The 144,179-nt window shown below is 41.4% G+C and overlaps 3 protein-coding genes across 23 annotated transcripts in view; all 3 read left to right on the forward strand.

The window, feature by feature from the left end:
- Positions 1 to 18,861: 18,861 nt before the first annotated feature.
- On the forward strand, positions 18,862 to 35,433 carry c9orf72 (C9orf72-SMCR8 complex subunit). The gene is made up of 11 exons (XM_085767403.1): positions 18,862 to 19,048; positions 20,009 to 20,510; positions 21,298 to 21,393; positions 22,082 to 22,146; positions 23,535 to 23,607; positions 24,448 to 24,564; positions 25,540 to 25,775; positions 25,907 to 25,964; positions 27,583 to 27,692; positions 33,577 to 33,814; positions 34,434 to 35,433. Exons 2-10 carry the CDS (start codon positions 20,064 to 20,066, stop codon positions 33,761 to 33,763), a joined length of 1,389 nt encoding a protein of 462 aa, XP_085623529.1. The 5' UTR covers positions 18,862 to 19,048; positions 20,009 to 20,063; the 3' UTR covers positions 33,764 to 33,814; positions 34,434 to 35,433.
- A 3,473-nt stretch (positions 35,434 to 38,906) lies between these two features.
- bltp1 (bridge-like lipid transfer protein family member 1) lies at positions 38,907 to 113,301 on the forward strand. Of its 21 annotated transcripts, none has more exons than XM_085767274.1 (91): positions 38,907 to 39,055; positions 41,226 to 41,346; positions 42,449 to 42,565; positions 43,869 to 43,947; positions 44,605 to 44,669; positions 45,335 to 45,509; positions 45,654 to 45,735; positions 45,857 to 46,050; positions 47,102 to 47,181; positions 47,368 to 47,518; positions 47,925 to 48,081; positions 48,489 to 48,567; positions 49,413 to 49,504; positions 49,637 to 49,754; positions 49,895 to 50,050; positions 51,563 to 51,660; positions 52,081 to 52,265; positions 53,065 to 53,171; positions 53,339 to 53,568; positions 53,835 to 54,053; positions 54,474 to 54,611; positions 55,275 to 55,451; positions 55,839 to 55,967; positions 56,576 to 56,695; positions 57,106 to 57,437; positions 58,178 to 58,428; positions 58,707 to 58,947; positions 59,778 to 60,269; positions 61,578 to 61,851; positions 62,608 to 62,745; positions 62,898 to 62,968; positions 63,089 to 63,262; positions 63,820 to 63,940; positions 64,077 to 64,226; positions 64,779 to 64,906; positions 65,193 to 65,395; positions 65,629 to 65,829; positions 65,943 to 66,154; positions 66,707 to 66,858; positions 67,414 to 67,564; positions 67,860 to 68,012; positions 68,280 to 68,520; positions 68,760 to 68,908; positions 69,747 to 69,990; positions 70,649 to 70,810; positions 73,394 to 73,578; positions 73,943 to 74,121; positions 74,254 to 74,848; positions 76,404 to 76,602; positions 77,521 to 77,784; positions 78,183 to 78,276; positions 79,451 to 79,501; positions 80,167 to 80,373; positions 82,834 to 83,069; positions 83,290 to 83,534; positions 83,624 to 83,729; positions 84,336 to 84,433; positions 84,639 to 84,827; positions 84,943 to 85,111; positions 86,495 to 86,706; positions 87,621 to 87,704; positions 88,697 to 88,895; positions 89,078 to 89,141; positions 89,310 to 89,532; positions 90,429 to 90,617; positions 91,140 to 91,270; positions 91,594 to 91,717; positions 91,855 to 91,967; positions 92,437 to 92,527; positions 92,926 to 92,985; positions 96,191 to 96,459; positions 96,597 to 96,812; positions 97,126 to 97,306; positions 97,403 to 97,592; positions 97,922 to 98,083; positions 98,206 to 98,345; positions 99,110 to 99,305; positions 99,881 to 100,081; positions 100,338 to 100,514; positions 100,941 to 101,078; positions 101,592 to 101,834; positions 103,119 to 103,272; positions 104,555 to 104,712; positions 105,483 to 105,672; positions 106,185 to 106,402; positions 106,799 to 107,050; positions 107,184 to 107,387; positions 108,292 to 108,486; positions 109,947 to 110,081; positions 110,865 to 111,042; positions 112,337 to 113,301. In XM_085767274.1, the coding sequence occupies exons 2-91, from the start codon at positions 41,250 to 41,252 to the stop codon at positions 112,551 to 112,553; spliced, it is 15,606 nt and encodes a 5,201-aa protein (XP_085623400.1). In that variant the 5' UTR covers positions 38,907 to 39,055; positions 41,226 to 41,249; the 3' UTR covers positions 112,554 to 113,301. The 21 variants fall into 21 exon arrangements, with proteins under 21 accessions (XP_085623400.1, XP_085623407.1, XP_085623410.1 ...); XM_085767281.1 differs by having other exon boundaries at positions 97,403 to 97,499; XM_085767284.1 differs by having other exon boundaries at positions 96,356 to 96,459.
- Positions 113,302 to 128,968: 15,667 nt separating this feature from the next.
- The window catches only part of sntg2 (syntrophin, gamma 2), an 89,610-nt gene continuing 74,399 nt past the window's right edge, over positions 128,969 to 144,179 (forward strand). Inside the window, exon 1 of the mRNA XM_085767335.1 lies at positions 128,969 to 129,392. Coding sequence (XP_085623461.1) covers positions 129,324 to 129,392 — 69 coding nt within the window. The 5' untranslated portion in view covers positions 128,969 to 129,323. The remainder of the gene's footprint in view (positions 129,393 to 144,179) is intronic.

Below are 144,179 nucleotides of genomic sequence, written 5' to 3' on the forward strand. Positions count from 1 at the left end.
TTTCAGTTGTCAAGCCTGAACACTATATTCATTATACAGGTTAAATTTTCATTTTTGTCCAAGTTTTTGTTTTATGATCAAATAAACTAATGGCATTCCTGTCAGCCTCAGCTGTACTTTTTGCTTAGTGCAAATCGCCAAAACCTGCAAAACTAACATCATGAACACGGTAAACATTATTCCTCTGCATCTTAAAAGCCCCAGTATGTAACTTATTTGGCTTTTTATTAGCAAAAATCAAATATTGCTTTCATAAATACGTATTTCACTGAAGTGGAATCACATCCGCATACAAATGAAAGCTTTCTCGTACCTTAGAATGAGTTGTTACAAGTCGTTACAAATACATAAGTGGGGGCTGCCATGTTGCATCGCCATTTTTTACGTTTAGTGGCAGCATGACTGTGATCGATGAGAGAAAGATGGTAAAACTTGGGTCAGGTAAACAACACGACATCACCATGACAACATATTGTCACACCTGTATTGTTTTGCCTCGTGCTGGCGGACCACTTGTTTACATAGACGCTTGTTTATCCTGTTACATGCAGCGTCTGTTGTCTGTCTGATGTCTGCTCGATTTCACGTGAATGCAACATCAAGAATACGTACCCCGCTAGATGGGGTAATTCCTAAATATTATACCTTTAAGCATATCAGCATTGTCATCTAGTGCATTTGGATGCTGACATTACCATTTAGCTCCAAGTACCACTGTCCCTTTGACCGGCAATGACCAAGTTTTCTGTAACACTGCTAGCCTGTCTACTTGAATTGTAATTCTCCATTCCGCAGAGTAAAAAAAAAAATGCATTATTGCATTAACATGCAGTATCGGTCTTTCTTTCATCTGTAGGAATGAATTGAATGTTAAAAAGGAAGTGCTATGAAAAAGATGAAGATTTGCAACAAGCCAGACCACATAGATGTATCACATATGCAGACATTATGAATATTAATGCAAACATGACCTCCATAGTTAATCACATTCAAATAGCATATTCCTTACATGAATTATTAATTGTATCACAGCTGTATTATTACAGGATTCTCCCTCAAATTCTTTCATGTGTGAGTCATCAATCTGATCAATTGGACGGCGTGAGAAATAGCCAACAATAAAGAAAATATAGTGCTCAGTGTCAGTGCAATGTAAAGAGAGAAAGGCCATTTTCTATACCTGAGATTTGTCCTTTAAATAAAAAAAGTTCATGAAACAATAATGTCACACCCACAGCTGGTGTGGTCTAGGTACAGCATCAGACAGCTGAAGATTGTAGTAACACAAGACGTCTTTCCCACACACTGCATGTCTTCTAGTTTGGATTTAATGAGCCATGCACAGATAAACAGACAACAGTGTCAACATTGTTGTGTGGGATCTTGGTATTCGTTCAAGTTTTGCGATTATTATTGTTTGAATGTCAGTGCCACCAACTTGACAAGCTGACTTACTTATACGAGCTAATTCTGAGATTTTTCTTCCAGAGGTTCATTGATGCCCTGTTGCCCTTGTTACCATTGCGCCTTTAGACACTGTTTAGTGTCAACCTAAGTCTTATTTGTGCAGATTTAAATTCCTCTAGACATCCTTCCTATACACTGCCAAGACATTCAGGGAGTCCCAGTTGTTTCCAGCGGTGACAGTCTCTGGAAGCAGACCAAGCAGAGACTGCCATCTGGGTTTCCTGTGCATCTTTAATCCTGGATCAAACAATCACACAAGACAACATGAAACACGCAGCACCGCTACTTCTTCTGCTTATTGCTGCCTTTTTTTGGGTGGGAGAAAGAGCTGAACAGGCTATAATGATTATTCAGGCTGCTTCACTCTCCAGACGCGCGCTTGAAGTGACATTCTGCCGTCTGCAGGCTCAGTCCAACTCATCTCGCAGCACCTGCTGAGACAGGGATGTATATATTTAGGAGCTGGTGATACTTGTTACCCCGGTTCACCGCAGCTTCTTGGCTCATCATTTAATTTGGCAGGCAGGCAATTTTTTTTTTTTTTTTTTTTTTTACACAGTCATTGTGGTTGTCATATTGTCCGTAAATTCGCTGACAGAAGGGAGACAGACTCATCCCTGCGAATATCTCTGATGTCTTAACATTTAGCGCAGTGTGTGCTGTGAGGTAATGAGCCAAAAGCTGTTTGTGTGGAAAGCCTCCTGCTATCTCTAAGCTCTGCCCACGTACAGCAGGGGTGCATACGTTTGGTTCCAACTCCAGGTATTTCCAGGTTTTAAGTGAAAAAAAAAAAAGATTTAAACTTTCATCAGCTGATATCTCATGGGTTTATCTCCCCTACTTATGCCTTTCACACGGTTGGTAATTGCATTTAGCCCCTTAGGTCCCAGTCATTCATTCTGTCTAATTAGCTCTGCTGACCCTCTAAGCATGGCCGTGACCTCTTCATCCGGTAAAGGCGCTGACTTCTGCCTCATCACTTTGACTGCCGGCTGACATGAAACCAGCACTCACCGGAAGACGGATCCATCTTGGGCTAACACATGCAATTAGAGGAAGGCATTTGTTGCACTTTAAAAATGAGAGTTTTAGCCTAATTGTTCTTGTATCCACCTTTTTCCGAACGTCAAAAACGTAGCCTGTTTTGCTGGTTTTGCTCTTCCGGTGGAATTTTATGTTTATGTTTCCAAGGTTTCGGTAGTCGCGGTAAATGCATGGATTTCTTTTTTTTTTTTTTCAATGAAAATCTGTTACTGTATACGCATGGATCATCACACCAGCTTTTAACAGTGGATATCACACAAATTGACATCCGTGTTAAAAGCCAGCGTTAATAGATCCATGCGTTTACCGCAACTATGACAATGACTGAAAACCATGGAAACGTAAACATACAATTCCACCAAACCGCCAAAACCGGCATCCGGTTTTGACCATAGATAACATTCGGAAACTTGTGGATAGGGGAGAAAGGCGATGATAATTCTAGGGGCCCAGCGCCCAGTGGGGCCCACAAAAAACCCCAGTAGTCTAATCTTTCTATGAATAATTTATTCTGCATAAGACCCTGACAAATACTCATAGTAATGCTTCAATAGCATCAAAACAAAGTAGGCTAAATAAAAAAAATGATAATACATACTGTACGTAGTCTAAGAAAAGAAACTGGAAAAGTTAGGGGGTAGGGGCCCAATTTAGTATTCTTTAAGGGGGCCCAGAATTCCTAGCAACGGCCCTGCATGCAAGATCTGAGTTGTTCTGTGTCTCATGTAAAAGTCCACGCAAGGCTGCATGTAGGTAACATCTTCTTGATGTCTGTGACACATGTGATTGGGTGTACAACAAACTGCCACCGGCCGGTCCCCCAGAATGCACCGAATTAATTGGTGACTCACTGACAAGAACGGTGTCATTAAGAGACGACTGCGCCTTGTGAGAGCAAATTTCGGTTGAACAATGGGCCTATTTAAAGCTGACTGGGAGGCTTGTTGTAAGGAGAATTAATGTTTGAATTAATCAGCACCTAGCTTTGCTTTTCCTCCGCTGTGATTTAGTGTCTGCGGGAGGAAACGGGGCAGCGAGTCATAACTCACAAATTAATCATTTATAATCATTGATCTCATTCGCTGGCTAACGTCACTACAAAAGTAAAAAGTGAATTAACATGCACTGATGAGATACGCTGATGTATATAAGACGTGCGCGTTCCCATAGTTTCCCCTGAAGTTATTGCTCTTGGGTTTTCTTCCTTTAAAGCACAATGCTGCAGTGATGCTGAGTGTGCGCGGGCTCTGACGCTTATAGCTGCCTACAGGGCTGGTGTTCACAGAGCGTGCAGCCGAAGCCCAGAGGACATCTCTAATGTGGCTGTAATTCTCCACGGCCTCAGCACAAATCACACTGCATGCCTCCAGGCATCCAGCTGCAATTTTTTTTGTTATAGCTTACACATGTAACGTTCTGGTGTCTCCATAAGCGCCGGCTGTTACGACACAAGAGGGGTTGGGAGAAGTCAGTAAAATGACGTCACAGGGAAGCTTTCTCTACTTCCAGAGCATTAGACGACGTGTCAGTTCAATTGACACCCGGGGGGTTGGTGGTGGTGGTGGTGGTGGTGGGGGGGTTCTAGTGGTGCGATTTGATGCGCTTCTTTCTGTTATTGCTCTCATCTTTCACACTGCACCTCTCGCCGACACTTGCCACAAGCTGTGTTTTAATGGGCCAGTTCCACTGAGATGAGATGAGTGGTGCTCGACTTTGACCAGTGCAGGGTTAAATGGGGGGAGCTGATGGGGGGAGCGGGTCTTCGCCATGGCTGACAGTCAGAATAAAAAACACTGCTCTCCGGTGTGAAATGTAATTACATTTTTTCCACTGTAAAAGAAAATGGCTGCACTAATGTCCCAAAATATGTTTCCATCCACCTGTTTTTTTATGTGCACTTTCAATTTGCACATAAAAAAAAACATAAGTGAAATCGCTGGAAAGGTTTTTATGCATGACCAGTAGGAAAAATTTAACTTCCCATTTGGTCTGAACAAACATTAACACTTACAACCAAGTAAGAGTCAAAAAGTTTTGCCAACTAAGTAATAAACTTAGGCACCATTAGCCACCAAGTTACTGCTCGAAGTAGCTGTAGTAGCAGAATCCCTGACTGCAAGTGTTGTGTTGCTCATAAATGTAACTTTTTCCTGCTTTTTCTTGTGTGAAATGTCACAAAAATGCAAAACATGAATACTTTCATCTTATTCACATCATGATGAGTTCCCTGCTTCCTTCTGATATTGACTGCTGCAGAGATTTATCTGAGGTTTTTCCAGAAACTTTCAACATCATAAAAGACGCCATGAAGCTGCCGCTTTATGAGCTGTAAACACCATTATGAAACCGGAGCTCCATCTGTTTCACTTGTCTACACTTTACACCATTAAGTGGATGATTATTGCTGGTGATAATATGAGGCCTATTTTTGTCAAAATGGCGTTGAAGAAGATTAGTCTAATAAGTGTCAAAATGTATTTTCTTGCTCTATATTTAGTTTGTGAACTGGAGGATATCATTGCAAATCGAATTGTAATTTTTATTCAATAAAATTAAAATGAAACAGTGATTAATATCCAGCTGGCTCTGCAGTAGTTTAATGTAAAGTCAAGGATTCTCCTGAGCATCTGTATGAGGCCATAGAGCAGCAGCCTCTATTACAGCAGCACAGCACCAGCACCATCAAAACCAACAGGCAATAACATTACACTTTCACAGCTCCTCTCTGAAGGCCTTCTGAGGTCCTGCGTGGCATGAACCTGCCACCGCTGCAGGCCAAGCTCGATTAGCGACTGACCTTTCATTATGGTCTGTACATCATCAGCAGGCCCCAGGGCACCGGGAAGAGCCACCGCACCAAACTCCAATATTTTCTATTGATTCAAGTTGCTGTGAGACGCTGTGCATCAAACCAGTACAGACGTCTGAAGGCAGGGGAACATGCTGTCATTCTGACATCCCACCACTCCGACATACTATTCCAACATGCCATCATCCCACCATTCCGACCAGGCTTTCAATATAAGGAAATGTGTGTTACTCAACAGGTGACTCCCTCCTACTTATCTGGACTCTCTACTTCTGGACTCTATCTATCTGGCCTGTCTAGCCTCTACCTGGTATTTTTACTTAACTTAACCAACTCCTTTCATCATTGCCTAAGCCCAACCAGTGCAAAATCTTTTGGGGAAAAAATACGCTATTAAAGAAATTGTCGGAAAGGCAGGATGTTTAAATAAAGAAAAAAATACCGTCCTTCCAACCGTAGGAGGCAAGAATTGTCGGAATGATGGGACGTTTGATAGAAAACTGGAGGCCTATGTCAGACGGTGCAGATCCTGGGGGGGACAGGGGGGACATGTCCCCCCCAAATTTCTGAAAAACATAATTTGTCCCCCTCAATAAAAATACCCTAAATTATTCAAAATTGAACAAATGTATTTTCAGACTTCACATTCTTCACATTTTAGATTCACATCTAAAAAGAAATGATTGAAATGGTGGAACGAATAATGTTTGACAAATATATTTCTGACTCCACATCCCATCTCTGGTCTCCTCCACTACGATGTAAATGAATGGGTAGTTTCTTACACAGACGCTGATGACATCAACAGGCATAAAAAAAAAAACAACCCCCTCAATCTTAGGGCTTCATATTTTGATATTCATCCATATCAATTCATCATGTATAAAGTAGTCCCATACACTGGGAGAAAAGGAAGATGGGGAGAAGAATTAGGAATCGAGGTCGGAGGGAGGTGAAAGATAAGAACGTGAGTAGATATTACATGTCCGAGACCCATAATTTACTAATATAACAGCAGTGATACGTGCTGTTGGCTGTTTAGGACAAACAAAGAAGAAAGGTAAGCACAATAAATGATTCCCTGTGCAGTACTTTTTGAATGATATGGTGAGCCACCAAGTTGTGATTTATGGCGGCATGTTATGAGTTGCATATGGGCAAAAAAAAAAAAATCTCTTTTGTGTCCCCCCCAATCCTGACATCGGATCTGCACCCTGGGATGTCGGAATGGCGGTTGCCCCCCGGGGAAGTTTTGGAAAAAGTCCCAGTGTGCTTGGTTACAAGGATGTAAGTCATGGTTAGGTGGAATCAGGTTGATGGTGCAGGAAGTAAATCTGGAATAAAATATACTGTATACTCCCCACTCAAAAAGTCTGTAAACATTAAGAGAAAGAAATTGTATTTTCACATTGTTTACACTCTTACTATTATATTTTATTTTTCTGTGAATAAGCTTCCTTCATGAAAGTTTAAAATCACTCTCGTATTAGTTTTTGACACTCTCATGCTGTTTTCAATTGCATAATGTAAATTCCTCTCAAGTCTCTAAACCCCACAGAATACAGATACCCCCCTTGTTTATCTGTTAGGAGGGAGCTAAAGGCGGCGGATCATTTATCTCTCAGTCTCTGTATGACTCACAGTTAATACACAGCATAATCAGTCAGTTCCTGTCAGCTCAGGTTTTTGGAGATGGAAAGTAACGAAGTAAAGTTGGCTCGTGGAAGAAAGATGATCTCATAAGACGGGATGATACGGTGGCCCTGAAGTGCAAATAACAACAACAAACAGGGAATCTCAACAGCAGATCGCAAGACACAACGGCAAATAGGAAAACACAACAAGTTCCAAACACTGCAGGGGATCACAACAGGATCCCACAAAACACAAGTCACAAAATACACTGGCAAATGGGGAATCACAACAACTTGAAAACAGAAACCAAATAAAGTAGAAAACACAACATTAACAACTTTGCAGAAAAACGGACTGCAGATGATAATTAGAGTGAAGCTTTACTGTGTTAAAGTATATGTTTGTATAAAAATAATGCAGATATGTGTGTCAATTAATTATTTGCTACCTAACATAGTGTTGTCACTGTTACAGTAACACACAAATGAGCTATCGGGTGTACAGTAGGGCTGGGACGATATGCTTTTCTCCCGATTCGATTCTTCTACGATTTTTTGGATGCCGATTCGATTTAAATTGCGATTCTACGATATTGCCGATTCTCTCGATTTTTAGTCGCATTTTTAACATTTATCTGCACACAAACACTGTAGGAGCCTATAAATTAACATACTCCATTATAAAATGAACTTAAACCCTTTTCAAAGCCTGTACTCTCTGTATGTAAAAGAGGCTAACAAATACACATTGCACAATATTTAAAAAAATTCAAAAAAAAAAATTTCAAAAATTCAAAAAAAAATTTTTTTCAAAAAAAAAAAATCGATTTTTGAAAAAAAAAATCGATTTAAAAATCGTCAAAAAAGATATCGCGATATCTATGTGAATCGATTTTTTCTCCCACCCCTAGTGTACAGTAGCATGGACTATAGATGTAACAATGTTTCCTCAGAGCTACAATTCATTAACCCTGATGGAATAAAAAACAGTATTACAGCTAATAATTGACTTCTGAACCGGCTGTTTGTTCATGGGAAGATCAGCAGATGGTACTGTAATTTTCTTTGAGTTGAATTAATTGAGTTTAAATAACATCACATAACACTGTTATCTTGTAAATGCCCTACAGATAAGCGTTATGTGTACGCTAATATAATATAATATATATTATGTCAACTAAGTATTTAAGTGTATCCTATATTTCTCTTCTGCTTCATTCCATTAGTAAGATGAATGAATGTCTTTCAGCTATTAGCCACCATCAGTGTAGGAAACAGTACATCTACAGGCCACATATTCACCCGTTTAGAATTTTTTTTATTTATTTTTTTTAAATATAGGATGATGGCTTTTAGCTGAATCATGTTTGTTGATTGCCCTAAATTATATATTAAGACCATTTAGCTTCTTTATCTTGTTAAGTCAGCCATGACTGTTCACCTGTTACAGTGCTTAAAATTTGGAGCATGTGCCCGCTCCCACTGTTTTCTTTACCATGTTCATTCCATCGCTGATGACAGGTGCTAAAGCTGGAATTATTTTGTCTCTTTAAGAACAAGCAGCATTACTGAGAGCTGGAAACCATCATGATGTGCACCCACACATGCCACCAAAGTGAGTATTAGTGTCTTTCTATATTTATTAAATGTAAAACAGTACAGCAGACTGTTTTTTTAACAAGCTGAGTGAATAATGTATTTTCAGATTACTGTGTGGAGCCAATGTAAATGAGGGCTGTCTCGTTTTTATTTTTCTTTATATGGCACGATTCAGTTTTTTTTTTTTTTTCCATTCAGCATGGTCTGGGTCACCAACTGGCCAACAGGTCAAAGATCCCATATTGTGATGGCCCAGAAACCTGGATGTGAAACGTGGTGAAGCTTCTCTTTACTGTAAAAGTCAAGCTACACTCAGCACTGATGCCGCTGCCAGGATCCTCCACTCTGATTTACATCGACTGCTGCTCTTTGATGCAGCTGTGAGGTAGTGACAGATTCTTTATGAAGATCCTTTATGATGTGTGAAATGATTAATTTAGGTGTGCATGGCTCTGAGCGTGAGCATGAGCTCAACCAAACACACATTTCAGCATCTAAATTCCCCAGTGCCATATATCTACTGCGTTGTATGGCGGTTCAGCGTTTAATCACAGGTGTACAACAAAGCTGATGGCATGGTGCTGCTTTGCCAGATCACTGAGCAGAGAGCAGAGATAACTGCCTGTATGAGCTCTTGATCATTAAAGAACTGATTCAAAAAATGATCCATCTGTGAGAGGAGAGATGTGAGGAAGCTAGACTGTCATACATTCACTACATTTCCTCTCCATTGTTTACCCGTACCGTGGCGGTAAAAGGGAAACTGCATCGAAAATAATAAAAGCGCACTGGAGGGACTTTGATCTTGTTAAAGGCCATAGCAACAGCCTGAATATTCCCTGTGAGCTCCCACACACAAAACACAGATATTCCTTCCACAATTAGCATGATAGCATCAAGTGCTGCCTGAAAAAGAAGCTTTCAGTTATGAGCAGGATGCCAAATTAGCATTTGCTTTTATCTGATTGTCAGGTGAGGCAGTGAGGAAGGCAGCTGCTCAGCACTGTTTTCATTAAGGCATGTGGCCTGGATGTGGATGTATTGATATGACCTAAGGTAGGTCATGTAGGTTTTCACCTTAACAAGCTGTCAGGTCATGTACTGTGCCATGTTTACTTGCTTACAGGCTATTAAGGCTGCAAACACACTGCAGCTCAAACTGTCCCAATTCTGCTGTTTTTTTTCCCTACACATGTCCTAGTTTTGATGTCTTCTGATCAGTGTGAACAGCAAAAAGCTGCATGAAATCGCAGTTTTTCAATTCCCATCTAGACCACATGGCAGCGCGGTGCACAGTCAGATTTCAGGGTGTGAAACCTCCAGCAGATTGTGCATTGACTCACAAACCAGAAATTAGTCAGCAATGTCATGATTCTGTTGCTGTGGGTGGACGTCTACCAATTAAAGCTATAGGGAAGACAGTGGTTATGGGAAAACAGAGATAAACCAATCAAAACCACACCATGAATGTTTGCATGGGATGTAAATTGTTAAGTGTCAAATCATCCAAGCATGGCCATGTTTTTTAGGACACTTGGCTGATGAAATATGGAATCTACATGTGAAATAGGACAACATAGTGTTGTTGTGTAATCCAACAGAAAGATACCATACTGTATATCAAGAATAGAAAGACACAATAGTAATAGTAAAAAAGTTTTTTTTTTTTTTTTAATGTGCAATGTTCAGAAGTGTGCAGAACATGATGTTACAATGAAGTTAACAGTAACACTTTACAATAAAGGTCCCTTAATTAACATTAGCATTAATTAACTGTTTACTGATATATTAACAATCATTATTATGTATTACTTAGGATTAGGAAACACATTAATTAATGTAGTATTAGTAGGCAGTTAATTCATGTTTACTACTCAAAGTTAGTTAATGAATAATAAAAGTTGAATAATCATTATGTATGCATTACTAATAAATTAATTAACACATTAGTTTATATTAATGCTTAATAATGTACTAACTAACGTACGTTAATTAAGGGACCCTTATTGTAAAGTGTTACCAAGTTAACCATTGACCATTTGGATATGAAACAAAATAATTTTACCATTGTATTCCCAAAGACAGTTGTGTTAAATAGTTTCATCATTAGTCCATGATTTCTTAAGTTATGGTCAAGTACATCTTTGTGAGGTCACAGTGTCTCTGATCTATTAAGTTCATCCTTGACTCCAAGTGAATGTACATGTTCTAGATGTAATAAAAATTCCCTCTGGGTTCTCCTGACATATTAGATTCACAAGAACACGAGGTCACTACGACCTTCGACTACTAAAACATAGTCATTTCATGTTGAAGTCCAAGTGAATGTTTGTGCCAAATCTGACCAAATTTCTTCAAAGCAGTCTTGAGATCACATCGCAGGCCAAAAATGAGTTTTAGGTCAGAGTGATATTGCCCTTTGACGAAAGTAAACATTTTTGCCAAATTGAAAGCAATTACCTTAAAGCAGAAGTAAGTGATATATTTGTGTTAATATAAGTCTTAAATAGTTATATCTTCCGACAGCGATCACTTACATAGAGTGTTTGGACCGAAACACGGGTCTGTCAGTCACTCTGCTCTGCTCTGAGCCGAAGAGAAAACATTTATCGTATCCTACAGTTTTTATCCAATGAGGAGAGAGAACGGCATGCAGGGCTGTGTGTGCAGCCAAGGGACGCTGTGAATGTGGCAACGTAGGGACGAGGACTGTTATGGTGCGTTCAAGGAAACTCGTATTTTTCCGACCTGTGAAGTCGTACCAGGTCGATCTGGTACGAGTTCACCGGTCGGAAGTTACGAGTGGCCGTTATAGTGACTTTCACCGGTAAAACAGGTCGGAAAAACACGAGTGGGTTGCCTGAAACGCTACAAAGTCGTAAGTTGTGACTTGAAGCTGTAATTTACGATTTCAAAAGCCTGCCTGGAACGCAGCATTAGCGAAAACGACCGGACCACTTACTTCTGCTTTAAGATCACAGGATAATTTCACAAGACTAAATATCAAATCACTTCATTTCTGTGTGCCAGTGAACGTTCATGCCAAAATTGGGAGATTCCCTCAAAGCCTTCCGGGAGCGTTCACGGGGGTTGTATGCAGCGTGAAAAGCACCAAATCAAATCAGACAAAGGAGCTCTACAGAACTGTAGTGAATCCCGTGTCTGACTGCACGGGCCTGAGTTGTGAATAAAGCAGCCCCACCGAGTGCCACTGGCACTTATACACAGGGAATTGAAAAACAAGTTCAAAGGGATTGGGGAGGCTTTGGTCTTGACCCAAGAAAACCTGCGAGGGACAAAGAAATACCCCAAGAAAACCGCAGGTTTTAAAGGGCTGATGTATTGAACGGAGGACCTGGCAAGCTGTGTTCAAATGGATTCTCAAGCAGAGATGGGGCACACACGGGGAAAACTTTTAAGAACTTTGTTGTAGAGTTGTGTGTGCTCTGGGAAGGTGCCTCAAACCACACATGAACAGAAGAGGCTTAGTTACTGTACGCTGAGCCACTGCAGCAGCTGTTGCTGCAGGGCTGCAAAGACAGAATATGTCCCATGGAATTTTTTGGTAAAATGTAATTGCATCCTCATTCATTTTTAATGCTGAGTTTGGGATTCACAGCCAGGGATGGCAGCTTTGAAATCATCTAAAGAAAAAAAACAAAAAAAAACATGTGCATGTTCTTTTTCATCATGCATCATCACGCTCAGTCAAACGTTAGCTGTGTAGCCAACCAACTTAGCATACAAATGCATATTTGCGCAGGAGGCTGAGAGCAGCAAAGACCAGTCAACAAATCAACAAATGATATAATCACTGCAAAACGGTACAACAAAGTCAGGTGTTTAAAGGACTCACGGCTCACGACACGACAAATAAAGCATGATGAGCGCAAGCGAGGCATGAAATCCCTACACAAACACAGCCGACGTGGCTGGACCGGTCAGTAGCTGGTGCCCGTGAGCCAGAAATGATCAGTTCATTAAAGCTGCAACAAATGCTCATATAAAAAAAGACACAACAGCAACCAGACACACAAACACACACAGATACGCCTATGAAATCCCCTTCTGTCATAAGTATGTACATTACGTCAGTGTGCATTTGAGGTGTGAACTGATCAAACCTGAAGTGATGCATTAAAAATCAAAGAGGGTCCAACCTACACTGTCGTCATAGCTCTTCACCCTGATGAAACCTTGTTCAAGGTGAAATGTGTCACTAAGTTTTAATTATTCAGATTGTCAGTGGAGAAGAAAGGCTTTAAAATTTTGCTGTCTAACCCTCCCTGTGATGATCTTGGGCCAGCAGCTATTGATCCCAAAATCCCAGATACTTTCTATCGATGACACCAAATAGCTGAAAAGACGTCAAGGTTGTAATGTTCACTGGATGTATAAATTAATAGTCAGATATTATTGGAGGCGTATTATATCTGACAGTAACATCTAACAGTCTGGTTCTGGGATTTACACAAGTTCCCAACACTGTGCGCTGTACACCAGTTCTCATTTTGTATTACACTCTGTGGATCAATATGCACCTATTGAAAGTTACTTCTATTGCTGCCCAGAAAGCACACGGACGATTAAAGCTCTTCTCATTGATCATCATAACATCTCATGATGAGTCTTTGAAAGGCCATTTGAGATATCCTGTGCAGTAGCTTACAGTGTAAGTCTGTTTAGCTGTCTATTCCAAAGTACTTTTTTTTAAAATCTCATTATAATGATTGGCCTGTGGCAGCGAGCCACAGTGCAGCTGGGCAAGAGAAAATGAGGTTCTTTGAAGTTCCCCCTTTTGAATGGCAACACAGATCGTTGTTGTTGTGCCTCGTTTCAAACCTGGAGAACGCTTTGAAACCACACAATTGGACCGGGCTTATTATGGCCCAATAGCCTGCCCATTCTTTGCTTGCTTTTTAAAAATTGAGGAGCTATTGGAATTGGCAGGATCAACCTTTTGCTGCGCACAATCATGAGCGTGACACGCTTTGGATCTTGGTATACCATACATCTATGATTCATCTGGATCGTTCCTGGTCTACCTCCCACTCTATTTGCCAGGTGTATTCATGTCTGTGCTTTATGTTGTCTAATCTTATATGTCATCCCAGCACAGCCTGTATTCAGTATGCAGAGCTTTACGCCGATGTGTGATATTTTCAGATGTAACCAAAGAAAACAGGGGGTTATTTCACCAAAAGATTGGAGTTGTGTGTGCATGGCAGAATGAGGGGAGCGAGGATTCATGGAGACCCTGGAGGCTGCTCTGAGGGCAGCTTTACCCCATTTCTCATGGCCATGTAGGTTAGTGGGGAATGGACTGATGTTAAACCGATCCTAATGGATGTTGGCGGTGGGCATCAGGCTGCCGGCCGGCCTGGGCCGGAAACAGAAGCCCGTCTGCCTGTCTACTGTCAGATGAAAAGAGATGCTGTGCTGTCACTACTCTCAATTACGTCTCCCCAAGCAAAAACAGTGACGCTAATGAAGTGAACCACAGATATACAGACACAGTCACAGACTCCATAACCTCAGAGCTTTTCGCACAGATCGCTGCTCAGTCATCCAATTTAGCTCTTTGTACTTAAAATCCCCAATTAATTGTATTAGCAATTCATAAGGTATTTACTGTGCCAAACACATTACAGATTCATTTGAAATGACTTACAGAGATGCTATTAAGTGACTAGACTATCATCAAGGCTAGAAAATTAACATTCTTACCTTAAAACTCGGTCAACAGTAAGGTAATTCATTTAAATTTAAAGTGATTCATGGAAATAAACCTGAAATGCCCTTGAGTGTTTCTACAAGGGTTTTTGCATCTTAGTCAAAAGCAAAAAGCAGACTGCCAGTTTAAAGGAATGTCACTTGTGCCTTTTTCCTTTTTGTTTCATAAATTTCAGTTTTGTTTCAACAGTTTAAGAAGTCTTAAAGGGGGACTATGCAAGTCAGTTGCTTTTTCAGTTTTAGGGTGGAGCCCCTCCTCCCCTCCCCCCTGGCCATGTGCTTTTGTTTTCACCAAAGCCAGCTAGAAGGCAATCCATTCAGCCAACGAGGTGGGTAATGTTAACAAGAGATTATGGATTACCGGGCGTGTTTGTGTCGTAGTGCCGTAAAGCAGTCCATGTTTCTTGCGAGACGAGATCTGGGACACTGATTGAAGGCGTTGGTTTTCGGCCAAGAGACCCTATAGGTGGACGGCAGAGCGCCTCCATTCTCCCCGTAGCAAGTAATTTAACCATCATAATTACTCCAAAGCTGTTCAATTAAGGTGCCAATCGTGCATAGTTCCTCTTTGAATTTGACAGCCATGCTAACAGCCCTGTGATGCAGTTTGAGCCTGTTCTAAAATCATAACATGTCTGATACAACAATAATGGGCTCAACAGAAGCATTGTATTGTATTAAAAAGCATAGTTCCTGCCAATCCATCAACTGTCATCTGTCTGACATTTGTTGAGACATGTGAGTCAAAACCAAACATGGAAACTTGATGGTGGGGCTATAGGGAAGGTCAGGGAATCACCAAGGCCATAACTTCTTCCTCTGGGGAACATGAAGGTCAGCACAAAAAAAAGCTTGTGGTTGAGATATTTCAGTATAGACTCACAAACCAACCAATATTGCAACTCAGTAGAGCAATGCTGATAGTGGAGCAATCAGCTAAATAGCCATTTGCAATATAATGAGTGAGGCTATAGTTTGTTCTTCACATATAAATTGATCACCCACACACTTTTCCCTAAATTACAGTACTCCATCAATTTCAAGAGTATATAGTCAGTGCTGGATCAAATGCATTGCAAACTTTGTACAGTCATTAGCATGCAGGTCAGCACATTAATAATGTGTAAAGCTGTGAAGTAGAAGGTTCCATGTAGCGAGTCATTATCATGACAAAAAAGTGGTATAATGTGGGGCTGGAGCTACTGAAGGTGAGCTAAATGACCAGTAATTTTTCACATTCATCAAAGTGGGCCGTGAATGGCAAAAAGGCATGACAGACACCACTTCCCACTCATTACAGCGCATGTGGATGAAATTACAACTGAGATAGAGCAGATTTGTGCTCTCAAGTATAAAGAGCACAAAGAGCAGAATCTATTCACAAAGGCACATGTCTAACAAAACAGGGAGGCTGAAAAGTTTACAATGGTGGTAGTATAATAAGGGGATGAATAAATGCGGAGGTTGGATGTGGGAGGGTGCTGGAAGTACATGGAGATGTTAACGACACTGTAGCTGTAGCTGTAGAAACAGGTTTGAAAGCTGATTAAGAAAGGGAACAACTTGACATTTCAGGAAACACACACTGCTGTTTTCCTGCTGAGAGGTAGACTAGAACCTCTCACATATGGCCATTTCATAATCTGTTCAAGAAATGTGTAAAAATGACATGCTGTGGTTTCACAGGGTTTGTGTGAGGTCTAACTATTCCTCTAAATCCTAAGGTTTCGCTTTTAGAGAAACGACAAAATAACAAATGTCCTATGCAGTATTTTATAGTTAGAGAGTTATTGGTTTTTGTCTATTCAACATAATAACAAGAATCCAAAATTTGTGCCTTTAATACTGCAATTAGTACCTATTCGCGGCACTGAGAAGTAACAGACCTCTAAGAAAAGTTGTACTTACAAACATAAAGATATTGTGGATGACATACATGATTGTAAGCCTCAGCCCTGGTACAAAGAAATCCCTCTGCAAGAAACAATGTAATACCATTACACTGTGCTAACACTGCCCGTAAATGGGTTATTGGTTGAGCCTGGCGCAACTGTGGGTAGTTAGAGGGTCTGATTGCATCTTTGTGGTGGTTTCAAGCCGCAAAGTGCCTGAAAAGGCAAATCTAATCCATGTAATGTATTTTTGCCTCCCTATCATCATGTTACCAACATACAGTGGATGGCTGGCAAGTACCAATATGAGAGCATTAACCTGAAATAAACTGAAAAAATAGAATTTAATTCTAATCTTGTTCTTGACCCAAATAATGGAGGTAATTGTTCTCCAAATGATCTAGGAACATTAAGGTGATTTTAAAGATGAAAAGAATTATAACAGGAAGGGAAAAAATCTTCAGGCACTTTTACGAAAAGGAAGGTGATGAGGTACATTAAAATCCTTTTAATCTGGCATGATTATGGTTGAATATGAAGACCACTTGCTACTTCACAGGATCTTTATCAGAGCTCAGATAATAAGAGACATATTAATAAACCCTGGCAAGTCACCAAGAATAAGTTATAAATAAGAAAAACACTAACATGTCACATTAAAATCACTCTACAAACACGCCATTGGTAATTGTTTGTCCCTTAGATGATGAGAAATTTGACTGAAATCGGCCTCTCACCTCTGCAGCAGAAGCGAGGTCCAGTGCTGTTCTCACATCAGTGGGCTGGCCAGGAGCTACACAATTTGGAGCGGCTGACAGACAGTTAGTGACCTTGAAAACTTCAGACGGAGCCAACTTTTTTTTTCTGCAGACTAGCTGGCTGACCGTCCACACACTGTCTGTGTTTGCTGTTGCTGTGCTCTTAAGAAAAAACTAAAGGACTCTCGGTGGCTCGTGTTCATGTGGCTCATGGACACTCATCTAATCAATGAGAGAGGGGCTGGCAATGGAGACAGAGCACTGACAGGACGTAGAGAAGGTTAGGTAAAGAATAAGCAACTGGAAAAATGTGGAAGGAAAGATGTGATTGAAACAATAGGATTATGGTGAAGAATATTCATATAGCCGAGGCTAATTCTGATAATGTTTCATTAAAGCATGTAAAAAATAGATACATGGTATTTCTGACTATCTATCACTCATTTACCTGGTGAAATTTAAAGACATTGAATATAAGGATCTAGCCTTGGTGAATATAGGTTTATAACCAATGAACCCATCGCTGTTTTGCCAAAACCATTAACGTCAGTGTAGGAAAGCCTGAGGTTGCAGCCAACAGGTGTCTGTTGGTTTGAAATACCATAATGCTAACATTATGTTGCATTTCTGACAGCAATGTGTTCATGAGCTTTATTTGAGCAGCGAGTAGCTAACATTACCTTAAACAGGATAGGATGGGAGTTACTCAACCTCACATCAGTTTAGGTTAACCTGTAAACAAACCCAGCCTAGTGAACAAACTAATGCTTAGTGTAACTTACCAGTATATTGTTAACATCTCACTGAATATTACTGGAGTGGACAATGGTCACACCAGTGAGCAGAGTGCACTGAGGTTTACTGCCCCATGCTCAAACTGAAGAGTATACAGCCATGCACATGTGACTTCCTGCGTTTACAAACCATGCAGCAAAGGTCTTCAGTCTTATAAATTAATTTGATCTTTGTTATGACAAGACAAAATAAATGAATGCGATCATGAGAAAATGAACCTTGTTATATTGAGATAACAAAATAGTATGTAGCCTACCGTAGTTATTACGAGAAAACCATTAAATAAAAGAAAGAAAGAAAACATGGCCATTCTCCGCTCCTGTATTTTTCAGCCACAGAGGTTGCTGCTGTACAACAGGTCCCAAGAGGCCTCAGAAGAAAGTGCGGCCAGACTGGGGAGAATGGACACCAGCTGTGGGCTAAAATGTAAAAACTATTCAGGGGGGACAGGACACCATGGTGGGCACAGCTGAGTGTACCATTTTCACCAGCAAGGTGTAATTCTCTTTGCATAATTAAGGCTGACTATTTGCAGGAGCAGTTCGGTGTTTGAATAGCTGATGAGCCATTAAAGCCAACAGTGGCAGCCTTCTCATTAGCGCCTTGCTGAGACCACTTGGTATACTATTGTGAATTAGGTATAAATCAAGTGTGTAGCTATGAAGTGTGTAGATAAATAGCCTATCTAGCGCTACAAAGGGAAGGGAGGCTCCTGGATAGTTGGATAACTGTCAGAAAATCCGACAATGTCAGATATATCTGCAAGGAAATAACCCAATCACATGAAGAACCTGTCTTGAGGTTCCCCTGTGTCAGATGCTCCTGGGAGATGTCTTGGATTGCTTGATAGAAAGAGAGAGAGGAACAGTATTAGGTCTCCAGATTTGCAGTGGGGTGCCATTAATTAGGTCTAACAGTAACCTACCCTGCAACTATGAAATTAAAAGGCCAACACCAAGTTTTTGCCTTAAGATACAACCAATTGGGTGGGCAGGCTCCATCTACATGAATTTAAATAACTCATTTTCTGCAGGTGGCCGCCCGGAATAAAAATGACATCATTGCCTCACTGCCCATTTCCGGTTCTCGTTCGCTAGAGGGCGCTGCGCTGTGCAGACCTCGTCATCTGCTGACGTAGCAGTGACGTTGTAGGAAGTGACTGCAAGACAACAAAAAAACTACAGCTGGCTAATGGCTAACCACCGTTAGGTGTTATACCGGTAACAGACGGAGCGTAATAATGTCAACACAACAGCGTTTGAAAGTCTTCCTCTAGACAAACTGCAGTGGCGATTTGGCACCAAAAAGACCGAACACGTGAGTCATGACGATGTAATTTATTTGCCTCCTGTCGCTGCTGGGTTAGCTCACCCTGGTTAGCGAGCTTCCCTGCTTCAAAACAATGATTTAGCGATACTATCAAACATGTGACTGTAGCTCCTGCTCCTCACCGGTACAGACGTGAAGCTGTAGCCAAGTTTCAATCAGTGTTTTACTCTCCAATGCACGACACTGTGGTGCGTTTACGTGCTGTCATATGTGTGAGAATATGCAATTCCATATGGACGATCTGTCGAAATAAAGCCTCATTTGCTCGCTGCTGATACATTTTGCTGTCTGGTTACAAAACAACCATAAAACCCAAATCACTGAGGGTTTCTGGGAAATTCGGCGTAAATCAAACACCTGTATTTATCGTCGTATAAATGTGTGTGTCAGAGTTGTTCTCTCAAGCCTTCAGGTATCATGCCTAATAATGTTATCCAGGGAACGGCTAGGGAAGTGAAATACAAAGCGATGTCTCACGATAATAAAATTTCTAATATATTAGTTATAAAAGTAAGTCAGTAGTTTACAGTTGATCCCACAGGCTGTTGATTAAGAATCTAACAGAATATTTTGCAGCAAGTGAATAACATTAAATCCCCACACTTTTGAACAGAGTTTGCTCAAACTTTTTAGAGAATTTACATTTGTTCATTATAAAAGTTTCACATTTGTCAAACTGCACATTGATTGCTTTACTGTAAAAAGGAGAAGTTGTTTTTGGGTGAGTCTTGGGAAGCATCAGCTGACTCAAATTACAAAACAAATCAGTTTCATTTCCACAGAGAAGTATTACATTTCATTGTTTGCTTCACTTTAGTTGAAAAAAGGTGAAGATGAGAGACTTACAAAAGTTGTAGCAAAACTTAGCTGTTAACTGTTATCTACACTTGAACAATCACTAATATCATAACATAATCTTTTTTTTTTTTTTTTTTGGATATACAGTAGGTTGAACATCACTCAGCCTTACAAAGGACAGCAGCCACATTTCCAAACCACTCCGATGTCTTCTGGCTGTCCACCCCAGTCACCCGCTGTGGCGAAGTCTGAAGTAGCACTAGAGGGAGAATGTCCGCTGCTCGCCGCCACCTTCGCCTACTGGGACAACATCCTGGGCCCACGGGTGCGCCACATCTGGTCCCCGAAGGGCGACCAGTCCATGTTCCTCAGCGATGGAGAGGTCACCTTTTTGGCCAATCACACCCTCAATGGGGAGATTCTGCGCAGCGCAGAGTGCGGCGCAGTGGATGTGAAGTTCTTTGTCCTGGCTGAAAAGGGCGTCATCATCGTGTCTCTCATCTTTGACGGCGAGCTGAAGGGAGACAAGAACACGTGTGCCTTGTCCATCATCCTACCTCAGACAGAGCTGGCCTTCTACCTGCCTCTGCACACCATCTGTGTGGAGAGGCTCAAACACGTCATCCGCAAGGGCCGCATTTGGATGCAGAAGGTACCTGCTGATGTGATCTTAGTGTTCACACATGAATAAACACTTTATTACCCTTTAGGCTCATAAACTGTTCTTTAAAACCTTATCGGGGCCCAAAGTCTTGATTTCAAAGGGGTAATGAGTAATCCGTCACCTCTGTTTTGTCCATTTGGGATTGCAGCAACGCCGGCAGAATAATAAAGTTGCCATCTCCCAACACAGAGGAGTAAGTTGTCTAATTATGTCTGAGAGCTCCAGCAGAGAAAGCCAGTGAGCTGGACACACAACACATTGAGGACATTGCTGTAGAGGCCTATTTATGTTCCGCATATGTTTATCACATCCAAGGCATTAGTTCTATTGTGCTCATCTTGTCAGACTGACATACTCTGACATAAATATTTGAGTAGGTCTTTGTTTTGCCTGATACACCTGCTGCTCTGCCTCTTTCCCTCTGCTGCTCTGTTAGCTGCATTGCTTTGAAAAATTACATAGGCTACATCATGGTCCTCTGTGCCACATAGCTGACAAATACTGCTTCCTGGGTTGGGCATCCATCCACTGTGTGATTCTGGCACAGACCAAATGTCAAATCTTGTGCTGCTCCTTGTGTATTATTTGAGAAACTGGATTTTATTTGTTAGAGAATCAACAGAACAGAAAACAACACGTTAGTATTTATAATCTAAGCGTTCTGCCACATTCGTATCATCAAATGTTGCGCTGAAACTACTAGATTACATCCACTGATAGTACGGATCATCTTCACCTGTCTTGTTTCAGTGTGTTTTCTATTCTTTATCTTCAGGGCTACAACATCATCTCAGTGTTGAGCTTGGAGATCGTCCCCATCATGGAGCTGTTGGCCTCTATGAAGTCACACAGTGTGCCAGAAGATATAAATGTGAGCAGCACACACACACACACACACACACACACACACACACACACACACACACACACACACACACACACACACACACACATATATTCTCACATATTGTATTAATTTAAGCTACTTAATGCTTGTTTAATGCAGTCAGTAATGTTTTTAGTGAATGCAGACAGAGGAACAATGAAGAAAAATTTGTAGTTAATTTTCAAGGAAAAAAAGAAGGTGGCCAGTACTGTTAAAATATATCTTGTCACCTATTTTTTTTTTTTTTGTTAAAGCAAAGGGGGAGTAAACAACATATTATGTAAACATCATGGTGCTGGGAACATGAAAGGAGCGGGGTTGCGTCTCGAGGCACACGTAATATTAAGAACAAAACCTTTTCTTTCTAACTTTGGTAAATTCCTTTTCGTTTTATTCTTTCACTCTCTATTTCCAAGAGGTTTGATATATCCAGGTTCTCTGCCTGGATTACCACCCAGTGTGATTCAACAGATTTGTTCCCCTCTGATATGCAAATGTGGCAAAAAATAGTAGCACAAAGAAGCTCCCCAGAACGATTCTTGTTGTTTCACACACAACGGTGTTTCTGCATCTTATTTTCATGGGACACGTCTGCGAACGTGCCCATCAGCACTTGTGTTTTCGTTGAGACCAATGGTAAAAATGACTAATTTGTTTCGGTCCTGCTGAGCAGATAAAAGACACCGTGCTAAATGATGATGACATCGGGGACAGCTGCCACGAGGACTTCCTCCACAAGTAAGCACTCCTGTACAGGCAAATGGAGACGGATGATGAACAATGCTCATTTAACACCCATCAACCTTCCGATGATGAGTAATGGCTCTTCACTTAGCTGCAGTTTCCTCCAGAGAAAGGATGAAAGCTAAATTGCTGTTTAGTGTTTAGAGTCCGGAAAGTCCATTTCTGCTACGAAGCCCCCAATTGCTCGAGTCGAACGGGATCATTTCAGCATCCTGTGTCTGGAACTTATTTACTTGAATCTCAGGCACATTTACAGCTGATATGTGAAGATTTCTCAGAGGTCCAAGGTGACAGCCAATCTTGTGGTCATTAGAGGTCATTAAAGTTATCAGTGGTTGTTTATTTCCATATGTCAGCTCTCTGATAGACTTTCAAACTGTCCAAAATGTCCCTCACCTTCACCCAGTGTCTGAGCGGGGATTGGGATTGGCTCCACCCCCCAACCCCAAGCCACCCCAAAAGGGATAAGCAGTATAGCTAATGAATTATTAGGCTAATGTAACTTGCCCAGAGCGAGTTGACTTTATTCCTCCTTCAGACTCTTAAATGGCAACTTCAGTTTTTATCAACCTGGGCCCTGTTTTCATATGTTTTTCTGTATATGTGAGTGATGGATAATACTTTTATTGAGGTCGCTGCAGTATTAAGCAGGGCAGGCAGCCTGCAGCCCAGCTAACACTCTTCCACGGGGCAAGTGGCTCCCGTCAAAGTTCGCCCTATAAACGGGCATTTTTTTCACACTGACAGGCTCAGATAGTTACGATGAGTGTCCGACAACATACTAACAGCTAACTGTTAGCCATAACTTGTGAAAGCTCTCTGAAAGCTGCGCGAAGAGCAGCCGAACATTTTGTTGTTACAATTTGTAAATTCTCCGGTCATCTCTCTTCACCTCAGTCAATTCCCCCCCGTGTTTTGCTGCGAGTTATCGTGAGATTTCAGAACGAGATTTGGACACAGATCACAGCAAACAGTGACCTCCAGCCAAAGGTAGAGACATACGTTCATTTCTCCTTTCTAGTATGTTGTCGGACACTCATTGTAACTATCTGAGCCTGTCAGTTTGAAAAAAATGCCCGTTTATAGGGCGAACTTTGACGGGAGCCACTTGCCCCGTGGTAGAGCGTTAGCTGGGCTGCAGGCTGCCTGCCCTGCTCAATACTGCAGCGACCTCAATAAAAGTATTATCCATCACTCACATATACAGAAAAACATATGAAAACAGGGCCCAGGTTGAAAAAAAACGAAGTTGCCCTTTAAATGTCTCCCGACCTAGTTCCATTGCCTCAATCATTATTCCTAAAATCTGTCAATAATAATAAGAGTAATGAATAGTGAAGCTAATTGGCTCTATTTTGCATGTCTTTGTCTGTTTGGTTCAGGGCCATCAGCTCCCATCTGCAGACTTGTGGCTGCTCAATCGTTGTCGGAAGCAACGCAGAGAAAGTCAATAAGGTAAATTTGCCACATTATCAGCCACACATATGCAAAATATGTATCATCTACATAGTGTCAGACTAGTGAGGACTAGTCAGGCCGATTGATGGATAAGAGGCAAAACGTCTTCCTGGAGTCCAATTGCCTTCGATTCAATTTGTTGCTCAGGGATCATCTACATAGAAATAAAATGTTTTGACAAGTGCTGCTGCTCTACGGTTAATGAGACCCTCTTGCACTTTTCAGTCTAAAACTGCCTTTGTCAGAGGTTTTGTCACTTCGGGCTTAGCGGCGGTTACTGTCGCAGCAGTGTCAGTGAAGAAGCAGTTATACTGTATGTAAAGTCATGTAAGCTGCTTAAAAAGGAGCACATCTCTGAATTAAAAGAAGACACGGTAAACAAGAAAGAAAACTGATATTGCACCTCACATGCTGTTTACAGCCGCCTACAGTTGAAGGTAACTGTAAACAGTTTGCCCAGTGAATATCAAAAGATTTTAATTTGTATTTTTATTGGCTTGAGGCCTGAATTTAGTACCAATTAAATCAACACTTTTATCTGTATCTAACATCTAGCCTCAAACCTGATGTTAGATTAAGGTTTAAAACGAAAATCTAGCTTCATTTGCAAACCACTTTTTTCTAGAAAATCATAACAACCAGCACAAAAATAAATAGATTTTCTGCCCACGTTTTTGAAATAGAAACCTGATAACTGTATTAGGTATCCCCTTATCGAGATCATGAAATTATTTCCAAAACAGTTTCTTTTGCCTGAAATCTATCAGTCTGTGTTATCCGTGTAATGTCAGTGATTGAAACTGTCACTGTTTGTTTGACAAGTCTGTCTTCTTGCAGATTGTTCGGACTCTCTGCCTCTTCCTCACGCCGGCCGAGAGGAAGTGCTCTCGCCTCTGCAAGAGCGACTCTTCCTTCAAATATGATACCGGCCTGTTTGTTCAGGGTCTTCTCAAGGTAGCCGCCAGTTCCTTCTCTCTGTATACAGCACTGTGTTATTAATGTGATTTCAATAAGAACCCTTATTGGTCTTTGTTTGATCTTTGCCAGTCTCTTGTTCTGACCTAATTTCATTTTTTAGACCTGAAAAATGTTGCAGCGGGATCTTTTTGCACTGCAGATGTTTCAGGTCTATCTTAATACATGGAGCTTTTTAATTGTTTTTTTATTGTTTTTTTTAATAAGGCAGTTGCAGCTTGTAAACGGATTTAGTTTTGTTGCTCTTCTGTGTTTAGCTGCAAAGTTTTCCACTATTACTTCAGGTCGAGTGCAGAACAGAGAATTGACTGTCTAGCATAGTTTCAGCTTTAAGAGAATTTGTCACAGTATTTACAGTGGAGGTTCCCTCAGGCAGCGCAGGTACGACTCTACATAAGCCACAAATCAACATGAGCAGAATGAGAACGACAAAAGATTGGTTTGGTTTGGGGGAGCCTGTTAGTTCATTCAGAGTTAGTGTTGTGCACACTGGATGTGTTGCTGAGCTCCTGCAGGATCTTATTTTAGACTTCTCTGTAAAAGGCTGTTACAGCTGGTCCAGGTAGAAACAACCAAAAAAAGGATATTGGAAGCTCCATGTTTGCAAAATGTGAAATGATTTATTAAAGCTTCTTTGCACGCATAAGACGTGGATTTACGATGTTTCTGCGAAGCTACTTTGATGTCTTTTGTTTATCGTATTTCCATATGCAGCTGCTTGCTTTTTGCTTTTCTTCTGTTTCTTCTATTGTTGTTTCTTCATGTTTAAACATAGTCTCTGCTGTACTTGTCTGCTCTCGGGACATGACATGAATAATATGAACATGCATTCACACATCACATAAAAAAATCATCATACCAGGTGGTAAGATTAGCCTGGAGTTGGCATGTTGTCAGTATGGGCTTCCACTCACCCCCCCCCCCTCATGTTTTCTTTCTTTCTTTTATTCCCAGGACTCCACAGGTAGCTTCGTGCTGCCTTTCCGCCAGGTGCTCTACTCGGCGTACCCCACGACTCACATCGACGTCGACATCAACACGGTGAAGCAGATGCCGCCGTGCCACGAGCACACGTACAACCAGCGGCGCTACATGCGGTCGGAGCTAAGCACGCTCTGGAAGACAGACAGCGAGGAAGACATACCCCCAGACACAGTCATCCACACTGATGAAACCTTCACACCTGACCTGTAAGCCGCGCACTCATCCATCTACTGTGTTTGTGTGACATGAGAGCCCCATGTCTGCTTCTTCTTTCTGGATACACTACTGCTTTCCTCTTACATTAAATATGACAACCACTGTGGCTTTTCTTTCACAGGAATATATTTCAGGACGTCATGCATAGAGACACGTTGGTGAAGTCATTTATAGATGAGGTAAGAATACAGCAACACTTCCTCTATATATTATTCTTTATTGTTCCTGTAAAAAAATTTTAAAAACTCACCCCTGAACATCAAATAAAGACACACATTTACAGTCAGGAACAAAACTATATATCAACTTAACAACAAAAGAAAAATAATGAATAAAATAAAACTTAAAAGCCCTTCTACATCAAAAATCTTCCTATGCTACAGTTTTACCTTAATTAAACAGCTTCCCAGTAATTGTGATGATTTAATAAATTACATGTAACTTGTTACAAAGGAGAATGGAGGCTAAAACCAACCTTGCAAAATCAGCACCGCCGCCCCGGTGTCCCAGCTCTCGTCTTGGCAGCATTGCAACACAAACACGCCCCATAACCTGTAATCTCTTGTTTTTGACAGATATAATATACACGTTGTAACACGTATATGATATATAACATTACGTACTCTCTCTTTATTGATTTCTCACCGACTTTGTTGAAAACAAACGCACATGGTCAGGAGGAAGGTTAGCAAAACAGCAGAAAAGTGACCGGACTAGTTCCCCTTTAAATAGTGTAGATGTGTCGTCATAGAAATGTTGTTCATCAGCAAGCTGAGGTAAATTAGTTGTAACAAATGTTCAATATTTTCTCAATATTATTTGAACCATTCAACAATCACTTCCTCTGTGTACAATTATAGATTTTCAATTTTGTGCGCAATCACTTTTGATTACAGTCATGAATCTGGTATCTTGTGTTCTTAGTGAAGTCATAAGGATCGGAGGAACTAGAATTTATATTACATCCAAACTACTATTTTTTCAGCCTGCACACACTTATTCTGGTTACCAATAAGTATTCAAATCAAATTAATCTTTATTTCTAAAGCAATTTCCATACATAGAGTGCAGAACAAAGTGCTTTAAATGGTTAAAAAGCAAAAATCTATGGGTTGTGCTACTGTGTGTATTCAAATTCAACAAGTGCTGGTCAGTACGTGTGGTTGTTTGACATTACAATTCTTTGTTGTATGGGCAACAGTCACTGCAGTGATACTGAACCAATACCAAGAAAAACATGGTATTTTGTAGCTGCACTGATTTATATGCATTTCTATTACAAACTGTCGTCAGAGTGATTTAAAATTTTTAAACCATTTCCTCATTGAGTCGCGAGCGATTAAATGATGTGCGGTTTGTCAACTCTACAGCGAAGATTAAACCAGCTGCTGCTTTTAAATGTAATAGAAGTGCATGTGGAGGGGTTTTATTATGTGACATTTCACAGCAGGGTGACATTGTGAAGTTGAAAGCGGTAGATCCACCGTCATATTTCGATCGATGTCTCAAACAGACAGCGAATCGTGTCACATACAGGAAATATGTGTTTCCACTGTAGTTATCTCTAGAGCCCACGGATACAAGACATTCGGATTTATTCTCAAGGGTCACAACCCGTCATCTGTGCTGCTGAAAGTGCTCCCAGAGTTGAATTCACAAGTTTTTTTTTTCATGACAACAGCAATATGCTTCTCTCTCAAGGTTAACAGTAAAGAGAAGGGGGCGGGTGTATTATTCCAAGTATTTCCAGTGGAGTTGTAGCCCGGACTACTAATTGACATCCTGTGTCGTACCCAGGTGTTCATGCTGAAGCCGGGTCTGTCCCTGCGGAGCACCTACCTGGCCCAGTTCCTGCTGCTGCTCCACAGGAAGGCCCTCACACTGCTCAAGTACATCGAGGACGAAACGTAAGAGCTGTCACTAATAAGACTTTAATCCAAACAACAAAAGGGATTAACATGTGGCAATAAACCATCACACACACACACACACACACACGCATTGCAGCTACTGCACCACAGGAAGAAACAAAACATGACTTTGTTAAATGCGTCTAGCTTGAGTGCATCTGGTCAGTGTGTGAAATAAAGCACACATTTAAAAACTGTCAGCACCAATGTAAAAAAAACAAAAACAGATGTCATTGGGTTAACTTTGCATTCTGTCTACTGTCAGCTGGTTTCAGCTCTTCACCTGTTTGCCCCACTTCTACTCTCTCTGCTCATGTGTGCAGTAGGGGTGGGCGATATGGCGATATTAGATCGTGAAGGATTAGAGCGTGTAGACGATCTGCCAAAGTGCAGAGATCGTAGGATCGTCTGGGGCTCATTCTATAAACTGCAGTTCTATGCTGCAAAGCGCAAACAAAGGACATTTGCAAAGTTTGCTAAAAGAGATAACAACAGTTACTTTAGTTTGTATCTTTATTTGGCCCTTTTCAACTTAAAATCCTTTTAAAATGACTGTGTTGAATAAAACAAACAGTAATGTCTTCATTGATATTTTACTTTCATGTTTATTGAAAGCTCCCTTTTATGTTGCAAGAGTCCACTTTATCAGAGTGTTGTTGTTTGCACATGTTGGCAAAACTGCAACTATTTAGATTAAAATCTGTTCAGAAAGGTTCTTTGGCCTAAATTGTCTATTTTTCCTTTTTTCGATTTAAGATCGTGATGAAATCGAAATCGTGACTTCATTTTAAAAAAAAATCGTGATATGATATTTTTGCCATATCGCCCACCCCTAGTGTGCAGTATTTCAATAGAGCCGAATTTCCAACCAAGCTGTTCTCATTTTTCTGTTTCTGTTGAGTGACAACGGAACAAGGTTAAAATTGTGACTGAATACAGCCTGTTACGACTACACGTTGGCCTCAAAAACATTTGCAAGCTGCTTCTCTGCTGCTGCTATAACCTGATTTTATAACCACAGTGTCATCTGACAAAATAAGCAAAGACATAGAGAACTAGAGATTTATCACTAATCATCACCTAGAAAGAAAGCCACAAGTGTCAGAATATCTTTCTTTTTTGGCTCTAACACAGAGTGATCCTTCCGTCTGCGATCCGCGACAATTTTATATTTCCACCTCAACAAGTAATTTAGCTCGATTGTGGAAGGTCACAGGTCTTTATTAGCGGTTGGTCTTTATCTCAGTTTTCACCGTTTGACATGTATAATTTATCATAAAGGTATATCAATATAAAACCTTTGCTTTCAGGAGTTCCTGTGAACGTTGCTTCATTATTTTAAATAGCATTTTAATAAGAATTTAGTGTAATATTTAAAATTTGATTAATAGCCCTGTAGTAGTTCACACACGCTCTTGTTTCTGAACAGCCAGTTCATTGTTCTGCTGCAAGAACTGCATTGTCTTGTCTCCAGTTGGTTGCGTTTCTCTTGTTTGCATGCTAGTCAAATCTGCTGGTTTCATTATCTTAGGACATAGCAATGGCTTCTCTAACTCCCTATCTCTCTCTCCTGATGTCTTCTCCTTTAGTGATATTGATATATGCGATGAACATAGATCATTTGCCATGTTGGAGGCAAGGCTCAGTGTATTGGAAGCACTCCTCTGCTTCCCTGTAAACCAGAGTGACTCAGGATAGTGCTAAGCCCACAGTGGGCACCTATACATGATCCAGTCATGCACCAGTGTTGGAAAAGAACTCTCTTTAAATCTACAAAAAAATAGGAAACACCACCAAAAATAATATAGTTTTGCCCTGATTTACCACACTTTGTAAAATTTTATATTTTCTGCCTCTGGTCCCCAGGGTTTTGCCGTTTTGGCGTGTGGTTCTGGCGATCCCTGAGGGACAAAATACTCAACACAGAATGATATGGAACCAAAAATATTAACTGAAGTTTTTGGAAGGATCTATTCTCAGTGGGTTAGAGAGCACACTCAGAGCTGCAGCACATCCTTTAGCATAGACTTGTGTGGGAATATGGGAAAGTTCAGCTCAGATTCACTTGACTGGAGGTGCACAGCAGACACCATGTGAACAGATGAAGATGAAGAGCAGTTTGTCAAACAGAGACAAAATGAAGCGTACGGTCAGGACACTATTCGCAAGAGAAGCAGTGCAAAGAATTCAGGCGTCCCTCTGCTCACTCTGTTCTTCATGTATAGCCTCGATGCGTTGCACGAGAAATCTACAGGAGAGAAATCTTGTTGTCTCTGTGTATTCCACCAAATGTATACACAGGGACGCAGAGTTCTAGTTGTAGCTCCCAGCTGACTTGCTTGTCTGGCATGTCCTCACTTGAAAATCATTGAGACATGCTTTGTCAGGAAATAACTAACATCACACACACTCAAAGGGCAAGTTTCCTGTCTCATAAAAGAAACACGGGCAAAGATGGCCCCAAGTTCCAAATCTGTCCTTCAAAGGACTGACCTCATACTGTATGTGTATGTGGTGAAGAACACAAAAACAAACTGTCCTTGAGTTTAGCAGCAGGACATTGGACTCACAATTTGAGAATAATACAGAAAAAAGAAACATTTATGTATGAGGAGCATCGCAGACCTCTAGCATAGCAGGGCTTAGTGCATACAAAACAAATAAATGAGTACACTACAAATGATAGATTCAGGGGTGAAGGACTGTAGAAGTGCGGCACCCTTGGTACTGCTGGAAATAAGAGTAGTAAGGCTTTGCAAAACACCACAACAAGACAGGAAGGTGCTAGGTCCAAAGAGTTATATGAAAAAGACTGACAGATGGAAGAAGATAATTGGGTGGTTGTTGTTTTTGTTTTATTTTCGAAACCACTGAAGATTTGCAGAGTGATATTAGACTTGTAGAATGAGACGCTTCATTATTTTTCAATCTTGGCAATCGATCAGTCATTAAAGTAAGTTGTCAAGCAAAAATGTTGAACACTTTGCATTTAAAATCTGACGATGTGCAGCTCTTGTCAGCTTGTGGTCCGGTTATATATCATCAGATTTGCAACTGGACAAAACAAGCAGAAGCTTCACCTTGGGCTGTGGGTAACCTATGACAACAGACCAGGAGATTTTTGTTTTTCCCCTGTAGTTTTACAGAACAAACAGTTGATTCCAATATTTCCAGACTCATAAACAAGAGTAATTATTACAGCATTAGTTGGGGAAAATGATGAAAATGAATATTAGGTTGATGATGATTCATGTTGGGAAGACGTGGCTGTTGCTCCGGCGACACAGGATGATGAATCCTCAGCATCACGCGGAGTGGCTGGCAGCTCCCCTGCTGACATAGCATGAATGAAGTGAATGATGTGTCGAGTAAGAAAATGATGTGAAGCGCTCTGGAGTGGGGCCAACAGTGGCACTTCCCCCATCATCATCATCATCATCATCATTATCAGAACTCTAAATTATGTTTTTATGATTGCCATTTGATCACTGACAGAGAAATTCTCATTTCTCTGCCCCCCTCCCCCCACTCAAGCACAGAAATGAGACTGTATGCCAGGCTGCAAGGTGACCTAGTGGCTTTTCATGGCCCGACACAGCATTATGATTTCGCATTAAAGGGATAGTTCACCCAAAATTCAAATTTCACTCATTATCTACTCACTCTCATGTCGACTAAGAACTGTGAGAATTTTCAGAGTCCTCCGTTCCTTCTCTGAGTTACGGGGGGGGGGGTCCGCGCAGCAGTATTTGTCCATATAATGGTTGTCAATGGATACCAACTTTCTTCGTCCAAAAAGACACACCAAAAAACATCCAAATACCTCCATACTGCTCGTCTGTAATGTCCCTCTTGTACTGAAGCCCCGACATGAGAAATTGTTCCGAAAAAAATTAAATAAGTCTATATTTTAAGCTTGTTTGTAGCGGAAGCTCCCAGTGTCTCAGTTCACTGCTCTTCCTGTGTCAGTGTAAATCTCGCGTGATTTGCACTGACCGGCAGAACAATTTCTCATGTCGGGGCTTCAATACCAGAGGGACATTACAGACGAGCAGTATGGAGGTATTTGCATGTTTTTTGGTGTGTCTTTTTGGACGAAGAAAGTTGGTATCCATTGACAACCATTATATGGACAAATACTGCTGCACGGACCCAGAGAAGGCACGGAGGACTCTGAAAATTCTCGCAGCTCTTAGTCGACATGAGGGTGAGTAGATAATGAGTGAAATTTGAATTTTGGGTGAACTATCCCTTTAATACACCTTTTATTAATGTAGCCAGTAACCAGAACAGTCACTCAACAATAAAACAAGTTAAAAGCCACAGCACTGTAACTTTACACTCTAATACACCCATAGAATTCCCTCCTCTGTTAGGATTGGGAGAGCTTGGAATAATTGTGTGTCCAGTCACGCTCTGGTCCCATCAGGATTACAGAAACCACCTTCTGGCTCAGCTCCAGAAGCACCCCCCTTAAGCCCCCGACAATTCATCAGAGACTCGGCAGTCTACCATGTCTTTAGCTTCCCTCCCAAATTTTTTTTTTTCACACCGCCCTCCCTGTGGTGACCTGGTCATTGCTCCATCTGCGCCTGACTCATCGCCTTCCATCCTCCCTGTCAGCACACTGACCTTCCCGCGTGTTTCAGGACAGAAGCCACTCCATTTAATCTTCTGCCTCTACACAGTCTTGTTTTATTCTCGTTGCCAGAAGATATCAGCAAGTGCTTCTTTATTGAGCGTATAAATATTTAAACACTAACCCCTGACCTAGGCTTAATTGAATAACTTATGATTAATGTAATGCATGCAATTCAATCCAAGAAATGTTATTTGTCCCCTGGGGGCATTTCAAAGGGCAAACAGAGTAAAAATTGAAACCCACAAAATACACAACCAGCACAAGACAAAAAAAACAACCTAAAAACAAAAATGATGACAATGACATGAAAAAAACGTTTAACCCTAAAACTACTGACAGTCATGTGTTTGCATGTAAAACCCGTGTCTAAACTCAGATCTCACGGGTGTCTGTAGTTCTCTCAAATCACTTTTTTCCATCTGATCTCTGCACATGTATTCCCACAGATTCATAAAACCCCGGGGCACATGTGAAAACCTCATGCACAAGTTTGAACATTTTCACTATGCGCAGCCCCGGGCGAAAGCGTCACACCTAATTGAGTGTTCCCGTTGCATGTGATGTGCTGCAACTTCAAAACTTTGCTGTTACATTCAAAAGCTTGAAATTTTCCAGGAACTGTGGTCGTTAAAAAAAAAAAAAATAATGGCGGTTGGTCCTCGGGGTGTTAAATTCACAAAACAGAGTGTTACTCTAAAGCTGAAATTCAGGAGGAACTAGAGAATCAGTACAATGTTGATGGTTTTACTTTTCTTTTTTAGTGTAGTTTAATTTATTCATCAAGCTTTCCATTATTTTTCTGACCATAAAACCTTTTTTTATATTTTTCTTTCCTTCTGTCTAAACTGCTTCAAATGTTCCCAGCAGAGATGTTTTGAGCGTAATTCTTTTCTCACTAGTAAAACCTTGAACATATCTTACACTGGAGACAGCCTTTAACTACCCGAGCGATACCATTGCTTTGCGTGTTGGTATGAAGTCACAAGAGCACTCTTGTTTACGGTATTACGAACAGCCTGAGGTCTTAAGGTCGTGTTATTTTACAGGTGCCTTGACAAGATTGTTTATGCTCAGTTGCCATCCTGTAGCAGCATACATAATTCATCATGGCATGGCGTTCCTGTGCACACCTGCAACCCAACGAGATGCTAATGCAAATCCTCTGACCCAGAGAGTATTGTCGGTTGTTAACAGTTTATGCACTACAGTTACAATGTCCTCCCCGCCTCCCCCTCACAGGCAGAAAGGGCAGAAGCCGTTTCGATCCCTGCGTAATTTAAAGACGGACCTGGACCTGGCGGTGGAGGGAGACCTGAACATCGTCATGGCCTTTGCCGAGAAGCTGAGGGCGGGACTCCACTCCTTTGTGTTCGGGAAGCCGTTCTACACCAGCATGCAGGAGCGGGACGTCCTCATGAGCTTTTGACTCTTATTTCCTCACCTGCACTTTACATAATATGAGACGGTTAAAGGGATAGTTCACCCAAAATTCAAATTTCACTCATTATCTACTCACCCTCATGTCAACTAAGAGCTGTGAGAATTTTCAGAGTCCTCCGTGCCTTCTCTGAGTTACGGGGGGGGGGGGTCCGCGCAGGAGTATTTGTCTATATAATGGTTGTCAATGGATACCAACTCTCTTCGTCCAAAAAGACACACCAAAAACATCCAAATACCTCCACACTGCTCGTCTGTAATGTCCCTCTTGTATTGAAGCCCCGACATGAGAAATTGTTCCGAAAAAAATTAAATAAGTCTATATTTTAAGCTTGTTTGTAGCGGAAGCTCCCAGTGTCTCGGTTCACTGCTCTTCCTGACCAGCGGAACAATTTCTCATGTCAGGGCTTCAATACAAGAGGGACATTACAGACGAGCAGTATGGAGGTATTTGGATGTTTTTTGGTGTGTCTTTTTGGATGAAGAAAGTTGGTATCCATTGACAACCATTATATGGACAAAACTGCTGCGCGGACCCCCCTGTAACTCAGAGAAGGAACGTAGGACTCTGAAAATTCTCACAGCTCTTAGTCGACATGAGGGTGAGTAGATAATGAGTGAAATTTGAATTTTGGGTGAACTATCCCTTTAATGGAAAGAGAAGGTTTTGTTGTGTGGTCAATGATTTGTTTTTATTGTTACATGGAAGCATGCGATTGTGTATTCACAAGACAATTAACCTGAATATGTGTTTGTGCTTTGCTGAAATGAGACAGAACATTTCGTGTCTTGACCTGTACAAGACAGGCTTTTAAAGACTGATCGTTACTGCTGTTATGAGCCATTAGAGTTAAGGTTTTGATATATTGCTTGGACAAACTGTAAGCATAATGTGAGTTTAATGTTTTTAGAGGGCTTAAATTATTCTCTGCAGGATGAATTATTCATGTTTTCCATGCCTTCTGTTAGTAGAGGGTCTGTATTAATTTATGGTGTGAGAATTGGTGCCCACCACCAGGACATTTGCAATTTAATTTTAATTATATTTATGAAAACATGCGTTATTAGTGTCTTCACTGCCTGTGTTATACATCAGCCTCGGTTGGCCTTTCAACCTTCAGAACTCAAGGGTTCCCTTTTTAAAAAAAATTCAATTAATACCTGCTTTTGTGAATGTGAATAGTGCAGATGGGGTGACGGTACTGAAAGGTTGAGTAATCAAAAAGCAGAGGGACTTTATTAGAGAGAATACAAAAGCAGTATAAATGAAAATGATCATAACAATCCCTTTAAACCGCAGGCTGTGAGTGTTAATATTATATACCTTTACCTTGTCAGGCTTTAAATGGATTTGCACTGATTTTTTTTCTTCTCTCTCTTTCCCCTTCTTCCTACAGCCATAAAGCTGCTGTTTGCTGTTAGGATTAGTAGGAAATTTGCATCTTATAGGCAATCAACTTTGTTTCTTTGCTTAGAGCATTGCTTCCAAAAATGCAAATCATGTTGACATTGTAATGTGTTGAACTGATAATGGAGTGCCATACTTTTTTTTTTTTTTTTTTACTACATTTTACAAACAGTTTTGTTGTTTTATTGACTGATTTTCTTTGTGAAATTGTTCAGACAGAGCAATGACTAATAAACACTGCAGTAACAAACTGAACAGCCTTTACACTGGTTTGAATTCCTTTAGAATCAGAGACTGGCACAACTGGATCCGTATACCTGAAAGAATGAAGAATGTGATTTTAAAAAGATATAAACAGTTTGATTTTCCAGCTTGACCTTTTCAAACAGCAGCTTTAAAAGGTTGTTGCGACTCTTATAACAAAGATCCAGTCACTTTCAGATATTGTGCTAATGTGTGACTCACATGAAATCAAGAGCTCTGAGAAGTTTCCAGGAAACGACAAGATAGGGCTTCTTCATGCACTCTAGTATTAAGAGTTTTAGTGAGTGTTATTCTAGGCAGACAGATGAGATGTGGAGTGAAAAAGCAATGGGATACATACAAACAAAATCTAAACATAAAATCTCGTCAGAACCCAGGTCATTATTATGAAATGTTATTCATCCATGCTTCTTTTCTCAAGGGTTTATATTGCAGGTTATTTTCTATCTAATTCCACAACAGTATTTTCCCCGTATTAAATTGTCTGCTCACTCAGATTGAAGATGCAGCCAATCCCAAACACACTCTGCTCTATTAGGTCTTGATAACTGGCATTTTGATCAACAAAACAAAACAAATTCGAGACATTTCTGTTGTCAAAATCTGCTTTTCACAGCTGCTAATACGTCTGTACTACAGTACATACCCTTGTTCTGTTGTATTTTACCTTTAGGGTCAAGAAGAACATAGCTGGGCCCCTCTAACTGGAACTTACGCCCATCCTCTCCACCTGGATACCACGGACACTAACTTTTATAGCAATAAAGATGATCATGTAAATCTTGCTCAGACATCATTCCCTGATTACTGGAACGTCCTTCAAAACAGGGCAGCAGTTTCTCTGAAATGTCTCTATGAGGAAACTGTTCTGTCTAAACCACTGCATGAAAAAAGGCAGTTTAAAGATTGTAGTCTGCTTATAATTGCCTCAGGCAATAAAATTATAATTACGTGTCCTCTGGAGGGCCTTGAACTGCTGCATATTTAAAACAAAGGGGGGAATGAACCAAAAGTGAAGGAGGTGTTAATTACTAATAGAATATCTGTAGCAACTGTATTGAGGACCTCCTTCAGGAATTTAGTTGCAATAACATTAAGAAGACAGGAAAGAGAATTTATGTGAGAGGCGGCTTCTAATACGGCCTCAACCAAAATAGGTTGGTCTTGAGGGGAATTGTTGATTGGCAAGGAAAAGCTCTCATCCTGATGTTTGGCTCCTTTTCAGTAAAACGACTCCTGCATGTTCTTGTGGGAGGCTTTGTTGTGACTGCAGTATGGGATGACAACAACTTCTTACAGTGCCCTGGAGTTTGTTTCATTTCCTAGACACAACAGAGTCTTAATGTTTTACTCAACTGTTTCTGGTGCTGAGATGTTAGATTGTCTTTGAGCGTGACAGAAGTGATCCCTTGTGTCCTGCTTAAAGTTTTCAGCTTTTTAAGATTAAAAAACACATTATCATCTCATTTGTGTTGAAGAGTTGACCCTTTTAGGAGTACTACCAAAGAAAGCTGCTGAGAATTCACAGGAGCGTAATAGCAAGAATCAAGTTGTTGGTCAAAATGGCTCAAATGGATAAATGGAGGAAGATGACTCCCATGTTGGCATCTCGTGATACAGCTGCTTTGCTGTGGACTGAAACATCACAACAACAATTTGGTGCCATGACATTTTCCACGGTCATTGTGCCCAGAGGAGCAATTTCCTCTAGTGTTGCCACAAGACTGGCATTCTTAGTTTCTGATTAGGCCTGCTGGTGCAGAGAGGATGAATCCTAATAAACCTACAACTTTTCCCCTCATGTTTGAGAACATGACATTGGCACAAAATTTATGACACTATATGTTTCCCAGAGGATGAATCCTAAGTGCTAATTAGTCAAATTTAATATGCTAATACAATAATTTAAGAGTGTGAACATGAACCATTATACCGACTTAACATCAGCATGTTGGGACTGTCATCTCAGTTATTCTTAAATGAGTTGGGAAACTGACTGCAAAAGGCCAACTATATATATATTTTTTTACAATGCTTTATTAACAATGCTTTGTTAACGAAGCATTTTAATGCTTCGTTAATCATTTAGTTCATGAGTTGCTCAGAAGGTTCTTGGCCCCTGTGTGAAATCCTGAAATGTAAGCCCACATGCAAATGTAATATATTGAACGTTAAAATAAACGCACACATGTAAAAGAAAAACATATATTGAACTGTATATTGAACTGTACATGTAAAATAAATGCACACATGTAAAAAATTAAACATAGGACCAGAAATCAGAAATGAACAATTCCACATAATGTACATGTAGCCTACATGTCCAGCCCATGCAAATATGTAGGCCTATGTTTATGAAGGCATATGTTGCTGTTAATGTCCACATGTTATGTTGCAAAAAAAAAAAGATCAAAAAGCCATAAACTATTGTATGGGTTACACAGTTGAGACCAGTCTCCCAGAGTCAAAATTCATGTGGAAATGTGGAGTGTATAAGCAGTATTTTTTTTTTGTTAGCTGTTTAATAAACCAGCAAATATAATTTAAATATATTTATTTTAATACATTGTTATTACAATTGCTGTTATAAAGCACATATGATTACATAATATAGGCTACATCTTACATGAAAAAAGATGTTTTTTTTTTGTATATAATCCAGATGTATGACAAGAATGTAAGTGACATTGGGTATATGGCAACATTCTTCATAAATTTACATCTCTGCATTCGAACAGACCTTGTGCCTGTCCTTGTTAGCATTGGCATTCAAGCTCAAAGCACAATAGGCCTACAGTCTTGTTTTAACAGGCTGTACACATTACATTTGATTTAAAATATCCTAAATTAATGTATGAGCTAGGTAGCAAACTGAATGTATACTTTTTTGCATGCATATGACTAACACTGTGTGGAGTAATATTGGTCTAACAGCACTATTGTTCAAAACCGATAGGCTATTATTTTTCAGGGACATTATGTAAATTAAACAATAACAGTACAACGTGGGATAGTCTGAATATTGTTGTTTGTGTATGCATGTCTGCAGTCTTTATTTATCATCAGCCTTCTGGTCAGAGGCTGTGTTTTACTTAGACTGAGATGGGACTCTGCAACAACTCTTCTGCACTGTATCCACAGAAAAGGGGAAGTATTTCAGCATGTTACATCATCCTGGAGAAAGTATGGTCCAAATTTAAAAATGAATTCCCGGTTGGTTTGTGCAGAGAATAACTCGCCATCAATCTTGCACGGGAGGTAATGTCCTGTTCCTCTCTCTGCTTTATGGCAGGCAGCACCAAATCAGACAGCACCCCACTACTATGAAAACATTCACGTTGATAGGCAGTTAAAACTGTCTGTCAACCGTGTGCGTGGCGTCGCTGACGCTCTCCTCTGATTGGTCAGCGTTTCACTCTCCATTTTTCCTATTGGTCGATTTTATGACTTGCTCCGCGACAGAGCAGGAAGAGATGTTAACTGGCCGTCTGCCAGGTAAATATTCAACAGAGGATGCTAGCTATGCCCATGTCTGACACGACAAAGGGACAGCAACTCCTGAATAACCGGAGTAAAGATGAAACCACCCACTTTATCGAGGACATTAAGGTATTTAACCGTCATTAAGAGACTTGTTATCACTGTTTGCATTTTGGGAAGTTACAGGGTGCGGCCTGCTGTCATTAGCTTGCTGGCTAACACAGTGCTAACGTTGTGATATTTAGCGGCTAGCTCAGTTTCTGCACTTACCACCAGCTAAAAACGTCGTTAACCAAGAAGCTGTCTGGTTGTACTGGACGGGTCAACAGCCTCGTTGTGTCGACACTAAGACGCATGGAATGAAAACACTTTTGGCAACAGTTCGTCGTTGTTACCTTTGTTGAGGTTAATGCCCAGGGAATAACTCAGGACCTAGGATTAGCTAGGTGTGTTGTTGGTAGTTTCAGGTGTAGCCCTGGACTCCAGATCTTATCTGAAGTCAAGTGAATTATTAATTTACTAATCTATATGAGTAGTCATGTTGAACTTAACGTATAGGCTCATCTCAAGGTGCCGTGTCGATGGTAGCTTTATTAGCCCAACATGTAAACAAAGCCAGAGAGAGTCAAGTAGCCACGGTCATTACTGCTCCCTGGCTTGTCATCCTTGTCGTTTTGTTTAACGTCAAGTCACACATACAGTACAGTATCACCCAAACGGCACAGAAAGCTGAGAGTTATGTGTATGACATGATGTTCATACTGGTGCTCCGTGAATCACCTCTGTAACTAACTAGTATCCATCTCCAGCAAGCGATTGAGAAATGGTCTGAGAGCTCAGTTTGAGGAAGTGTTTTCATTTGGCTGATTAGGTCAGAATCCTCCGGTTTTGTAATCCGTGCCCACAGATCTGTACACGGTTTCTAAAACCACTGAGCAGGGGCAGGTACCAATAAACCGGGCAGATGTGGGCTATGTGCTACAGAGAACCATTGATCAGCCCAACAACAATACAGCCACACAAACCGTCTTTGTGATCATATGCTTGTGCAGTGTGTTTGCCAGACTCTAAGAAAAACGGATCATGTTCATAGTGTTAAGTCTAAAGTAAGTGGGCGTGTTGTGTTTATGATATGTTTGTGACTACCTGTTGTCTCTGTAACTATAATAACATAGGTTACTCAGGAGTGATGTCAACAGAATCTGTTTGGATGCTCACACAAAACAGTTTGGGTCCAGCTGTGGTTGCTAACTATGGATAGGTTAAATATGTAAACCAAAAGTGAAAATTCTTTGGTAATTGTTATGCGTCACTGACAGCAGAAACCTTCCTAACATGGCAGCATAATCTGCCTCATAGGAATATCACTGACTGGATCACAGTTTGGTGATGTGTAAACAGAATTGGGTTAATATCTGGCCGGTAGCTGGTGTGGTGTTAAATCCCCTGTGAGATGCGGATCTTCTCTCAAATGACTGAATGCAAACAGGTCCAGTGTAAAATAAAGTGCCTTTCACACAGAGAAACTTGGAGACTATGTTTTCCGTAACTGGGTTTGGTTATATCCCAGTGGTTTTACTGGTGACGTCATTTAAGGTGGATTAGATGAGGATTTATGTGTTGTGTGTGTTTTAATTCAAGCTCTTGACTCCTAAGCATGGGCTTCATGCACGGCATACACTTGTAGCCACAAACACACACACGTGTGCAGCACTTTTCTACTAACCCCCTGTCACACACAAACAGGATGAAATAATCCATCCTGCAGAAGCAAAGTTCACGCCACTGAATGCTGCCAGTGTCCTCATGACAAGCAAAGCAGGTCCACATATTGCTAATAATGATGATCATGTGTTATGCATAGCAAACACTGTTGTATAAGTTCTCAGCTATCATGAAGGATGGACAATACAGGAACCAAACAGAGCAATTTAGTTGTTTTAAATCTTATTCGTTCTTTCATTGATATCTTCCAAACTCTGGACAGCAAAATGGATATTAACTGGTATTATGTGATCTTAAAAAGTTCTATTTGATCTTTACTTTTCAGAACTCACCAGATACCCATGATTTTCTATGTCTTGCAATTCCACCTGCCACCATTTTCATTTAGGACTTAAATTGTGTTATCTGCTTCTACCTGGAGATCCATTGCAGAGGTTCATTAAAATTTCAAGTACAGCGACTTGTAAAGCTTTTCCTCTTTGTCTTTCTTTGCTGTGCTCCACTTGTTCGTGTTTTTCTCGCCTTACTTTTGTTCCTGTGCCAGAGCAGCGTTCTGACATCTGTCTGCTTTTAGTTTTAGACGTCAGACTAAATAGCCATGGATAGCAGGAACAATGATAGCACCTTCCCCAGCTTTGTGGATCTGGATGACTTTCTCACCAAGCACAACTCCAACTTCATCTGGCTCCTTGTTGGTAAGTGTTCTCTGCATCCTCACTGTGAGGAAATTGTAATTGTAGGAAACTGGCACATTCAAAGTGCAAACCTGTCACTGCTGATAGAAGATATGCCAGTGCATCTTTTGGTCGAAACTCATACGGACAGTTTACTGCTCTTTATTGATACCTCATTTATTAAACAGAGGATTGAAACGTATTACATACAAATGACTGTTTGGAAGCATAAGAATAACACAAGAGATTATTCCACTACTATTTATAATAAGTTATTTTGAAAATACATATTTGAAAATAAGTGACTTTATGTTAAAATGAAGTGTTTATTGCATTTAGCTGTATCGACAAAACTGCAATACTCCCACATGTGCTTAAGATCTCATCTCATGAAAGATTTAAATTTAATCTTGTTGTCACACTGGCAGCGGCTGCATCTTCTCTTCATTGTGATTTAATTCACTTTAAGTATGACAAAAGATAGTTTCCAGTTACCACTCAGTTCAGGTGCAGCTCTCAGTAGGCCAATGATATTACATGGTGCACAGATGCTGTTTTCTTTGTAGCACTGCAGCATCTTAACCCAGGAAAAAAAAACTCTTTCAGGGAAAAGGAACAAATATATCAAACATAACCTCAAGTGAGCCAGTCAAACCCAGCTGTCTGCACAAGCAGTTTCTGGATTAATTCCACCTGGATGGCTATATTGCTTAAACAACAATATTTTTAGATATATTTTTTTCTGTATGAATAGGTTCTGTCATATCAGAAAAAAACAAGCATCTGGCACAATGTATTAAAGGACCAATCACAATGACAGACAGTCTTTTGACCTAAATACATGATATTGTCATTCACATATATGATTAAAGAGTTTGAGGCAAAATCACTGTCGGAGAAGTTTCGGCCTGTTGTACTGTTCTACACACAAACATTACTAATGTAAACAAGCATTTCCAAGCATATTCTGCTGTACTACCGGTATTTATCATATTAACAAACCCACAGGATCAATCTGAAAGTGATATCATGATTTCTATATAAAGCTGAGCTTTAAATCTCTATCTGTTACTGACTGAGACCGTTTTGTGTTTCTTTTTTTTCCCTCTCCCCTCCCTGTCAGCCACCATTCTGTCCTGTGGATGGATCATCTATTTAACTTATTACAACTCCCGCAACATCGGCCTCATCCTCACCCTCATCATCAACAGACTCTACAAGGATGGCTACATTCACATCGGTGCGTTCCGTCATGAGCTGTGATGAATAGGCAGGAGGAACGCTGCCAAAGCTTTCAGTTCAAGGCGTTAACTCGGGCTGCTGAATATTTCATGATGAGCCAGGTTCTCTCTGTGATTATCTCCACAGAGCATGAACTACAGACTGCTACCAACACCAGACTGAATTTCTCTAGAAAAAATGGCACAGGAATTAATTTTTAAATTCAGTGTAACTTAAGACTTAAGTTATTTGTTAGAAAATGATGCTGTTTCCCCCTAAAACACCAGCCTCTTCACTGAAGAGTAGATGGTGTCAGTTGCATCTGAAATACACCCTTAATTACAGCTCTGTAATTAATCAAAGAGGAAGCCAGAGCATGTCTTAGTCATGCCTAATGAATTGGCAAATTCTTATATTTACTTAGCATCACAACAGTGTGTGTGGATATGATATTGCAGCCCGCCGACTGTGAGTAAATAGGAAGTGCAAGAATGATTACCAAGGCAGCATTAACATTTTATGAGGAGTGCATGGCTTAGTTAATACCTCTGTTTGCATTGTAATGGCGCCAGTGTCTGGAAGTAAACAAACCTACATAACGAGCAGAACGTCACATACAACTCGTTCCTGCTCAGCAGGTTTAAACATGCTCTAAGGTGTGTCTTCTCTTGTCCAGGCCAGGACAAAAATTGCTGCCTAGGAATAGTACGTATGTAGGAAACAAGCTTCCTGATGATACGGTGCATATCCTGTCTTCTGTCAGATGGCAGAAAAGTCAAATATTCCACAACAACAGGAGGAAGTATCAGCTGGGTTTTAGCTGTTTTTAGTCCAATGCACTAAGGTGCTGACATTTCTTTGGCGTGAAATGATTAAAACAGACAGAGACGTTAGGAGCCAAAGAGGATTAATGATAAAAAAAAATGATGATGATCAGTTTTCAGCTCATCTTTCTTGCTTGTCTGTGACCTACTTGTACAATTAGATGCTAATTGAGATTTTTTTTCTTCTCAACAATAAGAGAGAGACACGGTGATTAAAGATCTCAGTAACACAGAGACTTTATTTTTTTATCAGGGCTTACACAACCATCTAATTAGCTCCTTTGTTTAACATTTTAATTAGCTCCTTTATTAACTTGAATTCAAACCTTTGTGATCAAACAGGTTTAGATTTACTTTTGGAAACTGTGATTGTGTTATAATTATGTTAAATTATGTTAAATTCTTCCAGTCAGTATGATGACTAATATCATAACTAATATAAATGTTAGAGAAAATATTATCCTGATTCTGTGTGTGTGTGTGACCCGTCCTCCACAGGCTCCTTCTCCTTCTCTGTGCTGTCGGGGAAAGTCATGTTCAGAGACGTCTATTACATCAACCAGGACATGTCCATCAGGTGACCTCTCCTCTGTTCCTCTAGCTTTAGGCCCTAACCAGCCGCCGCTGAACGATCCGTATCAAAAGAGCCGCCCTAATGATTTTCTATGTACGACACCCACACTGGCAGCGGCTGTGTGTGCCAGTGCGTATTGACGTGCTGCCCTGCGACACACTCAATGCCACTGTTACAGTTCCAGCCCTGGTATAAAACAAAAACATTGTTTTCCAGAGAAAAAGGCTGTCTTATGTTTCCTGGCTGCCATAGCACTTCGTCTTCTCTCTCCTCACCTCTATTATTGTCTCTTGTGTATTTATAATGGATGAGGGGAGAACACTTGAAGAGATAGAGAAATATAATGAGCTATTTGACTTATAATCATAGGGTTAGACAATTGCAAAAAAAAAAAAAAAAAATATATATATATATATATATATATATGTATATATATGTGTTGCTTGGCAAGCCACAGGCGTGGAGAATGATTCTCATGCTTAGAAAGCAAAGTTAATTAAACGCATGGTTTTAAATGAATGCATACATCCTGCTTTGTGTGTGGTTCTCATCTTGGCAGCAGCACTTTACGTGTAGCTGCTGTAGCTGTGGCTGTGTTTGCAGCTTGGCAACCTTATAGCCTGCAGCCTACTGATTTACGATTTCTTTTTGCTCTAACAGGATACAGGATGGCTTTCTCATATTTCGCTGGTGGAAAATGTATAACCCAAAACAGAAACAACACGGTGAGTCGACGGTGACTGTCCTCGGGACAACAACATAAAGAAAATCTAAAGAAAGCTTGTTTTTTAGAGTCAATGTAGTTAATTGTGCAGTTGTTCACCGCTCAACTCCACTGTGGAGTTCATGCGGTATAAACTTTAATTATCTGTGGATCAATCAGCAGATTATTCCACAGGTTCCTGCAGAAAATAGTGTCAATTAGAGCTCTAGCAATTTAGATAATTAGTGGTTTTGGGCATTTTTCCAGACACACAACTCAAACTGCTTTTCTCACATGGCTGAGATACTAACAGGAATTACGGAGTTTTATTGTTCAGCTCAGGCAAAATAATAATAATAATAATAATAATAATAATGGATTACATTTATGTAGCGCTTTTTTTTCTAGTTACCCGATACCCAAAATAAGAACATGACAATGTGGGTTTTTGAGATACTGATGCATTTCTCACGACAAACGGATCAATTAGTTAATGAGACAGTTTAGTAGAGAACGTAACTGTCATATTCTGACATTAATTCTTAGTCATGGCCTCAGTGTTAATAGATAGATAGATTTTATTATGTTCTGTTCAGTTTTCTAGATAAATGGATTTTAAAACAAAAGAATACAGACGGATGAAAGATTTGTGACCTTTGAGATGTCTGTCTTGTCCTCTGTCATCAGACCCCAAGGCAGAGACCAGGCTTTACGTGACAGTTAACGGCTTCGAGTTTCACGTCTACAACCGAACCGACCTCTACGCCCGCCTGCAGGAGACCTTCGGACTGGAACCCACGCTCTTGACACCCAAAAAAGACGAGGAACGTGGGCGAGAGGACAGAAACAAGACCCTGGACAGGTACGATCGAGGCGTCGGCGAGCAGATTTTCACATCATGTACTTGTAGACCTGCTCCAAGCCTTGACTTTGGCTTTGATTTGATGCTGGAAATGTCGCACTGCTAAACTGCTGTGAGGCTGACCGTCTGCTCCTCCTTGTGTAGTGTGAATATCAAAGCAGAGAGTCCAGACCCTGCATCATCCTGGCGCTCCCTCATCCCTGTCATTAAAGTTAACATCAGCACTGTGAGTACCACAACTTCACAGGATCTGGCTGTAGAAATCATGTTCAGAAAAAGAAGTGATGATGAATCACAAAAACCTCGAGGCTTTGTTCTTTAACCGCCTGTGTGTTTACTCTCTGTAGGGTCGCTTGGCGTTTGGGAACCACTACCTCCCACAAACTCTGTGTGTGAACTTCGAGGACGCCTTCCTGACTTACGCCACCAAGCCTCCATCCAGCCACCTGGACCAGTACATGCACATCGTCAAAGGGTCACTGGAAAACGTGCGAGTCATGCTGGTTCCCAGTCCTCGCTACTTGGGCATGCAGAACGATGAGTAAGTCCAAATAACCTACTTTTTGATTTATTGGAGACACTTTATAAAAATCACCTGTTGTCAAGGACTTGTAGTTGAAGAGGTTTTGCTCTTAAATTTCAAACGTGAAATCCATACAAAAGGAGTGAAAGAGAAAATTGAGTATTTATTTATTCAAAGCAACATCCAACCATCATCATTTTTCTACTTGTCGTTCCTAAAGCCATTTTCTCCAAAGCGTTTTTTTGAGATAAAGTTCTTGCCTGAAGAATATTAACTTGAAACTATCCTCTGCCTGTGGTTTTTTTAAGCATGCCATAATAACGGTAGAAGCAAAGATCATTATACAGTTTCAAATGGATAGTTCTGTGCACTCATCTCGTTACAAAATGTAATGTATGGTATGAATCTTAAACACAGCCAGGAGTGTGGCGAGAGCCACACTATAAAAACAGAAAATACACTTTTTGTCGCTCATTATTTACGAATTAATTCTAAATAAATCGTGTAAATCTTTTTCGCTTTTTTGCCTTGAGTACTTTTTACAGCATTTAATGTACAACTGCTTTTACTTTCCTGAGTGCAGGAGCTGCAGCAGATCTTAAAGATTAAAGCTGCTGGAAATAGAAGAAAGATTTGGATGTACTCGCTTGAATCTCTCTTGTATACCAGAAATGTTGGCTGAATGTTTCACCTGGCAGCTTTAACAGAGCTGTGTAATAAGCTTAAATGCCATACACCATTATCTCCACTTAAACTGAATGAGACCACTTTGAAAGTAAAATTGCATCAAAGTTAAAGAGTCACTCAAAAAAAAAAAACTTGGCATAGAAGAACCTTCTGCAGGACTTGATGCTTTATTGCAATGACAGCGAGATGGAGCAAAAATATGTAAGACAAAAGCCAGTGCTTTAATGAAAGTCAAATTAATTGTCCTCGTGCCAGAATAAAGCTTTAGGATGGACTGAATATATAATTGTGTAAAGCTTTGGGACCTCTGATGTATCTGCTGAGCTGCTGTGTGTGACCATTGATTTTCTTTGAACACGGACTCTGTGGACTTGTTTTCCAGACCTCCAAGGCTGATGGGCGAAGGTTTCGTGGTAATGCAGTCCAATGATGTTGACATCTACTACTACCAAGATGAACCAGGTATTTACAAACACACAGTTTAAAATGTGAACCAGGAAAAGCACCAAAAAAAAAAAAAGAAATGTCTTCTCTTTAAAGTAATTCTTACAGTTATTTCAGATTTGGACATACTGTGTGTTTTTTATTTATTTTTAACTGTGCTTCATTACTAGCAGAAAAAACACAAGTGTGTGTGTGTGTTTGCAGGTCTGGTCCCTGTGGAACAGGAGGCTGGGGAGGAAGCAGAGACGTGCAGTGAGGGTGATAAGCTCCAGGATTTGCCTCCATGTTGGGGACTGGATATTGTCTGTGGCAAGGGAACTGACTTTAACTATGGGCCTTGGGCAGATCGGCAGAGGTGTGTAACACACACACACACACACACACACACACACACACACACACACACACACACACACACACACACACAAACACACAACACTGATACATTTTTTTGGCATTCTCAGCTTTATAAAAAGTATTCTCTGACATTAAAGCATGTGTGTAAATTTGACTAAGCTGAGCCGATTCTCTGAGCTGTTGAAGGACTAATCTTTGCCATGACACCGGCCAATTTAGCCGCAAGGATAAAATGACAGAAATCTGTATTTTAGCAACATATGCAGATAGGGTTTAAATACACGAGATGAGCGAGGTTTAAGATTCTGTGGTTAAAAATGTATGGCTTAAACTTTTAAAGCCTTTGATGTGGGATTTACAAACATGGTTTTGCTTCGACATGAACACACTGTAAATGTTCTCAGGGACTGTCTATGGAAGTTCTTCATCCCGGCTGACTACCAGGCCATGAAAGTCACAGAGGTCGCTCAGCCTGGAAAACCCAGACAGATCCAGGCCTTCGAGCTCCGCATGAACATCATCGCTGACGCAACCATCGATTTGCTTTTCACCAAAAACAGGGTGACTCTTACTTTTGAGCTCACGCTTTCTTCTCTCCCCTGCCACCCCCTTTGATCTTCTATCCTCTCTCTGCTGCTCCTCTTGTCCTTGTCTCTATGCGTCACCATGTTTAAGATATTGATATTGGTTCATGTTTTATACTTTTCAAATTTCCATCCTGCAGCAGTGCAGGGATTTCCACAGAGCTAAGTATGTGGAGCGAATACTAAATAATGACGTGCATGTTGAATATAAACATAAAACGACTCGAATCGGGGAAGACTGTCATTTTATCACCTCGTTTGAACCTATTTTTGTTCAGATTAGATGCCTTCCTTTGATTCGTGAGGCAGTAAGGCTCCCTCTCTAATCATCTGACAGCATGTATGACCCACACCTCCCTGCTCCGTCTTCATCTCTGTTACTAGGAAACCAATGCCATCCATGTGAATGTAGGTGCAGGCTCTTACTTGGAAGTCAACATCCCCATGACTGTCGGAGAGAACGGTGAGTGTGTGTGTGTTTCTGAGAGCAAGAGACCATCTGACTGAAATGTCAGTTCTCAGATCAGTTTGCCACAGCAGATGACCCACAGCCTGAAGGACACATTTTATTCATAAAGAAGCAGCACACATCAGCTTCCTCAGTCTATAATAAATACAACACTTGTATACTGATAAATGTCTAGATGTTGTCTCAAAACTTGGTAGGCTGTCCAAAAAGTGGGGCACAATGAGAATTTAAGATTTTTCCAGACTAATGGGGATCTAATTTTTTTCTTTTCTTTTAACATTCAAGTGAATAGAACTGTGGTCTCAGACTTTAGGAAGCCCCTGTATTTACTGAAATGTCTTGAAATGTAACATCATTTTCTTTACATAAACTATTTTTTGATAAAAGAAAGTTAGTCAAATTTTGCCGTTTCTTGTTTCTCACGCTATAAATCAAAAATTTCATATTGTTCAGGCTTGTGTCCATGATTACTTGAGACCACACTTGTCTTTGCACTTTCATTATATTTGTGGGGTTATGTGAGTTTAAATTCAATAGACAACTTTCCTCCACAATATCCCACCAAAGATCAAGTAAAACCATCAATAACCATCATTCATTTTAAAACTCAAGGATAACACCCACAGTCAGACCACTGTGACATTATGTGTTATAATTTATCAGACTTGAGCAGATCATATTCTGTCAGTCATCAGTCAGTGCTGTCCTCTGTCCTCAGAAATGTGGTTAACTTAACTAGCTTTTGAAATGTTGCTGGTAAATGACATTATTTGCAGGAACTTAGCCGTATCTCTGGGTTTTGAGAATTGATGGCCCGTTCTTCTGTCTGCTGCCCTCAGGCTACTCTCCCACCATTAAAGGTCAGCTGCTTCACGTGGACACCACCAGCAGCATGCAGTACAGGACGCTTCTGGAGGCTGAGATGTTAGCTGTAAGTGGCAGGCAATTAACCACACGGTCGCTGCCTTATAATGCAAGGGACAATTTAGTAAATGCCATGTTCTGTGCAAAGCAGTCGCTCTGCTAGCAGTGAAACCGTGTCCTGCCTCTGCTTTTATTTCAGTTCCACGTGATAGCCAGTTACCCACGGGTGTGGAACATGCCTCAGTCGTGGCAGTGTGAGATTGAGGTGTACAAGGCCACCTACCACTTCATCTACGCCCAGAAAAACTTCTTCACCGGTGAGTCCTCCAGCAAACACAAGTTACAGTACTGTACATCATCTGTGCAATGATCCAAACATTATGAGCAATTTAATAGTTAAATGTGTAAAACTGATTTTCTTCTCATTTCATCATCACTGGTCTTTCTCTGGCTCCAGATTTGATCCAGGACTGGGCGAGTGACAGCGCCCCAGACATCTACTCCTTTGTGCCCTATTCCTGGAAATTCAAGGTCCTCTTTCACCAGTTTGAGATGATCTGGGCGGCAAATCAGCACAACTGGATCGACTGTTCCACCAAGCAGCAGGAGAATGGTGAGAGAGATGAACGTCTTAACTGTTCACTTGAAAGAAAAAAAAACTTTCTTTATAGGACAATTCTGGGCAAAATCAACCTGTGGCTGTAGTTCACAACTTTCATGAGATTTTGTATTATAGCTCCGTTTTGTGGGATGTAAACAGCCTATACAGTGTAAGATCAGTCTGCTCCCATTATACGCTGCTGTGGCGATGCAGGGACAGACGGAACTACTGCAGAACAGGAAGAATCTTCAGATTCATTCTTTTAGACCTAAAATATTAGGAAACTATAGTCCCCGGTTGAATTTGCCCGGAATTGTCCTTTAACAAAAGAAGAGAAGTCGGATGCTTAAGTCCTAAAAACCACAAATCCGCAGCTCTTATAACTTAAATGCTGTATGAGTAACACTTTATAATAACACTATTAAGCATTAGTTTAGCATTAATAAATACTGAATTATTCATTTATAATGCATGAATACTCATTAGTATGTAGTTTATAAATACTAAGTTAGTGCTCATCAATGATGAGTAAAACATTTTTAACTGTTTATAAACTACATACTAATGAGTATTCATGTGTTATAAATGATGAATTCAGTATTTAATGCTTAATAATGTGTACTTATTATAAAGTGTTATTGCTGAATGTTAAAATATTTCTGTGATGATGAAGAATTGATGATGAAAAAAGAAAAAACCTTTAGTCTTTATTTCCTCAACAAGAAAATGCCACAGAATCCTACGTGTCTCACTCTCAACTAAGGATTCTGTCACTTGGACATTTTTTAAATACCTCATCTGAAGTAGAGGACACAGTTGTTTAGCTAAAATATATTTGGTGAAGGTCAAGTTTCATTTAAGATGTCAGCTTCACTTTGCTAGTATGAAAAACGTTTACAGCTTTGCGGTGCAGCATGGATGTGGTTAGAGTTAGCATTTAGTTACGCATTATCACTTTTAAAGGGACAACGAGGAGTTTTGGAAAAGCGAAGCATTTTCACACTACATTTATGAGCCTCTGCGCGCACCGTAAAATTCTTTGACCGGCGCAAGACAGACTCATGTTTTCATTCATCAATAATTAAAGTCAGAGGTTCAAAGAGGTTCACATTCCGTCATAGTTCCGACCATAAACGGCGATTCAGCTGCGTTATTCTCATGACTCGCCACGAAGGAAACGCTGGTCGGCTCGACCAGCATTTCCGCCACCACTAATAATAACAAAATAACGATAGAGACAGAACGATATATTTATCGAAAATGGGCCCATTAACAAGTGTGGGTAGCGTAGATTCATCCACATTAACGTGAGACTTTTTTATAACCGAATAGAAACTCCTCGTTGTCCCTTTAAGAAAAAAATCTAAATCCAGCCATGAAGGGAAACATAATGCCTTTTTAACCCTGGAAGCTCAGGCTCATGACAGGACACTGACTTATCTGCCTTGATATATAGTACAGTGGATACTCCACTTAAGCCCAGGGCAGTGCAGACTAATCAGTTGCCTTATTGATCTTTTATAGTGTACCTGGCAGCGTGCGGAGAGACGCTCAATATAGACTTCACTTTGCCTTTCAATGAGTTTGTTCCAACCACCTGCCATACCCGCTTCAGCTTGAAGGTGAGTCATACCCTCAGTGACCATGATTTATACCAAAACTAAACATCCATATTTTACTTTAAAGGGGAACTATGCAAGGTGTTTACCTTATTAAACAACTTTAAAGTCATTTTGACGGTTAAATAACTTGTTATGGGGAGAATGGAGGCTCTCTGTGCTGTGAGTTTTTAAGACAGTGAAAATATGCACTCCTGCTCCTGGACTTGCACAGTTCCCTTAGGTAAGTTTAGTTTAATTTGCACTGTTTTTCCTGTTTCCTAGAAAATATATCTACAGACGCCTGCGCCTACTCTATATTTTCTTATGGGTTAGGAGCTGTCTTTTTAAAGCCTGTGTGCCCTGCAGGTGTGAACAAACTTTGACACTGACTGTGAATATCTGTGGGTGCAATAATAAGCGTATGTGCTCTGTCCCCCTCAGGCGGAGGACACAGACATGCGACTGTCCCTGCCAGAGTGCCACCCGAGCCGCTATCCACTCCTCACGCTGGCCAAAGACTACCAGAACGTCAAGCTGCCCCCAGACATGTTCATGCCAGGGGAGAGTCAAAGCGCTCCCCCTCCCAAACCCAGCAAATCTTGCTGGAGGAACATCACCCACGCAGAGTGAGTTAAATCCTTTTGCAGATTATTTTTTTTCTTCTAGCTGTGGGCAAAAAAAAAAGCGAACATGTTAGCAAAAGAGCAGGGTGACTCACCGTTGTAACGCCGACTCGCCTCGCTGCTCAGGTAGAAGGGAGAGGTTGCCAAGGTGGTAGCGAGTAATTTCAAGTAAGTGCTTCGGCTGGTTCAGTGGTTGCTGACTGCTGATTTTAAGTGAAAGGTAAGAGCAGGTTTAATAGGTCTGCTTGGACAGTTTTCAATGTAGTTTGCTCAATTATGTATGTATGTATTATGTAATAATTCCTCAGACGAGAGGTATAAAGTCACATCAGTAACAAATAACTCCTGTTCCATTTAGTCCCTCAATTATATATAAAACCATCTTAGTCTGCATCCCTGATTGGAGAATCCATATTAAAACACTGTAAGCGCCTCCATGAAAAGGTCAGTGTAAGTTCAAAGAGATGCTGATGGAGCAGGCATTGTGCGCTCTGAACATGATAACGCAACACTGCGATCATTTATTATGTATAGCCCATAGCCAGACTATACTGATGTAACCCTGCAAGAGACTCCCACTCACCCCCCTCCCCACCCCCCCGGGAGGTTACGATCAAATTCTGTCTGGATGGGTGCCCTCTGTGGCGCAGAGATATCGAGCACAGCACATTTACTGCGTCTTGCCCGTACTGTATGTCCTCGAGCTGAACGCTTCATAAAGCGAACGATGAACTGGAAAATCCGCTCGAAACGACGATAGATTTGGCATCACCACTGTATATTTCTCTTCCTTTTATATCAGGGCCGGCTGGGTGGATTGCTGGAGTGTACCCAACTTCTTGCTCATCATTGACTACACCTGGCATCCCATCTATCCCCAGAAGGCTGATGAGCAACTCAAACAGTCACGTAAGCTCGCTGATTTAGGATCAGTTATTTGCTGCTCTATTTATTAACTATAAGACCACCGTCTGTGGGAAAAAAAAAAAAAAAGAAGAATCTCTCTAAAATCTCCCCTCAGCCACTTTATCAATGTCGCACATGATCTAATCCAACGTGTTTGCTTTACTGCCTAGTGTCTGAGATGGAGGAATCCATGCTGTCAGCTCTGCGGCCCCCAGAACACACGTCCGTTCCCCACAATGCCCCGCCACGCTACGCCACATCTTCCTCAACCGCTCACAACAGGGTGCCCGCGGACCCCTCTGAGCTGCCCCCTGACAGACTTCACGTGGAGATGGAAATGTCTCCAAATTCTCAAATCATCCTCTACGGGCCTTTGCTCCGAGCGCTCATTTCCATCAAGGTGAATCCTCCATCTATTCTTGAATTATTTACGGTAGCAACAATCTTGTAACCTTAATTCATTTTTAACTTCTCTGATAAGTTGTCATTTCTCTGGTGATTTGCACTCAGTGCGATCAGCGGTCCACCTTAATAAAAGATACACTCGGTTTAAATTCTGGTTTTACAACCCGCAGTCAGCACCAGGAGAGAACTGGTGTATAAAAGGTTAAGTTTCCAATCCACCAAACAGCCTTCAGACCTCCCTTTGCTGCTGTGCCCCCCCAGGAAAACTATTTCGGGGAGGATGACATGTACACGGACTTCGAGGAGGCCGTGTCCAGCCCTGTGTTGTCCACTTCCACCTCTTCGGGCCTCGGCTGGTCTCCTCTGGGCATGGAGGACAGCGAGCAGAAGGAAGCCTCAGACCTCCATCCCTTGGACCTCCGCCCCTGGGACATCACTGTGCTCATCAACCTTTACAAAGTCCATGGCCGACTGCCCATGGTAAGACTAATGACTCCCAGTGGTCCAGTTTGGCTTAAGAAAAGAAATGTGGACGATAAAAGAGCGAGCAGGAGAGATCAGTGTAGCAAGTAGGGTTCTATAAAAGATAATGAAATAATTCCACTGCTGCAGCAGTAATAAAACTTATGGCATGTAATGACTCTAGACTTTTATTTTATGAAGTTGATGCATATAAATAGAAAGAGGATTACCAAGCTGCTATATGTTATTTATAAAAATGAACATATAAAGGAGAAATAAACATATAGATCCACATTTAAACCCACTGTACAGGTATGTATCGAAAAAAAAAAGATTTAATCCTGCAAGTCATGCTATTAAGTTGACGTGTGTTTATGTTTATGAAAACAACTTGATGCCTGACTCCATCTGTTTGCACACTTTCTTGGGCGCCTCCAGCACTGCAGCAGCGAGGGTCCCGAAGGTCCATCCGGATTCTTGGAGCGGCTGTGTTTTGAAATGAAAAAAGGTTACAAGGAGACGATGCTTCAGCTGCTCCTGTCTCCCGTCCACATCTTTGTCAGTGACAACTACCAGGTATGAAACACGACTGCGTAGCCGCCTGACACTGTTTGTTTCAGCTCCGTGTACTGTGCAGACGTTGTTTTATTTTTGCAGTTTATCCAAATGAAAGAGCATAGTGTGAAGTTACATGACAGCGGCACAGAAATGCACAAAATGACAATGATGCCTCTATTTTTCTGATAAAAGCAAACAGCTGTGTGGGTTTATGTATTAGTAGAGTACACAATTGTCACACAAACAAGTATCCTTTTAGCTGGTAGCTGAAAGGGTGACTCAGTCCTTGGAAAACTCCCTGAATAAAGCTGCAATAAGTGTTGCATAATGTGAAACATACTTGCACCAGCCACATGTTTGCATAAGCAGCTGCATATTGTATAATCTTGCAGAATGTCTAAGCTGTAGCCACGAGTCGGATCCTATTTGCTGCTCAGAGTGAATAACTTTCCCTAATCCCCAGTGGCCCTCATCCCTCTCCTTTGGTGGCATTACAAGTTCTTCTCAGGCACGTGTAGGGTTATTAAGGAGAAAAATCACATATTTTACTTCAGCTAAAGACTGCTTTTCTCACCAGAAAATCACCCCGAGTTTTTTTTTTTTCATCCCTCTGTTGTGTGATCTGCACCTCAGGGTAACAATTAAATGCAAAAATAAGTCAATCTGCTTCTTTACCCACAGCGTCCCACATCAGACGGGGTCTTGAGGGACGGCCACCTGAGCCTGTCCGGCCTGCAGATGAGGGCCCATGCTATGTTCTCTGCACAGGGTCTTCCTCTGGGCACCGACACGCTGGAGTACGCCTGGCTCATTGACATGCAGGCCGGGGGGCTGACCGGCAGGGTCACTGTTCCACAGGTGTGGTATAAGGGTCACCTGTTTATGTGTGCAGTCTTATGTTATGGTTATGATATGGACAGTGTTGGGCATGCTACTTTTAAAAAGTAATTAGCTATAGTTACTAGTTACTTTCCCCAAAGAATAACTGAATCACTACATTATAGAAGTAACTAATTGCCAGGAAGAGTAACTGTTGTGTTACTTTTTTTTTTAAAATTCTCAAATATGTCAAATTACTTGGACTTGCTCCCATTACCTCCTAACCATAACCCTGACCTCCTGTTTATCTGGAACCATACACTGACACACTGACTTTGTGCTGCACTCTATTCCCAATTTTTTATTCAGGAAGTGTATTTTTTGATGTTTTGAAGTGCTAATGCGTCTGTGTGTTGTGATCATCAGGTGGCCAGTATGATAGAGTGGGGTGAAACCTTCATTTTCCATGTGATGTCCCGAGAGTTCCAACTAGAACAACCCAAGCCCTCCGTCATCTGCCAGCACGGCGTGGACCGTCGCATCTGTGATGCCAAGGTACAAGCAGACAGTATGCCATGAACTGCTACGCAAGGCGTGAGCCTGACACGTTCTCACCTCCGCTGCTGTAACTGTCCGGCTTTGTTTTGAACTAGTGAGCAGCTGTGTGTGTCTGAACCCTGACCTTAGCTACTAAATTAGCTCATTAGGTCTAGAAGCTTTTTAACAGATGTTGGTTGGAGCTGTCCAATGTGAGAGGAAATGTGCAAATGACATCGGATAATAAAGGGAGAACTCTGTGAAGCATTCTCTAATGATGCATGAGTCAGAATAAAAAAGACTTTTACACAGTTGGAGAAATGGAACAACAGCCTCTATCACAAAACTATTGATCTACTCACTGCAGCCAAACATAGCATGCCTACACAACACTGTGATGTATTGGATATAGCTGAGACAACATACATCTTTCTCACAAAATGTCTTGTTTTGTATATGCAAATGCAAACAAGGATATTTTTAAAACCTCTGCCTGAGAGCCCTCATTAATTTCTGACAACCGAGTATCTCTCGCTAGAGGCTATGATGCAGTATGTAAAGCTCAGTCAGACTGAACTGGAGATGGCTTCCTCGAAGTTTGGTGCTAAATGGTGGTTGTCTTTCAGCTGAGCTGCCTGCCAGGTCACTGCCGCACGTCAGAGGAGCTGAAGTACACCATGACCCGGCTGGCCATGGACGGAGTCGACCTTTTCATTGTGGAACATGGCTGTGCTGCCAGTGTCAAGGTAAATAGCACTTGACTTGTTTTTCCAAGTCAAGATGACTTGTGCCTGTTTGAAAAGATGTGGTCGATTTTCGGTGTATTTCCAGGTCCTTATATTATTTCTGACTTTTTTTAATACTTTATTGCAAAGCTCCTTTCATTGCCTTCACATGCACAATCAATCTTTCTAATCTTTTTGCATCTTTGTGCAATTTTTTCAAGTTAAACTCACAAAGTAAACAACAAAAATGAATGAAAGCAGACAAACAACCAAGGAGAACTGAGGCACTACCCAAATTAGGGTCTCTAAGACAGAAAGAAAAAGAAATATAATGTAACAAAATAAATAAAAGTTTTTACTTCTATTTTGAGTTATGAGTTTTGAGTATAATCGATCAGTTCATGTTCTGATGTGTCTCTGTCCCTTTCAAGACGGGAATTGTCCGCGTGGCCAACTGCAACCTGCACAACCAGGCAGTGGGCGAGGGCATCAGTGCCGTGGTGCAGGACGTAAACATCCGGCAGTACATCGAACAGCAGCAGCACAGCGAGGCCACCAGGCTGCAGCCGGCCGGACAGGGTCAGGGTCTGGGTCAACCGCTAGGTCTCGGCCAGCCCCCTCTGCTGCGCCGCTCCGTCTGGCTGGAGGCGGGTTCGCTCAACTTGAACCTCATCACAGCGGACATCGCCTTGGCCGCCGACCACCCAGCCAAATGTGAAGTCCAGAGGCATTTTCTGGAACTACACGACGCTCAGACCAAAAGGTGGAAAGCACATGCTGTCATCTGTTGTTTGCTTTTTCCAAAGCACTTCTCACATTGTGTGATCGTCTTTTCAACATTGTGTTAGTCTTTGTTTAGAGCACCGGACGCTATTGTTCTCCTTTTTTTTTTTTTATTACACTTTTTTTTAATATAATTTGCTCAGAGGTTACAGCGCTCTTTCATTTAATCAAAGGGCCTGTGGTATTGATAAAAACACAATTTACATCACTACTGAAAATCCTTTTCAAAGTGATGACACACAGTAATTTTCTGTCTAACACCTCCGTACAATGAGTCACCATTAGTCATGTTTCAGCTCATACAGTAAAGTAGGTTTATCTGAACAGAAACCATGTTGAATCTTTAACTGTCATACACACCGGTCCAGCTCATAGTATGTGATAATTAGTCAGGAGCTTGGCCACCCTCTGTGATAATATATTTAACATAATTTAGAATCTCATAAAAAGTCTGCAGGAACCCATTATCAGTACAGATGTTCTTTTCTATCTTGTAGTTGGACATGACATTTATTCTTAATGTAGCTAATTGATCTGGGTGTGTGTTATTAGAGAGGAAAGCAAAGAAGGAGATAATGACTGAATATACACATTACTGTAGATAGACGGATAGATCCAGTACTTGGAGATAAAATGGTGCAAGTGCTGGAGTGATCGATGGCGGCACCACGACCACAAATCCTAACATTCTGTCTTTCTTTTTTCCTCTCATCTCCTCAGACTCTGGTTCCTGTGGCCAGAGGAGGCTGGCATCCGGAACAAGCGCAGCAGGAATCGCTGCGGTTGCCTCGGAGGCTGCAGGTTCTTTGGAGGCACAAACATGGGTTTGGACTTCTTCAAGCTGGAGGAGCTGACGCCATCCTCCTCCTCGGCTTTCTCCTCTTCTGGCTCCGAGTCGGACATGTGTTACGGCCAGTCCCTGCTACAGCCCGGGGAGTGGATCATTACAAAGGAGACACCCAAACTGGATGGTATGGATTTGTTGTGATTTATTCGACATTGTTTGATATCGTGTAGAAGAGCAGTTCCCCTTCAGGAGTTGCCGAAGGGTTTTCTTGTAGGAACATTAAATATTGTTACATCTACGATGTTTTCATTTGCTACTGAAACAAGAACTTTCTTGATCCTTTTTTTATTCTTGTGCTGTGAAATGTATCCAGATGCAAGACATGATGACATATTGTAAATAAAACACCAAGATGATGCCATGAAATTTATTTAAAGGGTGTGCTCTTCATTATTTACTCAGGGAGAGTTGTCGGATTGAAAACAGACACACACTCGCCGTGCCTGCCTCCTGAGCTGCCTGAGCGACGGGCTCAGCAGCACCTCAGTCTCCAGGTGCCCCAGCGATCCCACAGCTCCGCCTCCTCATCTGAGGAGAACAGTTCGTCCAGCGCCGCGCTGCCCCTCCTGGCCGGAGAGAGGGACACCCCATCACCAAGTACAGAGGAGCGCATGTTCCCAATGAATGGCAAAAGCCCAGCTGAGTGAGTAACAGAGCCTGTCTTTTCATTACGAGGTTCAAGTGGCCCAAATCCAATTTTTTTCCTCTCAAGTGGCACAGATCAGATCTGTAACATGAACCTATAAACAGGAAAAAAACGCATGGAATCGGATATTGTCAGATCGGATTCAGGCACCAGTCATATGTGGAAATAAATCTTTCAGATATGTTTATTGGGAAACCAATCAATTAACAGTCGACAGTTATGTTTCCTTTTTTTGTTTTTTACAGAATTTAAGAAAAAATAATAACAATTACATCCTCTAACTCCATCCCTGACAACAATGACAAATGACAAAAATGAATAGCAAGTAAACAAACGGAAACCAAAAAGGACCATATGTGGAAAGAAATCAGATACAAACCAGATATCCACCAATGTGTCTGCAGTCTAAACAGACTGATTGGATCTTCCCTTTGAGTTTTACGGCATCAATAATGCGTCGATAGCGCATATTGATGACAGTGTGTGTTGTTTACCTGAGGCTGGGCCAGCTGACTGACTTCCTCATCCGCTTTGTTGGCCAACCGCATCTGCTCATGTGGGTCGTTTTGTGCAAGGGAGGCAGGTGTTAAATGCAGATATCAGATATAGGTCACTTCAATAGAACATGTAAACAGACGGATGAAAAAATAAGATATAGGCAACAAAACGGAATTGGGCATCAATGTCTGTAGTAAAGACAGCCAGAAAGACACACTGGTTTTTATGGGAATCACTTAATTGCATTAAACCAGGATTTCCACCCTGGGCCTATTTAATAAGTCATTATAATAACTGATTGTAATTCATTTTTTCTGGTTGCTTTGCAGCACCCTAGGGGACGTCCCAGAGGTCTCTCCGGTCTCACCCAACAGCTCCCAGGACCGCTCCTCTGTGCGCTCGCCCCTTTGTTCTCCTCTCAAGCGCCAGTCCTCTGTGCACTCCGGTCGCCTGGGCAGCACCAAGAGCCTGTCGGCCGCCGTCTTCACCGACAAGCCTCCCCCCGTGCTGGCGGGAGGTGTCCAGTTCAGCAGCGAGGTTTCCCGCAGCGACGAGAACGTCCTGGATTCGCCACGCCAGCGCAGAAGCTACGGCTCCTTCCCCTTCACGCCCTCGGCGGACTCCAACACCTTCCATCAGTACCGCTCGGCCGACTCGAGCATGTCGGTGGCCGACAGCGAGGCCTACTTCTCCGCCGCCGAGGACTTTGAGCCAATTAGCAGCGCCGACGAGGGTCCGGGGACGTACCCGGGCCGCAAGAAGAAGAGGAGGCAGCAGATGCAGCAGCCGCAGCAGCCTCCGTATCACATGGAGAACTACAGGTCAGCTGAGGGGATAATGTCATGTAGAAAATGGGATGTGAAATATTCTGCTAAAGGAGCTTCAGTCGAGCTCAAAGAAGTTAAAGTTTCCAAAAAACTGAGAGGAGAATGTTTGTAGGGCCAGATCAAGGTTAAGTAAGGGATTAAGGTGACGATAGATTCCAGACAGCTCACAGTAACATCAAAGAGTCTCTTATTTCTCATATGAAGGGCAGATGAATTAATGACCTGTCTTGCAAGTTCTACCTCTGCCAGATTGCTTTAAGTGTTGCCCCTTATGAATTATGTGAAAGGATCATTCTCCGGGGATTTTTTCCTTTATGATTTACATTTAAAGATTGTGATGAGTGCAATCCTCCTGCACTCACCACTACCCCTCCCACTTAGTCCATATGTAGTGATATTTTCATATCGTCATTCCAATCTGCTGCAGTGTCCATTATGTTTATTTTAATTTTTTAAAAGCTATCAGGTTTCTATAGTATTTTCCTCTACCAACCATAATTTTACTTTAAACAAAACAAGATTTGAATAGAACAGGGACTCTGTATCCTAACATTTTAATATGGAGCAATATCATTTATGTTTTGCCTTTTTTTTAAAAGTAAAATTATGGTTGTTGGAGTAAAATACTATAGGAACCTGACGGCTTTTAAACAACGAAAACAAACATAATGGACACTGCAGCAGATTGGAATGACAAATGGGCAGTAAACACTCGGGTCAAATCATGTCCGATGATTCACGCTGACAGCTTTGCAATGATTGTGAAAAATGTCTTGATCGCACATTATACAGGAATACATTAACAGTGTCGTGACATTTTTATGTTTAATGCCCGACGAGTTTTGAATATTATCGTGTAAAGCGACTCGCCCCGAGGCGAAACACGCCACAGTTTTCATTTATTACTTTGATTCGATCATGCATGGATGGATGTGATGTGGAGGGTGTTATAGCAAATGAGATGTTTGATCCATGGGCAGCCACTTACTGCTGGTGTGTTTTTGCAAATTGGATTCCAGCCTTGTTATGCAACCGCCTTGTCACTTTTGTATTAGCCAAAATGTTCTCGCATTGATTTCAGCATGCTTTTTGATTGATATAGCCTCCACACACACACAAGGAATCCATTCAGCTTTGTGATAAGTTCCCAGTGGCACAAGCCCAAATGTAACATATAGCTGTACTCTGTACAAGCCATTTACCACCACAACGCCTGCTTGTACAGTCCACCAATGGGTGGCTGAGTCTGTGCCTCCACATATTCATTTGATGCCCATGTTTGAATATCTTAACCTCCCCCAGCCGGAGCTCCATCTACCACAGCGTGGAGGGTCCCCTCACCTACGTTCTCAACGGGGAGCTGATCACTGAGCCACGTCCCCTGCCGATGCCCCCAACACTCCCCCCGCTGCCCCCCCAGCCCCTGCCCAGCCACACATCCCAGGCCTCCTTCGTCTCAGCCCTGGCCATGGAGGAGGAGAGCTCAGTGGAGGCGGAGAAGACGGCTGAACCCGGACCAGTCACCCGACAGCCCCACGTCATGGCGTGCTACCAGAGCTACCTGGCCCACTACCAGGTTTGATATCTCACTTTTGTTCCATAATGTATCTGTTTTAATATCAACAGCTCATATAATATATTGAATACAGTACATTTCTCTTGGATAATACTGATTTGTTTACAGCTAAAAATCCACTCACCAGTTTTAGCTTAACTGTGTTAAAGGGATAGTTCAACATTTTGGCAAATTGACCCATTGCCATAACCCCTTTAGTCATAGCAGTAGGTTTGTTACCTTTAATTGTCGGTGCAAGCTATTTTTAGAACCGCAGAGCCGAGCTGCGAGCTACCGCGAGGCAAATGGGATTTCTTGGTTTCCCTCATCAAACTTATGAAATACACAATCCAACAACTCCACAACGCTCTCGTGGACAAGTTGTGACCTGCACATTCACCACGCTATGAGATAATAACAGAACGTTACGAGACAAGTTGTTTTAGAGGGAAATTCATGCAAAACCGCTGATGCTCGTTCCCGTCGGGGACAGTTTTTCAGAAAGCAGTCTCTGTATTTGCCTCGAAAACAACTCTGTCTCGTAAAGTTCCATTATTATCTCATAGCGTAGTTTGATGAGGGAAACAAAGAAATCCCATTAGCCTCCGTAGTGTAGCTCTGAGTAGCTCGCGGCTCTGCTCCGCCGTTCTAAAAATAGCTTGCACCAACGAACCTACTGCTAAAAATATAGGGATTATGGCAATGGGCCAATCTGCCAAAATGTTTACTGACCTTCTTTCTTGCTCTTAAAACATATTTTGACTTCACCACTGCCAGGTCTCAAATTGGTCTGTGAAGCAGCCCACCAATAAGAGGACCTCCAAGTCCTCTCTTCACCGCCCCTTAGATCTGGACACACCCACCAGCGAGGAGAGCTCTGCCTCCTTTGACCAGCTGTCGGTGCCCAGCTTTAAAGTATGTGACTAACGACTACATTTCACAAGTATTTTATGTGACATTTACTAGGAGCTTTAGAGTTTTGTGGCAGTATTGCCTCTGATGTCTTTACTCCCACGGTGCACCCCGCAGTACTGCATAAAACATAATATTTTCTTTTTACACTTCAGGTGATAAAGCAGGGCCTGTCAGCCAGCTCTCTGCTGGATAGAGGAGTTCAGCTGATGGGAGAGAATAACAGGTATTTTAGCCACTTTTTTTTTCTTCCATTTAACATTTTAAAATCTACAACAAAACAATTTAATGTGTCTTTTGAATGTGTACACGCACTCCTTCAACCTTGTCATTGTTTTGCCCACAGTACACCGTACACCCCGCTGGACAAGAGAGCCATGGAGAACACAGATGAGGACACAACGACGGATGACTGGACTCTGGAGCAGCCTTTAGCCCAGACCAGGACCACTGCCATTGTGGAGGTGAAGGGGGCCATCAATGTGGTGCTCACACCGCTTGTTGCTGAATCCTTGGACAGGTAGCAGCCAGTTTTGTGTGTTTTTTTTTTTGTGTGTGTGTTGTTTTAGTTCTCATTATGCCTATATTTGTCTTTGTTCTGAAACTTTTTTCATTGTAAATGCTTTCTTGACCGCGTCCTCCTTAAAACTGTATTTTTTTAATCTCCGTTTGAAAAACCCTGATTAGAAAAATAAAATAACCTTGATGTTCAACGACTCAAAATCTTCCTCACACTGCACATACTTAGTTAAGGGTTATTTATAGCCTGAGGCTATGATTTGACCTTAAGTCAATTTAATCCCCATGCACACTGCATCTTAGCTTTGAAATTCTAGCAGTCTTTCAGAGTCTGGTCTCGTTCTTGGTTGTCTACCACTGTGAATCTTTAGTTTGCCAAAGGCCGTCAGTGCTGGGCCGACAGTGTCCTTAACATGCGTGTAGGTTCTGGTGAGATCAGTCCGGAGATGGATAAACTGCAGCTCAAAGGTTGAAGATGTAGCATTATCATAAACATGATCAGTGTTTTTAAACTCTCTATCTCTGATGCAGTGACATTGTGTGTTTGCTCTGTTCCAGGTATATTGAGTCCATGGTACACTTTGCCAGTATTCGACACCCAGCAGCGATTCTGGACGACCTTCACGGGAAAGTCCTCAATGAGGCCTATCAGATCAGCAAGTCCACAGTCACTGAGTCTGTGAGTAAATTGTATAAAAGAAACAAATGTTTCCACACTAGTTTTTCTGAGCTTTGACAAACATTTATTGCACCGACCGACGCTCGCTTTTCCCTCCAATGTGATCTCCCACTGTTTTGGATTTGGATCCACACAGAGCCAAACAGGCAAGCAGGAGCACAAGCTGTCCAAGACGGAGGGCACGACCCCTGGCTCCATCAACATCTCCCACGGCCAGACGGACCTGTCTGTCAAACCAGATAATGTGAAAATCAAGGGCCTCCAAGCCAACGTCTCCATCCCCAAGGTGAGACCCATGACCCTGAATAATGAGAGGCCAGCTCTCACCAAGAGGAGTTCAGAGCAAGCACAGAATCATGAGCATGGCTGTACAACACTTGACATTTTGAGGGTTAATAGAGAGTAGAGGGTTAATAAATGATCACTGGGGTCAGCAGTTATGTCCTAAAGCCTGTTTTTTTTTTCATTCTTTAAAATGTAGATTTGAAAGCATACAAGCTTTCTGAGCCCCTCAGACATTTCTTTCTTTCTTTCTTTCTTTTCCACTCCACAGAATGAGAGATTAAATCAGTTTTTAACAGATGTTTGACCGTTGACATAAATTACTTTCATTTGCTGCAATTTCAGTATTGATTTTTCTTTTGCCTCCCGTGTATCTTCATATAGTGAGGCGTAGAACATTATTATAGTGTGCCATTATATTTGGCAAAAGTAGGCTCACATCCAGTTTGTCTAATATATGAGACAAGTTACTTTTTCAAGAACATTGAACAGCAGTGTGGGGTTTAGTTCAGCTTGGTTTAGTTGTCTTTCTGCTTTGCTCTCTCTCTCTGTGCAGGTGAACCTTTGCCTCCTGCAGGCTTCTGTAGAGGAGGGGTCACCTTCCTGCTCCAGTAAGTGTGTCACGCACGTGTCTCTCGTGGCGCTGTGCTTCGACAGGATTGCCACCCAGTTCAGGATGAACAGGTAAACGCCTTGACTGCTCCTCATATCAGTGTGCACACAGACTAAGTTTTTTTTTGAAGCATGCCCACAAGGCTAATACACCTGAATTAAAGTATGCTTTTTACATCTTTTAAACAGTCACACATTTACTAAGTGGCTGTTTTTTGCACCGTTCATCTTTTTCTTCGGTGACCCATTAGGGATGATAATGTAATGGTAACGCAATCACAGCACAAAGAAAATCTATGTTCTTTCTCCGTGGTATCTGACAACAGTCGTGCACACATTTGCTTCCTGTCTCTTTCAGGGGGATTGTAGAAGAGACGCCCAACACCACAGAACACGGCCGACCCTCCGTCATGTTGGAGAAATACGCCTCGGCAACCAAGATGCAGCCTCAGTCATCTGGCTCTCTGCGCTCCAATGCTGGCATCGAGAAAGGCAAAGAGATCGCCGCAAGGCTCAATGTCCACCGTATCCACAGTCAGCTCAGAGGCCTGGACTCCACAGGTTTGTCCCAGTTTTGATCCCTTGTGCCCCTCGTTAGAAGCTGGATTCTGGACTTTTCCGTTGTAGTTAATATCCTTCACAAATAGTGTTAGAGTACCAGACAGAAGTGGTAAGATATTTTGACTTTTGTGTTTTTCTGGTCATGTTTTTCCTCTTTGTTAGTGTGTTTCTGTTTAACTGGAAGCAAGTGTATAAAAGTGTGGAATATCTAACATTTCCCTCTCCATCCACAGACATCGGCACATGTGCAATCACAGCCATCCCATTTGAGAAGTCCAAAGTGCTGTTTGGCCTGGAGGAAATGGAGGAGTTTTCACTGGTAGATGAGACGGATGCCCAGGCCACCTCGGGCGATCTGGGCCGCTCCGCCACATCTCTGGAGAAGTGGGGCTGGATCATGTTTGAATGTGGCATCGAGAACCTCACAGTCAAAGGTAAATCATCCCAAACTCACTCCGAGCAGCAGTCCTCACGTCCCCACGATTGAACATTTATCTAAGAATCTAGTTGGTTGGTATTTTTCAGTGTATAACACTTTCTTCTCCAGGGGGTCGGCAGTCCGGGGCCATTCTTTACAACGCATTTGGAGTGATGGGACGCGCAGACGCTGCAGGGAAGACAGGGATGTCGAAGTCCAATGGATCAACAGGCTCACAGACAGGAAGTGGTTATAGCACGGACGTCTCCGATGACAACTTGGCACATGATGCGATGAGCCCTGCTTCAGATGTCAACGAACACTCCGACTCAGACGATCAAGTATGAGACTGGGAAATGTTCAGATCAGATTTTTTGCTAAGGTTTAAAAAAAGAAAAAAGAGAAAAGACCCCACCCAAATACACACTCTGCTGTGTTTTTTTAATATCCATATACATACAGTATATCGAGCAGTATTAGAGTGATGTCACTCCAGGTTTTTCTTTTATCAATTTTTCATAATGTCAACCTTTGTGTATCTAGTGCTGGTGATGTCAAACTGGTCCTATGGCACCTTTCCTGTTATGACAGCCATATTGATGCCCATTAGCTAACTGTCATTAAAATGAATCTATGGCGAGCTAATGCTGATGAACATGCATGGTAAATCAAATTTAAAAACAGAAAGTTGTCTCGGTCTAAAATTATTGTGCATTATGGTATATGATATAACATACTATACACATTTGGCACTACCTGTTGTGAGTTCCTCATTTAGATCAGAGGGGAGGACATTAAAGTAATTAAACTACTCAATCTTTAATCGTGAAAATGAGTCATGAGGTTAAGTCGTGTCACTCATATGTTAAACTCTGCTCTCTTCTGCTCTGCAGGATGAAGGGGTGGAGTCAGATGACCTGAAGAAAGACCTCCCCCTCATGCCCCCACCCCCTGACTCCAGCAGCATGAAGCTGACCATCAGAGAGATCTGGTTCAGTTTCGCCGCTCCCACTAACGTGCGTTCACCGTCGGAGGCCATCTCCAGGTACGACTGCACCGACGCTTACGGACTTTCTCACATTAATGTCTTCACATTGTCACGGGAAGTCGACGCTTTGTGCTTAAACCACACTTATAGGTGTGTAGGAGTGCACTTGAGTTCAGAATAAAAGCAGCCACATTCTGCATCACCGCGCCGAAGCACAGGAAGCTCACTAGTCGTTTGCTTTTACTGTCAGCAGTGTGGCAGCGGGATAGTATCACAAGTACAATATAATCTGCTAGAGGAGGTTTTCATGAAAAACCTTCTCTCTTGTTTGCCCCCGGCAATTGTTGTCAGTGGTTGTCAGGCCTGTCAGCTTCACAGGCCATCAAACTGAGAGGGTCCACCGGCAGGTAGTGCACCGTGTACCTGGTGTCTACAGCTGGGGAAAAGAAGGGAAGAGAATCAACAAAAAACGTTGACATTGCATAGATATGTTGTGGTTATTAGTGTTGTATCTCAACCTTGAGAAAAATCCTGAAAAAAAAACACTTTTAGAGGAAATAGTTCATGACTCATGAGGTGATTAAAGACACTCTGACTCTGTTGTGTTTACAGGCAGTTGAATCTGCTCAGCACAGCCACTCCTGCCATCGGAGCCTGGCTGGTTCCCATTGACCAGCTCAAATCTTCTCTACGCAAACTGGACATGGAGGGTACACTGCGTGTGTGTGCCGTCATGGGTTGCATCATGACAGAAGCTCTTGAGGTCAGCAGTCAGTCTGTAGACACAAATAAAACCTGATATTTTTGTATGTAGTAGATGATTGATGATGATTTATTATGATATGATATTATTATTATTATGATATTATGATTTGATGATGCTTATATTTTTTGTATTTAATTTTCTTCCTTTTAGACTCATTCATTCATTCATTCATTCATTCATTCATTCATTCATATCAATTTTTACTAGTTTTTTTTCAAGACTCTTTGTAACTTACTTGATTTATTTGTGAAAGGTGCTGTTTTCACTTTTCTTCTATACGTCTTAACAACAGAAAAAAAGCATCCACATCCCGATCCGGAGCAAATACAACCGTGTGACCAAACGAGCTCGGTACCTGCATGAGAATCCCTCCTGTATGCTTTGTAATATCCTGCACCGCTACCTGCAACAGGCCGACTACTCCGTCATAGAGGAGGCCACCATGGTTAGTGCAAGCTCCTCCATCCCGTATTTATAGTTTCAATTTTACAAAGCCCTTAAACCTGACCGCAAAGAGTTAAATGGCTCATAAAATAAAGCTACATGGTCTCATTTGAACCCAACATTAAAAAAAAACAAACACAACAGTATTTATAAGTGGTCTTAAGTGCTCTTGGCTTGGCTCCCCTTCAGAAATTTAATTAATCTGTTATCAGTGTGAAACAGTGGTTGTAATCCACTTCTCTCCTGCTCTTCCTTTTCTCCACCACAGAATGATGGAGTCCCAGCCCTTGTGACTCTAAAGAAAGGGCTGGTAGCTCTGGCCAGACAATGGATGAAATTCATTGTGGTAACTCAGGGCTTCAAGGCCATTGGTCTGATTAGACCCAATCAGATCAGCAAACCCAAGGAGCCACAGCAGAACCTGGGTGAGACCATCCTGGGCCTGGACAACGGAGCCGCCCTGCAGAGTGACACCAGCGCCGACGGAGCTGAGTTTGAATTTGACGCAGGTGGGAACTTGCAGCTCTCTGCATTATGTTACTTTATGATATCATGTTTCATTCTCCATATGTAGCAGCAGATGGAGTGTTAAACTCTTAACCTCAGCGTTTTACACAGAAGTAAACAGGCTGTTATCACCTGTTAGCAGAGAGAAGTAGAAATGAATGGAAGTGTGAATCTGTAGATTTCATTTCATAGCAGTCACATGGGTCTTTCTGGAGTTTTATTTTATGTAATTATTGTGAAGCCACAGTGAGTGAACACACCATGTTGCTGGAGGGAGCGTGCAGTCGACCACCACCTAAAGAAGCCAACACCGGTCCGGTCAGTGGAGTGGAGATCATGAGGAAACTGTCCAAGTCCCACACACACAGCGAGTCTGCTCTCAGGATAAAGGTACCACTTTGAGAATTAGTGTCCCAGTAATATTCAATTACTCTATGAATGTAATTATACATGAGGATACATTTCCATAAAATGTCCAAAATTAATGTCAAAATTTGCTGATTTTCTTAGTCTCCATGATATTAAATTTAATACCTCTGTCATTTTGACCGTAGGTTTGACAAAATGAGCCATTTGAAGACGTTGCCTCGGGCGCTGAGGCTCTGTAGAAGTCATTTTTCACTATTTTCTGACAAATTATTAAGGAAATAATGTAGATGTCAAGATGATGTCACTGTTTGAACGTCAGGAGGGATCAGAGCGGAATACAGAGACATTTTGCTCTCTTTGTTAAATTAAATAGTGACATTTTTTTTATACCAACAAAGGATCTGTTCAGCGGGGTTACCAGGGAAGTTGGTGCTGCAGGAGCTAAACACTGTTCAGGCACACACCAATTACATAACCTGCACATTTTCTTTATAGTTTTTTTTCACTTTTCACTTTTTATATTGAATTGACTTCTTTTCAGATGCTGCCACATTGATCAGACCAGGTCAAAGAAGTCAATTCAATATATCTGTATAGATATATTGAATTGACTTCTTTTCCTGTGACATGTCCAGTGTAATCGCTTACTTCAGTGGGCATCCCTACTGTTTAGGCTTTCAAACTCTTTTGACAAAGAATTATTACCTCAACTTTGAACCGTTTCCATAACGGTGCCAGACACAATGTATCCCGCTGGTCAATTACAACCAGAAAAAGAAACGCTACTGTCAACTTATGAAAAGTGACACGGCGCGAACATGACCTCCGCTCAAGTCTTCTGAACGTTTGTCACACCCAGGGCTCTCATCCATATCAGTCGCTGAGCTACACCAGCGGCGACACGGCGGCCGACTCCCCCGCCCACGTGAGCCGCGTGGGCATGCCGGCCAAGGACAGCCCGAGGAAGGAGAGTCTCCTGAGCAATCTGACGGGCAGCTTTCGGAGCCTGCACAACCTGCTGGAGGGCACGCCTCAGAGGAACGAGCCGTCTGCCACCGCTGCCGCCGCCGCCGCCGCCAAGAGCAGCTCGCTCACTCGCACAGGTACTCATAGCTCATGAACCACAGCTATGTTGCATAGTGCGTGGAAGTTTCTGTCAAGCAGCGACAGAAGGTGTGAACCTGGTTTTTTATTATAACGTGTGACATTCCACCTGTCATTTTTGCTGCAACACTGACCTCTACCGTTCAGTTATGTTAATAATAACAAACCAAAATAGACTCACAGCTTGCTCCCTCCTCGGGCTCCTCACCCACTGTGATCAAATATGCAGAGTCAGTGAGCTATGAGTTATTTACTTTGTTTCATTCTGTAACAATCAGTGACCCCTGCTGGTGTCACCTTGCTTCATTAAAGCAGAGATACGATATTTAAGCTTTTGTTTGCGACACTCTGTGTTTCACCAAACGACCTGGAGTGGGAAATAAACAGATAAAAAGACAAACACCTTCATGTACATGTTTACAGTCTGTATCACAGTGAAAGACATACAGATGACTGTTTACAAGAGGATAAGAGCTTGAAATCTCTTCAAACTCTTGTCCTTGTCATAACTTTTGTGTATGCCAAATTAAACGCATTAACCCCATGCACCTCTGTGACGCAAGATGAAAATGATCAATCAGTAATTATGTGATGTCCATGTTTTTGTAGTCGGTACATGACGTAATTTGCACTCAATCTCTTCTTTCTCTGCCTCAGGGAACAGCTTAGGGACAGATATGCTGACGGAGCACCCGCTGCTGTCGGAGCCCTCCTCTGTCAGTTTTTACAACTGGATGTCCAACGCCGTGGGCAACAGGACTGGAGCTGGAAATCAGGAATCCCCGGTCAATCGTTCCCAACACAACAGCCTACAGACAGGTCAGATATCAAGGGTGGTTTTCATAAGAAACTGCATTTTTATTCAAAAAAAGACTGGAAGATTTCACTTCATCTTTGGAACCTCAAGGGGCAAATAGATGTTTTTTTCTCCCTTTGCTATCCATGCTTTTGTTATAACACTGCTAGACTAGGCAATAATCACTAACACCTGCACACTTCTACTCCAGTAGCCGAGGATTCTCCTGGCAACCATTACCAGTATCAACCACTGACAACATTTAACAGCCCAGGAGAAGGTCAGGAATTGTTGCTCAGTGTTGTGCTGACGGTGCTGGTGAACTAATTAGCTAGTTAACTGTGTAAAATAGTTTCCTCTCGTGTTAGTTTAACGTTACGTCCACACTGCTATGTTTTAAAGAGCATTTTAACAAAAACATTTTTCCTCCAGATAACTATTTTAGCTCTGTGTAAGAAATAATCTCACTCACAAACACCGCCCACGCGTGTGCTGGTACAGGAAGTAGATTGTCTGATGTGCAGTTGATAAGTTGGAGAACACACTAAGAACAAGGAACAGAGAGACGAACAGCAGAGACAATAAAAAATGCAGAATTTAACTGCACAAAAGCTGCTCAGAAAGAAAACAAGGTCAACAATGCCTGTAATTCATTATCCATGCTGCATCACCACTGGTAGCAGAGTCTGTTAAGACCCAATCAGGGAGCAGCAGTGAGTCTTTATGTCATTGTTTCCAAAGGTCTCTGTTGTTGCTTGTCCAAACGACATTGCAACACTGGAGTTAAATGGTTCTAAAACCGCGTCGTGAAAACTCTGCAGTATTGTGGACATCAGGCGTAAATATGGCAAAAGTGACGCATTTTTAAAACTATAACATAGTTTTGTGGATATAACTGAATAGACACCTACACGTAGAAATCCTGTTGAAAACTCAAACAGGATGATTGTTGCTGTGTGAAACAGATTGGAATAGAGCTGGGACAATCAGTACCACATACTGTTAAAACCATTACCTTGGGATGTCGTGTAGCTCAGTGGGTAGAGACGATCATCCTTGCCGGATCGATTCCACCGGTGGCCTTTTGCTGCATATCACCCCCCCTCTCTCTCTTTCTCTGTCTATCTCTTTTCTCTCTACACTGTCCTATTCGGGGCGGTGCGTGGCGCAGTGGTTGAAGCGGCCGCCCCATGTAGAGGCTACAGTCCTCACCGCAGGCGGCCCCAGTTCGAATCCCGCGTTCGGCAGACCTTTCCTGCATGTCATTCCCCCTCTCTCTGCCTCCCCCTTTCCTGTCTATCTATACTGCATACTATCAAATAAAGGCAAAAAGCCCAAAAATATACTACACTGTCCTATTCATTAAGGCATGAAAAGCCCCCAAAAATAAACTTAAAAAAAAACATTACCTACAGAGATGATGCCTGATTTCAAATTACTTTGGGAGTCTTTCTTGAAAATGAAAGGAGCTCATGGACAGTGTACACAGTGTCAGTACTGTACCAACACATAGTGCCTTTAAAAGATTAAGAACCAGGGAAGTTTTTTATTCATAAGTATTGTCAGTATTTCCTCCTTGGACTGCGCTATAGGTGGATTTTGTCTTATTGAAGAGGTCACAGCAGTTTCAGCAACACTCAGCTCATGTTTCCACTGACTCTGGGACACACAATTGTTTTTCTTTTCCACTACCAATAAGGATACCTTGGTGTTTGATTACTGGACAGAACTGAGCACTGATCCAATAGCAGGATTGTTTTTGTCTCCTCGATCAAATCTGTTCACATCATAGTTTATTAGCAGTACAGCAGTAGTACAGCTCTGACAGACCAGTAAAAGGGGCTGAATGGTATAAAATGTTGCTGGATGGAAGCCCGAGCGTTCGATTGTATTGAATCCCATGCAGCTGCAGCAGTGCTGTTGTGGCGGACGGACAAAGTCGTGTTGTTTTCCCCACTGGTGTCTTCCTGCCAAACACACAGTGAGAGCCAGATCATTGTTAGCAGAGTTTATAGTCCTGATATTCTCCTCGTCCCCTCATGGTGCTGCTCTCTCTCTCTCACCCACCCTCTGTTCCTCTCCACTCCCACTCGCCCTTTGAGTTACAAACAGCCGCGCTCCAAAGAAAGCTCATCATTTAGAATCAGCCACATGGAAAGATATCTCTTACTTTGACAATTTAGCCCGGCACTTTGAGCACTTTGATTGCGTGGGAACAATTATGCGTGTGCGTAATTTCTGCCCGAGACGATAAGCTTTTGTCGTTATCTACTTACCCAGGTGTCAGTCAATGACAGCACGGCGAATTAGCCAGCCACTTCCTCACAAACAAATTAAGTGAATGTGATGAGGCTGTTTAGATTTTCAAATCGCGCATAAATGGCAATAAAGTTCCTCTCAACACTCCCAGTAATGTGGTTGTTGCCGTCTGTTTAGTTCCCTCTACCGCCTTTGTTATGAGGAGCTGGCGTAGTAAAGTGTTTTCCCCTACAGCTCTTGCAGCTGTCTATATGTTCACACTGCCACCGCTCACGAGATAAAAGCTCCACTAGCAGGACCTGCAGCACACGTATGCCAAACCTCTTTTTTTTTACCACCTTTCTCAGGTGGAACGTGCAACCTGCCTACGATTCCCTCGGCGTCAGACTTTAACACGGTGCTGTCCAGCGACCAGAACACACTGGACGGCACCCACTCCCAGCATTCCCAGCACAGCACCAGCCAGGACGACATGGCCGACATCGAGGAGGGAAACCAGTGTCCAGCTGCTGTTCAGCTGGCGGATGCTCAGGTACTGTCTTTACAGAACACGTGTGTCTGCAGATCTTTATTATTTGTTGACTTATTGCTCTTCAATAGACGGATAAATAACACAATGTTTGTTGCTCACTGATAAGATGGGATTTCCTAATTGCTTTAGAGACTCTTTATTAAATGAGGTTTTCATTTGTGTTGATGATGTGGGATCAGGCAGATGTGTTCAGTGAGGGAGAGCAATAAGGTGATACTAATCGAAATGGCCTGCTCTGTTGTTATGGGAGTCTTTCCATTTTTATCTTCATTCATATGTAGATGTTGAAGGCTCGGTTCAGTACAAAAAAAACTGTTTTCATACCTTGATATTTTTTGTTTTTTTTGTTTTATTTTCCCCTCAGGTTGTTTTCAAGCCTTTGCTCAGTTACACAGGCATCCAGGCTCAAGACACCACCACCCCTCTTAGTTACAAGATGTATTTTGGAGAGCACCTGTCTTTTTCTGGCAACCTCGAGTGTCTCAGAGCAGACATCGTTGACTCTGACACCTCCAAGGAGCGCAAGAACAAAAAATCCAAGAGGTGAAATAAGTCTGAACCACAACCATGAATTTCTGTTCACACGTTCTTAATGTGTTTTTGTGTTTTTGTGTGGTCTATACAGCTACAACTACACACATAATCGTTTTTGTCTCCGTCTTCCTCTCTTGTCAGACAAGGCATGGTGCACCTCCCTCCTCTGGAGTTCAAGCCGGCGCTCCTGATCGAGACGTTCAGCCTGAACGCGGTGGTGATGGAGAAGTCGACCAGCGCGCCGCAGGGCCCCACCGCCGCCCCGCTCTCCTTCCACGACCTCAACCGCCGCCACTACAACACGTTCCACTGCGACTTCACCACGGCGTGCCAGGCCATCAGCCAGCGCGTGGACATGGCCCTGGTGCGCCTCATCCACCAGTTCAGCACCATGATCGACGACATCAAGGCCACGCAGACGGACATCAAGCTGAGCCGCTACACGGCCGGCTCCGCCTCGCCCACGCCCACCTTCAAGGCGCGGCCGTACCGCCACTTCAGGTCGTCGGACTTCAGCCGCAGCTCCCGGGGCAGCCTGAACGGGGCGGGCCGCAGCGGAACCCAAACGCTGAAGAGCAAGAGAGGGACCGGTGGAGGGGGAGGAGCCAACGCAGGAGGAGCCGGGGCCGCCGGGACGCAACCGCCTAACGGGCCGCCGTCAGGCATGGACACGCTGGGGAGAAGGGAGCCTCGAGGTCGCAGCTCCCTCGGACGATCCGAGCGCCGCACCTCCAAGGTAACAATAACAACTTAGAGTTAGTTGCGTATGCAGAACCTCGGTTCTCCGAGAAGTGATATCTCACTAGGGATATGCAGGGGAGTGTTCCCCCTAGAGAGAGACGGGAAGGAATTGTTATTACTGAGCGTGCACTTTCAAAAACGCTGACACAAAGCACTGCAGAATCTCAACACAGCAGCACACACCATAAAAAAACAATGTGAAGAGTCATTAAATGGACAGACACATTAATTAAAGTACATTACAGTACATTTGTCTTGGTCACAAGTTGGAAAAAATAAAAACCCTTGAGAAGAGGGAGATTACTCAGCATCAGCTTATTCTTAGGCTTCAATATATAAACCTTTACACCATAAACACTCCGAATGGGTTGAAGTTTGTTTTACTGATAGATATCGACACCCGCAAACGTTGCAACAGGAAATAAACTCAGAAGCCATTCGGAATGTTTTATGTTTTCACATTTGAAAAGGTCAGTAAATATCTCAAGCCCAGCAGCCAATGGCCATTTCAAAGCCCAGAGGTTGCCTTTCAGAAGGCCCGGTTTTGAATTGACACCTTGGAACATTCACTACCTGCCTGAGGACTCTGGTGTATATGGATCAATTTATTTATAGAGCACATTTGAAATCAAATACAACACAGACATGGATAAAAGAGTCTAAGTAGATGCTTTAATTTAATGCTTTAATAAAAGCATTGAGTGGACAAAATCACAACATAACAGAGTTGCACAGTGAGCAAGTTAAATACAAACGAGTGTGTCTTCATGAAGGCTATTAAAGGCTAAAGAAAAGATGGGGATTTTGATTGGTTTTAGTGATATCGGTGGAGGGGAGAGGGATCTCTCTGTGAGGTGCAGACTATTCTACAATGTAGGGCCGACAATGGAAACAGCTCGATCACCTTTGGATCTTAATTAGGTGGAATGGAGCGGTATTGATTGCGGTGGCACAGTCAACTGCAACGCTGAAGATTAAGACCTAGATTTTATTGTGGTGTAGCTGGAGGCAGATTTTTTTTTACAAACCTCAGCACAAACACTGCAGGTGGGATGCTTGTGACTTGGGGTTTGTGTTGTACCTTAAATAAGGTTTAAAGCTCTCTAATATTCCTTATTGGTACTGTACTAATCTTTAAATGTGAACAGTAAAATCACAACATTCATTCATTTTCTCCATATAAACCCTAGAGGGAGCCAGTGATTTACAAAAACCTCTCAGTACTGGAACCATTCACTTACAGTGACTTAGTCCACAGGTTTAATTTAAAGTTTTATTTAAATTTAAAATGCATCAGAGGAATTTGAGCACCTTCTACATGTCTTATCTAAACCAGGTCTCTTAGGAGCCTGTGTGTGCTGACATATCTGATGTACCCTCCTGTAAACCGAGACAAATATCTGTTCTCAGCTGACAGATGTCATCTTCATAAACTGTTACAGTAAACGGTACAGTGCAAAAAGAAATAAGTAACCTGTCAGCGAGGCGTCAGCCCCGTGATGCATTCTGTGACATTTCTGCACACCTCATAATGTGGAATATTTTCGTAGGTGTCGAGGAAAGGCTCCCGTGACGTGGCGGACCACATGGCGATCCAGATGGACGACTCGGACTCCATCACGGTGTCGGAGCAGAGCGAGCCATCAGCAGAATGTTGGCAGAACATGTACAAGCTGCTCAACTTCTACTCCCTCATCTCTGATCCCACTGGCATCCTGGAGAAAAGCTCCCCAGAGAACTGTCTCTCAGGTGGGAAATCTGCCTCCAGCAGTCATTCATTTCTTTATTTCTGTCCTCTTTTCAAACCTCCTCACGTGCTCCCTTCTTCACTTTCCACTCTTACCTTCCATACAGTTTTCTACTCGCTGTACTTGCTCTATTCTTTCCTTCTTGAAAAATTTCCACATTCCCCCCCCCCTCCTCGGCACAGACCATATTTACATCTACACCACTCTGCTTCTTACAGTCTTCTTTTTACACCCTGCACTGTTGAGTTGACATTTGACAGGCTTTTTTTCCCTTTCTACCTTTCATCTATTCTGACCTGAAGTACACATCTTCTTGTCTTATCTGTTTTATTTATATAAGGTCTTATTTACAGATCATTATGCATGTTTTAGTGACATTTATTATGACACATTTTCTCACTCCATGACATGCATGTATGTTTGCACGGTTGAAGACCTCCTGTAGTTTATATATTTTATTCATTTTAATTATGTAATCCTACTCATTACATCATAATGCAGGCCTTTTCTCATGTGTCATATGTGATACCTCCAAATTGGCTGTATTATTTATTTATTACTAGTCAATGTATCCTTATTTTACCTCCTTCTGCTGTTTTTCCCCTACAGTCCGTTGAGGAGTTCATTAAGTATAAGAGAAAAGCTTTTAGTGTTTCTGCAGAACACACCTTGTTCCAGTGAAGGAGTGGGTTCCTGAGGGCTCAAAACTTTGCACAGTCCTTTTAAATTTTCTGTGTACTTGTCATCACAAGCCAAATTTAGGTCATTCAGATATGCCACTTTTATAAAAAAAAATTTTAAAAAAAGCTGCAGTTCAACAAAGACCGAAATATATTGTACTAGAATTATATCTCCACAAATAGTGCCTCTTCTTTACATAAGAGCTTCTAAGAATGTGTTGCATGTGTGCTGTCTGCAGAAGGAGGGCGTCGGGCTTCTGAACCGCTCTGCAAAGTCATCTTTGAGAACGAGCAGCAGGACCCCACCACGCCCAACAAGCCCCCCGGCGCGGGAGGAAGGCGGCGGAGCCTGGTGAGCTCCGAGCCGCAGCACGTCACGCTTATCGTGTTCGGCATCGGCATGGTGAACCGCACCCACCTGGAGGCTGACATCGGAGGGCTCACCATGGAGGCCGAGCTCAAGAAGATCCATGGAAGTTTCACACTGAAGGAGAAGATGAAAGGTGAGGCAGATCATTGTGCTGTCGTTGCTTTCTCACTTTTCTGCTTTAGTTTGCACTGACTTTACTTTCCCTTGTTCATTATGGGAAAAAAAAAAACCCACGACAAATGATTAAAGCTGGTTTTTAGCTGGTAAATATATTTTTAATCATAACACCTGCAGTCCTAAAACCTTCTCTCTTCTCCTGTGTAAGACTTTAAATTTTAATGATACAAAATAAAGCTCTTGTGTCTCCATTTAATGACTTTTTATTGATTATTCATACAAGTACAAGTGCAAAAGGTAGATTCATACATTTCTGCAAAGAAATTCAGGTAGAAACTAGAAAGCAGTTGATGATGATTAAAAACGAGTTCAGTTTGGTCTTATTTTCTTTTCTTCATGTTCATTTCTCCACAGATATTCTGCACCAGAAAATGACTGAGACGTGTGTGTCGGCTCATATAGGAGGGGTAAACATCGTCCTCCTGGAGGGCATAACGCCCGACATCCAGTACGTACAAACTCTCTTTCACTGTAGCCAATTAACAAATCCATTTTCTCTGGATGAAGCTTTGTTGATCAGAGTTTTGTTGTGTGCATGCTTATCAAATTAGTTTGAAATTTGTAATGAATTTGTTTTTTAATGAGATTTGCTCATGGATTTTGGGACTTTAATTCATTCTTTTAATCTTTACGTGAAAAGATTATTTAATTTTAACTGTGGATGCTAACATGTAGAACTTAATGAGAATCACAGCATGATTGAAGAAAGTGTTGCTCCAAATTGCGGCAGAACTTGCACATGGCAGCTTAGATGTTGAGTGCACGAATACCTTTGAAAAGTCAGTGCAATATTTTTAAGACTAGTGTTCAGTGACTCCTTTCCAGCCAGGTACTTTTTTCCGCTCTTTTTTTTTTTTTTTCTTAACTGAAAGCAATTTCCTCAAAACATAACCACCATAATCAGGTTACGCCTTGTAGTCGTGCGTTCAGACGGGCTGATGCATCTCCACACTGCTTTGATTTGGTTTAGAACTTGTGCTTGCAGCTTCAGTAAAGTGTTTTTCTCATCTCATTCTGTTTAACAGATGCTCCCAGAGTGAAAATAAAACTGAAACGTAATCCTGTTTTCGCATGGTACACCCCAAACCGTGCCCATGTGTTTAAATTTGCGTATGCCAGGCAACTTGGCACTTTATATTCATCACTGATGCGTTGAATTGCCCGCCGTTCAAATATAAGTAAGACTGATTGTAGTGCCAGTCACATATTTCCCAACTTGTCTGTTTGATTCAAATGTACCCAGCGCGCAGTGGGCCATCGAGTGAGCCGTAACGTACAATAGGCCCCTGCACAGAAGTAGAGGGTGTAAATTAAAGCACGGTGTTCATCATATTAGCAGAGTGTCAGCAGTTGTTGTGAGATATTGTCGTCCATTAATTATAACATTAATATGACTCTGGTTACCCCAGCCCTTTAAATACTTGATGAATCCAGAGACTTGTTATTTGTAATCAGAGCTAAAGCATCGGAATACAAAATCAGATTGGAGGGGGCCTTGGTGCTGACCACAGTTTTGTTGCTTTTGGAAAGCTGTGTTCTGACCTTATGGTGTCTCAGACCTGTTTCACACTTTTTCTGCTCTCTAACTTTTCCTTGGCTTTCTCTTCCAACTATTTGCATAGACTGGAGGATTTCCCAACATCTCCCACCAGCACAGCTAAACAGGAGTTTCTGTATGTTATTACTACCATTTAGAGCCCACATGCATCAATACATCAAAAACACAACTGCCGTGATTGTACATCCTCCATCTGTCTCGAGTTGCCTGTCTGCACATGTATTTTCAGTGAAGACGTTCCCTGTTGAGTGAGCGGAGCTGTTTTCACTGGTTACACAGACTGAAGGGAATTCATTCCAGATGTGTTTTTTTTTTGATGAAAACAGATAATTGGTCAGTTTGTTATGAAGTCATTTGTGGATTTGATGTTAGTAGTGCTCCTTCTCTGATGTTTTATTTTTAAAAATACTGAAATATCTCACAGTCTGTCTGATATTTCAGCCCCTATTTCAGTGTCAGTGTATTAACCCTTTCATAAAGTGGTGTAAACTGTATTTGGTACTAAAGCCAGGATAAGAGACAAGACACCAGCTGTCATCGTGGACAATTCATTCCCGTTTTCATTCATAGTGCAACATGTGTCAGTGTCATGATTTCTCATTCTCCTCCATGCCCAGAGACACTGAATGTCCACCTGAATCTGCATGGTGTCTGACTGTTTGATGTCCTCCCAGTTATTCCGCCTGCGTTTCCCATTCATTCATCTGCCCACATCAACTTGGGTTAAAAAAAATAAAAAAATCAGTCCTGTAGCTCATCCCAGTTTGCTCTGTGCTTCAGGACCGTGGTCAAATGCAACATCGCCAAGTCCCAGGCCCTGTACAGCGCCCAGAGAGGACTGAAGACCAACAACGCGGCTGTCTTCAAAGTGGGCGCCATAATGATCAACATCCCCCAACACCCGGCTACTTTGCACAGCATGATGGTCCGCAGCTCCCACCAGCTCTCCAAGCAGATCTCTGACCTCATCCGCCAGCCCTCCAACACGTATGTTCTCCTCACATTTTAACAAAGACTCATTTGTGTTGTTGGTACTGTACTTGGACATGTGGCTCCTATAGGTTGTTTATCAATATATATATATATATATATATGTCACCCTTAATAATTGAATATTAATTTTATATTATTAATGTTAAATAGAAACTTTGAATAATGCAGCAGCCTGAAACTGGCAACGATAGCTATATTTGTATCAGTCTCAAAACTATTACCTACTAATATACCAGATCAACAGTAAATAAAGGTGGACGCCTTGGAGCTCTGCTGAGAAGAGGGTCACATTTGTGCAATATTAAACACACTAGTAGAATCAGAACTGTTTTATTGCCAAGAGCAGTAAAGGTCAGTTTACAGCACGAGGAACTTGTATTGGTGTCAAGTGCAAACATAAAAGTACAAAAAATAGAATAAAATAAGAATTTAGAGAATTAAAGGGACAATGAGGAGTTTTGGAAAGTGAAGTGTTTTTTATACTACATTTACCATGAGCCTCCGCATGCACTGTGAAATTCTTGGACCGGCGCAAGACGGACGTCTTGCCAAGAATGTTTTCATTCATCTACAATGAAAGTCAGAGGTTGGAAGACGATCACATACCGTCGTAGTTCCGACCATAAACGGCGATTCGGTGGCGTTATTCTCATGACCCGTCGGGCAGCGTCCGCGAAACCGAAAGTAAGGAAACGCTGGTCGACTCCCCCAGTATTTCCACCATTAATTAAAATAACAAAATAACGATAGAGACAAAACTATATATTTATTGAAAATGGAGCCATTAAAGCAGATATCAGTGGAATGTTTTTGTTAATATAAGTCCTAAATAGTCCTATTTTCCGTCAGCAATCACTTACATGAAGTATTTCAGCCTAAACACGAGTCTCTCCGTCACTCTGCTCTGCTGTAACCCGAGGAGAAAATTTTCCTTGTGGGATACAAGTGTTATCCAATGAGGGGAGAGAACGGCATGAAGGGCTGTGTGTGCAGCCAAGGGATGCGCGTGAATGTGGTGACGTAGCACGAGGACCAATTGATGCCTGACAAGGGCGGGGGCTGCTAACTCATGGTGCGTTCAAGGAAACTCGTACTTTGTGTTTTTCCTTCCTGTGAAGTCATACCAGTTCGATCTGGTACGAGTTCACGGGTCGGAAGTTACGAGTGGCCGTTATAGGGAACTTTCACAGACAACAGGACGGTAAAAACACGAGCTACGGGTTACCTGGAACGCTACCAAGTCGTAGTTGTGACTTGAAGCTGTAACTTACGGTTTCAAAAGCCTGCCTTGAACACAGCATTAGCCGAAACGGCCGTGCCCCTGATATCTGCTTTAACGTGTGTGGGTAACGTAGATTCATCCACATTAATGTGAGACTTTTTTATAACCAAATACAAACTCCTCGTTGAAATAATATAAAATAAAAAAAAATTAATTAAAATATACTAGTGCTAAAGATACGCATATACTATATGCAAAAAGGAAATATGCATATACTCTAAATACACATATACTATATAAAGGAATAGAATAAAGATATATACAAAGTACAACTAAATAAGTTATTGTGCAAAGTGTTGTAGTGCAGTGGTACATTCTTTGTCAATTAAAAGCACAGTGTGTATCTAGATTCAGTTATGACCAGTTAACTTTACCAAAACAGTTACTTGTTTATAAAATTCCTCCGCACAGGCATGGACAAATACTGAGTGAGTTGGTTCGTTCCAGATAAACGTCTTTTTTCCAACTAGTCGATAGACTGAAAAAAAATGTGTATATAACGTACAATTTAAGAAATAAATGTATGGTCCAGTCTCTGCCATCTTGAGTGTCAGAGCACCAACAATGGCCTTTAAAATACATGAACAAGCAAACTGACTCTAAAAGGTTGTGCAGTTGTCACTGTTCTCCCAAATTTTAAAAATAGCAGCTAATTCATATCTGTCGTTGAGCGCCTAATGCCAGGAGATTGTAATCTATACTTAATAAAATCCTCATAAGAAGACTTTCATCTACATAAGTGACAGGTTACTACAGTGTGCCCATAGTGTTGCCTGCTTTGAAAGCCTGCCCATGGTCTGTTTCCATGGTAATTCTGATTTATGTTAATATATTTATAGTTGTAGGTGTGCTTAGGATATTAAACAACTTTCCATAATTTGATATTCACTGGAATAGAAACCAGTATCTGCGAAGCTGTGAATAATAACCCACTCTTAAGTAAATCAAAGCAGTAGGATACAGTTTGGATAGTTTATAGTTTGATAAGAGTTTGCCCCACAAGTTTGGGATTGATGCGATAGAAGAGGCCAAATTCAGTCAAACCATTAACATAGTAAAGACTCAAGCGCAGTTGCTTCTCACATCCCAAGTCACTGCTTAAGTACTTAATGAGCCGATCCTGACAGAGGGAATGTTTTTCTTTTCTTTTTCTTCTTCTTCTCTCCTCACAGTCAGCCTCCGAACAGAGAGGACACCCCCACCCCACAGCTCTCAGACAAAGCTTCTAGCATCAATCAGACGCCTGTGGAGGCCAATGAATTCCCCCAGCTTCCCGAAGGCCTGGAGAAGAAGCCCATCGTCCTCAAGTTCAGCGCCATGATGGATGGCATCACCATCGGGGCTGCCCTCCTGCCCTCACTTAAAGCAGAGTACAAAATGGGTCGCATGAAGAGCCACGGCATGACAGGTGTGTGCAAGCAGACAGCTGCTATTGATTTCCATTTAAAAACTAAACTAGAGAGCTTGTTTTATTCTTCTTCAATTCTTAAAATGTGCTTTTAGTGGAACTAAACTTAATGTAAAAATAGAGTATTTTTCTCTTCTGGCTGTAAACATCATCCTTGAGGCATTATGTGTCCCCCGGCAAAAGAACAAGTTGTAATACTACACCTTCTCCTTCCATTCAGGGGCACAAACCAGTTTCACTTTTGAGTTGCCAAACCACAAGCTTTGCTTCCAGTCCAAAGTGTCCCCTGTGGACGTGACGGCCATGCCGCCATCAGCCAGCCTCACGCTGCCTCCAGTCACCATGTCAGGAGAATACATCATGGAGGAGCACGAGAGCCACTCGGACCAGGGCTGGGGGGGCGAAGACTTCCCGGCAAAGCAGGGAAACTACCTGCAGGGAAACTACCTGCGCTGCGTGGCTGAGGTAAAAAAAATCATCCTGATGATGATGGGATGTTTCACATTTGTGTTCCTGATAAGATGGATCACACACTCGTCTTCTCTCATGTGCAGATCGGTTCATTTGAGCACAACCTGACCACAGACCTGCTCAACCACCTGGTCTTCCTGCAGAAGGTTTTCATGAAGGAAGTCAATGAGGTCATCCAGAAGGTGTCAGGTACTGCAGCTTGGACCAACGCAGCTTTCACACAGATTTAACTTAGCTCATTACCAAAGCTTTAAAACAAAAAAACTGCACATTATCTGTGGACCCTGTACAGAACCATATCCTCCTCTTTGCTGTTGTAATGGCCCTGTTTTCCTCTCTGATCAATAAAGTTAATCTCATCTTAAACATCTGACTGGTCCCCACAGTATTCTGTAGCCTACAGCCGCTGCTTAAGTCACTGAAAAAAATCGTTTTTCCACTCAGAACAATGCCCAAGGCCTTAGCACAAATCCAGTCATGTTCATTTCCACAACAGTATTGATGGTAATTAGTTTAACTTGCGAAAATGTGATCGATGTAATTGCCCAACAGAGACAGAACTTCGAGTTTTACGGCATTTTAGGGTAAAGAATAATGGTACAGCCTTCAGCTGAGAAAGCAGCAAATATTCACATCAGGGAGGAGTCTTTAAATGTAGTTGCACTGGGACAATTGAGCAGATAGTAGACCTCACACCGACTCAGACAGCATAATCCCACTGTATTACATTATCTAGCATTTCACAACTGTCTGTGAAGGCTGTGAGCTGGACTTTTCTACTTTCTTTGCATGCAGGAGGAGAACAACCCATCCCATTGTGGAATGAGCACGACACCTCGACTGACGCAGACAAGCCCAAAATCCTACTTTATTCGCTGAGCCTCATGTTCAAGGTAACTCATGTTCTTCCTTCCTGTATGAAACTGCAAAATAGCCCATCAGTCACAGTGGGAGCCACAAGGTGAGTTTTGCCCCCAGACCTTATGTTGCTTCAAGTCAGAAAACCAGTTATGTTTCTTTCTCTTGAGAGTTTTGTTGTATTTTTTAGTGTCAGTTCAGCTTTCGGGACATTTCTGAAGGCTGTTTTCTTGTTCACAGGGAATCCAGATGACAGCTACTACTCCCTCCATGCGAGCCGTGCGCTTCGAGACGGGTCTGATTGAGCTGGAGCTATCCAACAGGATCCAGTGCAAAGCGCAACCCGGCGGCAGCAGCAGCTACCTCAAACTGTTCGGCAAATGTCAAGTAGATCTGAACCTGGCGCTCGGACAGATTGTCAAGCACCAGGTACAAATGGGTGTACAAAGTGTTCTTCAGGCAGGGTTTCTTCTACACAAGCCACAGTCATATAAAACAGATGGCTGTCTCACCCCCACCACCCTCTACTCACTTCACTTGACAGGTGTACGAAGAAGCAGGCTCAGACTTCCACCAGGTGGCCTACTTCCGAACTCGGATCGGTCTCCGAAACGCTCTGCAGGAGGAGATCAGCGGCTCGTCCGACAAAGAGGCCGTGCTCATCACACTCAACAGGCCAATTGTTTTTGCTCAGCCGGTGGCCTTTGACAGAGGTTCGGTTCACATTTTCGATGATGTCAAATTGATATCAAATGTTAAAGGACAATTCCGGGCGAATTCAACTCTGGGGTGTATTTTCATATCATTTTAGGTCTAAAAGAATGAATCTGAAGATTTTCAGTTTAATCGCTCCTGTTTTGCGGTAGCTGCGTCTGTCCCCGCGTCCCCACGGCAGCAATGAATGGGAGTGGATGTAAGTTCCGCTGTTTAGGCTGTTTCCAGCCCTCAAAGCCGCATTTTTTTTCCACAGACAGCGTCAGATGGCTACTCAAACATGCACCGAGAAGTTTATTTACTTCAAGCAAGCCGGCATGTTTGTAAAAGTCGATCTAATTCAAAGTCTCCCGGAGTCTCGCGCGAGCCCGAAGTTGCAGTGCTGGTGTATTCAGGCGCAGTCGGAGCTACCGCTTGTGTCATAAACACAGGAATATCAACTCTTTACTTGCTTCAAGTGTACATTTTTTCCCACAGACAGCGTCAGGTGGCCACTCAAACATGCGCCGAGAAGTTTTTTTTACTTGAAGCAAGTAAAGAGTTGATATTCCTGTGTTTATGACACAAACGGTAGCTTTTCCCACTGCTCCTGAACACACCGCGCACGGCAACTGGGTCTCGCGCGAGACTCCGGGAGACTTTGAATTAGATCTAGTTTTACAAACATGTCGGCTTGCTTGAAGTAAATAAACTTCTCGGTGCATGTTTGAGTAGCCATCTGATGCTGTCTGTGGAAAAAAATTGCGGCTTTGAGGGCTGGAAACAGCCTAAACAGCGGAACTTACATCCACTCCCATTCATTGCTGCCGTGGGGACGCGGGGACAGACGCAGCTACCGCAAAACAGGAGCGATTAAACTGAAAATCTTCAGATTCATTCTTTTAGACCTAAAATGATATGAAAATACACCCCAGAGTTGAATTCGCCCGGAATTGTCCTTTAAGACCTGCCCTTGTTATAAAATTCAGCTAAGAATTTGTACCTTTGATGTATATTTATTTAAAGGTCTGTTTTACCACCATGAATTCTCCTTTCATGTTCTTAAATAAGGATCAAATGAAAACCAAAACATTTGCTCAGCTGTGACATCACATTTAGTTCTAGTCAGCAGTTTTTGTTGTATGCAGAGAAAGTTGTGATCATTACCACTCAACTTATTTGTTGACACTGACACCGAGGATTCACCGACACAGCAGGAACATGGACGTGTTGTATTTTCGCTGAATATAGTCTCTATCGAGTATTGTACCAATCCAACTCTGGTGGTCTAAAAAAAAAAAAAAGACATGTTGATGGAATTGCATTTGATTTTCACTCACAAAAAAAACACCTCTAAAGCTGAACTCCGTGTCCTGTCTTTGTGCTTGTGTGCCCTCCTGCAGCTGTGCTCTTCTGGCTGAATTACAAGGCGGCGTACGACAACTGGAATGAGCAGCGCCTGGCTCTCAACAAGGACATCCACATGGCCACAAAAGAGGTGGTGGACAAGTTGCCAGGCATCCAGCAGACCTCCGCCCAGGCCTTCAGCACTCTCTTCCTGCAGCTGACTGTCAACGACCTGGGCATCTGTCTGCCCATCACCAACACATCCCAGGTACACGTCTGCGCTCGGCTTCCATCTTCCAAAGTCAACACTGTTGAAATGTAACGTGTGTACATTTGAACACCCATACATTGTACGCCTCTGATTGTAAACGCCAGCAGGTTTACAATCACTTTCCTTGAAGTTCATAATACATGCATATGTGAAATGAAAACAATGTTATATCTCTTGGTCCCCCTGTAGCAGTATGTTCCGTCTTCTACATATAAGCAATGGCGTGCTTAAAAACGTGCTATTTTTTAGGTGTTAAGTTGTTTTTTTCCACTATTTTTTTTTTATTCAGAATCTCATTCTAGCTAAAGTCAAAAGTCAGAGTGTTAATTAATGTTCTTTTCGTCTCCACTGGCGCTTGGCAGCATTTGCTGTTCATGATGTTCATTTTTGTCTCTCATCAGTAGCCTTAAGAAGCACAGTTTCCATTTTGTTCTTCATTTTCCTAAAAAGAGCGATTCTTCTGTTCCCGGCTCTGATATCAGTGTTTCCCCTGCCGTAGCTGTCAGTAGGCAGGCTGGCCACCAGGCATGCAAGCCCTCCCTTGAATCTGCTCCACCACACCTTGTTGCTCTCACCGACTTTAACTATAAAACATTTTGATGCCAACCAAATAATAGATATATAAACGTTAGATTATCTGTACATTAGATATACTTCATAGGAGCATAATGGCAGTGCTGTGTTTTTTTTTCTTGTTTTTTTTTGGTCCATAATGATATTTATATTATATTTCCAATATAAAATATACTGTCAGTTAGTCAGCAATAAATCCTAACTTCCCACACTTATAGAACATTTTTAGGGGAAACACTGGATATTAATGAACAGTCCATATCGGTTGTCTTGTTATACTAACAGCATGTCCATAGCGACGAGAAATACCAGCTGTTATGTCACACTTATTTCCATAGAGAGGACAAGTACCAGCTACGGAGGGCAACAACTCTGAAGCTGGGGCCAGCACATCAGTTGGCCGCCATAAAAGTGCACGAAAAGTAACCGACAATTTCTTACATCTCTTGTGATGGCTTGTTGTGGGACAATGACTTTACTGTGATCAATACTCTTCCATGCTGCAAACACACTGCATCACAAGTGCAAAAGAAAAAAAAAAAAAAAATGGTCACACCACTTTGTAAAAATCAGATTTTCCTTCACAAAGCTGGCATAACAACTAATGAAGCTTGGGCTGGTGTCTGAGGTGCTTTGGGGTGTGTAATTACTAAATACGGGTTATGCCAGTTGGTGTCCAGAGTGACGCTTATCTCTTGTTAACATGGGTGATTTTTCAGGCTAATCTTGCAGAAACTGTCACAACCCTGTGTAAAACTAGAATGGCAACTGTGCAGTGGTGCACATGACAGGCTCTGTAGTGTCTACCCTCCCAAGTGACAGAATGTGGACGTGTTTTAAAAAAAAAAAAAAAATTACCTGGATTTCTGCAGTAACTGACTCAAAACTGTGGCTTGATTTTGATCCATGCCATAATAATAGATGATTAGGGAGTCAGGGGTTTTAGACGTACAATTACCTCCCCTCCAGTTATGACTGAGATCATGTTCAGGCTGCTGTTTGGGCACCAGTGCAGAGTTAATCCGGAAATCCAGGTAATATGGACAAATCGTTTTGAATCCTGCAATTAAAGGCAATCTAACAAACTGGAAGACTTGGTAACATTTCATCATGGGTTTATTTACAGGGTGAGACCTAGTGTGTCATTTTCAGATTTTGCAGAGAGCTAAATCATTACATAAAACCGTAATGTTTGAATTAACAATAATCTGTCAAAACATTACTTAAACTGCACACAAAAATGAGTGCAGTTATGTATAATTGATGGTACTGTAGCTACACAGCACAGCCGAATGAAATGTTACCAACCAAATCTGTGTTTTCTGAACACATGGAAGTGGGTTTCTTCTTTTTCCATGTACTTCAGCCTCACTTGAGGTCCATTTAACCTCTCTCTCTGTGCCCCCTCCATCAGGCCAACCACAGCATCGATTTTGATGCTGGTTCAGCTCTGGTCCTGACCATCGAAAGCACACTGATCACCGCCTGCTCCTCGGAGTCTCTGGTGAGCAAAGGCCACTTCAAGAATTTCTGCATCCGCTTTGCGGAAGGTTTCGAGACCTCATGGGACGACTGGAAGCCTGAGATCCGAGGGGATCTTGTCATGAATGCCTGTGAGTAACGCTTTGTGTTTAGACAGAATCTTACAGATGTGGTACATATTTTTTTGGATTGTGTTGGATTGTTAACATGTGGCTGATATTCTGGCTTCAGTAGGTAAGAAGCTGACAATTTTGTGTCAATTTACATCCCTGAAATATTGACTGACTGGTTTCCGGATGTATTCTCTATACAGGTGTAGTCCCTGATGGTACATATGAAGTATGCTCCAGGACTACAGGGCAGCCTTCTGCAGGCAAGTGCTTTTAGCTAAGCTATAGTCCATAAAATATGGATCACACCCCGGAGCTACACAATCAGCATAAAAACGACTATATGAAAGTTTTATTTTGCATTAATTTCATCCGCATCCTCTACTATTCTTGCTTTCCACTTACTCCTGCCGTCTCCCTCCAACAAACAGAGAGCAGTAGTGCCGGTACATGGACTCTCAACGTGCTGTGGAAGATGTGCGGTATTGATGTTCATATGGATCCCAACATCGGGAAGCGACTCAACGCTCTAGGCAACACGCTGACTTCGCTGACGGGCGAGGAGGACGTTGACGACATCGCCGACTTGAACTCGGTCAACATGGCGGATCTTTCGGATGAGGACGAGGCCGACACCATGTCGCCCACCATCCACATGGTCAGTTATTCAAAGGGTGCAAGTACATCCATTATTTCTCAGTATTGATGCCACTGTTTCCATCACAGAAAGATTCAGCTAGTCCTGTTGTGTCTCTTTAATGAAATGGTGTGTTAAGTGTCAGGAGTTTCTGATTTGTGTTTTTAAATAGAAACTTCTGAGAAGAAGATTTCGCCAAGTATAAAAGGAAAACACTGAATATAAGTAGTGAACTTCAGCTGCTCATCTTTATTCTGGTTCCAGGGATAGTTTGACATTTAGGGAAGATGTGTTGTTGGACTTCTATTTGTTTTCTAGCTCGTGGTTCAATGGGGACATTGATACCACTCTTATATAGTATATACCTTACTGTAAATATCCGACCACAGCCAGGAACCAGTTAGTTTAGATTAGCACAGACACTGGAAACGTTGCCCTGGCTCTGTCTGAGGGTCACAAAATCCACCTAATAGCACCTCTAAAGTGACAATTAGTGCTCCTGGGGGGATGTTATGTGTTGAACTATTTCGTGGCATGGCTCAGCTGGTTGCCTGGCAACTCTACTAATGCACTGCCTGCCTGAGAAATAATCACACACATAACCGACATGTGGTTTTTCCTTTATGTGGATTGAACAAACGACCCCAAGAGGTGCCAGAGCCAGGCTAGTTGTTTCTCACTGTTTCCAGTCTTTGTGCTCAACTAAACAGCTCAGAAGCTGGTAGATTTGTATGTAATGTAACTATTAGAATGATATTGATCTTCTTAACTACCAGTCAGCAAGAAAGTGAGTCAGTGTAACCTCTGCTTTTTTGAATAATACCTGTTGATATTTCATCACTACATTTGAAGACCTGCCTGGTTGACCGTAATAGCTTGATATGGTAAAGTCACCACTCTTCCACCTGTCCATCCAGAGTCCAATACAGAGTCCTGAGAGCCCGTTCAGCCCTCGGCTGACCTTAAAGAAGCGTCTGGTAAACCACATCTTGGGCCTCAGCCCCAGGCCCCAGAGTGTTTCTGTCCCACCCGACGACTTAAACTGTGCATCGCCTCGCCTCCGAGCGGGCAGTGCCAGGGCCCAAAGACCTGTCTCCTGGGCCTGTGTATGTAGCAACACGCAGTGTTAAACTCTTCTCTGGGTTCACAAAATCACTTTCGAGGTGGCGTTAAATCTCTGTCACCTGGCGTCAATAGATGAAGGCTGTGGATTCTAAAATGCTGAGCAATGCTGTTTTGTGCTTAAGCTAGAAAGCATGATAGTAGAGAATAGTGTTGCTTAGCATTTGCTTTCACTGCCCTTCCCATTGAGCTTCCATGATGGGTGAAAAGAAATACATGTGTGTTACACAAGGCCTTTGTAGAGCTGTAGACTTTCCTCTTGCACGTTAATTGGAGTGGTGATGGTGGTGGTGTCTGCTGTTTTATCACCTGTGGTGTGTTGACTGAACTACAACAACTTTTTTAATTGAATCATAATGATACAACTAACCTTGAATCAAAGATTTGGGAAGGAAGCATCCTATTTCCAGAAGCATCCCTGGCTGTAATCTTTCAGACAAAATGGTTTGGTTTTTTTTTTGTCAGATAAATGTGTTTGGGTGTGTGACATTGCTCTGACTCAACAGGAGACCATTGACCCCAGAAGGCAGATGGTCATGGGGAACCAGGTGATTGATGCCAGAGGGAGGAAGTTCACCAAGAGGGTGGTGGACATCAGAGAGCTGAACGAACAGGCCAAGGTCATCGACGATCTCAAGTAAGATTTTTTTTTCATTCAATTGTTCATGAAAACAATAGAAAATGCACACACATCCCAAAATATAAAGACTAGGTGCCAGACAAAAAATTTATGAAATAGGAAAAACACAAAGTTCACACACCAAGGTAATAGTTTAGTTTATTACCACCTAGTGAGTGATGTTTTGGGTGAAAACCCATCTTCGGAGATGGCTGTATTGTTCATACCATACCAAAATATAAAATAACCACAACCATAACCATTCTAAAAGGTTTCATCAGGGAGAAAATGTCTGGCATTTCATCGTTACCCTGTTCTCTATCTCCTTTTCATAACTACAGGAAATTGGGAGCCAGTGAAGGCACCATCAACCAGGAGATCCAGCGCTATCAACAGCTGGAGTCCGTGGCCGTCAATGATATCAGGAGAGACGTCAGAAAGAAGCTGCGTCGCTCCAGCATGAGGGTAAACGCTAAACTATTTACAATCCTTAATTAGCAAAGTATTTATCTGAGCGTCGTGGAGCGCAGTCAGCTTAAAATAATGGCAGAATCTGTGTTTTTACGGGACCTGTTTTTGACTGGATGTTTGTTCACCTGCAGGCCGCCTCTCTAAAGGATAAGTGGGGTCTTGGCTACAAACCAAGCTACAACCGCTCGAAAAGCATCTCGGCAGCAGCGGGCAGGCCGCCTCTAAAAAGGATGGACAGGCAGAGGTAACAGATGATGGCAGAAGTGGCCACTTTTCCCTGGTAGCTTATTATCATAGAAACCATTAAGGCTGCTTCATCTAGTATTTACTGTAAACAAACAAGACCAAGTAACCTCTCTCAGACCACTTCTGTCGATGTTATGTGTTTTTGAAACGCGTTCTCCATTAACCTTCTCACAAATTAGAATGAAGTGTAGAGGAGAGCAAGTGCTGATTTTGTTTGTTTATAGTAATTATGCAGATATCTCTAAATTAATGTGGTAATGACATTAATTAATTATGCGCTTCACGTACTATAAGAGACCATTAGCAATGGAACCATTTAACTCCGGTGTTAAATAAAGAAGTCAACACGACTGGATATAAATCTGATAAATCACACAGAAATAGTGTATACACAAGCAAACTATAACTATAAGCAACTCTGTGGTTTATCTGTGTCATCGTTCGGCATTGTTTTCTTGTGTCCATAGTTCCCGAATCGGGGATGTGGATGATTTACCAGATATCCGTGTGGATGCTTCCTCTCCCGGACCCCGTGTCACCTTTAACATCCAGGACACGGTAAACTTACTTTTACAGACATCTTCCCTGTCTCTCATGTGCACAGTACAGAGAAATCCATAACATATTATCACTCTTAATTGTGTCATTGCCTTCAAGCAAATCAATATTTAAGACGGCGATAGAGATATATCTGCTTTTTTTTAGTCTTGTGCTATTTTATGTGGACAGTTTCAATATCATCATCTCATCCTCCATTTCTACATGTATTTGTCACTGCAATAGATCTCTGTACGACATAATAGTTACAGTGATATATACTGTAACTCACATGATGTCATGATCACAGGATTCACAGTGTAACAGCAGCTCAAAGTGTGGGGCCATTGTGCTCTGAAGACTTTTGTTTTCCATTTTGGCTGAGCCCCCTTTTAAATAATTCTTTTGTTCAATTGAAGATTAATAATCAGGCCTTGGACTCTGCAAATTCACCAGTCAGTCCAGGAGAGATATTCAAGGTATATGGTTCAAAAAAATTCAATTTAACAAATTAAAATTCTTAACCAACACCAATAAACACTACGTTTGTTTCCTCTTCTCCTCTGTGATTACCTTGACAGTGCTGATTGGATTTGGAATATGTTAATTCAACACAGGATGATAAAAAACGTAATATAACTTCTCCTATATACATAAACAACATTCTTATATTGAACAGCCTTGTACCGATTTACATAACCACTTTACTGTTATCCTACATGTTGTGCCCCTTGTTGCATTATGATTCATCCTGGAGCACAGAGATCATCTGGATTTATGTCTTCATTATTTCTCTGTTGTTAGATTATTAAGGCTGTTCCATCTGCCACAGAAACATGTCAAGTGATAGTCTGTCCTTGGTTTTATTTGGATAACCCAAACACAAGCAGGTTTTCAGAAATGAATTTGCCTTCATAAGGCAAGAACTCACCTTTACAAGTGGGTTTACGGTTGGAATTGTACTCAATTAATTATGTGAATTATAGCTAATTCTCATCCTGTCTTGAAATGACATGAATCCAAATCAACCTTTCTTCAACCTTAATAAATCGACTGATTTCTAACAACTATGCATGGTGAGCCTCTGAGCTGCAGTTTCTGACAACAATAAGTGCTCTCTTACACCCAACAACACAAAAGCTGTTAAATAACAATTATTGTATTATTCTGCCTGAAAGGTGCCATGTCAGTATCAGTAATGTCTCACATTAGGAATAATCAATATCATTAAACTGAAAAGAAAATGTAAATTTTTTCCATTTATTTCCTCTTTGAAAAAACGAATACCTCAACAGTATCCTGTGTTTTTTACCAGTCAATTTATTCTATTAAATGTAGCAGCTGTAGCTGTATGGCTTAAAGACAGTACTGTTCTTTAATTCGGTTGACAATGAAACCAAAATCAGGCAGTTTAGCTCAGCATAAGGACTAGAGACGGGAAAATAGCTACTTTAGCTCTGCATGAAGGTAACAATGGGTCTGTTCCACTGTCTACATCTTTGCTCTAAGGGCCGAGATATACTTGCTGTAAACTACGCATACGCGAGCTACCACGCGTATCTGCGTCGCGTCACCTCGCGTCGATATGTGCGTTCGGTCGCAGCCGACGGACGCAGGATACGCGTGGCAGCCATGGTGCGCTCGCGTACGCGTAGTTTACAGCAAGTATAACGAGGGCTTAAAGCGCTTCAATTCATGTTCATGCACTCTCAGGAAATGATTATTCCAAATATATTATCTAAACACTACAAACATGGCAAAAAATTCCACCCGTGCCAGGCCACTCCTCTGTGACTGATAACAACAATAACGCACATCTGACACTATCAACAAAAATACAAGAGGTTTTCTTTAATCAAGGACTCTGCATTTAAACATTTTATCAGACAGCAGCCATCATAAAATAACCTGTAATGTCTCCTATGTAAAGTCAACGTATGTGACTGTAGATAACTCGTTGATTTTATTATAAATTCAGATTCATTTTTATTGAATTGTATTTACACCGAATTATAACATACATTCCTGCGTCAGAGAGAAACCCAACAGTTTTTACAATGTCCAAGTGCTTTGTGAGTGGGCAGAGGCAGGAGGTGCAAATAGATGTAAGGTGGGGGTTGGAGGGGGGGGGTTGAGTTGAGAGGAAACAAAGGAGGAAGAGAGACCAGGATCAGCTGTTGTGTTTAAGCGCCATCAGACTAGCTGTTATAATGATGATAATGACAGTGATGCATACAGGTGAAGTAATATTAACGAGATGATCAGCCGCGCAATCAGTGTGAATAAGGATGAAATGAATGATGATAATGAGTGTTGAGTAGCAGCAGCAGATCCAGCAGGGCCATAGATACCTGCAGAATGAGGACAGAGAGAGAGAGAGAGGGAGAGGAGACAGACGAGACAGAGACACAAAGTTAATGACAAGCAGTACTGAGATAAAAAATACTTGTGGGGAAAGAGGGAGGGAGAGAAGAGGAGAGTGATGGGATTTCCTTATTAATCAAGTGTGTCCCGGTGTGTACTGATAAACCTCCACATGCTTACAGTCTTAACAGGCACTTGGGCTCTGTGCCCAATTACTAGAACTGCTTCACACAAGTAGCCACTTGACTACTCACTAACACTGTAAGTGTGGGCACTGGGACAGACCCAGAATCAAAGCAGAGCTACCACTCGACTCAATCCCCTTAAAATATTGCACTAATGACTTGACATGAACTAGTTTGAAACTATGAGTAAATGCTCATCTTAAGTGAGTAATTCAACAACTGTAGTTAATGAATCTTTGGAGGTTTTCTTTTTCAAATGTTGAATCTCTCCGTGGTGGGTTTTTTTTTTTCTTGCTTGCTTGGCGTAAATCATCCAATCTTTCTCAGCTCCTCCAATCATATGCTAAAGACAGACCCAGACAGACTCTGATGAAAGCTGTTGCTTTTACTTGTCAATCCCTCTGTGGCTTTTACCTTAACTGCCCCTTTATTTCCCTCGGCCACTGACATATTAACAAACCTGTGATCAGATTGATAATGTGCTTAAGTGGTTTTCTGGACTCAAAAGCATAGAAATAACCAAACAAATCAAAATAAATACCGTTGTTGGGCTGACCCCCACCCCTGGTCCACAGTCTGTCCCAGACTCTGTTTGCTTTTATCAAACATTTTTATCAGTGATCAGCAGCAGTCAGCCTCTGTCAATAAATACCTGTCGTGGGGATGTGTTGTTGCTATTGACAGCCGGGCTTTGAAAGCGGTAAACTTGTCTCCTGGAAGACTCTCTTGGGCATTCTTTCCCATGGTCAAACCACTTGAGAGTGTTTTTCACCTCCTCTCCTGTCGGGATGTCACGTCTTCCTCATCTTCCTGTTTGTCACGCTGCGTCTCTCTTTCATTCCTTTTCACAGAAAGTGCATGACCTCTCAGCTCCTCTGAGAACAGTTGTAAGTGGGTAGTGCTCTGTCTCTGGACATGTGGTCGTAAAAACTGAAGTAAATACTTCACGGCGATGGATAAAGAAAATAAAAACACAGTCCAGTCCACAGAACACTATCTCCTTCAAAGTTATGATTCCTTGGCAGCCTTCCTACTTAAGACATCGGCTGCATTAGCGAGATTGTTGCACCGATGTCTCTAAGCAGGAAGAGCTTTTGTCCCTGTGTGAGTTTTGACTTTCTGCCTTTCTCCAAAGTTTCCTGAGGAGACAGAGGTGGACCTGTTGTCGGTCACCATTGACGAGCCATCCCATCCTCATCATCACCTTCATCTTCATTCTCCATCCGCTGCCGAAGGCCTGCATTCAGTTTTCAGTGCCCCCGGCACCCCTGCTGTTTTCTCACCCACAATTCCCTTCCAGCATGACGACATTAGGCGCGACGACCTGTCCTCTTCCTCCTCCGAAGACTCAGAGAAGGAGGACGAGTTCGAACGCGAGAGACTGCCGAGCTATCGAAGGCCATTGTGAGTTGTTTTTGTCCACTCTGGAGTTTTTATGATAATGTTATGAGGCAGGTTATGTATATATTTATACATGAAAGCTTGATGGATTTAAAAAAAAAAGAAATCAGTCAACAGTCTTGTTTACTGTTTGTTCTCAGCCAAGCGTCTCACAGGAAGTCCTCAGGCTTCTCTGCTGTGAGTCAGCTGTTCAGCGAGCGCTGGCCGAACACACCTGCCGGCCGCGGCTTCAGCGGCCCAGCCACCGAGAGAAACATCGACTTTGAGCTGGACGTCCGTGTGGAGATTGACAGTGGGAAGTGCGTCCTTCACCCCACTACTCAGCAACCCGAGCATGAGGACATTTCCTTCAGGAGGTATGATCAAATGCATATTGTTTGCTCTGAAAACTACGCAGCAAAGTCTGCTTCATAGTCTGTTAGTCTCCTGCTGCGAGTCATGTTTTTTTTTTTGAGATAATGATTCACAAAAAGTAAAATCAAAATCTACATTATGAAAAGCGCTCAAATGATCTGCAAGATAAAGTTTTATGCGGTTGCCTGGAACAGCCTGTTCTCAGCGGATACAAGATGTACAACTTTCTATATTCAGCTAACCAAACAGAATAAGGCATAAGTACACCTTCTTTCTTCACATAACAAGACTCCTCTCCCTGTGGGTTTTTTGTAGGAGCTGTGAGCGCAGTCTCAGGAGTCTGGACCAGGAATCTCCCCCCAAGAAGAAGAAGCTGCAGCCCGCCTACACCTCCACCACCCACCTCTTAGCTGGAAAGAAATGTCCCTCCTCCCTGCAGACCAAGTCTAATGACATGGAGACCACAGTCTTCTACATTCCAGGAGTAGACGTTAAGGTCAGCTTTCTCCCTCCGCATACTGAATTGTCCCTGAGTTTCTACTTGGGGTTTGTTTATTGCTTCGTGCTTAAAGTGATTCATTCTTTCCCGCAGCTGCACTACAACTCCAAGACCCTGAAGACGGAGTCGCCCAACGCCTCCCGTGGATCCTCCCTCCCCCGCACTCTCTCCAAAGAGTCGAAGCTGTATGGTATGAAAGATAGCGGCCCTCCCAACCCTCCCAATGCAGTCCAAAGCAAGACTAACTCGCTCCTACCTCCCCCACCCCCACCTATTCCATCAGGTACTGAGCATTCCCTCATTTTTAATTGCATGCCCGAGCACCACCCGTAATCACCGCAACACGAGTGCCACCTCTCTCCTATCTGATGATTTTACACCCACACGTGGACCCGCCGAATCAAATGCATGTGATTTCATCCTTTTTATTTTAAGGCATGAATCCAGAGGGCACCTTTTGATCAAATGGGCTCATGCATATTGATGTGCAACCACATTGGGGAAAAGACACCGCGGACAGCTTTAAGAATCGACCGTTAATATGATTCCGGTTAATTTAAAGTTTTTACGAAATGAACTGCAGATGAGTTTAACTCCCTTTTGTCTCGGCAGCCAAAGGTAAGGGCAGCGGAGGGGTAAAGACGGCCAAGCTGTACGCCTGGGTGGCCCTCCAGACCCTGCCAGAGGAGATGGTCATCAGCCCGTGTCTGCTGGATTTCCTGGAAAAAGCACTGGAGACCATTCCTATCACTCCTGTGGAGAGGAGCTATGCAGGTTAGTTTGTGTCACTCACTGACCTTCAACGATACTTCTTCCAACACACATTCACCTGTCTGACATTTATTGAAAACTCTCTGCGGATTGTCTCCATCTTTGTGTTTGTGTTCCTCAATCAGCGGTAGCTTCCCAGGAGGAGGACATGGGTCAGTTTGAGACAGTGGAACAGCTTGAAGAATCAACCACCTCCCTGGTCTCCTCTTCCACATCAGCCTACTCCTCCTTCCCCGTGGACGTAGTCGTCTATGTCAGAGTTCAGGTACTGACTCTTATTCTAACAGTACACTTTCTCCAGAGCTACAACAAGCTGTGTGTCCAGTGTAGTGTTTATTTTCCATTAAAGGGATAGTTCAACATTTTGGCAAATTGGCCCATTGCCATAATCCCTATAGTTTTAGGAGTAGGTGTGTTACCTTTAATTGTCGGCCCAAGCTATTTCTAGAACGGCGGAGCAGAGCCGTGAGCTGCTCAGAGCTACGCTACAGAGGCTAATGGGATTTCTTGGTTTCCCTCATCAAACTCATCAAATACACAATCCAACAACTCCAAAACGCTCTGGTGGACAAGTTGTGACCTGCACATTCAACACGCTATGAGATAATAACAGAACGTTACCAGACAGAGTTGTTTTCAAGGCAAATGCAGAGACTGCTTGCTGAAAAACTGCCCTCGACGGGAACACACATCAGCAGTTTTGCATGGATTTGCCTCAAAAATAACTCCATCTCTTAGCGTTCCATTATTATCTCATAGCGTGGTGAATGTGTAGGTCACAGCTTTGGAGTTGTTGGATTGTGTATTTGATGAGTTTGATGAGGGAAACCAAGAAATCCCATTAGCCTCTGTAGCCTCTCTAAGCAGCTTGCGGCCGCTTGCACCAACAACTAAAGGTAATGAACCTACTGCTAAGACTGTAGGGATTATGACAATAGGCTAATTTGCCAAAATGTGAAACTATCCCTTTAATGACTTCAGTCCCTGTTTGTTTCCAGCTAAAACATGAGTTATCATTTGTGTCTCCAGCCTTCTCAGATTCGCTTCAGCTGCCTGCCCATGTCCAGGGTGGAGTGTATGCTCAAGCTGCCCTCACTAGACCTGGTCTTCTCCTCTAACCGTGGAGAACTGGAGACCCCAACGGGAGCCCACCCCGCCGACGGATCCCACGTGCCCTCGTCCACCCCGCCGGGGCAGCACACTCCCAAACCACCTCCCAGCAAAGGTCTGAAAATGACTTGCTGTTTTGTTTCTAGCAGAGTAATGGCGCTCTAATGCCTTCTGAGGTTTGTGAGGAACAAAAGAATTGAAGTCAAACGCAAATTTTGAATCACTTGAAGTCTTTTACAGTTTGTCACACAGTGTGACCCGATCTGTGAGCAGCCACTCTGCGCCGCGCCTGAGACCTCTGTGATTTTAAATGTTACTCACAGCTTGTTCTCTTGCATTCATTACTTTGCTTTCCAGTCTTTGCACTCAACAAAAGTTCTGCTATGCTTCTTTTTTCTCCCCTCAAGTTTGTCTCAAGTCTTATTTTTTATTTAGTCCAGTCACATGTACAGTAAGCGTACAGTTTGCTCTAAAACCATGTGGGAGAAGATTGTGCATCAATATTACAGTATATCTTTAATATGCATATGATACTGTAAATCAACTGGGTTGCTTGCTTGTGTCAAAACCAGGTTATTGATGGGAGTCAGACTTGCTCCAGTTTGTGACAGTCATATTTTTAGTTCATTTATTTCCACTGTTCGTAAGTTCTGTGTCTTACCTCATCCCCTCTCATCTGCCTCCTCGCAGCGTCTCCGTTGCTGGGGAGCCCTCTGGGCAGGAGCCGTCACAGCAGCAGCCAGTCCGACCTCACAGGCCCCCCAAGTAATTCCTCGGGCCTCAGCTTCACTGCCTGCATGTCTGACTTCTCCCTCTACGTCTTCCACCCCTACGGCGCAGGGAAGCAGAAATCTGCTGTCACAGGGCTGCCTCCGGGCCCAGGTCCATTAGGTATGGAAAGAGGAAAAAACTTTGCTGTTATTCTCTTATGTGCTAATGATAGAGAATGTCTAATGTTGCCACTGAAGACTCTTTGCCCTCTTTCTCTGTGGATACAAAGTGTCAGGTTCTTGCGTAGAAGGGAATTAACTATGGCAGCCTGCTATAAAATATCCAGTATCCTCATCCCACTAGTTGTTAATTTGCGAAAGAACGACACCAAGATTAAATTTGAACGATCATCACATTATCTGTGCTTTTCATTCAGGTACAGTAGACGAGGAGCCGTCCTCTGTGACGGGAAGAAAAGACTCCCTGAGCATCAACTTGGAGTTTGTGAAGGTCAGCCTGTCCAGGATGAGGCGAACTGGAGGCCCCACGTTCATTGAAAGCTTCATTCCTGCCAAAGGTGGAAAAATGGACACTACTCTCATCAATATCTCAGGTACATCGAACTTCAACCCTGCTCCTGTCTACGAAAGGTTCATTTTCTTCCTAAACCAGAGCGTTCGGGAAAATATAAATTCATAGAGGTTCATTTTAGACGAGGGAGGTGAGGGAACTGGATAAAACCAGGGGAAAATTGAATACCAAATCAGTTTATTTCAGTTAGAGTAGAGTTACACTGAAAATGTTTTTGCAGTTTAAAGTTTTCAGTTTCACTTTAAAACCATCATCCGGAGTCAGTAAAGGATTAGGGAGCTGATGTTCAGTTGCATCAGTCAGTGAGATGATGATGATGATGTCACAGGCCTAAAAGGTAGAAAATCCACATTTACCTGCACATACAGTGCAGTCAGCTTGACCTCCTGAAACTTTTAGACCGCTGCTCAACCCTACACGAAACAAATTCAATCTTCTGCCCTCCTAGCTGTGTGTGACATCGGCTCGGCTTCCTTCAAGTACGACATGAGACGGCTGAGTGAGATCCTGGCCTTCCCCAGAGCCTGGTACCGCCGAAGCATCGCCAGGCGCCTCTTCCTTGGAGACCAGACCATCAACTTGCCAGGTGACTGCTCAGTGGATTTTGTTTTCTGTCGGTCGGTGTGGTATGTTTATACTCTACCACTCTGCTGGTTGTGTCAAAATAAAAACTGCAATTGCGTGACCATTGTTGTACATTTTAGCTTTTATATGGCATCTGGCTCAATGAAGAGAGATCTTTTCTGATGCTTCCGATCATGCTCCCTTTTTTCTGAAATTGTTCATTGTTGTTGACTATTTTCTGTCTGTCTATTGTTGACTATTGTATAAAAGTAGCACAGCAACTTTTCTAACAAGTCAAGTAAAACAGCAGATATTGACAAAAATGAAAGAAGGAAAAGTTGTTGTTTTTTTACTACAAGCAAATTCCTTTTTACCATGGCAGCCTTTGTCTGTCTACAAACTTTGCTGGTTTATATAGTGTTCATTTTTAATATCCCATCATCCTGACCTTCCTTCAGCCAACACCTCTCTGCTCCATGTTGACATTTCCTTGGCTGACCTTTACTTATATCTATCCAATTTTGCCTTGTTTCAGCCTCTGGCCCTGCCACCCCTGACTCGGCCGAAAACATCACCCAACATCTGTCCCCCGAGTCCAGCCGAAAAGCGTACTGGAGGACATGGGATGGCAGCACCGGGACTCACATGCCTCAGTCCCCCAACGTCTTTTCAGAGCACTCCACTGGAAGCAACATGTCTCCAGGCGCCATGGGACACCTCAAGTCTCCAGCACCTGGTCGCACCAGGAGCGTCTCTGATTCTTCAGCTCCTAGGAGAGGTGCTTAGCAACGCTCAGTATAGTTACTAAATGACCTTGTGTTGTAAAGTCAGAGTCAGTGGTACAGATTCACATACAGCTCTGGAAAAAATTAAGAGACCACTCACAAAATGATCAGTGTCTCTAGTTTTACTATATACTGTTTGAGTAAAATTATTTTTTTTGTTTTTGTTTTATTCTATCAACTACTGACAACATTTCTCCCAAAATTGGAAAAAAAAAAAAGTCATTTAGAGCTTTTATTGGCTAATGACTAACTAGTCTGAATAACAGAAATATCAAGTCTTTTCAGACCTTGAATAATAATAATAATGCAAAGAAAACATGTTCATATTTATTCCTAAAGAACACAGCAAGAATATTTTAACAAGAGTTTATAAATCAGTTTTTGTGGGATAATGTCGATGTTTAATCCCAGCAGTGGTTTTAATCTTCCTATAAAACCAGATGTGGTTCAGGTGATGACCTCATCAGTGTCTCATTAAGTAGAGTTTTTAGTTTTTTTAGTTTTTTAATTTAATTTAAACTTGGTGTCATGCACCATAGGTGCCCAGCCCTCATGGGCTTATAAGACACACTAAAAACAAACCAAAACACAGAACACCGGCACACACAAGAGAACAAGGAATACATGCTCGTGTACATATTTTTCTTCAGTACAGTACATACCCACACATGTGCACACATACACGCACGCAAGTAGAATGAGTTTGTGTTTGTGTTGGTATTTTAAAAAGAAAAGAAAAGAATGACTGTCATACATGTAGAGATGCTTTTAAGAAGCACTTGAGAAAGTGGTCTCTTAATTTTTTCCAGAGCTGTATATATTTGTGTTTTTAAACCTGTAGTATTACACCTATTCACATTTCCCTCTCTTCTGATGATTTATGTCAGTCTCTGAGCCACTGTTCTGAGTGACACATGGGTAGGCCTATTATTGTAGCTTGGTGAAAGTCGACAGTAAATGCAGATGGCACAGAAATGAGTCGAACAGATGTTGCAAATTAAAGGAAAAAACAAACTTCATCCTCTGGTATAATATTGCTCTCCTTGGGAAGGCTTTGCAGTGTTAATTGGATTCCTAATGATGGAGCTGCATTGCCTCCACATATTTCCTCTTGCCTGCTAAAATGACTGCACTGTGATGTGTTGTCAGGGTGGGGACTGTTTCGGTGCAGCGCAGTTTTGGAAGCATCTAGAGACCTTAATTTAATTTAAACAGAATGTCCAAAATCAATAAATGAAATGTCACAGACTGACTTTACTTTATTCATTTTTGTCTAGATTCAGTGACGAAAACATCCACTCCTTCCTTTGGTAAAAACGGCAAAGCAGCGGGTCAGCAAGGGGCGCCGTGGGAGACGCTGGTGGTGTTTGCCATCAACTTGAAACAGCTCACGGTCCAGATGAACATGAGCAACGTGATGGGAAACAATACGTAAGTCACGGTTTTAAGATTTGATCATGTAGATACTCCACCCTTATTCACAAACAAGCTGTTGACATGACATGTACCAGAACATACACAGTCCTGAGCTATTACTGAAAATTGTATTTTCTTTTTTAAAACAAGTATTGGCAAATTAAATGACATGGAGTAACTCTACTATACCCAGTTTATCCCTTCTGAAAAGAAATTCTGCAAAACAGAACAGGAAGACATAGTTGATAAATATTTATATATTTTTTCTTTTAAAATGAGTCCAATATTTATACATACAGAGATTTCTGTATTATTTCCACCCTAAAGGTTTTTATATTTAAATCACCGTTGCATCAAATTGGCTGCAACCTTGAATGTGGAAATAGAAAGTCTGGCAAATGAGTCAGAAATGTGGTGAAGGATAAAAGATGTAAAATCATTTTTGAAAAGATTGATCACTAGATTTAACTAGTTATAACTGGCTAAACTAACACTGCTTTGGTGTGTATGGCAGCCTGTGGAGAAGGCAGAGGTGAAAATCAAAGTCTATAATCGAAGCAGCCCTGCGAGCATCATTTATTTACATTTACACTTCTACAGCGCTGTACAAACATGTCTCTGGAGTGTCTCCTGCAATTTTGACTTTTATATCCTGCTGAACATCCAGTCAACATCTCATATTTCACCTCTTATTCCCATTTATCATCCGCTCTTATGAGTACCATTCATCTTCTCTGGACTTGTTTTTTTTTTTTTTTACCGGTCTACACAATGCGCAGTCATTAAAACTTTTGTCCACAGTTTAAGCAGGAAGTGCAGAAAATCCTGCTGAATCAGTGACAAACCCAACACCCTCATAACTAAGGCAGTACTGTTTTATGAACTTTGTCGTCATAAAGTTTACAAAAACAACATCCTCCACTCTGGAAATGTGTGTCTCTGAGCGAAACACTCGTCTCCTGAAACTTCAGCTCTAATTACATTATTTATGACTTTAGAATATTCACCCAACAAAACATCATTCATGCTCAAGTGGAGTCTTTGTCTTAGGGAAAAAGAAGGGAAGGACCACACAGCTGTACTTAGACATTAACACAGTTTAACAGTAACACATAGTAAATAGACATACTGGCTGAAATGCATGATGACATCTTGGCACTTGGCTCTTGAAGTTGTCTGGTCTTTTCCTTTTCAGTTACCTGTGTTTATACCCTGGCAATGAGTCATGTATATTTGACAGAGAGCACCTCTACATTATTCAGCAGTGTTTGCTCACGGTTTGTGTTTGCCCCTGCAGCTGGACAACCAGTGGGCTGAAGAGTCAGGGCCGACTGTCTGTCGGCAGCAACCGGGACCGAGAGATCAGCATGTCTGTTGGCCTCGGCCGCTCCAAACTTGACTCCAAGGGTGGGGTGGTGGGTGGCAATATAGACGTGAACACCCTGGAGATGGTCTGTAAGTAAACAAAGCATCAACTTCTCAGACATCTGGTGTTTTTCTGCAACTCGTTAGCAGCTCTTGTTCTAGCAGAGTAGAAAAACTGCGGATATGGAGCCGAGCCAGAGTTCGGTGCAGAGTGCTTACACAACACTGTGATAAAGCAGAGACTAAATAACCCTCTCACATTTTACTCTCACTTTTAACACTTACATTTTGCATTTGACTTAATCGCAAAGCATATATTCATATACTCATTCAAATGAGCGTCTTTTGTGAAGCAAAATCTTTGAAATGAAAGTCTTTGAAAATGAAATGTATTCATTTTTTGTATAGGACAGTCATTACCACAGAAACGAGCTAAAACTTCACAATGAGGATCATTGGATTGAAAGAATTTAAGCAACAATGCTAGAACATCCACCTTATTTCAAGATGGATTCATGACAGTGTGAACACTCATGTCTTATTCACCCTGATTTTGCAACCTCCACTCACAGTATTTTTCAAATATATAATATAGAAATGTGGAAATAATGTAGAAACCAGGGTGTAGTACAATAGCCTAACAATGTTCAGTTTATTTCAGTTTGATATCCAACAACCTGCTGGAGACTTTTTTTGTTTAATTTAAATGTGATGGTCTTTGGCAAAAACAATCTTGGTAAAGAAACTTTATGTACTGTACTTATAGTTCATTTTGAAAAAGCTTTTCAGTTTTACTCTCATCCACTGTCGAGATTTTAGTGCATAGGGAACTCACTAATCACTTACCGTCTGTTCTCCAGCCCACATCTCTGAACATCCTAATCAGCAGCCCAGTCATAAGATCCAGATCACCATGGGCTCTACAGAGGCACGGGTGGATTACATGGGCTCCAGTATCCTGATGGGAGTGTTCAGTAACGCCGACCTGCAGCTGCAGGACGAGTGGAAGGTCAACCTGTGCACTGTTGACACAAGCCTCTCAGAGAAAAGGTACAAAGTGGTCTCATACAATATAAACGCATGCTGAAGCGTATTGTGTTAATGAGTCACTTTGTGGATTGTCATTAACAGAAGTGTTACATTTGTTTTAAAGCTGCATTAGAAAGAAGATGTGTCCAAATGTCTGCATTGGGAGTAGTAGTAGTCCTATGGCTCCTCCATTAGAATTACATCACAGGTTTAAGGCTGAAAGTTAAAACCAAGCAAAACACGGGAGAACATCAGAGTTTATGAAGAGGAACGGACAAATGATGTTTAGAATGCATGGCAGGCAGCGTGACAAAATGCTGTCTGGACTGGAGTGCCGGTGTTTATGTGTGAATGCCAGAATGGGGGGAATTACACCAGATTAGATGTAGTGTTTATGGCAGTTTTATCTCATCCATATAATGTCTCCCTGCTTTATTTGTCCTCCTTTTTTCTCCTACAATTTTAACCATCAACTCGTTCATCCGGCTCCCCCTGTTCCTCCCCCCCTGCCCCCTCCGCTCCTCTCCCTCCAGTGAGATCTTTGTCCACGGGGACTTGCAGTGGGACATTTTCCAGGTGATCATTTCACGCTCCACCACACCAGACCTCATCAAGATCGGCATGAAGCTGCAGGAGTTTTTCACTCAGCAATTCGACACCAGCAAGCGAGCCCTTTCCACCTGGGGCCCCGGGCCCTACCTGCCGCCTAAAACTCCCGTCATCAACGCTGAGAAAGGATCTGCTGAGCTCTGTAAGCACATCTCTTTTCTATACTGCTGTGTGAAATATTTAACGCCTAACGGGGTATGCACAGCGAGTGTCTTGAGCAGCCCCAGTGGTTGTAGGAAGTGGAATATTTTGTAATTCTAATAAGTTTAATTTGTATACCACTTTTTCAACAGCTGACAAGGTTGTAGAGCAACTGAAAGCGATCAAGCATGCTCATAATGAAAAAAAAACCAAAAAAAATCCCATCAGCATAGATTTAAAAAGATGGGAGGCTTTATGAGGATAAAAACAATATAATACACACAGTCTGATCCTGTTAGTCTCAGCAACACGCCTCACACTCCAGTCAGAATTGATTTATCTGCCTGCACCCTCCCTGCTTCTCATTTTGTGTCTCCGAACCGTCTCTGTCACGCAGACATGGATGCGGCCCATCACCGCCACTGGCCCGGGGTGCTGAAGGTAATCGCCGGCTGCCACATCTCCCTCTTCCAGATGCCTCTGCCTGAGGACGCTGTGCAGCTGGGCGGTTCAATGAGCCTCCATGGCAATCACATGACCCTGGCCTGCTTCCACGGACCCAACTTCCGCTCCAAATCGTGGGCTCTGTTCCACCTGGAAGAGCCCAACATCGCCTTCTGGACAGAGGCTCAGAAGATCTGGGAGGACGGTGAGAACACAATGTTCATTTCAGAGGCTTGCATTGTTGTGGGGTTATTATTCAGACTACATGTTCAGCAGAAAAACACCCAGCAAAAAGGAACTGAGGGTGAAAATCGTCATGTGTTTTTTGATCTATCCAGGCTCCAACGACGACTCCACCTACATTGTTCAGACACTGGATTTCCATCTCGGCCATAATACCATGGTAACAAAACCATGTGGTGCACTCGAAAGCCCAATGGCCACCATCACCAAAATCACCCGGCGGCGGCACGAAAACCCCCCACATGGTGTTGCTACTGTCAAAGAATGGTTCAACTACGTTACTGCCATGAGAAACGAAGGTAACCAGTCATTTTACTGCAAATCATATATATTCTATTTATTTATTTATACTCTGGCCTAATACCATAAGTACACATTATTTATTCCAATTCAACCCATAGCTCTCATTTCTCAAATGTAGAAAAACCTCACTGTGTGGAGGTCGTTCACATCATGTTCAGGTTGGAGTTTGCCATGGAGCTAAAAGCAATGGTGGACAAAGACACTGTATTATATGTTAGGTTCATATTTTTTCAATGTCATGTCCTTGTCCAGTACACGTGGGTACAGTAGGTAAGTGTTGTTCTTTTTGGCTCCATCTGGCCAAAAAGAGATGCCTTACTCACATCATTTTAAAAAAAAAAGAAGAAGAAGATCGAGGATTAAAAAATAATGTATTCAAATCTGTAGCTAATACAAAACAAAATGTTGAATGAATGAACCTTTTGTTTTGCATATTTGGCCTCTCAGCTCTGATACCACATGTGCTTAACCAATATTGAACCTGTATTTGTGTGATAACACATAAACATTCATATAAATGTGGTGGACATATGATATGTTGGACACACATACAGTACATTATAGCATAACGTCATCTGAAAGTACATGATCAGAGGTAGGAACCTTTGTAGAACCTCTCTGTTGGACAGCATTAGCTTGCTCCTGGTGTTCTTAATAAGTTTTCACCTGAGGGCGAATACCCAGCTTCACACTTTGGACTTTTCTTATCCTCCGACAGTTCTGACTCAAAGACGACACACAGGATTTTTTTTTTCTCCAAAAGAGCTACTTTGTGTCCCTGCCGCCGCAGCCTGTTATCTTATATGTAAAATAGGTGCAGATAGTATTTAACGAAGCAGAGAAGTGTGAACATGACCTTAAACTCAAAAGAGTTTTGACACGTCTTATCTCCTGCTTCAGAGCTGAACTTGCTCAGGAACGTGGAAGCCAACAACCAGGAGAGCGGAGCGGCTGCCAAAACCTCCAGTCTGCTGAGCAGCTTCCGCAGCTCCTCCAGCTATAACCACGAAACAGAGACTATCTTTGCTCTTCCCAGAATGCAGCTGGACTTCAAGTCTATCCATGTACAGGATCCAGATGAGCCCTCTCTAACAGGTACTCCACATGTAACATGTGCATCAGGCCAATGAGCCATCTGCCACAGTCTTTCCATGCAGCGTTTTTAAGGTCAAACTAAAGGCTTTTATCATGTTATTCAGATAATATGGTGTAAATTGTTGCCCTTCACTTCCATGACCTCAGCATCGTTACATTCACTTCACTGCACACAGATATTTTATTTGTAGCTGTTGAAATGTCCAAAGTCAGATTTCCACAATTTTTAAAAACATTTCACAATATTTCATTTTCTTTCACTGGGGGGTCTGTCACTCAAAACGAGTTTGTTTACATTGAAAAGTAGAAGAGGATTGTGGGAGTTTTTGCCTTCACTAAAGTTGCAATCATTGCATTTTTGCAGCTCCAGGGTATAATTCTGATCAATCAATTTTGCTTCTGCTGACAAACGCAACACAGACACATGTAGAAAGAGGATATAACAGGCTTCACAGGCAACCATATGAAAGTGATCATTATGTCTACACACAACAACACAACTCTACATTGTTGTTTTTAGACCATTTAATATGGACACTAAACTAAGGCTGCACAATGAATTACAATGTAATCAATCACAATATGGCCAAATGCAATATCCAATTCACAGGACCTGCAATTTCTTCCTGATAAAAAATAGAGGCATGACCCCCCCAAAAGCACATATTGTCAGTTTTATATTTTCAAGAGAAATTGAAAAGCCATTCCAACTGAAATTGCAGATTTCAGTATCTGCCCATCTAATCGCAATGAGATGTTTTTTGCCTACCATGCAGCTGATATTCAAATACTACGTCAGCCTTAATAAATAACAGCCTGCAGCGTGAACAGATAAAGACTGGCTGACTTTGAAAAAACTCACTACTGAAACTTAGCAAACATTTGACAAACTTAGTTTTGATTTGTTTTGTTCTTTTGCAATTCAACTTCATTTTATTTTCCCCAACATTGAAATAAAACTTTTAAGTAGCTATTGTCAGTAAAAAAAATAAATTTTTAAATGCTTGAATATTAACTTTTAAAATTTCATTTCTGAATGATAAAAACAGTGTCACCAGTGCAGATTGTTATGCAGTCAGTGTTTGTCAGTCTCACTCTCGTGAACAATATCTCTCAAACACCTCGGGGGGGGGTTTCTTCAAGTTAAGTCTGATGGTCACTTTGACAGAGGGACTGATTAGATTTCAATGGTCAAAGGTCACAATGATTTGATGTATCAGGAATGCCCAGAGGGAATTTCATTACATCCTCCACAAATATTCACTTGGACTCGGTGGATGCACTGATCACCATTCGGTGGTCAAAGGTCAAAGTTGTATGGCCACTGTGACCTCACAAAACAAGTTTTTCACCACAGTCCACCACTATTTAACATTGTGACTGGTATAAGGAACACAGTGACCATATTTCCTGCAACACAAACAAACATGATCAGGTAATTGTTTTTCTGTCTTCTCCAGACTCCAACAGCAAACCCAAGGTGGAGTGCAGCGTTGTGACAGAATTCACCGACCACATCTGCGTCACCATGGACGCTGAGCTCATCATGTTCCTTCACGACCTGGTGTCGGCTTACCTGAAGGAGAAGGAGAAAGGTTTGTGGGTTGTTGTTTGTTGTTTTTTCTCGCGACCGTCGCTCACTCACTCAATGAGAAAAGGAAACAATGTGAAGTCATCTCAAGCATCAACAAACTCATCTCCTGAGTCATCCGCAATAGGTGTGGCAATGCCAACTCTATTATTTAAGAGTGAAAATAGCCTTCAAAGCTGCAAACAAGGTATTGTGCTGCACGCCAAGAAAATGACTCATCCAACTATTCAAAGAGAAATAACAAGATGGACCACATCTGTCTGCCTCTGTACCTGCAAAAGCTGTTTGTATGCTGTTGGACACATTTTGGAGAGCAGCATGAAACGCAAGCAGCTGAGTGTTATTTTCACACACAGTGGGGAGGTCAGGGAGCCCAACGCAGGCAGCATTTTAATGGGTTTCCTATTGTCACGAGGGAACAAATTACCACTCTTCATGCCAGCAACCACGCATTTTTCATGACAATTAAAATAGTGCCATGACTTTGTTCTGTTGATTCTGCTGCTCAGTAGAAAGAGGAGAGGGGCGAGTGATGAAGATTTTCATCAGTGTTGCTGATTAAGTGAAGTAGGACAGATGGGTATTTGAATGTGAATAGACTGTAGTGGATCTCTGCAGTCAAAGTGCCACCAGTGTTTCCAGGGATATTAATGAATGTTTATCGCGCTCCACTTCAGGATGTTGTTGTTGAAGAATGTGTTTGTCTTGTTAAAGAGGAAACATGAGGGCAGCAGAGCGTTCCCAGCGACATCCTCATTGCTTCTCTTTACTCCCCGTGTGTCCTCAGCCCTCTTCGCCCCGCGTATGTTCGCCGCTCGGCCGGGCCAGAAGAGCCCCACAGCCGTGCACGACGACAGCTCCGCAGACAAGGACACGGACAAGGACAAGGACGACGGGATCAACTACACCACGGTGGACTGGAGAGAGTTCATGTGTAACACCTGGCACTTGGAGCCCACTCTCAGGTGAGCTTCCATTCCACTGCACCGCGGACATGTGGAGCATGTTGTTTTTTCATCCGTCGGCAGACACACACCCTTTCATATGACGAGGTCAGAGATTGAGTCGCAGTGTTTGTTCATGAATAATTCTCATTCAAAACTGACAGAGTAGAAAATAAGAAGAGCAGCTGAGATGCAGGAAAAGCATCACTCTTCATGACCTGATGGTTTCATTTTTGTCTTTTTTTTTTTTTTGTGCAACCATGCACAGACCAAACATGCAAATCCAGATACACGCACATCTGCCCTGCATCATTATAGAAGACTATTTGTATTTAAACTAGAAAGAGCGGAGTGTGCATGCTGAAATCGCAATTCAAGTTGTTTGTGTTTGTGGTGTTTTGTCTGTATCTCCTTTTTTATGAAACAATAGAAATAACACCAGAAAATATCAGCAAAAGGTCTGAGTTCAAAATGAGGCTGAGGTAGCACAACTAATATTTCAAGTATCAAATGTAAAAGTTTGCTACATGCTTGTAGTCCTGGCTTCAGGTCCAGTCCACGGTCCGTTGCTCTCCTCTCTCCCTGACTTTCCTGTCATTCTTTACTGCCTGTACTAGTGGAGGCAAAAATGCCCAAAAAATTACTTATTAAAAAAGTAAAATGGCTCTTGTCAGTATGACATACAGTACTGTATGGTTAATACTTATTAGTGTCTACTTACATATAGTACTGTACTGTATATCATGGAATTATCAATATATTGTATAAGCAATGCCTGAATGTTTAACCTGTATTTTATGTTCAAACTGGTAGACGTGAAGCCAGTTAAAAGGGACAGTTCAACATTTTTGCATGAATTTACCTCGTTCCACGTTCTGTTATTATCTCATAGTGTGGTGAATGTGCAGGTCACAACTTGTCCACAAGAGCGTTTTGGAGTTGTTGGATTGTGTATTTGATGAGTTTGATGAGGGAAACCAAGAAATCCCATTAGCCTCCATAGCGTAGCTCTGAGCAGCTCGCAGCTCTGCTCTGCCGTTCTAAAAATAGCTTGCACCGACAGTTAAAGATAACGAACCTACTCTTTAGACTAGGGTTATGGCAATTGGCCAATTTGCCAAAATGTTGAACTATCCCTTTACAGTAAATACATCACAGTTTTTTATAAAATGATTATTCATGATGAACTATTTGCACTGTGCACTGTGCTTGGTTACTGTTCGTGGAGACATGTGGACTGAGATTATTTGAAAAGAACAAGTTGGTTTTTGTAGTCAAAGTTTAATTCCAGACTAAACGTGTCTTTTATCCTCAGGCTCATTTCCTGGACAGGACGCAAGATCGACCCAGTGGGCGTTGACTACATCCTGCAGAAACTTGGCTTCCACCATGCCAGGACTACAATTCCCAAGTGGCTGCAGAGGGGTGTGATGGACCCGCTGGACAAGGTACTGTCAGTGCTGATCAAAAAGCTGGGCACGGCCCTGCAGGACGAGAAGGAGAAGAAAGGCCGCGACAAGGAGGAGCACTGAGGACAACACTCACGCCACTGTAATCAAAGCTGTGCATCCATTCTCTACAGGTCACCGACACTGGATTCCTGTGTTACAGTGGCCAATACTGTAACGACGCACTTGTCAAACATGCTCATGTTATCCTGTGAATTTTGGTATAGTTGTTTACTGTGGTGCATGCCACTAGCAGCTCCAACTGAAGCGTTTTGCACCAGTTACTTTCTGTATATTTTGAACAAAGTAGCAAATGTTAGTATTCTTTGACTGCTTTAATGGTAAAACCCTGCCTCTTTTACCTGTTGTAAATGACCTTACTGAAATCGCTTGAAAGTTTATTTTAAGGCTTACCAATATTTCATGAGAAATGATTTCTTATACCATTGCCTTTTCTTTGTTTCCCATGGAACACATGGTAGATATGCTTTATGTATTTTATAGTGTAGTTTTAAGATATTTATGACCAGATGAACAGTTCAGTGACAGTGTTTTTGATTTTCTTTTTTTTCTGAGGTGAACAAATACATACTGGGAGGTTACGGCACATCATCCACTCAGTCACGCGGATGACATAAACATGTAATTATAATTTGAACCAAGATCATTATTTATGGGTATGTGAAATGCAAAGTCTATAACATGTATTAGCTTGGTGTGTCAAGCTTATATTTGTCTTTTTTTAATCCATACAGTAGAACCAGTGTATATAATTAAATTTCTTAAATGTGTTGATTTCCTAACTTAATAAAAATATTGCCATTCAATTTTAGACGCTGCGCCGGTCTGTTATTTTAAAGATGTACACTCAGTCAGGTATTATTAATACTTTTACCAAGTCTAGTTTTGTATTAATGGCAGTTTCTACTCACCTGAAGAGATGACAGCAGGTTTATCTTGACTTTGGCTCAGATAAAAAGTTGGTTTCGCTAGCCAGTGTTTTACAAACTCATTTTATTTAACACATGGGTATTTCAAGTCAGAAAGGCTGAAACAAAAAGATACTGTTGGTTGCATCATGGGAAATGTAGCATTTTTGCCGCCACTGAACAAAAAATACAGACACAAACCTCTGCTCCTTCAATTTTGAACATTTTATTTACTGTGCTGCTTATTTTCCAGTGTGTGAAATGCATTACTCTCTGTGCTAGGTGTTTAGAAGTTCAAATGAAACTTTAATTAACTAGAAAATGGTTATGATTTTTTTTGTAAATGCATCATATTGTTTGAATCAAAGCTTTGATGGTATCAGCAATGCATTTCCTTTCTTCGTGCAGTAAGTTGTTTTTCGCTCTGGGTTTTTAGGTCAGTTAATGAGAGTATATGTACGTCTACCAGATTCAGTCAGTTCTTTCTAACTTCTACTAGTTTCCTCCAGTGTTTTGTCAGAAAACCTCGCCTCCCAGTCCATGAAAAGCCTGCTGTGCTCTCCACAGGGTTTTGTTAATACAGTACTCTGACTGTAAGACTCCCCCCACCAGTGCTAATCTCTTCCTCTGTGATATCTCCCCCCTCTCCCTCCCTCACCCCAAGCCATGTTTCATTTTTGGTTCCATGCCATGGTTTTGCATTTTTGATGGTGCGTTGGCGGGCGCCGTGGCACTGTGGAGAGGAAGAGAACTGCGGGTTTCCTCTGTGATGTCTAGCTGTGAGATTACAGCAGTGTCACCTGAGGAAACCCAGACAGCTCAGTGTGAGAGCACACTCAAGTCTTTGCTCTTGCTTGCCTGGGCCGGACATTATTTTTGATTTTTTTTTTCCCCTCTGCCTGCTGCTGCACACCCAATTCCTTTGAAGTGATTTCCACTTTACATATTTCTAGACTGTAATTCTTCCTCTTTCTTTCACCTCATTGAGTGTCAGTAAACACATTAACATGACAGCAAAGTGAGTGACCAGTAGATGGAGTCAAAAGCCAGTCGGCCCACATGCTGAACTCTTCTTTAATGATACATCAACTCCCTACAGTACACTGTCCTGCTACTGAATTATAAAATAGAAACAGAATAGAAAACATTAAAAAGTCATGAAGTGGCCAGAGATGTTGAACATCTTAAGTTGCTTCCCTCTGCCCTTCCTGGCCGGGTCTCAAACTGTGCTCGGACAGCCTGCACTGAGCTCTGGACTGTCCACTCAGGGAAAATTGACACATGGCATTAAAGACCAGCAACATGATAGAGATATGTGTTCAGGTTGTAAAACATGAAACTGCAATCATAATGTGGGAGAGAGTAGATTTTAAACAGTCTTGAAGGACATGCTGTAATACATTTGAAAATTTAATCTACAGAATTCAGATTTTTTTCAACATTAAAGGGATAGTTCACCAATCTTGTATTGAAGCCCCGACATGAGAAATTGTTCCGAAAAAAATGAAATAAGTCTATTTTTCAAGCTTGTTTGTAGCGGAAGCTCCCAGTGTCTCGGTTCACTGCTCTTCCTGTGTCAGCGGAACAATTTCTCATGTCGGGGCTTCAATACAAGAGGGACATTACAGACGAGCAGTATGGAGGTATTTGGATGTTTTTTGGTGTGTCTTTTTGGATAAAGAAAGTTGGTATCCATTGACAACCATTATATGGACAAATACTGCTGCGCGGACCCCACCGTAACACAGAGAAGTCGACATGAGGGTAAGTAGATAATGAGTGAAATTTGAATTTTGGGTGAACTATCCCTTTAAGGGGGTTTAAGCTTTGAAGTGAGCCAGATACTAGTTGAGTTTTTGATAGTTTGCTTAATGCAGTTTTAGGGGGGAAAAATGTCTTCATTAGCAGAAGGCTGATAGAGAACAAAAAAAAAACGAACTGACAGGATGTCATTAAGAATATTTTAAATCTGGTCAAAAAGGTCTTTTAAAGGTCCCTCTTTGTATGAAGAGAGATTTCCATATCTTTGATTATAAAGCGGGGATGGGGTCTATATTATACTGTGAAAGTATTAAAGCCTTAGTCCACATAGAAATGTGCACAGCCTCTACTCTGAGACTGAGCTTTAAAATGAGCTACCAGAACTCCTGTAACTTTGTGATGTCACAACAATACCGTTATCATCCTAAACTACTCAGATGTGAGTCGTTCATTGAGCCTCATGTCTTGTAAGAGTTCACACACATAGATGTTTGCCAATCAACAGCAGATTTAACTTATTTGGGACTTTTGTCTGTGACCTCCAGAATCTGTCAGCAACATCAAATTCAGGTTTAAGCTCTTGGAGTCTGATCGTGGCATAACTATGGCAAAACTCAACATGGTGCAAGCCATTCGCTTGAACTGTACTGTACATAAACTGAATTGTAATCTTACAGGTTACACACAATCAGCCAAAAAATAGTCCACAACACAATAACCTCCATAGAAATGAAGCAACACAGAAATAACAGGAGGATTTGGAGCGGCTAGCTTTTGTCCGAGCTTTACTCCAGGTCTTATGCTAAGATAAGCTAACTGGCTAAAATGTCTTGTCACAATCTGACAACCCTAACTGCTCTTATCAACCACTTTAAGTTTATTAACTGTTGGTAAAAGGATTACTTACAACTTCATAACTTGATTGCAGTAGTGGTTTATTTCCCCCCCTGCGCTGATTATGAACATTTTTCATTTCTTTTTTACACACACATTTCCAAAGTCTAACCACTATCAAGTTGAAATCGGAATGTCAATTAAAGCTTGATAAAGAGGTCAAAGGCTTAATTACAAAAACTTACAGTAATTCAAAGAAAGGGTAAAAGTATAAAGGCTTATTGTCTATTTTATGTATAAATAGGAACAAAAACGATCCTTAGCGCTGCACTGCCCAAACCACCACCTACACAAGAAACATTGATTATGTTTCTGTAAAAACTATTAACAAACATAATGAATTCAGGTTTTTACTGGCGTTCCAAAAAATAGATTTTTATGGGACAATGTTTTTCACATCTCTTTCAAATTACCACCATGTTATGAAAGTCCTCATTAGCTTACTGATGGATAGAAATGAGCAAAGATGTGTTTAAGTGCTTAAAACCTCTCCGGAGCTGTCTTCTAAACCTTGCACTACAGAGCAAATGTCCCCACATGGGATAATAAAGACTGAACTTCATTCAGCTGAATACCACGGAGCGCTGTTATGATGTGCAGTGCCTAACCTGTCTTAATACAAAATGAGCAAACTGAGATTTGAGCTACTTTGTGATTGCTCTACTTCATGATATGAGCTTCACCTCAATTTAATAAATTAGTGTATTGCTGTGTTTGAAGAGTTGAAAGGAGAAGCCGCTGGTTAGTGTTTTTTCAAGTGCTCAGTTGGTAACTCTCTGGTTAGGCTGTTGAAACGCTGCCACACGGAATAGATTAGCGGCGCCGCACACTTGGTGGTGACTGGTGACCTCCCTGACCACCGTGTCGTCTGAACCTGGCCGCCGCGAACATCTGCCACGTCTGCCTCGGCTCTTTTATGTATGCTTGCTTGGATATGGTGCTTCTGAACTGATGCCAAGGCAGCAAAGTTCAATCTCGGCGTGGGCCAACTAGCCATCAGTTTAAAGACTGTCACCGCTCGTCAGTCTTTTCTAAACGAGAGCAGAAGAAGCAGGAGTTTGATTCAACTATGTGACAGACAGTTTTTAGTCCTTACCTCTATGTTAACAAAGGATGAAAAGACAGAGAGAAAAGCTGATGCTGCTCGTAGTGACAAAGCGATCACCCAACTCTGCATTTCCATTCATCTATGAAGCTTTTTAGCATCTTACAGCTCATTGTTTTTGCCTTCACGACCCACAAATTAAAGCTGCATTAACTTAACAAAGTGTTGGCCATGTGGAGGAGGCTGCGCATATGGAAATAACTAAGCTTCAGACACCGACATGTTATCATCTTTTCACTTACTATTCTGAACTAATGGAAAGAATGGATTTCATCAGATGTGGTGTTTTTCTAGTGACCCAGCAAGCTTAAGTACAATTTCCACTCCTCTTAAAGGGATAGTTCAACATTTTGGCAAATTGGCCCATTACCATAACCCCTATAGTCATAGCAGTAGGTTCATTACCTTTATTTGTCGGTGCAAGCTATTTTTAGAACGGCGGAGCAGAGCCGTGAGCTGCTCAGAGCTACGCTACAGAGGCTCTCGGTTTCCCTCATCAAACTCATCAAATACAAAATCCAACAACTCCAAAACGCTCTGGTGGACAAGTTGTGACCTGCACATTCACCACGCTATGAGATAATAACACAACGTTACCAGACAGAGTTGTTTTAGAGGCAAATTCAGAGACTGCTTGATGAAAAACTGCCCCTGAAGGCAATGCGCATCAGCGGTTTTGCATGAATTTGCCTCTAAAACAACTCTGTCTGGTAACGTTCCGTTATTATCTCATATCGTGGTGAATGTGCAGGTCACAACTTGTCCACCAGAGTGATTTGGAGTTGTTGGATTGTGTACTATTTGATGAGTTTGATGAAAGAAACCAAGAAATCCCATTAGCCTCCGTAGATTAGCTCTGAGCAGCTTGCGGCTCTGCTCCGCCGTTCTAAAAATAGCTTGCACCAACAATTAAAGGTAACGAACCTACTGCTAAAACTATAGGGATTATGGCAATGGGCCAATTTGCCAAAAAGTTGAAGTATCCCTTTAACAACTACCTTCTGCTGCAAACATGGACAATACTGTGAATGAATGCTGAAAATATTAATTGGAGCAGCTTTAAATCAGCAACAACTGACTTTCTCTACAGGACTCATATAACTTGTTTTGGCCCCTTTACCACATCGACTGAATGATGGGATAGAAAACATTGTTGTTTTGTAGAGAAAGTCAGTTGTTGCTGATTTAAAGCTGCTCCAATTAATATTTTCACAAGAACTGTGGGTCATCTCGGAATGACTGTTTTGGTTCTGTCCGACCTTGCAGCAGCAGCAGTTAACTGTTTTCAGAAAAATAATGATCAACTCACTGTACAGTACTCTACTCTTCCACCAGCATCAGACAAACAAAGTTTCCATCTCAGCGGTGAACACACTGGACCATTTTAGCAGCTAAAGATGCAGATAATTCTCCCATGACTTATTGGAGATCCAATCAAAGCTAAAAGAAGAGTGAATATTGGTCTTCCATTCATCAGACCGCCAAATACATGACTCAAAGAGAATGCTAATACTGCCTTTGTGTCTGCTGAATCTTCAAATAGGCCAATGTTATCTGTCAAATGTTAGCTATCTTTGACTATTGCACTGCCCCCAAATGGCCAAAATATCACATCATTCTAGCGTCTTTTAGCTCATGGTATTGATTTGACTGGCCTTGGGTGTGTTTGGTTTAGGCTATACCTACTCTTATCAGTGTTGTTTCTATCTGCAACAAGCAGCTGCTTTTAGCTGATATGTTCCAACACATTATTCCTATTGCAAATGTGCTTCTGTGTCTGCCAGATATCACAATATGTCCTGAACCCCAAGGGCCTATCTGTGACGCTATAGGTCTTTAAAAACTTTTTTAAAAATGTAGAGTTTATACCTAAATGTACATGCGAGAATGATAGTCAGTTTGTCTAAATCACTTCCTGTTATGCCATCATTCAGCACGGTTGTGTGCCCAGACTGGCAGAGACTCTTTCAAACCGGTCTGTTCCTTTAGAGAATCACATGCCTTCAGGACAAGAAGGCCTGCAACACCACTGGCCGCACTCACCTGTGGCACTTGTCAGTGTTATCTCGCGCAGCGACAGATAAGGACTTGTGGGTTCACCCAAACACACCAGAGTCAGCAGTCACATAGCTTCGTCATTACACACATGCACACAGACACACAAAAAACTGTTTTGCATTGTAGTCAGCAAGAGCCAATTTCAGCCATGGTGCTGTGAAAGCAAATGACTCTTCATAAGCAAATGCCAATATAGAGAGTCAGTTCTGCTCTTTCATGAGCATCATTAATAAAATGAACCAACATTAACTTCACATTCACGCATTAGCTGTGGTTTTAACCTCCCCCAGCCTTCTAGCTTGTGTTTTTGATTAATTTATCCAGACTGGTGTTCTTTTGTTTTTTTGTTCAACATTTCTCTAGGCACAATGCGAACTTTAGACATGTCTTCTATCTCAAAGGCTGCTCAGTGACCCACAATTATTCAGATTTATGTAAACAAGGATGTGAGGTGTTTCATCCACAGACTGTATGAGTTAATTACATTTAAAAAGGCGATTAAAAATGCAGGAGACCAAGATACCTGATTAACACTGACAATGCTGATCTTATTCTTTCTGATTCTATAATGTTGCCTTTATTGTGCCTCTTCAATCAGGGAGTTCAGACTAATGTCTCCAGAATCAGCCACGATCGATATTAAATCCGCAGAAACACAGTGTTCCTTTGAAATGAAATCTTTTAGTGAACACATATAATGGCAATATGCACAGACTGCGGGTCAACAAGCATTCACATTTAGCTTTGAAAGAGAATCCTCCTTAGATTTCCTGACGACCCTGGAGCACACACACTGTCCCTGTTTAACAGGGAAAAAAGTGAAATGAATGCAGCCAGGATATTACTCAGTCTTAATTCTTTTAGACCTCAGTGCAGCATTTGAGATTTGATCATGAAATATTAATCGACTCACTTAAGCACTAAGGTGGGTATCTGGCTCAGCACTGAGCTGTCTTAGATCCCATCTTTCTAATAGACCTTTGTCTGTTAGACAATTCATCTCTCTGAGGCACACAGCTCCATGAAAAGTCCCACAGAGCTCAATTCCAGGTCCCGCCTGTTTGTTCCTGCACGGTACAAGCTCCCTTTTGGAAATGTATTTAAATAAAGCTGCAAGTCTCTCCATTGTGAAGATACCAATTTGCAAAGGCTGTTACTCAAACGCAGCTTCTAGATGTCAGATAAATATAGGACTCATTTTAAATAGCAATATCTTTTTGACCTTCTTAGTTTACTTTAGAATTGGGGATTTAAAGGGCTGTCTCAAATATATATGGTTGTATGGCCTATTTGTGTGTAGCACTGACAAAAAAATGGAGTCATGGTAGTTGGTAGTGTATTGACAACCTATTGCCAGAGTAATGATAGAACTGTGTTATTTTTGGAGGCATGCATTTTTGTAATTTTGTATTTCCTCCACCACTGCCTGATTTCCATTCTACTTTCACTGAATAACAGTAGCCTCTATTAAGGCGTTGGATCCCTGAGGTGATACTATATTTGTAGGTCATAATTTTATTTGGACAGCACGGATCAGGGTATAAAACAAACTTCTTGACAAAAGATGTAGAAAATGTTGATCACACAGGGAAAAGGGATGCAGCAAAGGATTCATTCATTACATTAAACCCATGGAGGAAGCTTTTTCTTTAATTATTCAAACAGTATGTGTCCTGATTGTGAAAGACCGTGTACACTTTAGTCTAAAGTTTAGTTTATTACTTGTCAGAAGTTCCCGCTCAGGGATTTCATCAGCTTATTAGAGCTGGTGAGGCAAGTGTGTGTAATTGAACATTTTAGATTGAGAGAAGAAAAGACAGGACAGAGAGAGAGAGAGAGGATGACACATGAGAGAGATCCCAAAGCAGATGTGAATTCAGAGCAACATGAGTTCATAGTTGCATTTTAGCTCAGCAGGAAGCCACTCAATCCATCTGTGCTGTCAAACACCTATCAATAATGGAACTGATGGGAAATGCAGAGATGATTCCTCCTGTTAGCGTCTGTTAAAACCCTGTCAGCTGCCAGATGTTGGAGAGGCATTTGACTTAAACAGGCTAGATAGTTACAGTCGTCTCTGAACAACGGTAATGTTGGAGTTGATTTGTAACTCAAGCTTCAAATATACTGACCTACAAAGACAGAGCGTCGAGAACAGAGGCTGAGACAAAAGGATTTTCAAGTCTTGAGGCAGGACAGTAAACTGTATAACACAACTGTTCTAATAACTCTATTTGTCTTTTTAAGAAGATCATTTTACCCAAAAACTACATAATACTTAACTAATTCATGCTGTTACTGTAATCTGCTGTTGGATAATCTTCACTTAATATTCACAGAAACTGCAGCATCCACCAACTAAGGTCAGCTTTGTTATCCGTTTCAGTTCATTTTCATTATAATGTACTGTATATACTGTACCTCATGATTCAGTATTTCTGTGATTTGCTAAGTTTCTGTCTGTCAAAGTACTATATATATAGTACTATGACAATTTATGATTAATATTTAAATGCACCATTATGGTATGCCAATACCTCGGTATTGGCGAAGTCTAAACTGGCACGCCTCAAACCGCCATGAAAATTATAGGGAGGGAGGAGCAGAACTACCTTAAGTTGTTATATGAAAAATCACTGCTCAGAGAAGCACAAAAGATTGTTAACGACCCGACACACATCCTCAACCCAGAGTTTGATGTGCTGCCCTCAGGTCGAAGGCTCAAAGTTCCAAAAAGTAGACTGAATAGATAGGAACTCATTTATCCCTTCAGAACTCTAGGTTTTATTAATTTGACCGGTTTTACCTTTTTTTTGTATAGTTTTATTGTTTTATTATTTTTTTAATTATTTCACTCTTGATCATATAGTTATGCAAACATTGTGAATGTAGCACTCCAGTTTATTTATGTACTGTTGGTTTTATTCTATTGGTTTAGTTTTTCTCTGTGTCGAACCACTGCACACATAGCACTTTAACTTAAGAGCTGCTGGTTTGATCAGTTCTATGGACTTATTGATTTTAATGACTTATTTGTATAGAGTGGAAGCATCCTTCACTGTTTTGAATGTGTGCCAAATGTGTGAAAGTACTTTGTATGAATGTCTCGTATACTGTTTTGTCTATGCAGTGGCTCCGAGCCCAAAACAAATTTCCTTTTGGGACAATAAAGTACAATCCAATCCAAAACACATTCACTATAGATTCAAAAGAAGACATAACAACAGACATCTACTACAGGTTCTCTTTCATTGTGCCATGGCAAAATAAAATGTCCTTAACCCATTCCCTTCCTATTGTGGTGACCAAAGTGTTTGTCTTTGGACCCTTCCTTTTTGGGGCCACTCATCCGCTCAAGTGGCCTCACATACAGTATCACTGCTACACTGACAGCACCAGGCTATACCTGTCTTACCACCAAACGACCCCACTGCCTCTAAGTGGACCTCGGCCTATCAGTCTGAAGGAATAACAGCTTCAACTAAACCTCTCTAAGATTGGATGTCTAGTCATTCCAGCCAGTGCATCAGCAATATGCTTCAGGATTCAATCCCCCCAAGAGGAGACAAGTTACTCAACGACTCATTGACCTACACTGGGTACCTATGGTCACCAGAATCAAATTCACATCCCTGATGCTTGCCTTTAGAATAACTTCTGGGTCTGCACCCATCTACTTGAATTCAATCAAACAGTCCTCCAGAGCATGCCGTCTGGTGATGCTGTCCCTGCACTAAGCAGTCTCGGTCCAGACTGTTCTCCTCTGTGGTCCCCTGGTGGTGGAACAAAGTGACAAATGCGATCAGAGCAGGGGTATCCTGCTCTACCTTCAAGAATATCTTGAAACTTGTTTCTTCTGAGAGTACCTCTGTTGTTCACCATGTTCAACTAGCATTTAATCTGCATATTTGTTGCACTTACTCATTATAATCCCCTTGCATTTAGACAGCACTTAATATTTACGCTAAGGTTTCTATGGTAGGCCTACTGAAGCTACATAAATAAGGTTCCTCACTTGTAAATTGCTTTGGATAAAAGTTTCTCACAGATGACTAAATGTTAACGCACTCAGCCATCTTCCATCTTCCTAGTTAAGATTTTTTCTTTTCCACATTCATTCATTCATTAACCTTTATTTAACCAGGCAAAATTGCTAAGAAAGGATTCTTATTTAGGCAATGACCTAAACTTAGCTGTTGCCTATGTACTGTAGATTAACAAGGGGAATATGTTACTTAATCCAATGCTTTTCATTTATGGATCTCAACTACAGTATAAGGGAATGAAACATTTTAACGAAGGCACACCGCAGAAAAGCTAGCCAAGACATCTAGTCAGCTGTTTATGTCGATAATTGTGTTGATGACTTGGTGTTTGGGTCAATTTAATTGAAGTTTTTTTTCTAACTGTTCACACATAGGCTACAGGTTTCTGTTGCATTAACCAATCAGAAAATCAGACACTTGTTTTAATCCAGTTTTGATAAAGACTGCATTTTGCCTTTGGAGTAAGTGTAGGGCAGCTGGGGTATCCCTCTCTCTTATGCACAATTACTTAGTTAGCTTAGCATTAAAGTTGATGAGAGTTTGGAAAGCTTGTGTTATAATCACAGATGGTGTTATTAGGCACAAGTTGTACTTTTTCTTTTTTAAAACCAACCACCTGCTGAGTAACTGCTTTCCTGTTGACAGTGCCAACATTTTTAATTGCCCAATACATTCGCTTATGATCCAACACATACACGTAATGGCATTCCCATTAGCTTTAGCTGTTCTTTTACTAATTAGCAAATAACACGGTGACACACTGAACCAATAAGAGAAACATGGTAAGTAGGTAATGTAATGAATATGGTGAGCATTATCCCTGCTAAGCATCAGTATGTTAGCACTGTCAGTGTGTGAACATGTCGCAAATGTTGGCATTTACTCCAGCACATCCTTGTGAAATCTGGACTGAAATGATCATTTACTCATGCATTTATAAGCACCTTATGCCTGTAAACAACTGGGCTTGGTGGAGAAAGATGATTCACTTCAAGGATTAAATGTTGTGTTTCAAAGCATTTTGAGGAAAATAAATGTTTGTCCATGAAAAGGAAAATAATTTAAATGGTTGTGCTGTTGCTCGTCTGAAAGAACAATGTTTTAAAATGGGTGTGAATTTTTAAGTATTAAACACTGTGCCCACTTTCAGATAAAATTGTTAAAGCAGAAGTAAGCGATCCGGTCGTTTTGGCTAATGCTGCGTTCCAGGCAGGCTTTTGAAACCGTTCCAGGCAACCCACTCGTGTTTTTCCGATCTGTTTTACCGGTGAAAGTGCACTATAACGGCCACTCGTAACTTCCGACCCGTGAACTCGTACCAGATCGAACTGGTACAACTTCACAGGTCGGAAAAACACGAGTTACGAGTTGCCTTGAACACACCATAGCAGTCCTCGTCCCTACGTCACCACATTCACGCGCATCCCATGGCTGCACACACAGCATGCCGTTCTCTCTCCTCATTGGATAAAAACTGTAGGATACGAGAAATGTTTTCTCCTCGGCTCAGAGCAGAGCAGAGTGACTGACAGACCCGTGTTTCGGTCCAAACACTCTATGTAAGTGATTGCTGTCGGAAGATAGAACTATTTAAGACTTATATTAACACAAATATATCACTTACTTCTGCTTTAATATATCACAACTTGTAAGAAAATGCAATAAAGTGTAAGGCCCTATCTCTGAACCCTGTTATTGTCTGCAGCCTCACTGTTGTCTGATGAGTTTCCACAGTTTGAACAGAAAAGGTTCACACAGCGCAAGAACTGAAGCAATTTACAGCAACATCCTTAATGTCAAGCAACCAATTTAACCATGCAAAGGCTGCGCTGAGAAATAGTCTAAAATCACTTACAGTAACTCTAATCAATGCAGCTCCTTGTTCTGGGTGTTATTCAAAAAACTTTTCAGAAAAGTTCAGAAATGCTTTATTTGTCAGAATTGCAAGTTCTTTGTACCTGTTTCCTTTTGAGGTAAAGTTTGAAAGGTAAAAGTTAAAATTGTCTTCTGCGAGATGCACCCAGTTCACAATCACTTGTTTCAGAATTTAGTAAAAACAAAAACAACACAGAGAGAACATGTTCATCATTCCGCTCATTCGCCAAGAAAATTGGGGTCAATGGTAAAATTCTGCAAAAAACGGTTCCACAAGCAATAATTTTCAAATGAGTTGAAGGAAAACTGCAAGTCAACGTTTTCAGTTTCAATTCCAGAAATATGTTAGAAACAGGGTATGATATGTAAAACACAACCCCAGATACCTGAACATTTTTAGACGTAATATGAGAGAGAGACAGTGACTTTGAAGCTTTGACAAAAGGTTTTCAAAGCCCTGCAGAAGTTAAAGATGCAAGAGGAAGATCTAGAGCAACACATTCACAGCTGAGAGAGGCTGACAGAGCTTTAAAAATAAGTGATTCATGGTCGGATACAGGATAGACTACTTTTTTTTTTTTTTTTTTTAACACAGTGAGACCAGATGCTACAGTAGATCATACTGGAATATCATTTCCCTTCATGATGAGGAGATCTCTCTACAAGTTTGAATTCATATCAGTGAGTTCATCTGAAAGGCAGAGGTGAAAACGCAGATATCCCACCACCTCATGAAGGTTTGGGCTGCAGATTTTTACAACGCTGAACTCAGATACAGGAGGAGATATAACTTCCAGAGTGTTAGAAATCAGTGCAAGGAGATCCACAGGGGTAATGTGTAAAAACAAGCCAACACTGGTTGGGAGGTAGAGCAGAGCAGCTAGAGCAGCAGTGACTGAGCTTGAGTGGAGGAGTGTTTCCAGTAGAGGATAACTGCCACACAGGCTTATACTCCATATTCATCCCCTCATGGTGGACTGAGTGTCGGCTGGGCTGGGCGCTACCGTGACCCCCCCTGCTGTCTCCTGAGGTACAACCTGGCATTAGGAAACAGAATGGGCCGTGACTAGCAGCTGCTTATTCATTCAATCTTTATTAGGGACACGGCTCATGGGAGGTCCATGGGAGAGAAAAAAAAGAGAACAATAGCAAACAAAAGAAAATGAACATAAAATGGAATATAAACAAAAGATTAATCTGTCCTTTGATTGTCAAAATGTATAGGCTACCTCGATATTTCTAAACAGTAAAATCTCATGCTTTTCTCTTGGCTACTGCGTCAAAAGAATGAAGCTGAATAAGAAAACCTCACTTCATTCAAGAAAACCTGTTATCATACAAAATATAGGCTTTTTTTGTTAGATTTAAAAGATAAATACCACTCTTGTAGCTTTTTGCTAAATATGAAGCCATCAGCTGTCAGTTAGTTTTAGCTTACAGTAGCACAAAGACTGAAAACTTAAGCAGCTAACTCAGCTGTCCAAAGTTGATAGAATCCACCTCACTAATGACCAATAACCTGGTTTGTTTAATTTGTAAATTTTTACGTCTAAAAATGTCTAATTGGGCTTCAAGGAAAAATGATGGACATTTTGTTATTTTTTGAAAGGCAAGCTTATTTATCTACTCTGGATATTTCCTCTGTTTGCTGTGCTAAACTAGGGTGTCCAATTCTCCCTTTTTATAGTCCAGTTTAAGGGGTATAATGTGATTTTGCCTGCTACGTGGGTTTTGTTACCTTTGGATGGAGGGATCTGTGTCCCGTCTTTAGCTGCTGGCTGTTTATCTTAATGTGTTGTGATGAAAGCTGACATAAACATTTGTGGCCTCGTATCTCCTTGTTCTTGAGAATAAAGCTGCCATTATTTGTGTCCTAAAGTCCTTGATTCAAGCAGAAAATGGCCAGGTCAGGGGGAGCAAACAAAATCACTGGGTCAAAGAAGCGACCAAACTCAATGCATTCAAATGACTACTGGCACCACTCGCGGAGCCATTTTTAATGATCCTGGAGAAAACAAAATCACGGGGCGTTGTGTGCTGTCTTTAAGGTCTCTGCGGTACAGTTTGTCTCAGTGATTTGTGGAGCTTAGTAGTTGTTTTTGCTATTTTTGTCGAGAGAGACAGTAAGTGTTGTAACAGCGCTGCCTCTATCTCTTTTTAGGCTGTAAAGTATTGAGTCTTGATAATACCACTGATAGAGTGTCAAGACTCTTGACACTCTGTCAGTGGTATTATGAGCGGTTTTAAAAAAGGAGCCTTGGCATACAAAGAGCGTAGTAAAACCAAATTTGTAAGCATTAATCAATACCTGAGTTTTCTTTGCCATTCGATTGGTGTATTTGAAAAGATTAACTGCTTTATTCGCGGCTCTATAACACGTCATCAGGTGGAAGGAAGTGTCTTGCAGAGCTAAGAAACAGGATTTTGGATCCATACCTCTGCATGTTCTGACTATGGACTTTCGTAATGGCTTGTGAGTGGTGTTATTATGGAACAACCAGGACCTTTCCAAGAGCTGGCCAAAAAAAAATATCTCTGTCAAAGACTGAAGCTTTTTCTTCTCTTAGAGGCTATACATTTGCAGCTATATTTATTAAATATTTATTTGACATATTTCTCGAGGCTGTATGGAAGGTGGAAACAATTATCCTGAAAAGGACAATAAAATCTAGATCTAATCTAATATTTAAGTAAAAACCATAGACTGTATAAAAGGTAAAAACCCAAGGATGCATAGCTTACTGAATTTGAACTAGCCAACAAAAGGTTGAGGGGAGAATTTGAGAACTGAAATCTGTAACTAGTGCTAGAACATCATCTCCTGAGATTTTGCAGGAAAACTATAATCCCAGGAGTGGATGTCTGTCATTACAGTAAAAGCTAAAGTAGGTTATAACAATCACACCTCGTTCTGGCCTCTGATAATACCTTTTCATACTCTCTCTGATGATAGTGCTTTGCTTTGATATACAGTAACTAGAGCACTATAGCGGTCCGTCATTGTACTCTTACCCGATAAACCTCTAATCTTTAACATAAAAAAATACAAAGGAAAAGTGACTAATTACAGACTTGTAGTCATACAGTGAAGTGAAATCATCTTAGTCTGTATTTATGACCCCTTTTATCCCTGATAATATGAAGAAGCCATATTCTTTGTATGAACCTTTCTATAGGCTACATCTAAACTCCAAAGTTAAATGTGAAGGTTGTGGGAGTCAGACAGCAGCACTGGCTCCCTCAGGCCAGTGATAAGGAGTCAGTGGTAAGAATGGCTCCAAAAAAAAAAAAAAAATCATCTCTGACCCATCTCCCCTCCACCAGAAATAAATAAGCAAGGCCCACTGCCCTCAAGCCATGCCTTTAAGTGTTCCCAAATGTCCACAGAAAGTATTGTGTGCCAGCACCCATTAAGATTTAACATGCTCAGGAAAAGCTGGCAAAAGCTGAACCTGGACCAAGACTCAGGTCTAAGTCAGCTTTATACACCAATTCCAGTGTTGTTGTTTAGTATTTTGGTGATGCAACACTAATTTTACTGATTGCAATCCCACCACTCACAATGCTCCTACTGGCACTAATTAAACACACGCACACACATATGACACACACACACACACACACACACACACACACACACACACACACACACACACACACACACACACACACACACACACACACACACACACACACACGGCACATATCATCGATTTTATGTTGATTAAACGCCATTATGCGCCAAGAATTTGAATATCAGTGAATGGGTTAATGTCCTGTGGTTTGACGCAGGGATGGTTAATGGGAGGACAGGCAGCAGGTGGAGAGACATGCAGACTGATGAGCAGCAGCAGCAGCAGCAGCAACACGAGCCGCTGTGGTGCCGCTGACAGTTTGGGGCTGAGACGGGGAAATAAGCAACGATCGCTAGGACTAATTTGTCTCTGCAGCTGGCGAACATATATCTATAGTGTAATTTCAGGATACACGCACATTTCTGTATCCTGCATTTTTTCTTTTCTTTTTTTGTTGAACAAAAGCGCGCATATAGGCATGGTTTCTCCTCTGTCTGACTGTGTCGTTGAACGGGACGCCGGTGAATAACACTTCGCATTCAATTGCTGGATAAATGACTTGAGAAACTCTCGTCGAAGTCAGCGGACGGAGGAAAGCGGTTTTATGGGAAATGAATGTGACGGGGAAACAGCAACCTGAGCTGATCGAGCGACCTGCCTGCCTTTTGGTTCCAACTTCGGCAAGTAGCCTAAACCCTGTCCGTTAACATTCAGCTATTTGAATCAACTTCTAACACAGATCTGTTTGTGTGTCCGATTCCCTTGTGATTCTCTGCGTTGAAGCAGTTGCATGATCTTGCTCTTGTTTTCGATACCCACGAATGCCTTTTGAAAAAGCACCATTTAGCTTCTCCTACTTAAAAAAAAACACTTGTTATTGCTCAGCTGCCTTTGAGATGTGAGTCATTTCCATGTCAGTGGTAACATCTGCACAGTTCGGCATACATATGCTACACTGGAGCGCGGCGCTCATACACAAACAAACTTACAACTTTTATAAATGACATTTATGAATTATTCGCTGTCCATCTCCAGTGTAACGTTTCATCTGCCAGGCTGCGTGTCGTTAAAACGCGACATTGCACGCGCGTAATTCATTGTAACATTAATGCCGTAACCACTAGAAGACTGTGTTAGTAAACTTCAAGCTCTTTTTCATTTAGTATAAGTCATGTCGTTTTCCTGACAATCAAATACACTTAGAGTTGGTGGATTAGTGAATGGAGGCTGGTGTGACTTTGCTTCAGGCGCGTTTTGGTCGATTGTACTTTGACACGACACAGCAGTTAAATCACACGGACACACAAACACCAGAGCAGCTCAAACTCTCATAGCCTATACGTTTATATTTAATATACGTTGCTGCAAGGTTTGTTTTTTACTTCAACAGCCTCTGACTGTGATTGAATATTTCACTTAAATTATGCACCAGTTAAATGTGTTGCATGGTTCTTGTATCTAATTCTTCCTCCTCATTTGTGTCATTATTTTCTTTTGTCAGACACAGACATGTATGTAGCAACTGAGATGAGGTCTCTTCTGGGCTTCATACTTAATTAGGTATTGTAGCTAGTTAGGCTATGAGCAAGGAAACAAATGATTTTGACCTTTTTAGCAGCCTTTCATATTCACTATGTTGCCTGCTTAGAACAAAATTCGACAAGTCCAACACATGTGACATCTTGTGTTGCCTATAATTTAACCGAACACATTCTAACCAGATGGGGGGTGGGGGGATTACATCTACATCTTTTTACACCTTTGCATGGACACCTTCCACTATTTTCCTGTCCCCTTAGGTCATATGGTTTTTATGTAAAGTTTTTATATATATATATATATATATATATATATATATATATATATATATATATATATATATATATATATATATATATTTGCTTGGGTTAAATATAACCCCATGATTTGATGCGTGCAATTCAAGGGCTGGCCTGTTATTGCTTCCACTCGACACATAGCACCTTTAACTTCACCGGTCCCCTGAGTCCTGCTTTGTGGGCACTTTCTGTTCACACAGCATTTGCTTTTAAAACTGGATACCTGAGCCTCCAGGGACCCTTCTGCAGCTTAATTCTGCTAAGAGCGTGTTCGGTTTTCACACATGTCCCACTCTCCTTTTCCCACTGACTGATGGCTAATATTATACTGTAAGCAGAGTTTCCTTGTTGCGATGGGCTCTCTCACAAACACTGTTGTGTCTGTCAGGAGCTCACTCCATCATCATCATGCACATTTATGATCACCCGGTGTGCAATCTCAGGGAGTTAAGCACCAGCTTGATTGTGCTTCCACGGTAATTAAAGTCAGGATTTTGCAGGTCCTTAAACCATCTTAAACAGAAAGGTTAGGATGGTCTGATTGAAGTTTAAGGACTGAATTAATGTTAATAGACGTCTTCTCACACACAGTGTCCTATATTTTACTAGCCCGACATTCCTCAGTATTTCACTCTCAGATTTTGCAGCTCAAAATGCATTCACAATGTTTTACCAAAAACTATTGGGCTCCATGTCCCAACACAATTTATTTCCTGTGATCTGCTTCTCACTCTGCCAATTTACATCAGCCCTTATCAACAGGTCATGCCAGCCTTGCCTCTTAATTAATTGTTTTTGAAAATAACCTTCAGTTCAATCAAATTCAGCCTTTTGACCACCTCTTTTTTAAAATCTCACATTTGTGCTCTCTGAAACATGCAGATCTGTACACTGCCTCAACTTCAGAGATTGCCAATCACTGACAAATTGGATAAAAGGCCTGGAGAGGCACTCCTCTCCTCTTTTTATTGTCACGATTGCACACTAGGTGCATATTAGTTGTCCTCTCGTGATTAAGTTTTTGAATCCTGATTAGTATAAAGACTCTCACTAATCCAGAGCAGAGGAGAGGCAGGGAATGGGTAAATCAAATGCAGCTTGATGTTTGCAGTAAAGGGTGTTTCAACAGTTGTTAAGATACAGTAGACTGGTTTCTCCGGTCTAAGAAGGTCTGTGCCTACACTGTGGTATGTGTGCATCGGCCTGGTTGTGTGTATGAATTTTGTGTCATGGTATATTAGTGCTGTGATGGACAGGCAGGCTTGCAGTGTATTCCTGTCTCCCTATGCGGGGAGAAACTAAAGCCTGTTCTTATTTCAAGCAGCGTCTTTGTTATGTGAAGACTTGGCAAATGCACAATGTACGTTCCTTTAGACACAATTCTGTCATTGCAAAGGCCACAGACGTTCTTTTGTTGCATCAGCTAATTTTATATCTATTATGTAAGTCTGTATGGAAATGACTTCCTAAGATCTTGGTTCAACCAGCTAGTTTCAAACCAGTGACTAGCACAAAATCAGGCTGCATCGAGACACAATCAGGAGTCCACTTCATTGAAGACGGTCCCATATGGTCCCATAGAAAAAGCTCAGGGGAGCTGCTGTTTGCTGCCATAACAACATCGTTTGAAAACCCCTCAGATGAAACATAAATCTCACCACTCGTGTTGCTCGTCAAAGAGGTTTTTGAGTTTGGAATGGCCCCATTGTTTGACCCTTGTAGCCACTGGGGGACAGAAAACCACAATGGCTCCCACCACCCATCAAGTACAGTCGGCCTACTGGCAGCTGTCCAATGCCCTCTGGCCTCCTGGGCAGTTATGAGCGCTTTTACCTTGTACTGTAGCACCAGAAAATTGACTTTGACATCCAATGCAGAATGTGATTTCATGTTTTAGTGGAAAGAGTATTCTTCACTTTTGCTATAAAAGAGGTCAGATTCATGGATAAAAATTTGGTTTTGCCAATAGGCCTACGTGTTACCTTAAAAAATATCTTCATAGACAACATTGTTTTTTTGAACACATGTAGAATTATGTGTCATATGCAGTAGCATTCACACGGTATTGAATTAGATGGAAAATATCCCTTTTAGTTTGTTAGAGATGCACAATCTTTTTTTCTACCGATGACTGATAACTTGCTGCTTCTCATAACAGATGCCAATTGATAACATTGTAATAGTTTATATACGTACCTGAGGTTAGGAAAGGCTAAAATGTAGTGAGTAAAGAGTAGGACACAATAATATAACTGACATCACCACTGTAATCACAACAAAAACAAGAACACTTAAGACTCTACAAAAATCTACATTAATTATTGTTTCAAATCAATGATGCAAACATACTGAACATTAGGGAAATCAAGACCATGTTGGCTAATTAATTGGCTCTAGTAATTTCATTATTGGACTTATCTGTTGGCTGATCATTATCAGCCAATATCGGGCCAATAATATCTATACTGACTGTTATCGTGCATCCCTATAATTAAATTTTTTTTACTCTTGAGTCTAAATGGGCCATACAATAGCAAGCTAATGTTAAGTTTACCATTTTGTTCAGTAGCTACGGAATTGTTCCATTTGGATGTTCATATGTGTAAATATCTAATCTCAAAGTAAGAACTAGTTTAAATGGTTTTAAGTGCATAAATGCCCACTTAGTAAGCACTTAGAGCCGCTGCTATAGCTTGTTGTAAAATTCCAGGATGTAACTCACATTGATATGATCCATGTTTTGATTGTGTTCAGAATTTCATGCATGACAGCTTCGTCCATGAGCAAATATGTTAAAGAATACTGGCACTGAAATATTTAGAAAGGTTGTGTAATTATTCACAGTCGGCCTTACAACAGGACTGCGCTGACAGGTGGTGATATTGACTTCTTGGTCAACATGACCTTTACAGAAGGAACAAGCAGTGAAGACAAACCCAAAACTTGCATCTTTACAAATGGGATTAAGTAGAAGTGTACGCAATATGTTTGTCAGACAAATCAAACTCTGGCTTGTTCGCTTTGTTAAAGGCATAAAAGAAATAAGTGACATGCATGTCATATGAAATTTCCGTCCCCCTGTGGTCACACGCCTCAAGGTTTGTCTTGGCAGGAGCTGCAGAAGCATAATTAAACCCCAGTGGAGTGTGAAAGTCGATGCTTTTGTATTCAGAAAGTCAATCATATTTTAACCAAATCACTCCTGTTGAAGCATGAACATGTATTCTCTTTAGCTTTTCATTTTCCTGGAGCTACTCAGGTAATTGGAAAGGACACAGAAGAGTCTGACTTTATATTGTAAAAGTGAATTTCACTTCCTTTAAAAAAAAAAGCTTATATTTAGTCTTTATTGCCTGAACAATATTCAATTTTCCTCCTATCACTGGAGTCAGGCTCTGTAAAGTGAATAGTGTAATTCAGTAAGAAAGCAAACACATGGTACGTTAGCTGACCCTTTCATGAATTTTCTCCTTATGCTGTATTAAACGTGTAATAATACTGTACAAAATCATTATACATATATATGTCCGTTGGCGCCACACTTTAATCTCCTCATGGCGTATGAACTAATGGCAGGAAGAACCCGTGAGAGTGGTGAAATGGGCCAAAGGGCAGACTCCACAGTTACATCATAAATTAGCCTTTTTTAAGCTTATAATTAGTCTCTGTAGGAAGTGCTAAGATACATATATAATACAGTATTATGCACAGTCATATTTCATTATTCAGCTAACTACAAAACCAGGCAGTAATTAAAGTCTTAATTAGGGGGTGGTATAAATTTTAAAATCATGAGGACGTGTAGTGTCATCCTGATACATCAAAACAACTTGTGCTGTCACTGTTAGGAACCTTTCTTGAAATGTTTCCTTAGCAAATAAAAGGAAACTCGTCCTCTGCATTATTAATACCCACAGCGTTTCATTAGCATTTTTATTTAGATTCAAGGCAGGAAACTTATGCATTTTAATGTCCCCATTCATTTCCAAGCGAGATATAAAGAAATCTTCCTCGTCCCTTCTACCAGCTGATAGGGGATTGTTGTGGACACTTCCCTCACCACTTCAGAAACACACCATGCACTTGAAAAAAAAGGCACTAAAAGCGGTTGTTTGGTGTCAGAGGATTCCTGCTTGAAATGGGAATAAAAATAATTTTGGAAATATAAACAGTTCCGCGTTAGTTCCTCAAAATCTACAGTCACCCCAGATTACCCCTCCCACAGTGCCAATGTGAGGACACCAACTTTACCGCATTTTCCAAAATACATTTTTTATTTCATTGAATTTGTACTGTATGAGAAAGATCAAGACGAAATAACATGCACAGCTTTATACTCAAATATGAAAAATAAAGTGTAATTATTTGAACAACATCTGAGGAATAATTTTCCAAGAGTTGTCTCTCATGTTTAACAAACCACATGTAATAATCTCACACATGTTGGATGGATTTAGGAAATGGAGATTATCACACGGTCGCCCATGCTGATATTTGAGCAGTAAAGCTCTGTGAGACAAGCCTATTCAAACAATGAATATACAATAGAGAGGAAATAGTGCTTTTGATTCCCCACAGAGCCACTCTGAGTGGAAGATTGAACAAGGATGACTGCGAAAGATGTATAATGCCACATTTCAGTGAGTTTGGTGCACATGGGGAGAGCTCCATCCTGGCTACAGTTTATTGACCTTGCAGGGTATTGACATACAAGTGTGGTGCTGCATACAGAGGATGTACTGATGCATAGGGAAATTATCTACTTAATGCATGGAAGGTAATTTACCTACGCAGTAATTTAAGGCAGGATTTGTAACATGTTTGCCAGTGAAGAACTCCCACATCATTACATGCAGAGTTGCTTTCCCTCAAATCCTTTATTTACATGTATGGTGCCACTGTGTTTAGGTAAATGTGTTATTTCTATCTGATCCTCAGCAGCCACATTTTAACCGAAACTTGATGTTCATCATCTTTTTGTCATGTATGATTCACTTTGAAGGAATGGTTTGACATATTAGGTAAGACACTAATTAGCTCTTTTGCCAAGACATGATCAGACTCTCATGTCATCTGCTAAATATAAAGCTACTGCCAGCACCCTGGTAACTTACTGTATCTTGGCTCAAAGACTGGAAACAGGGTTGCAGTTAGACTGAGTCTGTCCAGAGATGATAAAACACACCCGCAAGCAGCTCTAAAGCTCACAAATTAACATACTGTAACTGTACTATGTGTCACTTATTAAATCTGTTTAAAGACAAACGATAAAATATGTGGTGCAAAGATTCTCTAACCACTTGCTTTTTTTTTTTTTTAACACGTTGGTTTAATGAACAAATTAAATTAACAAGATTCTGCATAACATGTTAATTGTGCAATTTTAGTTGCCTCAGTGTATCAATCTTCTCATTTAACTCTCTGCAGGAAAGCAGATAAGAATCTTCCCCCAAATGTTGAACTAGTGTTTGAAGGGCAGGCACCATTTTGACGCATTCCTGAACTGTGCTTTTAATTAGAACAAAAAAGTTTTGACAAAGTAGCGGCTTAAACTTGATTAAAAACTAGAATTACTGCCTTGCGGTTATACTCTGTGCCAGCCAGCCAAGTCCCAGGAAATAATATGGTCTCAGGTTTTGTGGAACAGTATGATTATGATTGTGAAGTTGATCTTTGACCAGTTTCTATATAGAGAAATGCTCACTTCACTTTATCCTTTTGACACCCGTGTTAAATTGCGCCATAATTCATTGAGTGTAAGTGTTTGAATTTGAGTTTTAGTTTTAGTTTAGTTTTTTTTTAGTTTTAGTTCTAAAATGCGCTTCTGAAGTCACTGTGAACTTGACCTTGACCTTTGACCTGCAAATTCCAGTTGATTCTTGAATCCAAGTGAATGTTTGTGCCAGGTTTAGTGAAATGCCCTTTGGGCGTCTCTAATATATTACATTCACAAGACGGTGACATCATAGGGATCTTGACCTTTAACCTTTTGTCCAACCAAATCAATTCAACTCAGTCAAAGTGAATGTTTGCACCAGATCTAAAGAAATCCCCCTGAAGGCAGTCTTAATATATCTCTTTCAAGAAGCTCAGACCGTGTTTTGTGAGGTCACTGTGACCTTGATCATTGACCTTTCTCCACCATTATCTACTCAGCTTGTCGTTGTGAACGAAGGAGTGTTTGTGCTAATTCTGCTCAAGGTGTTACTGAGACACAAAAACTGCAAGGACGGACAAACAACCCTAAAACATAAAACCTGTGGCTCTGTCTGTGGCCAGAGTAGCAGCATAACAACAGACTATAAATTACAAAGTGGCAAATTAATCTTGTGAAAATATTTTTCCTAAGGTAAGCATTTGATCCGCATGAACATTAAACGGTTTGGTAATATTCTCCACAATGTGTACTGTATATGTGTCTGTGTGTGTATATACTATATATATATATATAGCTGTAACCAGTGTATAAGTCTATAAAGAGTCACGCTCTATATTTACTGTACCACAGTCAAAGCTGCTGCAGCTTCACCCAGCATGTCTGACTCATAAGCTCTTGCTGATATCAAAACCACATTAAAAACAGATTGTGGAGACATGCTGCTGCATTGATGAACGTAATCCCTCACTGTAAATGAGATGACTGGTGACTTTTTCTTCAACCTCATTAAAAGGCACAATCATTGTAGTGGCATTTAAAGAAGGTCTGTTCGGTGATGAGTGTAAGGTTTTTTTCAGGTAGTTGTACCACTCATGGGTAAGAGCGTGTCCTGACTGAAATGAATTGGATATATGGTAAAACAATATTAGTAAGTGTATGAGTGTAGCTGTAACTCTGGGCTGTTTATCAATGGGTTTTTGGAAAATTCATTAATAAGTTTAACAATTTCTTTAAATTCTTGAAGTTGCCAGGCAGCAGTATTCAAAATCCGCTTTGCTACAGGTGGGCATGATCCCTCAAATGTGCATAATTTGCAGCAGCTGACAATAAAATGCATGCTTGCAATCTACAAAGTATGTGTGTGTTGAAGGCAGACGTCTGCATTTCAGCTGTTGCACATAAACAAGAATATGCCACTGATGCATTAGTCTAAATATGGCAAAGAGTTGTTACCTGTCCAAGTCATAGCCCTCAGCTTTTCTTCGATAATTGATAACAATAATGATTAAAAGAAACCCTTTGGAGAGAAATTTAGATGATACATTGACTTACTGTCTAACTGTAAGACTGTACATCCAAAGCTTTTTCAGTGCTGATACAACCCTTGGATAACCTCAGGGTAGTTTGAATCTTCCTCAAAGAGTTGGACACGCTGAGTAAAGGGCTGGTTTTACGGCTTCACGCGGGCAATAGCCGTAGCCTGGGGGCATTATGTTGTGGGGTTTTTTCGTCCATCCCATTCTCGTGATTGTGGTATCTCCAAAACGCCTTGAGGCCATTTCTTCAAATTTGGTACAAATGCTCACTTGGACTCCTGGATAAACTGATTAGACTTTTTAGTGGTCAAAAGTTACAGACTGACAGAAACTGATAGGAAAGTGGTGAACATATTTCACATTTGGTCAGATACTGAAATGATGACAGGTTATTCCCTGCAAATGTTGTGAACATAATTTGTGTTTTGAAGATATGAGTATGAAGATGCAGACTCATATTTGATGCAATCTCAGTCTATTTTTTTCATATTGTGAAGGTCTTTAAAGGATCCAGATGAAAGTGTTCTGCTCGACAAAGGTACTATTTGTGACAACTGTCTGCAAACATTATTCAGCACTTGTCTTAGACACCTCTTAGGCATTTTCTATTTGACAAAAACATCTTGTTCTAGTGCTGATGAGGCTGTAAATGCCCAAATGTTTGACTCTAAGGTAGAGTCTTAGATTACAATAATGAGACCATCAGCATCCAAAACGCTGGGTTATAATAGGCACAGTTTTTCTTCTTGATGTATAGTATAAAGATGTAGACTGTTGGGGGTGTGGGCGTTTTTTTTTTTTCTTTCCTTTTTTCCTCTCTGCCCAGTCAATATTCCAGACTCATTAACATCCGCTAGGTTCTGATAGATGTGATGTTATTGTGTTTGGCTTGTAGCCAGAGAGAGAAAATTGTTAGTGATGTGTAGTTATGACCCAGAGACAGTCCCACTGATCAAAACTCATGATTCATGGCCGAAACTGTCTGAAATCCATGATGAGGGGTTTGTTAATGTTAAACTGACCTGATGGATCTAAAGTATGATTCATTGAGGCTGTGCTGCGAATTGGGAAAATGTTCAGATACTCTGTAATGATAAACTGAAAGGAGGATTTTAGAAATGTTTGCTAATATACTAGAAAGTAAAAACTGAAATAGCACATTGACAGAAAGATTCAGACCCTTTTCTATGATAATATAGTCTCCTATTTCTCTTCGACATCTTTGAAATGTTGCCACACCTTGATTGAAGTTGACCCGACCTGTGGTAAATTCAGTTGATTGGTATGATGTGGCACACACCTGTTTATATAAGGTGTCAGAGCTGCTAATGCATATGAGCAAAAGCCGAGCCACAAGGGTGAAGGAGCTGCCCGCAGACCTCAGACACAGGATTGTGTGGAGGCACAGATTTGTGGAAGAGAACAAAAAAAAAAAAATCCCCATCACTGCAGCACTCCACTGAGCTGGGCTTTATGGCAGAGTGACCAGACTGATGCTTCGCCTCAATGGAAGTTTGCAAAAAATAACCTGAAGGACTCTCAGATTGTAAGGAACAAGAATCTCTGGTCTGATGAAAACAACATTGAACTGTTTGTCCTCAGCTGTTAACATCATGTTTGGCGTAAAGCATCCTACAGTTTGTCCTTCTGAAGGTTTCTCCTCGTCTCAACACAACAGACTGGAGCTCTCTTACCGAGACCACTCGCCTCCTGATTTTTCAGTCTGTCTGAATCTGGCAGGCTACACTTGTTCCACTGAAGAATTACAGAGGCCACTTTTTTTCTTTTTTTTTTTAGCCATCTCAGGATCTGTACCTCGACACAATCCTGTGTTTGAGCTCAACAGGCAGCTCCATCCAACATCTGTGAGCTCTTATGTATTTATGTATACATGCCATTCCTGATCATGTCCAATCAACAGAAGTGACCAAAGGTAGACTTCAATCAAGGTGTAGAAACATCTTAAAGATAATCAAGAAGAAAAACCTGAGCAAAATTCCAAGCAGCTGACATAGCACGGGGTCTGAAAGACTGTTTATGTCAATGTGATATTTCAGTTTTCTTATTGATGAAATTTATATAGAATATCATTAAATACTTTTTTCACTTTCTCATTATGGGATGTTGAGTGTAGATTTATGAGGTCAGAAAATGTTGTTTCTTATTTTAGCCTAAGGCTGCAACATGAAATTTGAAAAAATGAGGCTGTATATTTTCTGAATGCAATGTAAGAGGATTGAGGGGAAATGCTCTTTGTAGCTTTCCAGTTATTATGGAGGTTGGTTGACTTTTCCAGACGTCATGCGATTGACCTGGACAAAATATATGAGCATGTCTAGTGCTGCACTGAGCTCAGGCTGCGTATCACTACTGTGCCTGTGTCGGTGTATGTCTCACTTGACAGTTATGTTGCTTTTTAAGGTTATCAGTGTCTGAAAAGTTTTATTCCACTGCAGCCAAAGTGAACTCAAATGTCAACTATCTTCATATGAGAGAGAAGTTATTGGGGTGGTAGAAAAGTCAGGAGAAGCATGGTTTGTAAATTCAGTGTATTGTACAGCGAGCCAAGGTCATGATGCCACCTGTTAGTGTTACACCAGGTTCTCTAAGTCAGTAGAACATTTCCACACTCTTCTTCTGCGTCACCTCCACTGAAACAGTTGTTACACAAAATTCAACAAAGCTGAACAGAAAGTGCAACTCTAATGGGGAAACAAACAAATGCAGCAGTAAACTAATTGTCCCACCTCTCTGGTTGTGATCTCTGTTGTCTAATTTGTTCAGGCCTTAATTTACAGCTATGTCTAAGCTAAATGTGATTCCTTCTCTTCTCAGCTCATTCATGGACTTACCTCCTCTGTTTGATAATGTTTAGCCTGTGAACATCTTTGGGCTTTGGGTGGATGGTGTTCATTAAGGCACCTAACAAGATGAACATGAATGTTGAAAGAACAATAATATCAGTGTTTTTCAGGCTGTCCATTGTACCATCATACATAGAAAGTTGGGCTTCGTAGGACTGAACCAAAGTTCTGGTTTTACTTGAGCTCTTTTAGTCTCTTATGTAAATTCCCACAACCATGTGCATTTGCTAATCCATGAAAAATAAGGGTAAAAGCTAGGCGATGGTAACCATTAGCTTCAGCCGGTCAATAGCTAGTCTGGACCTTCTGCTTTCTCTTGTTTGTTCCAATACTTCTGCTCAGCATTTCCCATTGTTTTTGTTCAATAGAAAAGACCATTAAAGAGGCAAAATAAATATATTCGAGCTAATGAGCTAGCTAACTGGTCATTAGTTTGTTAGCTCAGCTTCTGGGTGAGCAAGTTCACAGGGGTTATTCAAAAGACATCTGCTCCATTGACTCATTTGCATTTGCATCTTCAGACCGTCTTTTGGGAAGGAGCTTTAAATGCAAAAGGTTAAATAAAAAGTGAATTGTGCAACACAGCAAATAAGCTCCAGTAGCCTCCTCTGTTTTAAACACTCAGGCTCTGGGCCCCATCAGAGGGACAAGATTAATTTGGCCCCCTCTGATTGCAGTAAGTCCTTTGGATTTTATTTTTAATCTTGGTGTATCCAGACCTCCACAGTCAAATAAAGTGGTGAAGATGCAATGCTATGCGAGAGAAAGCGTATATTCTGATAGTGTAGTAGCCTACAGTGCAGCAATAATTCAGACAACTTGGTTCCTTTGTAGCACAAGGGAATTAAACAACATCCATTGGTGTGGGGACCTCAGGCTCCTCCACATCATTGTTTTATGATGGAAATACCTTAATTTAAAAGAAAACACAATAAATCAAGATTCGGTTTATGTTTATGAAAAAGGGCTGAATCATCTTTATTTAAGTGTCACACAGACGCCATCCATGGATTGCTTACAAGACACTGCGTCTATTACATAGGCGTAATAGGAAAATAATATAAGACATCAAAATAGTACATATTTTAAGTTGTCAGCATAAAAGTTATCCAATGGAATTTCCAGTGTTAGGAGCAAATGCTCATATCTCACAAGTTCTTGGTAAATGTATCTGACACATTCAATCAACTTTTCATACATTGTGCTGCTCCACTAATTTACAGATTGTAGCTGCAAATTTAACAACATAATTAACGCTGCCACTAAAAGCAATTTCTGCCTTTTCAGACAGAATCAGGTGACTACAGATATAAAATGAATCATTAAGTTTAGTTATGCATAACTCTACAGTAGTTACTTGCCAAAAGAAGAAAAGTGCTGATTTAAATGAAGCATTCAAAGGGATTGAAATGCTTCTTTAAAACGGGCCTCAAGATTAGGTAATGGTGCAGGACGTGGTGCAAAAAGTGTATGTTTGAACCGTGGAAATGTTTTAGCTCTACAGGGAAAATATAGTGTGGGCTGAACCTCAGTGCACTCGTACAGTGCTGTGGTCTTAACAGCAGTGCATCATTTCCAGCGAATATGGAATGTGGCACTTACTGAAACAGTCGATAAGAATCACTCTTAGCAGCAATTTCAAACTAGAAAAAAAAAATAAAAGGGCATCCCAGCGCTCATGATCCACAGTGTATATACAATGTTTTTTCCACCTCAGTTGCACCAAGATCTCTCTCTGATTCATTTATTTTAACTCTGAGAAGTGTACTTTACCCCGTCCCACTGGAACTGTGATAACCTACAAAACACTAAACAGTTGCAGTGGTGGTTGAGACATTTTGCAGCCACTGTTTCTTAAAAAAAAAAAATCTTGACATTTCTCTTGAACCTCATTTCCTTTTTTGCTTCCTGTTGTAAAGAAGACATGTTTGTGCCTGTTGCTCTTTGCTCTGATAGATATACCACAGATGTCCCAGGAAATTTGTTCAGTAAATTACATTTTGGGCACCAATAGTTTGTTTATATCATTCCAGACACATGTCTCCAGTTCAAAGTCAATAACCATGGTCCCATGAAACCCTCCAACTCCTCATTGTTCTACGTGTTTTTCTGCTTAAGAAAACTGCCGTCGGTTTTCATTAAAAGTTTAAATATTGAAAATTAATGAGAATCCAGTGTGAATTTGCCTTGGGCTGCGCTGACCACAAGCAGCTGTAATTAGAGCCTGTGATGAGGACACAGTGCAGTGTCCTGTGGTGTTAGTTTCCAGGTGAAACTGCATAAATGGCTTATTATTTGCGGTTGTTCATTTGATCGGCTCGCTGTTTCTCTCACATTTCTTCTTTTACCATTTACCATGGTGTGTTCAATGGCACTGTGTGGATACCCATGGTACTATAAGTGAACCAGGGTTTCGTCAAAATCCTATAACCGTTGTACTTTGATCCACGGCCCGCTGACCTTTTCATGAGTGCAGCCAATTTATTTCATTTATCTCCCTGTGCCTGGTCTCTGTGTAATGGAAATAAAATCATCAAATAAACAAAAAGACACACTCTTCTCCTCAAGCACAGCGGCAATGTCATCTCCACTGGTGACATGTTCATAAGCACTCCTCATCCAAGTGTGACCAATCTGTCTAATCACCAACTGTCAGGTCAAGTTGCACTCCACTACATGGAGGACTAAAAGTATGAACCATGTACCCAAAGATCAATCATCAACAAAAACACAGCCTCAACCTCCTCCTGTCTTTGTGATTTCAGAAATCTCCACAGGGGGTGAGCCGTGAGGTCTGTCTCTTCTTTAACTCATTCCCTGCGAAGATTTATTAGTCTTATACTTCAGAGGAACAGAACAAACAAAACCGTTGGTCTTGAATTTGATGGATGTCTATAATTGGATGGAAACTGATCATGCGAAACATCAGGATTGTGAATTGTAATAGTATTGCACCATGTACGAACACTACAAAGGTCTGACAATATCCCATTGTTAAAACCCACGCTGTACCTGCTCTTATTAGTGTCTGTTCTTACCAAGACACCCAGGTTCATGGCTGCAACACAAGTGCCTTCACCGATCATTCAGTGTGGCATTTTCACTTGCACAGTCGGAACAAATCCAAGGATGCCAAAAAATATTGTCTGTTTAAAGATATTTCAAGCCAGCATTAACCAAGAGGGTGAAAACATTCACATTTTGCTGGGCAAAACAAAAACACCATCTGCATGATGACCTGTAGAAGGAATTCAAAGAGCAACAAGCTGGTGAAGGTGAAGGACAACATAATTTAATCAGACAGTCAAGTATTAATTTATTGTGATTTAATTTGGTTAAATAATTTATTTCTCAGCATTGTTATTTGAGAAAGCATTTAAGGATAATGGTCACAAATTATGTTGACTTTATTTTCTTAATAACTTATCAATGTGGCAAAACTCTCTATCTGCAACACAATGTTCGCTGCTGCTAGAAATAAAGTGTTTATAGAGAAGCAGATCAACAACACCGATTTATAAATGATCGGTTTATTATCAATCAATATTGCTGATGGTAATCTTGGCATCTA

This window comes from Trachurus japonicus, chromosome 22, assembly GCF_045865225.1.
Source record: "Trachurus japonicus isolate A0001 chromosome 22, Traja_1.0".
NCBI classification, from domain to species: domain Eukaryota; kingdom Metazoa; phylum Chordata; class Actinopteri; order Carangiformes; family Carangidae; genus Trachurus; species Trachurus japonicus.

What these genes read in the sequence shown, in the direction of transcription:
- c9orf72 (XM_085767403.1), top strand. Translation starts at nt 20,064, where the DNA reads ATGTCTTCTGGCTGTCCACCCCAGTCACCCGCTGTGGCGAAGTCTGAA. An exon ending in TGAAGTCATTTATAGATGAG is followed by an intron (nt 25,965 to 27,582) that starts GTAAGAATACAG and finishes TGTCGTACCCAG; the next exon opens with GTGTTCATGCTGAAGCCGGG. An exon ending in AAGTACATCGAGGACGAAAC is followed by an intron (nt 27,693 to 33,576) that starts GTAAGAGCTGTC and finishes TCCCCCTCACAG; the next exon opens with GCAGAAAGGGCAGAAGCCGT.
- bltp1 (XM_085767274.1), top strand. Translation starts at nt 41,250, where the DNA reads ATGGATAGCAGGAACAATGATAGCACCTTCCCCAGCTTTGTGGATCTG. An exon ending in CCAGAAAAACTTCTTCACCG is followed by an intron (nt 49,755 to 49,894) that starts GTGAGTCCTCCA and finishes CTCTGGCTCCAG; the next exon opens with ATTTGATCCAGGACTGGGCG. An exon ending in GACAGATTGTCAAGCACCAG is followed by an intron (nt 84,828 to 84,942) that starts GTACAAATGGGT and finishes TTCACTTGACAG; the next exon opens with GTGTACGAAGAAGCAGGCTC.